Source organism: Anopheles coustani, chromosome 3 (genome assembly GCF_943734705.1).
Source record: "Anopheles coustani chromosome 3, idAnoCousDA_361_x.2, whole genome shotgun sequence".
Lineage (NCBI taxonomy): Eukaryota > Metazoa > Arthropoda > Insecta > Diptera > Culicidae > Anopheles > Anopheles coustani.
The window spans coordinates 36975864-37120042 of record NC_071288.1 but is presented as its reverse complement, the minus strand read 5'-3'; the positions used below and the strand labels follow the sequence as shown (position 1 = coordinate 37120042).

General features: G+C 42.7%; 9 protein-coding genes across 12 annotated transcripts; 4 read left to right on the top strand and 5 right to left on the bottom strand.

Annotated features, from left to right (window-relative positions):
* Positions 1 to 8457: 8457 nt before the first annotated feature.
* Positions 8458 to 10083, bottom strand: LOC131260336 (uncharacterized). The gene is made up of 2 exons (XM_058262038.1): positions 9590 to 10083; positions 8458 to 8602 (listed from the first exon to the last, which is right to left on the bottom strand). Exons 1-2 carry the CDS (start codon positions 10081 to 10083, stop codon positions 8458 to 8460), a joined length of 639 nt encoding a protein of 212 aa, XP_058118021.1.
* A 64739-nt stretch (positions 10084 to 74822) lies between these two features.
* Positions 74823 to 88752, top strand: LOC131259285 (acetylcholine receptor subunit alpha-like 1). Of its 4 annotated transcripts, none has more exons than XM_058260739.1 (8): positions 74823 to 75011; positions 79637 to 79681; positions 85709 to 85818; positions 86236 to 86416; positions 86509 to 86969; positions 87046 to 87269; positions 87355 to 87614; positions 88549 to 88752. In XM_058260739.1, exons 1-8 carry the CDS (start codon positions 74823 to 74825, stop codon positions 88750 to 88752), a joined length of 1674 nt encoding a protein of 557 aa, XP_058116722.1. The 4 variants fall into 4 exon arrangements, with proteins under 4 accessions (XP_058116722.1, XP_058116723.1, XP_058116724.1 ...); XM_058260740.1 differs by having other exon boundaries at positions 87355 to 87618; positions 88553 to 88752; XM_058260741.1 differs by having other exon boundaries at positions 87046 to 87289; positions 87417 to 87614.
* A 16516-nt stretch (positions 88753 to 105268) lies between these two features.
* LOC131260323 (uncharacterized) lies at positions 105269 to 106078 on the top strand. Its single transcript, XM_058262028.1, has 3 exons — positions 105269 to 105451; positions 105521 to 105717; positions 105796 to 106078. The coding sequence occupies exons 1-3, from the start codon at positions 105269 to 105271 to the stop codon at positions 106076 to 106078; spliced, it is 663 nt and encodes a 220-aa protein (XP_058118011.1).
* A 130-nt stretch (positions 106079 to 106208) lies between these two features.
* Positions 106209 to 107734, bottom strand: LOC131260314 (uncharacterized). Its single transcript, XM_058262016.1, has 4 exons — positions 107591 to 107734; positions 106823 to 107511; positions 106657 to 106767; positions 106209 to 106347 (listed from the first exon to the last, which is right to left on the bottom strand). Exons 1-4 carry the CDS (start codon positions 107732 to 107734, stop codon positions 106209 to 106211), a joined length of 1083 nt encoding a protein of 360 aa, XP_058117999.1.
* A 2818-nt stretch (positions 107735 to 110552) lies between these two features.
* Positions 110553 to 114597, top strand: LOC131260304 (uncharacterized). The gene is made up of 5 exons (XM_058262004.1): positions 110553 to 110727; positions 111637 to 112090; positions 113126 to 113308; positions 114266 to 114379; positions 114451 to 114597. The coding sequence occupies exons 1-5, from the start codon at positions 110553 to 110555 to the stop codon at positions 114584 to 114586; spliced, it is 1062 nt and encodes a 353-aa protein (XP_058117987.1). The 3' UTR covers positions 114587 to 114597.
* A 1791-nt stretch (positions 114598 to 116388) lies between these two features.
* Positions 116389 to 117253, bottom strand: LOC131260294 (uncharacterized). The gene is made up of 4 exons (XM_058261993.1): positions 117083 to 117253; positions 116864 to 117015; positions 116696 to 116803; positions 116389 to 116593 (listed from the first exon to the last, which is right to left on the bottom strand). Exons 1-4 carry the CDS (start codon positions 117251 to 117253, stop codon positions 116389 to 116391), a joined length of 636 nt encoding a protein of 211 aa, XP_058117976.1.
* A 1163-nt stretch (positions 117254 to 118416) lies between these two features.
* LOC131260283 (uncharacterized) lies at positions 118417 to 119068 on the bottom strand. Its single transcript, XM_058261982.1, has 2 exons — positions 118635 to 119068; positions 118417 to 118558 (listed from the first exon to the last, which is right to left on the bottom strand). The coding sequence occupies exons 1-2, from the start codon at positions 119066 to 119068 to the stop codon at positions 118417 to 118419; spliced, it is 576 nt and encodes a 191-aa protein (XP_058117965.1).
* A 468-nt stretch (positions 119069 to 119536) lies between these two features.
* Positions 119537 to 120338, bottom strand: LOC131260278 (uncharacterized). Its single transcript, XM_058261969.1, has 3 exons — positions 120270 to 120338; positions 119783 to 120201; positions 119537 to 119708 (listed from the first exon to the last, which is right to left on the bottom strand). Exons 2-3 carry the CDS (start codon positions 120193 to 120195, stop codon positions 119537 to 119539), a joined length of 585 nt encoding a protein of 194 aa, XP_058117952.1. The 5' UTR covers positions 120196 to 120201; positions 120270 to 120338.
* Positions 120339 to 121981: 1643 nt separating this feature from the next.
* On the top strand, positions 121982 to 123619 carry LOC131260271 (tRNA modification GTPase GTPBP3, mitochondrial; the record flags this gene model as incomplete). Its single annotated transcript, XM_058261955.1, has 3 exons — positions 121982 to 122024; positions 122086 to 122262; positions 122328 to 123619. Coding segments are annotated over 3 exons (1422 nt in total), but the record flags the coding sequence as incomplete, so codon positions are not given.
* Positions 123620 to 144179: the final 20560 nt, after the last annotated feature.

Here is a 144179-nt window from a genome sequence, read left to right as displayed (position 1 = left end):
ATGCGTATGTTGATTGTTTCAAAAACATCATAGCACGCATTTATTAAAAACAATTAAAAAAAATAAATGTGTCAAACCATCTTTTAAGTGTGATTAAAAAACTGTCTTTAATGGTGTTAGCTCCTTATTTCCGAATGAAGTTATTTTAAAGTTGAAGCTTTAGAATTGATAGCCCATCGGTTTAGCTTTTACAGCTAGTTAAATGCTTGATGTCGCCAAAAGGAACGTGAAATCTTGAATCGCGTACGCAAAAGGATACGGCCCTTGTAAAATATTATTTAAAGTATAAAGTCTCGTATACATTACAGCATCCGTTGGTCATAGGTCACCCTAAGGACCACTGCTTAACACTTGCATGCGTTCCGATCTTCGTTTATTTGTTCGTGGATAAGCATGAAAACTAGCATTGGATGCATTTTTCCTCTCTCAAAAAAATCTGCATCGTTTCATCTATCACCATAGGATTGATAATGTTTGAAGTTGGCCGTGTTCGCCAGAGCGTAATAGTCTAAACGGAGTGTCCCGAAAGCACACATGGATGTCTAGTAGAGTTTTTGAGTTTTTTATTCAAAGTATTTATGGAATCTGACCAAAGAAAAATAGAACGAAAGTAACCAAGAGGGAGGGATAGAGAAAGTATAAGAAAGAAACGCTTTAAAAATCAAGTTCCACTCTTACATAAGTTTTTAGATGACATTGAGCAGCTTTGACCTTGCAAGTTTTGTCCGTTACCTTCCGTCGCCTTCAAAGAGCAGCTTACAGTTCATGTTTTCCGATTAGATGAAGTATTATGGATTTTCCAGAAAAACGTCCCCCACTGCCCGGAGACTCCATCGATTGGCAGTCGCATCGTTGCCGTGGCGTGGAAAAACGACGCTTCCAAGAAGAACCGTCCCGATGCGGCTCGAAGTAAGCGCAGCCAGGAGCAACTATGTTTGCTGCCAGTTAGACCTGTCCACTGCAGATTTTCGTGTTGGCACGCTATCCCGTGCACGGGAAGCACTCCTTTTTTACCATTTCGTCCCTGGGTTAAGTGCTGGATTGGTACAAAAGCGCATTTCTCGTTACTACGCTATGCGCAAAACTCTAATCCTGCTTTAAGCTTTGTACGTTACACGACATGGAACAATTTTGATGCGGGTTGTTTTTGCCTCTTCTAGTGATGAAGAGAGATTATATTCCGTAAGAGAGGAAACGACAATTTAGATTATAAAAAAAAACAATCCATACAAACTCGACCATTTTTCCAGAGAGAAAATTGGGTACGTATAGTGTGTGCGGGTTTTTCACCCTTATAGTTCGAGCCAACGCAGTTGCTGCAGATTAGAAAGTGTCGCTAGCGAAACCATTTTTCCTGACGCCCCTTCGTTGTGGTATCCCCCCCCCCCACCCCACCATACGTGTGTATAGAACCTTTACTCAAAAGGCAACAGTTACCCCATATTCCATGAGGAGGGAAAATGGAGAAAAACACGTGCCCATGTGAGGAACATGGCACGGCGATGCCACTGAGACAATGGACGCGGGTGATATTATGGTCAGGAAAAATGGCACGTAACTGGGCGAAAACATTCCCCCACCTTCCGTTTCTTGCTCTTGTACAGCTTTCGATGAATTTCCCGCCCCGTCTGGCGCTCGAGTGCTACGCCGAGCGAACAGGTTCCCATTCATTGTAGCAACATACGGCTCAGCTGCTGGCCCAGTAACAAATCTACCACGGTTTTCTTCACGTTCGGCGCCCTAATGGGTCTGCAATGAAAGGGTAGAATTTCTGGGAGGGTGCGAGGTTAAGGGCATAGAAACGGTGAAAAAAATGAAAGAATGTGGCAGCATAAAAGCACTTCATAAGAAAGCGGCAATGAAAAGCGCCCGGAATTGTTGGAATGACGGTACGTTCGTGATCCTGGTCGAAGCGTCGGATTGCGACGGACGGACCGGGGAAAGGTCAATGGGAGGGCGACTACGGGATGACGGACGGTTTTTCCTTGTTCCGGTAGAGGGTTGTTTTTGCACCGGAAGACACGAACAGCCCCGCGCCATCCGTCGTAAAAACCCGACTACGAGCGTTGAATGCAGGATGGGTTGAGTGTTGGCAGCAGGTGGAGTGCCTTGGTTAGGCTGCGGACCGGGAAAACGCTGGAAAAGATGCAAAAGTAAGGTTATAAAACTTGGCGTGAAGGTTGCAAACGAAGAAGAAAAAAGCATCCCACATCCTCAGGACCGAATGGGTGGAAAACGAGGAAGTTGTAAAAACGAGTTCCTACAGGAATACAGTGAGTATACAGTACTACCCATAATTATGTGTCATTCAGATTGACCAAGATTGTATGTAAGTGAGGTGAACACCAATTGCCAATGTTGAAAATGTTATCTATAGAAATTTCTAATAGTTCTTATCTTTTTACAAAAAATATTGATGCTAAATTTTATTCTTCTACCATTCTAATATATCTTTCTCAGTCTTATTAACAATTTGTAATTAATATTGAAAATAATTGTACTCTTAGTTGGATATATTAACGATTTTTCAACATGAAATTAGCTTTGGTGAAATATGTATGGAAATTTACAGTTATAGTTCATGTTGAGGCTAAATATAAGTTCAACCCGTCCTATTCAGGTTATTATTAAGCTGATAGTGCATCACATTCTTAGAACAAACAGCAAAAGGAATAACTTCCATTAGATTAGACAACGAGTAGCTTCAATGAACAAAATAAAAATAGATCTGTTAAGAATAAAAACAGATTAGAAAAGATAGACCTGTTAAGGCCAACCACTTGAATGAAAAACTGCAATCTCACACATTCTATCAAATCATCAATCTCTCTTTCAATACCTAAAAATGTCAAAGCAACATTAAAATGATCATAACTTAACATATTCCTTTGTACCAAGATTTTCAATATCGACAAGATTTTCAATATAAACAGCAGAATGCAAAATGACCTGAACTATGGGTCAGAAGACATTGCTTATATAATCTGGGTATGTTACAGATGTAAATGTTCTTTTCATTTTACATTTGAGGAACTATGGTTCCAAAATGATGACAAATTTGGTTTGGTTGGTTTTACATTTCCATTCACAATTTTCACTTCCATCAGGAATGCTTTACACTCTTATTTGAATTGTTAAAAATAATAAGATTAAAAAATTTAAAAATATTATAGGCAACACTACTACAAGTATACTCGGATTCTATGGTTTTCTGTGTTTGTTAAATATAATTTCGTACTAATTAAATACTTTGCGATGTTCTTTAAAAATTCTAGGTCGAAAAAAAATCGATTTACCTAAAAATAGGTACGCACTGTATATTTGTCGCTACGCCTCACAGGGGAAATAAAAATATACTTATCTGCAACACAATGCATTTCGCCAGGGGCTTTGCTAGAAGGGCACCATTCGGTTTGCAACAATCAACCCCTACCTTCCTGGCAAGGTGCAACCTTCTTGGACCGGATAACTCCCACACCGACCGGCTCAAAGTGTGGGGGGCTGAGCGTGCCGTAAAAAACCTAGCAATGATAACATTATGAGGCATTATTGCCGTTATAAACACGTACACTACATCATGTCCGCCACCTTCCGGCAGCCTGCCGAAGGGAAAGCTCGCCCGTGCGTATGTGCAACACCCTCGTGCCCCACGAACCCTTAACGATAAGAGTGCGCGCAGCTGAACGTTGGTGTGCGTGCGCAAAAGTGTGTCATTTCTTTTGTGCATGCAGCGAGCCTGCTTTGTTGTGGCACTGGTTTTTCCTTCGCTGTCCGATGGCGTCGTTGACAAAAACCGAACGCTTTTTATCCGAATGGCTGGCTACAAACTATGCGCGAATGCCTCTCCCTTGCCTTGTCGCTGTTTGGCATGAGTTTTGCAACTTTTGTGAATATTGTTGTTGGTTGGCAGGAAGCTTTCGGAAGCATTGTTTCACTGTGGAGGTACGCTGTTGATAATGGGTTTGTGGAAACATGATCATAATGAATGGAGCGTCTGGGATTTATGTAGGCACGAAGCGCTAATGCACGTGAGGTAACTGTTCTATGGCGGAACATAGGACCTTGTGAAAAAAGTTTCTTTTTCGGTATGAAATTTTCGAAGTCACAGACAGCAACTAAACTCGTTGTTAATTGAAAAATATTTAAAAGTTGTAATAATAGCTCCAGCTTATGCCGGAGTGTAAACAAACATTAAGTTTTAATGCTGACTTTTACGAACACAACGCTCAACGTTCTGTGTTGGTCCAAGCAAAGACATTAGCATTAATGCATACTGTAAAGAAAACAATTACATTTAATTTTAACATCTGGTGAATGTGCGATTTGCTCATGCTTGGAACACCCGGAATGGCCGTTCCCGACCGCCAACTCCCGAACACAGAGAGAAAGTGAGTCAATCCCAAGCAAACGCAAGCAAATTTGGAGTGAATTGCAGAAAGTTTAAATACAAATATTAAAATGCCAAATTATACCGCGCGCGCTTGAGATTGAAAGTTCCCAGAAAGCTGTACGCGGGTGGGGCGGTTGGTAACTCATTAAATAGAAGGAGGAGGGAATACACAATGTACATTTTTACGACTTCTTTTTATTTTAAATGCATTGGCGAAGAGTTTTCTCGTTCACTTGCAAGCTGCTTCGTGCGTTGGATCGATTTCGTTTGGCGCACGAATGCGTCAACATTGTTTCTCGAGTCGTTTCTTGTGTTGGTTTGTCCTAAAACTATTGCGAAGTCGAAGCGCTAGTGGTGGCGAGGCAGTCTTGTATTGCTGTTTCCTTAATGGCTGGAAAAGTGCTTTTTCGCACCAAGAGCGCGCCGGATGCGGTACGATCCCGACGTCGTGGTTTAATTCGCAAAAACATTTATTTCTATTTTCGCACATTTCGTGAACCAAAAGTCACTCCCGGTACACACGAGTTCCGCTTTAATTGGATCGCGTTGGTGTGTGTGTGTGAGGTTTACGCTGGGCTTTTTTGTTACGGGTTTTCCGGCTTCCGGGCCGACATTCCAGCCCCGGTTCCAGACGCGGTTGTCCCGGCTGGAGGTTACTCTAGTGTAATTAGAACAACGAACCGAAGAGACCTACCAACACATATGTGAGAATTTGCCTGTAAGTACGTGTGTGTGTTTGTACCTGTTTTCTCTTCCTTCTGGGCGTGGAGATACAAGGACATGACGATTCGGGAGCGATAGGATAGCTGGTGCCAAAAGGGGCCGCGCAATTCTGTAATGAAACCGAGGCACGAACTTTGCCCATAATGGTCCGATGGCCATTACAGTCCACAAACATCGTCGTTTCGTCGTTCAAACGCTAGCGTTTTCCGTTTTCACCCAGCCAGCACCACATGGTGTCCGAATTCGTTCGACCCACAGCGATGCCGGCCCGAACGGTGGCACTTTTAACGTTATTCTCCGTTTAAACTCCAGCTTTGCTTTATTGGAAGCGTCGAACGGCTTCGTGGCCGAACGGTCTTTCATCGTCAGGCCGCGCCGTCTTTTATGCCGATGCTTTTGGTTTTGCCAACCCTCCTCCCTCCAACGGCCCTTTCTGGCCATTTGGAAGTCGGAGGAATGATGGAGCGCAAGCAAGTTGGAACTTGGAACCGGGCCAAGAGTCCGAGCGCGATTTCTGGAAATAAATGTTGCTCCCGAATTTCGTCTCCATCGTCTTGCTCGGCCAGAAGTTGGTTTCCGCGTCCACCACATTGCCCCGCTCATCCCGTGGACAGACTGGACGCCGTTTTCCGGCCAGCGATTTCAATTTAACGGCCACTGCACCGGAACGGGAGTCCGCGCCGGGACCGGACCCAACGCTTCCGCTTCACGGACCATACCCGTCCCCTGGACCCAGAGTGGACGTGCACGGAGTTTTTAAATAAACTCAGGCTGAACCGGCCCCACCCGGGAGAAAACCGGTGGCCGTCGCGTTTTACTCCGATCGAACGAAAGCAAAAAGAAACTTTAATCGGTCGTCAAAGGAAAATGGGCCAGCGCGAAAATCTCATCACACTCCGGATCGAATCGCGTCCCGGTGGGAGTGGGAAGGACGATGGTGGGTGTTGGCGGTTAGAGGTGGCTCGGACGTGACGGTGGCCACCTGATTCCCAGTGGGCGAAATTGGTTGCAATAAAAATTGTCACCAGCACGAGCCGGCCAGTAATTGTTCGCCGTAGTCGACGGGCCGGCCAGGAACTAGCATATCTATGTGTACACCGGAAGAGTGGGGGGTGGGCTGGTGGGCGGGCAAGGACCGAAAGGATTTCACGCTGTCCCAAGCGGAATGGAATTGGTCAGCACAGTCACCGGGAGGACCGCGGTCCGATCCGACTCGATGAAAATGCGACCATCAACGGCTGGCAAACGGCGCGTATGTGTGCATGAGCGAACGGGTGGAGGGTGGCCACCCTATTCGAGCATTCGGGTTTTGTGCTGGCTTCTGATGGTGAAAGTAAATTTATGGTTTCCACTAAAAAACGATTCCCATGATGCATGAAACTTGTAATAATACTGCTTAGCGAATGCGCAACCGGGTAGGACAACAGCAACAACAACAACAATAGCAACGAAAACAACAACAATACATAGACAGTAGAAGGGGGTGGAGGCGAAGGGGGCGAGGGAGGAGATGTTTCCAGCTCCCTTGTTCCTCAAATGAGGAATGGAAGAGACCCTCTTTGGTGAGTAGGTATTGTTCCTCGGCATGGTGTACGGGATGGTGTTCCATTATGCATCTTGGTTGTTTTAGTGAAACTGCTAGCATACATAATTATATAAAGAGGAATCGTTTTTCAATGTTAGTTTAGTATTTTTCATAATATTTTTTGCATTGTGTTATTGTCTAAACGTGCTAGCCAGATGCGTCAGCTGTAGTATTCAACAATTATCTAAAGATTGTCTGGATAGGTCACTAGCTAAGTAGCTAAACGATTAAGTTAAGTTAAGTTAAGTTAAGTTAAGAATTTCGTTTTGGTTTGTTTTTTACGATTGTGGTTATCCAACGATTCAATATTCATTTTGAAACGCAGCCAAACTAGTAACTTTTAATTTTGAAATGTCGGATTAGCTTTCTGTGCATAAAAGAAATCTTACAGGGCCCATTTTCTAAAATTGTAGCTTAGTTTCAAGTTTTGTTCACAATTTCTTTCTATTATAAAATGGATATTTTGTGCAAGAAAAAAAACCATGAACTGGTTATTTTTGTTAACTTATTTATTTATTTATTTTTTTATTTTTATATTTTTGTTTATTAACTTATTTATTTATTCACTAATTTATTAATTCACTATCCCTAAAGATGGTATAACACGATGTATATTCACTATGCTTTTAAAACAATGAACATAGCTTTAACATCCTCAAAATTGGGATTATCCATTACACAAGCCCCTCATTATGCTATTTAACTATGTATTGAACATTTTAATTTGCCTTTACTTTGATTAAAATAATTATCATTATTGAAGAATCAAACTACTTAAATTTAAATTTCTTGTTGAAAAACTAGTATATGTTCTAGTAAAAATGGTACATATTTGAAAGCTTTCCCTTATCTGTACTAGCACTAGCCAACGATAGCGGAGTCAACCTCTAACATGATGGGCTACAGGAAAGGTAAGGAAAGTTGATGTGTTGGTGGTTCACCGACATCAACACTCGGGCGGCAATTTTGGTATTCAGCTTGCCGACCGAATTGCTGGGTATTGTCCGTTATGCCAGGCCGGTGTCCCTTTTTGTGCCGATACAACTGGGACCCTTGCGAAACACGCCCGATCACCAATACAGGCGCACGGTTGGCCATTGCTTCGTATTGAGTTTGCAGCATTCGTTACTTTAAAGGATTCGGGTCGCGTATGAAACAACCGACGGACCTCGTTCGGTGGTGACATTTGTTTTATTTCACTACAACACTAGCTATACATACATGCATACGCGCACACAAGCCTAGAGGAGGGCACAACGGCTAGGACAAAGCAGAACCCGAGAACCCTACAAATGCGGTAAATCATTGTGTGGACTTTTATAATTCTAGAATAATTTATGATAGTTTCATTTATGAAATCTTCTTGTGTCGCAGTCCTTGTTTTGCATCTTCTTCGCGGGCGTCCGCGTGTCCCTCGCGGGATCTGGCACAACGAATGGGAAAGCACAGCGCACAGGAGCTGAGTTCAAAAGTCGTTGAGGTCGAGCCTTTTTGTACGTCGCTCTAAAGTGGCTGCCACTTGCAGCAAGCTTGGCGATACCTTCCGCATTTAACCCGCGTTGCAATGTAACGTTCGGGCATAAAACAGCAACATTGTGCTTTGAGCGCCAAGTCAATGTCGGGTGCCGAGCTTTCATGGTGGAAGTGATGGAAACAATTTATTGTACAGTTTGTAGCCAGCGTCCTTAAGTGGCGCATCCATTAAGGCTGGGTAAGTGCGAGACGAGAGCATATTTTGATTCCTACTCATTTTGTTAGTTTACGACAGGGCCAGCGTCGATATGCTGTCGAAAAATCCATGTCCTGCGGGACAGTTGGGGTAGCGTTGCAGACAATTGCGGCGCTGCAAACCGTGTACTTGGGCCAGTTGATATTCCGCGTCTAGACCGTCCGTTGGAAAGGGTCTGAAAGTATAGAATAAAATATTTGTTACTCATGAGGTAGTTGCTTATATTGCAATTTCAAAAAATCAATTAAAAAAAATTTAGTCAAAACGTGAACAGATTAATCATGATTATGATCCACAAATGTTCATGTTCATCAAACTAATACATATTGATGGAATATTTTATAACACAAACAAACTTAGTCGTAAAAAACAACAAACTTTGTACATTTCTAGGAAGAAGAACGAAGAACAAGAGCGTGTCTTTACAGGAAAATCATTTTAAATGATTTCAATAGAATTCATATGTAAAAAAGAAAATGATAAAGCCATCATGTTTTGCTCGATTAAGTACTTCAAAATGAGTAGGATAAATTGGAACATATTAAAACATATGTAAGTACATAACTAAATATATCCCTTGGTTACAAAACATCCTTCTTCAAACACGGAAAAAGAGGATTATGAAACGAAATCAGTTTACTCGAAGAAACATAGTGTGGATGTTCTTTTTTACAATAAATTATATAAAGTTTGGTAACAAGTTTTTTTTCAACATGTTTAATTCTACCTCTGCATGTTCCCTACTTTATGCCCCACTTTAGTTGATGATGTTAGCCATAAAAGCATCTTTCACTTTGGTAAATAAAATTGGTAAAAGGATCGTGTCAAGCCAAGCGGTGACAGTATTGACATGATCGCTTTCCCACCGCACGACGTGGCCGCCCGGGACGTGTCGGAATATGTGGCCTTCCACACGTCTGCACCAAATCAATTTGTCTTCCGTTGAAAATTGAAACGCTTTCGCGAACCGATGGTGCTATTTTTGCGCAACCGTTTGCCGCTACCGAGCGCACCGTCAACAATCGTTTCTTATTTCGTCAATCATTCACCATCATTGTCCGCACGTGAAGGCACTTTCCTCTCCCGCATCCAACCCCTACTGGCGTGGAGCTGGCGACCGGTAGGCGGAAAGCTTCGTCACCCCGCGCGGCTTGGTACTTACGTGAAAATCACATCGATTATTTCGCCAATCAATCCGTTGTGTTTGAGCGGCGTTTCGGCGACTTCACAGACGGCCCGCAGCAGGCAGGCATGCCCATCATGGCCCCACTGGCTCCAGCCCCGCTCGAGCAGCTCGTACAGCTGCTTTCGGCTGCGATCGCCCGAGGCGGGTACCTTCAGCCCGTCGGCAGCGTCGGCCGCCAAGGCCCGGTTTTTAAACACCGACTCCGGATGCGGAAAGATGATGGTGGCCGGGATGCGATAGTTGGCTTGTAAGTTGTACGTGTTCACGATGATGCGCGGCAGCGGGTGCAGGAACCGGATGGGCACGACGATGCCGAGCACCATCTTGGCCACCCCGCCGTTGACGGGGAAGTTGAGCCACCGTTTGGCACGGTCCAGGTGCGCGCCGGCATCGGCCTCGAGCCCGGCACGTGCCGCACCGACCATGCACATGAAGGCGACGCAAACGAGAACCTTGGACGATGGTTGCATTTTTTGGGACGAGCCCTTGCGACGGGAACGACTTGCCGGAAACTGCACCGAACGGCACCGACCGCGCTCGATGTAAGACGCTCGACGCGAGCAATACGGCACACTTTGCGCCAATTAGTTGTGTCAATAGAGAGTCAGTCAGTCAGACAACCGGGCCATCCAATCGAGGGCCCCGAAATTCTTGGAGCATTGCGAACGAAACGCCACCGAAAAAGCCTGATGCCGAGGGCCCGATAAATGTGCCACCAACGGCATTACCCATTAGCCGAACGACGCAATGTAAATACCGTTTTTGTGCGGCGTAAGTGGAGCGAAATTGGGTAAATAAATAACTCGTCAAGTCAAGTGAGCACCCGCCTTGGCCACGGAGGGGGTTAGGGGAAAATGCTGCGAGAGTGGCGGGGAGTGTTATTTCGGTTTGGTTCCGCACTGCTCCGAAAAATGTCTCCGACAATCGGCAATCGAGCAACGAACTCGAGACCTAACGATCCCATTCCCAAGGACATCCCGGGTGAATGTTAATGATGGCGCTGGCAGTTTAATTGAATTTATTCTGAGCAAACCGACGGCGTTCGATTGATCTTTACGGTTTTAATTCACGACGGCATTGCGGCTCGATACGAACTGGCACCGGCGGTACGCTAACGAACTTCCCCAGCAGTAATGTGGGAAAGCGTTTCATTTGTGATTCGAAGGAGGTTTTCGATGATGTTTACCTTCACAATGCCCAAGGATGATTTGTGCGAAACGTTTTAGAATGTTCGAAACCGGTACCGAATGGGAGTTGCTATACGTAAAGTCTATTTTTAGAACGAGAAAATGATAATTAATATATAATGACTCCTGAAACGATCGAGCAATGATTTCCAAAGCTGTTTAATTCCATTAAAATTTATTTACTCAGATCAATTTATTTGAACCATAGCAATATCAACAAAAATTATAAAAATAGAATAAGCGTGCCGAATGCTGTTTTGTAAATTGTGTTTTTCTAATAGTTTGCCACATTTTCATATTCTTATTCTTCTCTTTAAAAGACATTTCTTTTTTACTTATTCGATTTAATATGAAAATGTTAAAGATTTTTTTTCGTTTAGCTTAATCAAATTTTCACTAGGTTTGACCTTCACATTCAGGTTTTTTTCGATGGGAGCGAAACCACTGATAATCACTCCGCCACCAACACCGAGTTTCGATTGATACTTTTTTGGCAAAAAGATCGTTTCCGTGAGTCTGCTCGGTTGTTGTTCAACCAAACACACCCATCATTTCCTCGGCGTTCGTCCTTTCTTCCATTTATCCGTGCAGCGAACGATAACCTCTTTTGGGAGTTTGATGGCACTTTTCTTTAACTTTTCTTCCCTCGAACCACCACGAAGAGCGATGATTGATAGTATCTATTCTACCGTATCTTGTTTCACTTGCCGGGGAAAGCCATTTTCTCGCGGATGTGCTGGTCAGGGTATAAATTGGGATGGATCGTCAGGGTCCAAAATTGTGAGTTCGAGCTTTTGTCCTTTCAATAACACACTCTACCTCTTTACGATTTTCACACTTTTTTCTCGCCCGCCTCGGCAGACTCGGAGGCAGTGCTTTGGAGCATAAATCAAGCATAAAGTATCTATTAAACGTGGCCGTCATATATCACGGCATCAAACTTTCCCGGTGCTGGTGTAAACAAGCAAGTGTACCCACCTACGCCAAACCGTCCTCGGACTCACTAGATATGGGCTTAACGAAGAAAGAATGCCTCCACCGGGTGGAATGCTGTTGCGTAGAGCCGGCTCGGAGTACACGGGGGGAAGCACGTGGGGAAATATCGCAAAATTGCTCCATCGCCATCGCCGACGGAAGTGAGTCATTTTATGTGCTATGGAGCAGGACGAACCAACGTCGGGTTACGGGACGGCGGCTTTTCCAGACGAGCGGAGAGAATGTAGTAATATTCACGCCCGCTAAACTGTGAACATTCCCTGCCTGTAGTACGGCATATTTGAGGAAAAATAACAAACAACAATAAGCAGCACCGGAAGTGGTAGCGAATGGCAACATAAAATGCTTGTTTCCCCAACCCCACTACACCCACTCAGTGCCCTCCTCGAGGACAACTTTCGCCGCAACGCGCCCTCGTCTGCAGCTTGAGCAGTAATGCAATTGACGGTCGAACAAGTTCCACGGCGTCAAACCGAAGCGGTAGAAACTATTTCGTAGGCTGGCGTCGTTTTCTGCAGTGGTTGGATGCGTAGGGGTGCCTTGGAATTTGACAGAATATGACAAAAACATATCTTCTTACTTAAGGGCTGTTGCAGCGACGGGGGCTGGGACATTGCGGAGACTAAACGGCAAGATACGATACGATATCGTTTAACCATTGTGCACTATTTAGTAATCCACTCGTCGCGGGTATGTTAAACATGCGGCGTCTGACAAGTAGTGTACTTTAACAGATCGTAGGAAATATAAATTCGACGTTAGTGCAGATGTCACGAAACTTTTCACAACTGATACATTTACTATGTAGTATAAATATGCCCACAGTCCAATGTAGCTGCTAATTTATAGTAGCAACTCAAAATTTTTGCCATTTTTGAGATAATTGAACAACAAAAATTTTAAAAATATTATGTATGCATTAGACACATTCAATAAGATAACCAGTTATCAGATTCGGAATACGGATTAGTTGAACACAAATAACTGTGATGTTCAGAATATCACAACAATAGTAAAGTAATGTTGTACATTTTTATTCTACCCTATTATGCCAAATAAACTTAGTTTATTTTCTTAATTCCCTCATCATAGTTTATAATTTATTTCGTATTCATTTCTACGATTCAACGAACTGTTATCGGTTCATATTAGACATACATATATTCGTTGAATTAAGGTACAAATAAGATTTTATTATTTCGGCAGGTATTTTCTGTTTGTGTTTTGGTTTTGCGAATTTTTCATTTTGTTGTTTGTTGATTTGTTTGAATTTTTTGTTTGTGAATTTTTGTGAACGGTTCCTATACATAAACTGATTTAAACGCTCTTTTAACGATGATACGCAGATCAATGAGCAACAAACCAGAACTTAATTTTCAAGGAATAGATTGAGAAGAGTTGACAAAAGAAAAAATAATTAAATTTAGCATGTAAACTGATTTAATTTACCATAAAAAATACCTTTCTTGTCAATGCGCTATGCTCCAAAAAAATCATGATAACTTGCTTGGAAAAGCCTGTAAAACATAGTAATTGATAGTTTCTGAATACAGTGATAAAATCAACATAGCAGAGGCTGACATCCAAACACACAGAAAGCAGTTAAGAAATTAACTTCATGCAACAAAGAATTTACTTTGCACTTAGAATATCTGAATTCTAGTGAACGTTTCTTACTAACTTTTAGAGTAGTGGAAGTAGTATTAGTGTTAGTAGTAGAGACTAGTTCTGCTTTTAGTATATCTTTATTAGAAAATCAAAAATATCATCGGCAAATCCTTCCACAATTGCTCGAAACTCTCGTACATAGATAAATAGAAAGACATTCTTAAAATAAATTGCCCTTCTTATTGCAATGAAACAAACGAATGCACCACCAAAGGGCATTTCGTGCCTCCTTGCGGGACTGCAGAAGTTTATCTAGAACAGCGCCTGGGGTCCTAAATCGTACCACTCTGACAATGGTGGCAACATATTAGATTCTTTGCTACACTTCCTTCCCGTCGAGCGTTCGAAGTTTGCGAGCGAGCTGGCAGATAACGCCGTACTGCTAGCTGTGAGCCGGTTCCTTTGTCGTCCTACAGTATCCTGTGGCAATAGCCTCGGTTCTTATCCACCACAGCTCGCAAAACCGAAGGATTCTTCGATCCGGAACACTCTCGGCCAACCAACCAACCAACCAACCCGCTGTGGGAGTGGGGGTTTGGCAATGTTAATGTTCGTTTTGCAATATATTTTGTCGTTAAACACAATTTCAATAAAGCGTTCATGAACGCCCTGCAGATGATGACGTGAAGGGGTTTGGAAAATGGTTGGGGTGAGATCGTAAAAACGATGGGATACACTCTGGAACGAGCGTTTCTCCTAGGGAATGTCTGTAGCAAATGTGGGACGGCTTTCGACCACAGCTTCCACCCGGATGCCAGGGAGAAAAGCTTTTTATCGCCTACGCTTTGAGCGAGCATCTCTTTTGCGACCCTGTACTGTTGCCCAGCTTCCTCGCCCAAGGTCGCTCGTTTTTGCCCATTGCATTCCGGTTACAGTTAAATGAAACGGGAAACGTTCCCCTTTGAAGTGATAATTTCATTGTCACCGTTCTTTCAACCTCTCTTCTCCAAATATTGTTTTGTAGCTGTTGTAGCACTCGCTCAAAGCAAAACAACCTACAATGCGAGATCCGACCTCCAGATCTCGGGTCTGCCCTCCGGATCTTGAGCTTGTCTTTTCAAATCAAACGAAACGATCTTGCTGTCCTTCGGACAAATTGAATGCTGCAAGGTGTATGGCGCTAAAAGGGGACCGTGGTGATGTCGTATCCTAATTAAATGACCGGTTTGCATTCCCTGCGTCACTCGGAGGTGGAGTCCGTAGAACATTGAAACCTTTATGACGCAAGATCTTGGTTTGACCGTAGCAAATCTGGCCGACGTTGGGCAGGTAGTGCAAATGAAATGCGATACCCAACTCAGGCCGCCCGCGGTCGCTGTAATAAGCTGCCAACTGTCTGTGGTGACTCAAACAGATCGAAGAAAAGTCTAACCATTTCCACCCGGTGAAGACGAAACGGTCAAATTAATCGACAGGAATCAATTGCACCGTGTGCTATTCGTTCTGTCAAGCTCGGGCCATTTTCTGTCTGACCGAACAAAAAAAAAAGGAAACCACTCGATGAATAATGTAACGGTGGGGACGAGGTCAGCCAAAACAACGGAACCAGAAAAAACCGGCAAGGAATATAGAGGCAAGCAAAAAGGAAAACAGCCCCGCCGGCACCAGCACTGGTACCATGTTTATTGGTTTTTCCGTCAGTACGGCATTATTTACAGCGAAAAAGGCCGTTAATTGGATTTCGAATGCATCTGAGCTCCGGGATGCTTATCTTTCGGTCGCAAAGACCGGGGCGCGTGGGCGCGGCCTTTTTCGAGCGGTATGAATAATTCACCGCTTAACTGTGTTTACGAGGGCGAGAATTCGTTTCCCGATCGAAATGCCAATCCGTGGACGGCGTTCTGTGGGCGGACCACTCTTTAGCCCCCTGTGTTTCAGCGTATTGTATTGTAATTCCTTTTTGCCCATATGCATCCATTCGATTGTTTTACTATTTTATTTGAAGGGAAGTAAAACACGTAGAGAAACTTTGAAGAACTTAATTTTCTCAAAACCCTTTTGCTTCTAGAAAATGTCATCATTGAACTCGATCAAATCTGGAAGAATAGATTTTAAGCATGGCTTATATACAACTGCATCATATTAGTTGAGTCAGTATCAGGAGTAAGATAATATAACAAATGTAATAAATATACTTTATGGTAAGAGTAATAACATAAAACATGGTTTTAGGTCGATGGAGACAAGCTGTGGTTCTGAAAACAAAATTAAAAACAAAAACCCTGTGCCCTAAGCAACTTATTTGCAAAATAGTTTTTGAAAAGCAGATTGCTTTTAATAACTTATTGTAAGATGTTGTTGCTTTCTACTTGTTAAAAGATCCCTGTTTTTATAATGTTCCGATTGAGTTGAAGATGAACAGTTGAGTTGTGGTAAATGGTTTAAGCGAATGTTGAATTTTATTTACCTTTTTACAATACGTATTTGCTACGGTTATTTGTGTAACCAGAGTCTAAAATTCAATAAAACACTAAACAATGGTCTCGTCTCGTACTGTTTTGAGACTGAACATTTGTTGTTATCCATACTTAAGCGGCTGTTAATTAAAGCATTTTCAGCACTCATTTTCCACTGCCTGTTTTAAGGATGAAGTAATCGCTCCATTTATTACTTAATCCTTATTTATTTGTTTTAAACGAACCGTGTGGAACATGGTGACGATTCTTTATTCATCTTATCAAATCACCTTCCTTCTGGCTCCGGGATCGTGCCGCATCAGTCAGCTCTTGCCTCGCGTTGGCTGGAGTTTGACAAAGTTGTGCGTGCAGTAAATGTCTCCCGACCCGAAGCCCGGGTCCCGCCTGTCGAACATGAGTGCATGATTTATCTAACGGATAACCCACCGGTTTGTAGCGTCTACTTCCGCCCGGCCCGTTTCCGTCCGTTAACCGATTGCTGCGCAAAACACTCGCCATACATCTCGAGCACGTTTTTGATTCAGTACGATCGTTATTATCTTCAATCCATTTCGTGTCCCGTGGCCTCGAGCATGCGGCTGTGATTGTGTGTGTTTGTCTGTGTGTGTGTGTGTGTGTGTATATGCGTGCTTGTGAATGTGCTCAAGGTGCGACAGCTTGTGGCTTGTGGATCAAGCCTCCGGGCAAATCGACCGCTAGGACTGTTGGGTAGACTGGGACGAAGGTACGGGAGGGTTAGAGAAATAGGCGTGTGGTTCGCAACTCGAGAAAAACCCTCATCCATTTTCTGTTCCAGTCAATTCACCGAGCGTGTCACCCTTTTCCAAACCGGAGGTTCCCCGGGTGACGCCATTCCCGGCCGCGCGCGGTGGCTTTTCCCTGCCCGAGGTTTTTGAGTGGTTTGAACGATGAGTGGAAATGTGTGGCAGATTAGATTAAGAAAAAAAGTGTATGTATTCGAGAATCCAAGGAAGCGAGTGAGCGGACGGGAGGAATGGCTCGGGCGCCTCAAGAGCCTCTCTTTGTGCAAGGGTTTTGTCAGCGGAGGACCCGTCGATGGAGTGTGGGCGGACGTTGACCTACCCAAACGTGGAAGTAGTAGATTTGAACGATTTATCTGGCTTCGTTAAATTTATTAGCCAGCTGTATCATTTATAACAACTTTTTCGAATCGCACGGCCATTGTTTATCTTTGTTTCTTTGTTCCTTTGAGATTTATCCCTTTCGTAGTGTTCGGCAGGGTGAACACTAACTATGGCGTAGAGGAGAACGAAGAAGAATCACATTTTAATGTTTTAGGAATAGTCTAAATAGTGCCGTTTGTTTAAGGCAGGCCCACCCTATTGGAAATATTGTTTTTACATGATTGAAGATGAAACAATATCTGAAAATGTGTCCAATAAGACAAAGCTCGATACAAAAGTGTTTGTCAAGGTACCAACCATATTAAATCTTTGAAAGAGTTTTTAAATATCACGTTAATATAGCTGATAAAAGCTATTCAACGATACAAGCAAATTTAGCATATCTTGTAATGCAGCTTAGTTTAACATAAAAAGAAAATCATTCAAATTCTTATGCAAACAATCCACCATCGCTAGAGCATTATTCTCTTTCACAACCCAATGGCCAGAGGGCACAAGGAAAACGCAAGTTTTACCACAAAAGATCCCTGCCACATTTTTCCTAGCTTTCGATCACTTTTCGCTTAACAACTTTGCCGAGGCGGTAGGAAAGTGAAATGTCTTCGCTTTGCTTGCGGTGTGCCCGTTCGTGAAAGCAATACATTATGGGTAGCGACAGTTCGCCGATGCCACACGCGTGGACGGACCGCATTGAATCGAAAAGTTTTGGCTTCTGCTTTTCGGGTTCCGGGAAAATAAAACAAAATCAAACGGTACCGCACGCCCTCCCGGAAGAAATGCCGTGTTGGGAGGAGCGCGAAGAAGAGAGAAAAAACTGGAACGAAACCCACTAGGGCAGCGATCAATTATGATAAAAAATTCAACTACGATGAAATATGGTGTGCCATTTGATGAGGGTTGCTACATACTTTATGAAAAGTCTTTTGTTAACATTTCTATCACCAGTCGGGCGTGTCCTCGACAATCCTCAAGTCGTGGGCAAGCGTCACTTGCATAAAATGTATGCGTGTGTATGTATGTGGAACTAGACGCTAGGGAATGCTTTCAAGGAAGATGTTATCAACAAAGGCTGTTCTATTTTCTGCTGAAAGGGCAGATGTTAATTTATGAATGGAATGGGATACTTTGTGCTATGCAAGATTGTTAATGAAAATGCATAAAATTGATTTTTCAGTTTTGTATAACATTTCTCACAGATTTGATCACACATTTAATATAAAATATTGTAGCTTAGTAGCCGAATATATGCAGTTAGCTTTATTCAACAAAACTAAAATCAAAATGTTCTTGCGGGAGATAGAGTTTTTCATTGGAAAATACAAATGTTTCAGGTATTTACTAGCACGTGAATGTAAAAAGTGCACTATTTTAGTGACACATAAGCAATATTATTGCGGATTTGAATTAACTCGCTAAGTTGACACTAGTTTATAAAAAAAAGTTATATAGAAAAAAAAGTAGAATGCAGTTACTTAGAGTTATTCTTCGACCCAGCCACTAAGACTGTTTGAAAGTGTACATTTTTGCCTTGTCCTACGCTGATCATTTGCTTCATCAAATATGAATAAGATCACAACAACAAAATAACCAAAATATATCATTCATGTTTATTTGGAGCTGTTTATCTGTTTTATTGGAGCTCAAATCACTGTCGCTTTACTAAAACAAAAGCCTAAAGTAATCGACAACTAGTCTACTTGAACCATAGCATAGCCAAAAAAGCATTGCAGTCAATAGTTTAGTAAAATCCATTGAAACATTCTACGTAGGTTGCCTTTTAAGTTTCGGGATTTGAAAAAACTGGTGATGCAATCTACCAACTAACAATTTTATCGTAAAGTTTGACGTTTTTGAGGTTATACATACTCAGAACGTGTTGAAATACGAGCGCTATTTGTGTTGTTAAAAAAATGTTAAAAGTGTCAATGTCCGCCAAATTGTGGAATTGGGTCATGGAAATTTTCGTGCGATTATTTTTTGCAACTTTCGACGTAAATTGACACAGCAGTATTGCATGAATGAACTTAATTCAACTTTTGGTGATGAAGCTCCATCAATGATCAGTATTTATTGATGGTTTGGAGAATTAAATCGTGATCGGAGTTCACTCCAAGATGAATTTCGTGAAGGTCGTCCAAAATCAGTTGTTGTTCTGAAAAACATTGATGCTGTGCTTGAACGGATATTGCAAGATCGTCATGTGACTTTTTGTGAGATAGAGACAACCTTAGGTATTACTGGGACCAGCATATACTTAATATAGCATGAACATTTAACTGTCAAAAAAATTTGTTCGTGTTGGATTCCACACAATTTGTCAATCACTCAAAAAAAGACTCGTGTCGATTGGCCGGAAGAAATGCTCGAAAAATACGATTGCGGTGCTTCAAAACTCGTCTTTAATATCGTGACAGGTGAGGAGTCGTGGATTTACGCGAATGAGCCCGAAACTAAACTGCAATCGACTGTATGGGTGTTTCAAGATGAGCCGAATTCAACCAAAGTTGTTCACGCACGAAGCACTTCCAAGCAAATGGTCGCATGTTTTTTCGGAAAAACTGGATATATCGCAACCAAACCTCTAGAACAACGCACAACAGTCTATTCTGAGTGGTACACAACAATTTGTTTGCCAGTTGCCTTCCAACTAATCAGCAAATTCAACCGTTGTCGACGGATCACCCATCACCACGACAATGCGAGCTCTCACACATCGGCTCAAACAACTGCATTTTTGAGTACTCAAAACATCGATTTGATGAGTCATCCGCCATATAGTCCTGGATCTAGCACCAAATGACTTCTTTTAATTCCCGTACGTAAAAAATAAACTGAAAATTCAACGTTTTTCAACACCAGAAGAAGCGAAGATCTCTCAAAAAAGACTCGTGTCGATTGAAACTTTAAACATTTTTTTAACAACACAAATAGCGCTCGTATGTCAAAACGTTCTGAGTACGGATAACCTCAAAAACGTCAAACTTTACGATAAAATTGTTAATTAACAGATTGCATCACCAGTTTTTCCAAATCCCGAAATTTAAAAGGCAACCCTCGTATTCATTAGAATAATTCATTCATTAGTATATTCCTTAAACAAATGCAACAACTTATGCTATAAAATATGCGAACGCAAGATTTTTCGGTGATACTAATATCGAGAACTCCTATCCGTCTCGCATGTAACGTAGAATCCGACATGTGCTCTAGAGGGAGCCAGACAAGGCCAGCGAGTAGGATTGTGGAATGTTAGCACTGGGATCAATTTACCTACCACACGGCTTGATCGTTGATTTATGATTCGTTTGTTTGTTTTTCAGGTATCAAAATAGGCAACACAGCATTCGTTCAGCGCTTCTTGCAACTTCGGATTTGAAATGGTTGCTGCAGCAAACAGCAAAATACGGATCAGCTTAACTAGAGCTCGTAAATATGGACACTTTGAACTCAACGATCCCCAACGTGCTCGAGCCTGGTTGTTCGAAAGGGGAGTAGCAAAGTTAAAAGTCATCCCAATCCAATTCCGATTCCGAGCGAAAGTTTTCATCCGCAACGAATCCCACGGGAGTCATCCATCCAACAGTGTGGAGGGTCGAAAATGCCGCCTCGCAACCCGCTGGACGTTCGGTTCTGGCGCGCGGGAAGAAGTTTTCTTCGCAACCGACAAGACGGTCGTAGTCCAGCCGGTCTTGGGTTTCATCTTCTTGCGCCACGAGCTGAAACGCTGGTCGAAGGTGGAAGGAAAGAAATATAATTGTTCATGATTCGTCCCACCGTTGGGAGTAGGTTATAGTTTCCGAATGGTACGAATCTCGAACGTCCCGGATGTTCGCAATAAATCACGGCCAACAGTTCATGAGTTCTTGGGAGGCGCAGGGAGAAGCGGCCCTCGCGGTAGGCTGAACCATCCGTTACGTCCGTTAGTAGCATTCGCTTTGAGTTTCGGGAATGGATCCGGTAGGAACACGACGTACGGAGGCTTCCGAAGCTACTTTGGCCAGTTACACTATTTCTTGTGGGATGGATAAATGTTTGACTTGGTTTTGGTTTGGTTTGGAAGGGCAGAAAACAGCTCAGGCGGGAGGGATATATTTTTGAAGGGTGAAATCCATCCTCCCCCATCGCCCCAACGGGTGACGTGTCCATCGTAGACGGTGATGGGCGTGCTTTGGTGGCGAACTTTTTTTACCCCCTGCTCCCCCTTTTATTCGGCGGGTGGAGAACGAAAAGCGGGTCGGTTTTTGTGACAGACAAATCCATCCCGGACGAGGACTTCGTGGAAATGTAGCACTCGGGCGTGAAAGCGAATTTCAACCCCGCAAGTCAATATTAGCCATAAATTAGTGCTAAGAAGATAATTTATCGCGCTCGGTCAGTATGGGCCGTTCCGCGCAGCTGGCATCAGCACAGGGCTGTCGATGGGAGCCGATGCCGTCACGGAGACGTAAAGGGGCTCGCATCCAAGGCTTCGGAAACCCCGGTGAAATATGGTGCAGTGCGTTCGCAAATGGTGCCTCGGTGTTGGATGAAAAATGTTGGCACCATGTTAATGTTCGTACGCTCGTTACTGGACTCGCCACTTCCCTGCCGTCGCTTCAGCTTTGATTTAACGCTGTACTCGCTCGCGCCAGGCTAGGAAACGTGAGTGATGTTAGCAACGAGGGCCAGATATCGACGGTAGCGTTAAAGTGCTATGTTGCATGAGATAAGCGTTTTTTCTTCATTTTCCGCAAAGAATGACCGGTTGAATACCTTACCACTGTGGTGGTGCAAACCGGTGGGCGTATTCTCGAAGAGCATTAAACCTGCATTATGAAGCAAAACGTTGGCATGGAATAAACGAGTTGCGTCATGGATCGAATTTCCCAATATCCCCAAGCGGGAGTAAGTTAACAGTTTTTTAATCAATTATATCGAATATCATTCTAAGGTTGTATACAAGATCTAGGTATGAAAATTTACTGGAAAATGGTATTGATCAATTCACCTTTTTAAAAAACGCAGCTTCAACCGTTATGTAACTAGAACTTCGTGTAAAATTGTGCTCTTCTTACACTAGGAACAATTACCTTTGATTGCAAGCTTGGTTTCTGATGAGTTTAATAGATTTTTTATTGCACTCTAGAGATGCGCTTCGACCGGCAGATTTGCTTACGTAACGATATGTCTCCACTACGGGCATGACTGGTGCGGCAACGTTGATTTTCGATCATTGACTCGTTTTCATTATGCACGGAAATGGGCGGCACAAACAATTAGCAAAGCAATTAGCTGCCAAGTGAATAATTAAACATGTTCGAGTGAAATTGTTTCCGCAGCTGGGAATGTGCACAGCGTGTGGCTTAAAGACAATCCTCATCCTAGTAAATTCATTGCAAGGAGTACTTTGTGGCACCGATTGTGCCAGTATCTTCCGATGACCTCATGGAAGTGATTATTGAACCATTTGGTGTTTGCATTCGTTCAAGTGCAGATTTTTATTACAAATGATTAGGAGTTTGAAAAGCGTTTCGTTTCTGTATACCTAAGTTTAAATTTAATCAGTTGCACGCACCCTTATCAATTGAAATTTATCTTACTTAAACATTGCACTTGATTACTAATGGTTACGAAACAAAACAGTAACAGACAAGATGATTTTGCATTTTGCCATATTTTGTAAATTGGCATTCCATTAATTGGAAATGGAAGACGTTGAATTTTTTTGAATCAGGGCAATGACAGACTATTTTCTTTGTTTCTGTTTTGTATTTCAGTGGATAAATTGTAATGATTTATTCTCAACCGCTCATCCAATCGGTCTCATGCTATTTAACTTAAGCTAATGCTTATGCGTACTATTGGTCCGCATTTAATACCTCATTGGTTAACAATTAACCATTCCAAAAAATAATCCATCTGCAAGTGCTTCCCGAAATGGAGACGCCTGGTGTCTGGTAAACTGAGGTGAGATGGAGGCGCCTGGTACTTAACGTGTTGTCGGAGTGATGGAGGCGCCCGGTACTTCACACAAACACACACGACAATTCGCCAACGCCTGCCACCGGCCCCTGAAGCGGTAATCGGGCAGAAAGATTAACCAAACATAGCTAATTTTGTGTTTTAGAATATCCTAAGCACACCGTCATGCCACAATCGGCCCGGTGCAATCTACCCATTGACTTCCCGTGGGCTGTGCTCGAGGGTACTTAAACTCCGACATTACACTCCGTCCGTTGAGGGTGGTGTTTTGGTGTTCGGTGACGATAAGGCAGCACTTCGGAGCGGTTGCTCGTTACGGTCTGGCCGATGCCAACCGGGTATTGCAACACAACACCACGTGGAGCGAAGCACAATGCCAACCTAATCAAGGGATCGAAGAGTTTTAATTAGCAATAAATACACATCCGTCGGAGCCCCTGGTGGTTGTGCTCGGACGGATACTATGGCGTCCTGGTCACTATGCCCGCACAGAGTGGATGTCGATTAAATCTGGCGTTCAATCGTCCGAACGGACGGGACGTCGTTTCGGGCAGTCAATCGGGGTGGGGTGGAAGCCCATGGGTACCGTTTTCCCACGCAAAACCAGCTCTACCACCAGTCGAGACAGTGTGTTGTTTTAATGTTTTTAAACGATTTTCCGAGAAATTGTTCGTAAGCGGAACGAGTTACGGTGGATGCGGGTCCGACCCTCCGTCGGATCTTACGTTCTGCTGTAGGTGTCAATTTTGCTTTCCTTTGTGAGCTAGTCGTGCAGTGTCGCTCATGAAATTCATATTTCGCTCAGCGTGTTTGTGAGTGTGTTTGTATGGTGGGACGAAAATGAATTGCTTCACTGTTCTGCGCCAACGGTCTTTGCACGAATCGCCGACACAGCAAGGAACATAAAATCAGTGCGCCTCGCATCAGGCAGCAAACCGACCGGACGATAGCGAAACGGAAGCAAGTTAGTTAGCTAACAGTATGATTTATTGCGAGCTTCCTATCGCTCGGTGTGGGTAAACAAAAGTGCTGATTTGCGCACGACATGACGGCGGCGGTGGCGGAGTGTGGGTGGCACCGTCGAAAATACGATACCCCCCGTGGGGGAGGTGGAATGTAGAACGGGGTGCTGTGGCGGTGCTGGAAGGAAGTGGATACTCGAGTACAGGATATGTTCACTTGATCTGTGTCACGGTATCGATAACGGATCGAGGAGAAGATTAATCTCGCCGGGCAGAAGGAGAGCAGAGGCTGCAAAGTAGATTGCAAAAAAAAATCCGAAGGATTTATCCTGTCCTCCTTATCGCGTGCCTTCTAGCTTCTAGAAGCTGCGGATCTGATACGAAAAAGTAAGCCATGGATAGACGGATGTCTAAACCGGTCGCCACGGTACGGCCACACCTTCTACGGAGACAAATTGTGTAGAATATGTTGCGACATCATTAAATTATAATCATCCGATGAAGCGATACGATCCAGTTAGGTGATTTATTTGACAATGTTCTCTAGTCCATTGTTAAAATCGTGAACAAGTGAAGTAAAGAAGATAAAGTTGAAGACGCATTAAGTAAAATAATAATACAGCGTTGTTGCTTCTTTGATGAGTTTATTAACCAAACTTATTTATCAAATGGATTTGAAGAATTTTCCAAATGTTTAAATTTGTATAGACATAAATAAATTATCAAGAGGTTTGTTTGTATGTTTATCATTTTTTGAGTCTTTCAAATTAACGACACAGTTTTTGTCATTGTTTCTTTCCAAATGAATGTTAATTAATGTTCTTTTGTATGTTGAATTCATTCCATCAGTGTTCGATTATATTCTGTCATATTAAAAAGTGCTAAGATGGTTACGAAAAACTAGCTGAACAGTAGACAGTAAGGGTTGGGGGTCGGCTCATGAGCGCCGGGGCTCACCACCTCGACGACGTGGGTTCGAATCCCAACCGAGACCGTATCCTCCCCTACAGAGAAACAAGTCTCGTAAGCCCTTAACGGGCAGGCCTGACCAAGAGGTCGTTACGCCAAGAAGAAGAAGAAGAAGAAGCAGACAGTAAAGTCAAAAGAAAAAGTTTACTTAAAAAATCCAATATAAAAATTAATACCTTCAAGTATTCGACGTTCTATACACTTTTAAATGGTGTTGGAATACATGCTTGTTGAATTATAGCATAATTTACGAATATAAAAGCATAAAAACGTATAAAAAAATATTTATAAAAATAGGAAAGGAAACATTTCTAATTCCGACAAATATATTATAACTATTGGTTCTAGTTTGCAAATACCATTATGTTCATTTGAAGTGTTTTGTAAATTTTCTGATATAGTTGTTTTAATATATTTTTACACTTATAACAATTTCTATGTTTTATACAACTCATAAGGACATATTGGATGTTTCAAAGCATTGCTAATTTTATATAAGCTGGAGATAATTCGTTGAATTTCATTAAAAAAGATATGCGGTTTTCATTTTTCGCAGTTTTATTCTCTAAGAAGTATCATTTTTTCCATATTCCGTTATTACAATATTACAATTGAGGTCAAACGTGTTTTCCAGCGGAATGCGCTCCGTGCCATCGTCCCATAGCATGTGCCGTCGATCACGCTCTCCTCACCCCGGCAGAAAAAAACACCCTTATTGGCTGACCATTCGTCCATCGACTGACAAATGGTTCCTGTCATCGAATGCGGGATGGGTTTGCCACGACCAAAATGAACATTCCATTCGAGCACACATTCAACAGGACGCTTTCGGTTCGGTATTGCAACGCGCCAGGACGAATCGTGACCCGGGAGAAGCTGACTAATGGAGGCGCGATGCTTGGATCCGCTGTTAAGGAACGCTGTGGTGTGTCCGTTTTCCCCTATTTCGGGTTTGCGATTTCGAACGTCGGGTGGGAGACGATATTTGCTTTGCGGTAAAATCGCAACTCCAATCAACGTCAACATTCCATCGTGGCAGCCATCCAAGAAACGTTCTACTGGCGGTACTATTTGTGTTGTTTATAAATGTCTCCGCTGTTCAGCTTTGACACATCTGGTTGGTTTTTCTTCCCACCCAAGTTGGGAGCAGCAATCAACCTTGGGAAGAGTTTGATGAAGCGTGGGTGTTTAAAATATTCAAGATGGCAGATTTTTCCCGTACCTATGGTTTACCACTTTATTCGAGGAAATTCATTTATAAATAAAATGTTACTCAACTTGACACTCCAATCGATCCGATGTACGGGAAACTTCCTTGCCTTGTTGTTTTTGCTTATTAAACTTGCCTTTTCAATTTTCCCTCATCGCAAATGCCTTGCACGCTTAGCTCCGGTGGCCTGATTTCCCGTTCATTGCCCCCACTTACGCCGTCGTTTATTTTTCCCCGTTTTTCACAGTCTTCATTGCTGATGACACCCTTTTTTTGTTGCGTCCCTGGCTATCATTTCCATCTTGCCGCCGTTTTTTCTTCATATCGGGCAGTTTAGATTACAGACTTTCCTCTCTACGGTTTGCTGGAGGTGGTGCTAATGCAACTCAACTTTTTCACCCCCCCTTCGTCTACCGTTCGTGTCTTCCGATTCTAGCGTCCCATCGTACCACGTGCTCCGCAAGAAATGTATTACTGAAAGGCTCATCACCGACCCGCACGGCATTCGAACCAATTTCCCGTCCCCAATGGGCGAATGGTGAGGGAATATTTTCCCGTTTTTTTTCTCGCTTTGCGACACAGAATTGCTCGTATGCGTTTGTCGCCCATTCACTTATGTGACCCACGGGGAAACGGCTGGGGCAGCACAAAAACAAGGAAAAAGGTTCTGAAAAGTCTGGCCCGCTTGGCTTCCTTGACTGGGTCGTTTTATTTTTTGTCTTTCATTGCCTATTACCGTGATGGTGCTCCACTCTTGTCGATAGACTACCGAAAACCACTAACCACCCCACTCACCCCGGTTCACCGAGCGTCCCGCTTCCATCCCGGCACACCCGGAAAAGTTCGCTTATGGTTCCCAGTTTTCGTCCACAGTTCACCAACGCCCCGACTCCGCAGCGGCTTTTTTCCGGAGAAACATTTTACGCCATCCAGCGCGTGTGGTATGCGTTTTTACTCCGTTCCGTTCCTTCAACAGCTGCCTCCCGGTGGCGTCAGATGGGAGATTTTTACCATTGTAGTTATCACTTGGTCCCTGCTCCCAGCCCGCTTGTTTCGCGTGCCCTTTAGCTCCCATCCACACCCGGTCGGTTTTTGCCATACGAACCTTCGCCTCCCCCCGTGTGTATTTCCAGAGAGAACGGCTCGCTCAACCTTTACGAAGGGTGTTTTGGTCCATGTGCGCCCATCTGTGGAGCCTTCGAACGACGGCCGATACGTAGCGGACCCCACACGTACAACGAGAGCAACCGCGATGTAGATCATACGTCTCTGCTCAAACTCACCTGCTCTCATTGTTTCCGTGCTCACTTGCAGCCACGTGAGCCATCGCCTTTTTTGATGCCTTATCTCACGTCCCCGAACCGCGGTGACATGAACTCACACACGCGCCTTTGGGGTGTTTTCCATGTGCTCCTTCTTGAAGTCTTGCGATAACTAGAAGAATTTCGAATGACGACAACGTGGTTTGCGTTGGATACCCGCAGGTTTGCCTCTGTTGGCATACATCGCTTATCTCTCAGATAGTTTTTTTTAAACTTATATGCAAACTATACTGGATGAGATACGAAATACAAAATAAATCTAAATTTGACAAAGACGAGAAGAGAAAAATTGAATTTCAACGCACATCGTTTACGCTTTGAGTGCCCACTTTAATACTACAGTGTCTTATTTTCAGGAATTGAGTCGATTCAATTTCTTTGTTTGTTTATTTCAAGCATAAATAAATGTTGTATTAACTTGTTTTCATTTATTGACATAAATTATGTCTTCAATTGTAACAAACAACGTCTTACATATTTGAATATGAGATATTTTTTACAGTATGTTAAAGGCTACTTCGGTTTCAAAATACCAAATGCAAAAAGTAATATTTAGCATCAAAAGGGTATTTTTTGAATAATAATATTATGCTTTGTGTTAATAAATTAGATGTTTCTGTTCATCCTACCGTGGAAATTTTTATATTTAAGGAAAATGTTTGCTATTAAGAAGAAAGCGTTCATTATTGCTTTATTATTTCATCACAATTACTTCCACCATTCAGGCGTGCTTCTTTTGACAGACCTCCCTTGGTGGCCCCACATTTGTCAGGCGTATTCCAAAGCAGACGCATCGCCATCCGAATGCGTCACAGTGGAACGCAAATCCACCTCGAACGGAACTTTGTCACATGGCGAGTGAAAGTTTTCCCATGAGCCACAGCAAGTGAGACATTACGCTACGTGAGCCACACGGACGTGAGAAACAAGGCAAAACAGGTCGAGAAACGAAAAAGCCCTTCGTCGTCTCGTGTCGTTCGTGCGGAAGACCGTAGGTTTTCGGGGGAATCCACCGACATCTGACACTTGGGGCACTCCCTTTTGCGAAAATGCGAGAGCGCGAGAGAAAGTGGTTGACCCAGGTTCCGTGCGTGATGCTGCGGGAGCGTTCGCTGGCGAGAAGTCAACAAAAAACAGCCACGGTGGCTTAAGTGTGCCAAAAGAAAAGATGTGCTCCGAATCGTGTGGGAAAGCTCTCCGAAACCACCGGACTGTCGCTCGCCTTTTCGCTCCCGCTCACGTTCTCCCTTGAGGTGGTGGGTTTTTCTCGACATCCTGTCGGGCGTCATCGTGTAGTCAGTGTGTGTGTGTGTGTGTACGTGTGTACGTGCGTGTGTAAACGAGCCTCGTGTGAAACGAGCGAAACGGAGAACGCCAGGGAGCGACCGAGTGCGCGAATCGGGCGAAGATGAAAACCCACCCGACTCGGGAAAACCACGAACCCGAACGGACGGACTGCTGCGCGTCGAACCGCTGCAGACCTGCGCAGTTGCGCAGCCACTGATCTTTTCTCAGCCATCTCCAGTTGCCTTTGAGCCCGCGGATTGATGAAATCGCCTGGACCGTTTGTTACCGATTGCGATTTGTTGTCAATATTAGATAATTTTTGTTAACCCCAAAAGTTGCTGCAATTCGGCCGTTCGGGAAGCGAGTGGCGCTGTCCGCGAGTCGAAAGCTCGAGTCGGTCGTTCGGTGCAGTGTGCTGGCGGAGTGTGCCTGTGAGCCTGCGGTGATTGGGTCTCGCACGGAACCAGGCCCAACCAGGGAAAACCGTGGGCGAAACAACAGATTTCGCTCGGAATCCGTGCGAACGGGAAAACGCCCCGGGAGCGCATCACAAACGCGTGCCAAACGACGGGTGGCTTCGAAAGTGTGCTGGAAAACTCCATTCGCTGCCCTCCGGCCCTTGTCCGTTGCCTCGCCCGACTCGGCTCCCGGACCCCGGGCCCTGGACTGGCAGAGGTGGTGGCACTACACGCCGAAGCGAAACCATCGCTCTAGCGACGTTGGCAGGCCCGTTCCCTCGGTAAGACACAGTCCACGGCACGTTCGGACCCCGCATGTGGGTGAATCCTGCAGAAGACTCGAGTGCGTAACGAGAGAATCAATTTCGGGAAAAGCGGACCGTTAAAGTGGGAGCTTCCCTAAACCATTCAGTGTGGTGTGGTTTGTCACTTGCAAGGGGTAATTATACACTCCGAACCACAGCAGCCTTCGATTACAGTTTTCCCGTCATCGTCATCACCATCATCATCGGTGTCATTCTTCTTCAGCAGTACCAGCAGCATCAGCAAAACACAGCAACCACACCATACGATGGGCAAAGCCAAGTGATAGATAAAACGAGAGGGACAGAGACAGGGAGAGAGAGAGAGAAAAAGAGAGCAAACGTGTACTGGGAACGGGGCTTTGGAGAGGGTCCGAGAGAGAGAGACGCAGTGTATGTGTGCGAATATGTGTACGTGCATGGGAGAGTGAAAGGACGAGAGCGAGTGGTAAAGGTCGACAAGCAACACTGGAGTGCACCGGCGGCGCGAGTGGGGAGGGTGGTGGCTTCACGGTGGGGGGTCGAGGGGAAGGGCAAAGGATTTTTGGATTGCGATTTTCCGGGGCCGAAAAATGCCTATCACTTTCCGCTGGGAAAATTCCGCTCGCCGCGCGCAAAGCGAAGAAAGAAAAACGCCCTAATGGTTGAACGATGGCCGGGCGGAGGTTCCTTGCGGTCGTGGTTTGGCCCTCGAATGGCGTTCCCTTCGATTGCCTGACCCCGTGATGCGTTCGTGGACCTATTTTGTACCCCGTGTCAGTGTGTGCATTGGGAAGCTTGCAGGGGTCCATGCGGAGAACAATCCAGCATAACGTTACTTGATGATTTTTGCTACAGAAATGCAAACTTTTACGGATACGGAACCCTTCTGTGCGCCTGTTCATGGTTGACGATTTCTTTGCTGAAAAAGTTGTTCTCCGGCTTGTTGGACCTTCTATGTTTGCCCTCTGCAGTCACACGCGTCGTTAACAGCTTCCCTGCCGAAAAACAATGAATAAAAGCACACACACTTTGCGTGCGATTTCATCCATCAAACGGTAGGGCTTTTCTCCGACTCGGGGCAGTAAGTGTATGGGTTTCACGTGTGCGGGCCGCATGTGTGTATGGCAAGTGAACGCAATGGATAGACATGTTTGTGTAAGTATGTGAGAGTCTGTGTGTGTGTGTGTGTGTGTGTGTGTGTGTGTACGCTAGTGTGAGCGTAAGGATGCGATAGGGCATAACGATGGCTCTCGAGTGTAGACGCGCCCCAGTGTCAAATCGGTGACGTGCGAGCTGCAATCCACGTCATCGTTGGATCAGGACGATCCGTTCGGTTTCCCCATCCCGCCCTCCCCGCCAAGCATGCAAGGGTCGGTTTAGGTCCACTCGATACGAGGTACTACGACTCCGGGGACACAAAAATAGAGGTGTTTATGGCCACCGAACTGGGCCAACGGCATCATCATCCCGTCTGGGAGGAGGTCATAGTCTAGGTCACGGTGTGTGCGAGTGTGTATCTGTTTGTGCCAGAGTGTTTGTGTGTGTGTGTGGTTGTGTTTATGTGCTGGTGCATTCTTATGAGGTTTTCCACGCTTTCGTGGGTGCTTTTGTTCACTCCCTTCGTCAGCCCGGTTCTGGGAGGTGAATTGTCCTGGGGCTGTAAATAAACGCCAATGGTGCATACCATTACCACGAAACAAGGTCGGCAAACGGGAGGGCCCTTTCTGGACCGGGAATGAGATGCATCTGGGTAACGATGCTGGTGATGGTTGCACTGAGTCTGCTGTTTGGAGATGAAAATTAGATACAACGAACTGAACAGACAAACCCTCGAGATTTCGTGTGAAAGTCTTAGTGCTTTTTTCAGTGTTCTTATGAAAAATGTTCAGAAAAATGAGTACACCACCATGAAAGTCTCTTGTTGCTACGAATTTTTGACTCAAATATAGTGAACAAAGTGAAAGGAAGAGACTGTTACCAAAGGTGGTGGTGCAAAAGTGAGAATATTAATAAACTAAATCAGTCCACGTGACAGTCTGTGAAAACTCTTTTCACGAGGTTTGCAATTGAGATCATCTGTTATTAGTTTTCAGCGTATATTAGAACAGCAAGAATGATATATTTCATTTCTAAACAATTCAATGATGATTTTCTTCACTCACATAGTTTGGGTGGCATTTTAGTGCTATGTAATAAAACATAACCTACATCACTAATTCACACTAATGTGTGTAAAGTAAGCAATGAAGCACGCTGTTGGAGTGGATAAGTGTTTTTTTTTTAATTTTACATTCGAAGTCAGATATTTTTTTCGAAGTCATCTCATCGTAAAGTTTAACTCACATGCATTGCAGTGGTGTTTGGGCGATCAATTTTAATCATTTGTTTTTTTTACTGCGGTCTTTGTTTTACTTCAATTTTTCATTTTTTTTCTCGTCCGTTCCATTTGGAAGCCAATGTAAAAAACAGGAGATTGCTGCTTGTGTTTGTGGGTATACAATTTCCAAGCATCTAGCTTTCGGTACATTTCCTGTCTCCAAGTTGAAGAATTTTCTCTTATACTTCGTTTAAAAAGGAGAAGTTTTTTTTATATGATTCAAAATGGATAAGTGTGTTTGTAAATAAGGCGAAGAGCCCTTAGGGACGTATTGAATTTTCAAATGGATCAGGCTTGGAGAAGGTTAGAAGACGACACTATGTATTGTTCCATTGTGTATTCTTGTGAAATCGAAAGCATGAACACCATCCTGCCATCCGTTCTGCGTGGCTTTAGAAGAAAGTTTCCCGTCCCATACAAAGGGTGATGATGGTCGAAAATACAACCCATCCTCAGCATGGTGTTAGCCTGTCAACGGTGGTGTCGACGTTCGTTTCGGGCGCTTTTCGGGGAACCCGGCTCCGTTCAGATGGTAATGAAATTAATCAATTTCGTGTCCATCTCCACCGTAATCCACGGTCCGGAGACAAGATGGATGTTTCGCCACCTGTTAACAGCAGGTAGGCCAACGAACATGCACGCTACCGCTCGCGAAAGGGCAGCCAACAAACAGCAGTCCACCTCCGTAGCCCCGGACCAGCGAGCAATCTCGAGGCCGCACCCTTTGATCCGTCGACAGCATGTAATTTATGCGTCAGATGGTTGAACGGCAAGGCGAACCGTCTACGACGACTTCGGGCCGGTGGAAGCGAGACTCTATTTAGACACGACAGCATGACAGCTGTCAGTGAATTTGGCTGTCGGCACAATACTTTCCACTCGATGGTCTCCATAAAGCTTTTAGCTGGAGTTCACGAAGAAAGAGCACGCCGGATGGGTTGATGTGGATGTGAGCAATTCATGCGAAATTCTGTCATCTACTTTTTACCAACAGCTTTTTCCGCACTTTCGGTGGAAGAGTGATGAACGGGAAAATCAACCATTTATTCCAAAAAATTTCCGCTTCAAAAATTTCAATACTCCATACTTGAACACAAAGAAGTAGAACAACATGTATCAGAATCTTCAATGAAACTTAACCTTCAAAACTCAACTGAAACTTCGATAAAACTTTTGTAATGAAACGTGGCTATAAAGAACATGTTCAATAAATCGCATTGGAACATTCGGAACATACCAAATTCAGCTCTCAGTAGGGGTCGAATGAAGTAAATATTGACGCATATTGATTGCGGTTTGAACAAGGAAACGCACAGTGTCAAATTCAGGAGAGCACGTACCTTCTCATCATTTGGCCGAAAACTCTAAAACAAAAGCTTCGCCGAATGTGAATCTGCTCATCACGCAAATCAAATTTGTCCTTAGTTAGCGAACATCAGTATCAGGCTCCGCAGGACCGCTTGTACCAGAGTATATCCACATAACACATAAGGATTTCTCCGCTGTAGCTACGACAGCTGTGGAGGAAAAAGCCCACCACCGGAAGTAGCCTCCCAATGGAATTCGCTGTAAAATGGCTTGCTTTGACCACGCGACGCCTAACGAACCCGCAGCGAGCAATCTCATTTCGCTGCTAACTTCACTAATCAGCTTGCACGTCGTGCCGGTCGGTGCCGGATGTTCTGCAAGTGCATAAAATGCGCACGGCAGCCTCTGCCCTGGTCCACATAATGATCCTACGGCAGACGGCGTAGACAGCTGGAACGGGTTCCGGGCTCTAATCACGTCCGATGCACATGGGCGAAACAAATCGCTCCAAATGCACCGAAGCGATTGTGCAAGCAAGGCGCGCTGCAATTGACATGGACAGCGTGGTGACTTTTGTTTCAGTGCATGATAAATCGAGTCGCTTTGATGATAACGGCGTGCTGTCGGGATCATCTCTCCTGGTGATGACGATGATGATGATGATGATGATGATGGAGAGGATCATGGATAGAGTAGAAAGCAGAGCTAGCCACAAAGAAGGAATTGCTGATGGTGAGAAGTATTCTACTCGATGAATGAACTTAATTTAACAGTCTCAAAGAATCCTTTTTTGCTACGTCGAGATGTTTGCTCGATGTAAATAATTAATAAGACGCGCTGCACCGTATCCGACCAGTATTTTCTCCGTTGACAATTAGTTAGGTTTTTTACGCGCACCAAATGGTTAAGTTTTGAGACCCCTCCCCCCCATGTCCTCGATATTTTATGCTACTTGAACAGACGCGAACAGACCGCCGCCGTAAAACGCAACAGCAGAACCGGGAACTCGGCAGCAGCAAGCAGAAATGTTTGCCAACCCCGGGCAGCATCGGTGAGTGGAGCATAATAAAAATGCAAGAAAAACTTTCCTTGTTTTCTCGCACGCTTCGGTGGGGGAAGATGGCGGGCGGCGGTCGCTTCCTGTCGGTCACGTGGAACGACACTTAATGTGTCAAAAAACGAAACCCGTAGACACGGGAAGTTCAATAAAGCGATCGTTTTTATGGTGGTTCAGGAATGTTGAGGCGTACGGAGTGTGCTCCATTCCGTTCGGAGAAAGAATGTGAAATTAAAACTGTCGGTTGCGTGGCGATGTGTTTCGGATAAAATATGTCTGTTGAAATTCAGCTGCTTTAACTGCGAAAACTTTCCCAACGCATGCAAACATTGTTGTGGAAGTATATTTTTCCAAAGCAATTATATTTCAGACATCGCTTGGGTGATAAGAAAGCTAGAAAATGGGAGAAAAATATTAAAATAATAAACATTTTCTGAGAATTATCGGTTTGAATAACTTTCGAGCGGAACCATTCAGAGTAATCACATTACTCACTTTTGACTAGTCACGAATGACTCCATTATTCCAGTGAGTTATGGCAACCTGAATAAATTTTTGTTTGTTCATATTAAACATCCTATTATATTTTTTGTTCAGTGACTGATCTTGGATATAGTTTTATATTTCATGCAAGAGAAATTTTAATTTGGATCTCTTTTCATATGTTGGCATTCATAAAACAAGAATACATCTTTTCTCTAAGGCATGTATCTATAACTGGCGCTCAAATAACATTTTTATGTAGTAATTTTTTTTATTTTTATAATTTTGAAAAACAATCATATTTCTTCAGCATCCAGCTTGAAAACTAAAGGAAAGTTGTATTAAAATAATCTAAAACAGATAAGAATAGCAGAAGCGACTATTTAGAAATCCGGAAAAAATTGTAATATTGCAATTTGTCTAAGCGTTCAGTTTACGAGTAGATAAACTACTCGTCAATAAATAGGTTAATACAATTCTTTTGTTTACTATATCGCGTTCCCGTGCAGTTCTCCAAAGATTCAAGTAAATTACAGTGGCCGGAAACTTTTGGTACAATTTCCTTCCCCACACACCAAACAAAACCGGAAGACCCGCAGATGCAGATGAAACAGGTGGAATCGGGATTTCCCGTCCACTCACTCCCCGCCTCTTCGAAACCTCCGACTTGCTACCCGGTTTGCGTTTCGTAAAGTACAATGTGCGCTTAAATATTTCATGGCACGGAGGCGATAATCAAGTTTTTCCTTATCGACTGTCGGTTCGCATCCACTGGCGTTCCGGCAGGCACAAGCCAAATCGAATTTTTGCCGTTGGCGACTGCACGGTACGTAAGGAGGCGCTAAGCAGTGTGTTTGGAATTTCCATTCCTTTCGGATCCGATAGAGCCACCGGCCTGCCGGCTTGAGTTTCCTCCCCCGTTTTGTTTCATTTTGTTATGCTAATATCGAAGTGGCATAAGGGAAACTTCACTGTGTTAGCGTTTTTTTTTTGTTGTTGTTTTCGGAGCAACTTTTACTCCGGCATTCCTTTCCACTGCTTCCTTACTTTATGATTGTATGTTTCCTAGAGTTTGAAACGCGAGAAAGTTTTTCTATGGAAAAATGAAGGGCGCCTCGCGTGTGTGTGTGTGTGTGTGTGTGTGTGTGTGTGTGTGTGTGTGTGTGTGTCAGTGGCTCGCGGAGTATTTGCTGCATGACAATTGAAATGGCGAGGGTAACAAAGCAAAATAAAATAATATTGCAAAAACCTTTGAACAGCACCATTCGCCAAGTGGAAAACCAAAGGGAGCGTCTGCTGGGGGATAAGTTTCATCTTTAGCACCAGGGAAAAAGAGTGCTTGATTTTACCGTTGAACAAAACCAAAAACCGCAGGCCACAGAAAACTCCCGGCGTAAAAATCCGCCCACCATTCGGGAGTCTGTTTTCCCGTTCTTAATAAGTGACATCACGCGGAGGGGAGCAAAGAGTTCCTAAAATCAACATTCCTCCCACTCCGATCGACCTGTCACGGGGCAACCTCAGATGATAGAGCTCGTTAAAATAAACATGTATGCTTGTCCCGTCAGCGAAAATGCGAACGGCCTGCCAGAAGGAGGTGTCCCTTGCTCCGGAGCTGCGAGAAAAGCCTTCCACTGTTCTTCGGTGTGGCGTTGGGCCGTTGTCTGGGGACAAATAGGCTGAGTGTGTGTGTGTGCACATGTGACTGTGGGTGGGAGTGTGTTTATTTGCCAGCTGAAATTGGTATGTTTTCCAATGTTTCGCAAAAGCGCAAACTCAACGCCCGGGCCACCCTCATGCCATTTCGGTTCGGGCTCGCTATACTGTGCTGTTAGGTAATTTTTGAATGTTTTTGTAAAAATAAAAAGATTCGACTGCGTTAGCCCGGCAGCGGAAAACGGTGTCTCAACACAATAATACATGGAAAAGGAGAACCGTTCAATCCTTCACGGAGTAGAACATGGCCGTACTGTTTGCGGTTAAGCCTGTTGAAAAGTGTGAAGAACTGTGCTTGCTATGAGCCTTTCTCAGGCTGGATTTTATAAAGAGGGAATGGGTGTTTAAATTCAACAATTGCATTGGTGGAATGATATTAAATAGAGCACGCTTTGTAGTTTTTAAAAGGTTTAGAATTATGAGCTCATGAACTTTTAACTCATGGTGCAAAATAGAACCATATTAACATTGCTTTTAAATTTACGAGTTGCCTTTTCTAATTTCCGATAAAAACAAACGGTTTGACTTATTTTCTGGCCTAGTCTTTGAAAATTAGTTGAAAACATTATTCCGGAAGTTTTAATATAAAATATTCTTGTCGTGCAAAATTTTCACTTGTCGTAAGTGCTTTTCGCCCGAACACATGCCATCGAATCGATACCGGCATCGGATTGTAGTTTTAACGGATTACGTTGAAAGGAAAATTCTCACCCCACAGCCCACGGCGGTTCGAGTGCGGGTGCGCGGTACAAGGGCGGTTCGATGCAAGGCAGATGAACAAATGTTTATGTTACGGAAGTTGTGGATCGATCCGATGCCGATGCTGCCACCGGTTGCTGGATTAGCTGGGATTATTTTGTATGATAATGGAACCCAAGGTTGTCGGTCGGTGTGCATTATGCGCATGTACAAGCCGACACATGTGTGTATTTCTTATCTTATCCATTGTCTTTCGCATAGGCGTACATGGTGAAGTACGGTACCATCAACATTTACATTGCAACTGGAACTAGACGTTTTACTCAAAGTTTTCGAAAAAATCAGATTGATTATCGATTAATTGACAATTCTTATTTAATTAATTCTTATCCTCTGCTTTAACGTTGACTTAAATTTCTTACATTTTGTTTTACTTTTGTGAGTTATGTATTATGTTGAGCCTTAACGAAACCAGGATTAATTTTTCCTTTTTTTCAGAGGCAATTACAGCATAGTTTTGATAAAATAACTTAACAGAAAGATTTATCTGGATGACTGTCATTTGGAAGAATCTCCAAAACCTGCAAATCTAGCAACTTTCCAAACAATTTACCCGTAAAGTGCATCGTAAAGAAAGCTTTATAGGATTTGTGTAAGTTTTATGAGTTTTGTTTCTTGTATGGACGGTTTAGAAGTTAACCTTTGGATTTTCCACCTTATTTCCTACTTAAATCGGAACCTATTCCATTCCATTGATTAGCTTTCACAAGAATGAGTTTTAATCGCCCACCTTGCACATGTATATCGCATAGAATAAAATTGATCAATGACCGTTCCGGAAGCACTTAAAGCTATCCCATCTTCTGTACTGATTCAACTCCCTCCAACCTTCGTACAACGATCGATGGGATCTATTTTTAAGCTTCCAAAACTTTGTGTATTGATTTTTCCACCACCAGCTTTTGACACTGTCCTTCGCTTTCCTCTCATTTGTAGATGATTGTCAATTGGATCGTTAAGCATCGCATCGGGCGTCCCCTGGAGGTATTGGCGTGGCGTGCGGAGAGTGGCGAGAAAAAGTTTTAATCGTCGGACGTTGTTCCGGATTTTTGGAGAATCGACCATCCACACGGCCGCAGGCAGGATTCGCAACGGCTAAAAAGGAAAAAGGCCTGGAGCGAGCCAGAAAGGAGAGCATTCCGGGCAGAGCTGGTCCGGACTTTGGTATCAGTTACGAAGCGTTCGTGGAACGGTGTCCATGTGGAATGGAAGAACCCGTAACGGCCCGTAGACTCCAATACTGGTGCGGTACGTCCGAAGTTTGGTGCTAGCGTAGCGCAATGTGTTTTGCGGTACCAGCTCACAAACGGTGGATCGAGGATGCATAACACGGAAGTGACAGTCCCAGTGAGCGTTTCGAAGCTAGTGCGAAGCGAGCCGCAAGCGTTTGTCGGATTTAATTCGCGCGCATATTTTCCCCGGAATTAGGGCGCATCTTAGGGCGCACAATGCGTAGCATCAGTTTCTTAAGGAATTGAGCAGCTTAATGTATTACTGAAGCATCTCCCTCTAGCTTACACGGAAACAAGGAATTGAGCAAATGGCAAATGAAATGAAAGATACGTGTTAAGTCCTAAGACTACCGACATTGGCGAATTGAACGATTGGATGAAGTGAAAACCATTAATGAATAATAATATAGATAAATCATCACCACATTAGACACTTCGTCGTCCTTCTCCGCTGTGTTCCTGTAGCTAATCCGGCAAGTAGTCCGCGTCCAAGTGCGAGTGTCACCGTCGAAACTGACAGCTTGGTGAAGTAAACAAAGGTGTGGCGAAGATTACTAAATCACGTTCAATGTGTGCGTATGCGCGTGTGTCTGTTTGTGTGTACGTATCCATGTACAATCCATGTGTGTGTAGCTGTGTTTACGTGTAAATTTACCCATAGTATCCCTCCGGTGGTTAGTGGCTGACGCTGAATAGATGGCTGGTGAGGATCGATTGAAACGAGAGCCAATTACCTCCCAAGGTTTGGCGTGAAATAAGTATCCTTTAGGCAGCGAAGAGGCGCGAAAAGGAAGAAAAGCAAACAGCCATTCCCATTGCCACTGATTGCTCCGTCATCGAGTTCCGTCATAGTTACCGCGCGGTGAGTTTTGGAAGTGTTTCCCTGTCCGTAGTGTTGCGAAGAAGTGCAACTGTCAATTCGCGTTGATCCGTTTACAGCCAGGAGTCCGTTTCGCGTACAGTGCGTGGTTACAGTGTTTCGTGTGCGGTGTTAAGCGACGCTCTTCGAAGTCGGTGTTCGTTGCCCCACAGCAGGCTCCGCTTCAAACACAGACACACGTTTCAGTGTGTTTGTGTGTGTGAGTGTGTGTGACTACACCGCGGGAGACTGATACCGGCCAGAGGAGCAACGACGCGACGGCCCTGAGAACGGCGCCACTCAACGAAGGTGCCAAAGGTGCCGCCTTCCTGCAGGAGGAGGCTCCGAATAGGCGCTAGGCTGCCAGCTGCAGGCGATGCACCGGTTTGCGGATCGACCGTAAGTACCCTTACCCCTTGCTTAATACCAGCATGACCTATTTCGTGTCCTAAAACCAGCACGCTACTCTCACCCTGCTGTTTGTCTATGTACAAACGGTCGAGCGACTCGTGTTTAAACCGCTTTCAACATTTCAAGCGACCTGAGTTCGCCACCCACCCCCCGCTTGAGATGGTTCCACCAAGAGACACCAGGTCCAGTGCGAGAAGATAGAGGCCTCCGGGCTTGGCAGGATCGTTTGGCACCTTCCCGGTTTTTGCCCTTCCGCAGCAAGAAATTATAGTCTTCTGCATTCTGAGGCTGTACCGACCGGTACGCATCGCAATTCCCCGGCAGATGCTTTTGGCCAACGGTGGAGTTTTTCAATCTAAATTCCTAGGTCAAGTTCCGGCTCTCGGGTGGGTGGCTGGGCGGTGTTGTTTTCGAGTCAGTACGACCGCTTGCAAGCCGACACGATGTGTAGGCATTTCGCAAACATTCCAACCACCGTCGACGGTGCTCGCTGTAGCCGTCGCTTTTGGGCCTAGCGTTTGGACTGGTGTTGGCGTTGCTTGCCAAGGTCTAAGTATAATTTACGACATGCCGAGCGGTGCAAATAAAAAAAACCAACCGCCGAACCAACCTAGCCGGCGGTAATTCTTTGGATGCAGCGCTTGAACTATTTCGCAATCTACTCTACGAGAGAATAAAACATGACAAACGGGAGGTCGAGGTCACACAGTCAAGGGTTGGAATTAATCTTCTTCTCGGTACCTTTTAAATGAGATTTATTGTATATTCGTCAATTCTACACCAATATTCATTTAAAAATATAAAAATTGAGACAAAAACAACCATACCACTTTCCAAATATGTAGTTATAAAGACGAGAAGCTCTGCAAATGAAGTTCTGTTTTTTGTCCAGTAAAACCATATAATGTGTTTGTTGTGTTAACTACAGAACCATTACGGAGAACAACGAGACCTATAATTTCAGAAAACCAGCTCCTGGCCAATGAACTCCGCGCACGGACGCTGTTTGGCAAGCCGTGAAACATCTCGTTAAAATGTAATTCGTCTTCCAATTCAATTCCCGAGATCAAATCTATGCCATCATTAATAAAACAAATCCTTCTCCACCACCGTCGGGCCGGCAGGGCCATTTATTAAGCGACGCTGGCCAACGTGCCGCACTTTCGACGCACTTTTGCGATCCGGGGCCACATGGGAGCACATAGGAGGAAGGAAGAAAACAATAAAACAAAATATAATCCCCACCGTATTTTGTTTCACGAAGTCGCCGATGGGCGACATCGGTGCGGCTGGGTAGGTTATTAACTGGTTTAGAGTGGGACGATGGCCGGGGCGTGGGATGAGATTGAAGCCGAAGGACGCCACCATTCGCTGGATGGATCTCGGTCAAAGCACGGCCATCTACTGGTAAATGCATGTGATGTGAACGATGTGGAGAGAGAGAGAGGAAAGAGAGAGCGGGGACGAATGAGAAAAAAGACAGAATAACAGATGACGATTGGTCGGTTTGTGCCGAGTGAGTGGAGTGAGTGACAGGATTTAAGAAGGTCCTAGGAAGGTTTTTATTTTTGGTTTTGGCTTGTTTTTACGAACTCTCAAAAGAGGAGCTCCCGCCGGTGGAAAATGCTACAGCAGAGCTAATATTTGGCGAAACGCTAGTGAGCTGCTTACTGGACCACTAGTACTACTGATGCCGCTATTTCGCTTCGCCCCACGGTTGTGAACTGTACCGAACCCTCCGGGGACGTAAATACCCACGATATAAGAATGTTTGCCGTGGGCTTGCGAGCGAAGAAAATGAACCAGAATAGGATGCCCTTGGAAGCTGCTTTTCCTTGAAAAGTGTGTGTCCGTGTGGGTTTCTTTCATTTCTCTCTCGCACTTGCCTCCTTCTTATAACTCCTCGCGCGCTTGTCGTTGTCGGTACACGTGCCGTTTTGCCCCGGAGCAAAAGGAGTCCGGTGCAAAATTAGACACAGGCAAGCAAAAACAAAAACAGCAAAAAAAAAATGGTCGAATACATGGGAAAGCTCGCACCAATCGGCCCGAAAGATGCCATGCTCCAATTGCTTGACAATAAAATCTGCTGAGAAAATGCCGCACTGTGCTTTTGTTCTTCGGGGTTTTCTCTGCGACCCGCTTTGGGCTCAGATTTTAGTCTCGCGTTTCTTTCGCCGATCTTCGCGTGCTTCTGCTTTCCGCCCCAAACCTGCCCTTTAGGTGGGCTTCGATGCTTCGACTGCCGATAGCGATTTTTCCCACCACGTATCGTTCCGCATTGAATTAATGGGAAATGTTTCGGGGAAAAGCCTCTTACCGAATTGATTTTATTACGTCCTTCAAGTGCTCGGGAAGTCGCGCACGCGGTTGCGAGCGGCAGATCAACGGCAGAGGGCCCCTGCAACCAACCAGCCCCAGCCCACCCACATCGGCTACAAACAATTCTATCAATTCGCCTGCTACCATGCGCCTCTTCTTGGTCCGCAAACTCGAGCAATCTTTCCGGAGGAAAAAAGTTCGGTCCGAAATTGTGTGGTGACCATTCCGATGGATTGTTCCCGTTGGCCTTTTTGCCTACCGGAAAATCGTATGCTGGGTAGGATAATTTGTGAAAATCATTTCGAAAAACAACGTCAAAGAACGAGCGAACCCCGTGCTTGAAATGCTTCTGGCTGTCACGAGGCTTCGGTTGAATCGAATTACTGAGGGTTAGTTAGATACCTAATTGATTGACATTTTCGCATGATTTGCAATGATAGCAGACGGTTTGCGAGGGGGGCTTGAATAGAAGTACCAATTGTAAAATGAATGAAAAATACAGCGTTCAATTAAGAACGCGTTCGTCGAGGAATAAGATCGTTTGATGTAACCAAACCAGACCGTCGGATGATTAAATTATTTTTGATCATTAATCTCGTCCGTTACAAACGTTAGTTAAACTTTGCATGAAATTGACGAAGATTCTCATTTACATCGAATTTTTTAAATTATTAGATTATCCTGTTTTTGCCTTTTTTTGCATTTCTACTCTTTATATTTTTGGTAAAGGTTTATACGGTTCTAGCTGTCAACAGTGCATTAAATAAACCAAAATGCAGTTTCTTTATATTTTTATAAAGTAATACTGTGACTTCAAGACATTCGAAGAATTGTTTAGTTATTTATTTATTTATTCTTTCATTGTTCACCTTTTAGAATCAGTGATTGGTTCTTTTGAAAAATATCTAGCAATGTTTTTACTAATTACGAAGTTTTTCAACACCGTGTATACGAAAACGAAAATTTAAAATCTTAAAATTGTTCAAATCGTATTCCACACATATTGAAACAAACAAACATTATGCTTTGTCGCGATGTAACTGATAATCAGAAGTTTGATAAGGTAACAGTTGTACCAAAAGTTCCACTCGTTTGTTAATCAACGAACACTTATCCTCACGCAAACATAATCCGAAACGTTAGCAAACAGATCGAATGCGCGTCGCCGGAGCTAGAGCTGATTAATTTGAAGTGGCCACTGTTAATTGCCAAACAGTCGCTCGTGTTCATCCGTGCAGCAGCCGTGAGCCGAAGTCAATTGGAGAGCCACCGCACCGAGCGGACCGTGTTTAATCCTGTGACGCCTGCCTCGACCACACCGTGCCCCGTCAGTGCCCCGTCCCGTTTCGTGCCAGGAGAGCCGGTTCGGTCGATGGGTGTGGTTGTTTGATGTTTTCGCACGAGTCGTAACCGGAGCGCAAAGCAAATCACTCCAAAGCACCGTTTTGAATTCATCTGAGCAAACACACGCATACACTCCCGAACCGAGCCCCCTTCGCACCGGCGAAAGCCATCCCGAAAGGATGGGAGGCAACGATGGAAAACGACGCCGCTGATATTGAGCTAATGCTATGCCCGAGCACGTCCTTCGATTCGTCTTCCCCAGCCGATGCCATTTATACGCGCACTGTTTCGGGCCGTCTTTTTCGCGCGGTGTCTTCTTTTCGCAACCAAGGCGCCAGAACCTTGGCCCGGCTTGGGGCCGCCCTTGGGCCTGGGCTGTATGGGGAGGCTTGCGTTCGCAAAATGGCTCTCTAGGAAAGTGAAAATTTTCTCTCACGCACCAACTGGCTGCCTTATCACGCTGCTCCCGATGCTGGATCCGGTTCAACCCGACCCAGCCCAAGCCCAGGAGCACGACTTTGGTGTACTCCGCTATCTCTCCGCTTGGTGCCTTTTTTCGTTCCTTCGCTATGACATAATCGGCACTCTTTCCTTTCACTCTGCCGGTTTCCCATTTTTTTCAGTCAGGCTCGTTTGCTCGTTTTCTCTTGGCATACCCTCCACACCCACTCCCCAAGGACACACCCACCGGACTTCGGCCGCTTGTATATGGCGAGCGCAAACATGAAACCACCGGAAAATGAACATTGGCCTGGCGAAGTAAATTGCACGACCCTTGACAATCGCCCGCAGGACGAACAGCTCCAAACTGTCACACTTGCAACGGCAAAGGGAAAGGGTCGGGGGGCCGGCGATGGTATCGGGGCCGGGAGTGAATCAGCGAAATGATTGGCATGGGTCCATCGCTGGTAGGTTGGGATTCTGCTAATCCATGAATAAATTGAAGCGATCTTGCTATCGAGCTAATTGATTGGCCCGCGCCAGATGGGAAACAATATCACTGGCAGCGTGCGAAATGGCGGTGCCGGAGCCATGATTCTTCGCAATCGGATTTGAGCGTTGTCTCGTGATGAGAAGAAGAAGAAACGTTTTCCTTCTTCTTTCATATTCCATCGTGTTTCATGCTGTAGTAATCCATTAGCTTGTGCTTCTTTCTTATTTTGAAGCGAATGATTTTCGTTTCTCTTTGAATCACGTGAAAAAGGAATACATTTTGAAATAAAACAATGTTTTATTTCATTCACGGATTTGTGTTTTGGCAGTAATCGCTTCGTGTTAATGTAAAACTTATTAAGTGTTCTTCCATTAATACCATTTCCTGAAAAGAGGGTTTTTTATTTTGTAAAGAGCATCATTTGAATTAAAACCGTAATGAAAATGTAACAGTTGTTTGTTGATAAGTAAATTATAAAATATAAAAATTAAAATGTATTAACAAAAAATTATTTTTTTCGTGTAGAACGAGGTGACAAGATGTGAACGATTGCTCTTTTCACTTTATGTCACATTCGCTAATTTTAGACGACGTTTAGTATTATCAGTAGGGTTTATCCGTTTTTATTTCTAATCCTCAGAGCTTCTCTTGATAGCTAGTTTTGTTTTCAGCATTTTGCTACTATTTTTCTGTTGATAGGCTAGGTTACAGTAAAGTAAAATAGCAAAGTCAAAGTTAATATATTGCTTTTGAAATACGGTTAGCTTAACAAGTCTGTTTTTGTGTACACAAATATATTCAAAAAGGTTTCATATGGTTGAACAAACTGTGAGAAGGCAACATAGCATTTCTTCATATAGATACAGGCCATGGTAAAGCCACAAAAATAACAAATCATTGGAAAGAATATGGATTTATGGTTCAATTGAAAAACAAAAAAATAACACAACGCAAGTCAAAATGTTTAATTGTGATAGGTTTATAGCACGAGAAAAGCTAATTAGTTGCATAGTTATTCGTTTTTATTCGCATTATTAATGGTACACGCAAAGACAATCGAAGCAGTGACAATAATGTCAGTCAAACGCGGTTGCAAATTATTTCAAGTAACAATAGATAAATCAACAATCATCGTTAGTTTCGGAGCCACAATGGAGTACTAATTTCTCAAAATATTGTTCATGCCGCATGATTGCGTCTATGGATAGACATCAGTGCTTGGTTGCTTTAGGTCACAAATAACAGCATAACCCTTCCCGGTCCATGTTTGTGTATGTGTGCGTGTGTGTGTGTGTGGCGCGAAAAGCGTTCAGTACAATCAAACGACTCGTCCGGAAAAGCGGTGCCTACCGAAGGCAAATTTATCATTATTGATAATCCCACGAGCAACACGGTGCGCACAAAGCCGCCGCATGAATGGTGCTGCCTCGCGCGAGTCGTGGATTTGCGTGGCACGCCATAATAATTCAACTAATGTGAATTTTCGTCCTAGCCCGAGTGGCACGGAAAAGGGCGAATATAAAAAAATAAAATACCACACACTCACCCAAATTCGACACGCTCTCTTCCGGGGGCAATATATTCTAACGGCCGAGTGCTTTTCGGTGACGGTATCGGATTCACGAACGACGCTCGGGATAGATGCTACACGGCGCGTAACCCGGTGACTGCTCTAGGCCATCCTTAATGCGGCCGGGTTCACACACGCCATCGATAAATTTATCGCCGCATCATGCATATTTAATTTACGCACAATCTCGCCAGCTCTTGGCTCGAAAATCGCTCCAAATCCGACGCCAACTTCCGGAGCCGATCGAAAATCTCGTTCCAGTCCCTCCCTGCGGCGCTCCCATCAGGCATCTGCCGTCGAGCCCCGCCCCGCCGAACGGTCGCGGCCGTTGCGTTGACGCGACCGAAATGGAACAAATTGAGATGCACGAGTGGAAGTTTATCACACAATCTTATTCGCAACGAGCGGAGCGGAAGGGCGATAGATTGTTTCATAAATCAAAGACTCGGGCATTACTTCCGGCGTTATTCGCGGGACCGAAGTGTGGTGCCAAGGATTATAAACCCATGCTCGCTAGTTCTGACAAGGATTTGATCGCAAAGTTTTAGGTTATCAACATTTACAGCTCATGACGAAGCTTGTCGGCAAAGTTATACAAGAAATACGAGGGCGTTCTTTGAAATAAAATTTATTTGCTGGTTTTCAAATATGCGCAATCTATTCTACGAACAAACTTCATTTGTAGTTCTTCAAAACGTTCCAACATTCTATTTTTTCAAAAAGTCAACTATTAAGAACATTAGTATCCAATGAAACATTTTCAAAAAGGTCATTTGAGAATTCCGAAAATCTGAAAATGTTCATTTAATCAGATACACATTATATTGTTTTATATTTTTTAACAATCAAGATAAGGTAAACGACTATGGTAAACCCGGACGTCACTATTTTTTAGCTAATGCAATTCAGTGTTGAATTGACTATTTAACTGTTAGAGAAAACAACTATAGAGAGCTGATTTGTTCACCAAAATCATCATTGCAAACCACTATTGTCCGGAAACTCGCACTCAACACCAAGTGTCACCCGTCTAACACTGCACATTTTAAGGATTATTGTCTAACAGACATCATTTAACTGTAAAAGGTTGCTTTGCGCTTCATGTAATTTAATCATACTAGGTAAAACGGCCCGGTTACACGGGCCCGTGTAGAGTCTTTTGGGGGTTCAATAATTTAAATCATAATAAATTGCGAATTTCGGAAATCTTAGCTCGGTTTGTACTACGGTCATTGTTTTGATCTGCTTATGGCTAGCCGTGTCAAGAATACAGTGTTGATACAGTAAATATGATGGATATAAACATATACAGTGTGAAGAATGCATTTTGTCGATAAATAATTAAAAATACCTGGAAACTAAAAAACACGATAATTACGTGATCGAAGTGAGGGTAAAGAATACTGGATAATTCTCACTCGATCTCATTCACTATGCAACATAAACGATGTAGTAAATTTTATCGTAAAACAATATCAGGTGGACTTGCGACCAAGGGCCAGAAATGTGATCGTAACCAACAAAAATATTCATGTTTGCATGTGTATCCGTTCTTTTCTGTGCTTCACGATCATCTACTGCCCTGTTCTTACTTCAAAGTGACTGGAATATATCGTGTGTGATAGAGTTACCCAGAAATTTTGAATGATTTTTTTTAAGGAAACGATGTTATGTTGCAACATCCAGGATCGCTACGACTACAAAATCTCTCAAAAGCTACAATTAAGCCACTTTTCATTCGGACATTTACTTCTGTTTTTTTTTCGCACTTTACGGATCCGTCCACTATCCGACAGTAAACTAAAATCCTGTCTGCTAAAGTTAGTTGGAACGAAGTACATCAAGCTGACACACTCTGGGATAAAACAGCTTCATAAGCTTCATTAAAACCCTACCTAAAGGCTGTTTTTAATACAGTACATAGCAGATAGAAAGTTTTCGTCATTACTTTCGCGTAGAAAAGCGCACTACTGTTAATGCCTAAATGAATTCGCATTCGATAAAGGCATTTCATAGAACGATCCATTCATTCAGAGATTAGCCTGTGAAGATGAAGACACCTACGGGTTCTTAGGTGTCCAAAGTATGATCGAATCGAATGCAACATATTCTATGTTTTCCTTTTCATGATGTTGTAATTCCGATTGGTAAAAAATGCTAGGTTTGAACCATTTGTCATGTCAAAACCAATTTATGTTGGCAGAGCTCTCATTTTTTCTTTTGCCCATGGAAGTTGATACCCCCTTGTTGGGGATTGTGTTTTTGGCGCATTAACTTATTCACCATAAACTGACCTGTAGTAAATATTTTAAGTGTAGATTTTTCGATTGTGGTACATGTGTATTGTATACACAGTGCATGTTAATCAGCTTGAATTTTGAAACATATGATTTCAATTTATATGAAATTTAGATGAAAGATATGATTTCAACATAAACAATATAGTTGTAGATCTGGACAGTTTAACACGTTAAGCGCTATGCGCAAATTGCACTGCTTTTCGTTCTGCCAGCAATTCGTACAAACGCCTTCCTACTTAAAGGGATTCTGTCGGTCAGAGCAGACCGACACCGGCTTACGGGAAAGAACACTGTCGACCCCGCGGGACCGCTTAACGTGTTAATTTAGTTCGTAATAATCGTGGTTGGTGTCGCGTTATTGCAGCTTCTTTAACCCATACCGGAATAGCGTTTGGCATGTTTTCTTAAAACGAATTGGTGTTGCATGTATCCCTTTTTCAAGTAGGAACTTCACCCGTAAGCATGGTTTTCTTTTGCGAATCCTTCCATTCAAAAGTATGCGCGAATGGATACGTATATATTTTTTTTTTTTTTTAGAAATTAGAGTCTCTTTCAATTGCTGTACCAGTCAGTGTGTAGCTCAGGCGCGGAGTACTGATTTACATATGCACACTCTTTCATACCGTAAGCGGCATACTTTCGAAAGAACTTTACGCTACGGTACATCGAGAAAGCATCAAGCAGTGCTTGCAAACCATTATCTAAGAGCGTCGCCTTGTATTCATCAACCGATTAGTGCGAAGCGCAAGTTGCACACCTCTGGTCTGCATCCGCTCGCTCTTTCATATCGTGAGCGGGATGGTACTGAGAGAGCACAGCGATACAATGCAGCGAGTGCAGAATCCGTATCTCTGGTCTACACTACCGCGCTCTTTCTCACCGGCACGTATTCCCCTGCGCATGCTGCCTCATTCTTGCTGCAGTCGTTCCGGCCTTAGCGTTACGCGTCAGTTTCCACGGAAGAATGTTTATATATTGAAGTCTTTTTTCTAAGGAAATTCTGTTAATAAAATTGAGTGAATATGATAAAACAATTTTAATTTCTGCTGAAAGAGCATGGCCAACCTACAGAAGGATATGAAAAAAGAACAGGGATTACGATTTAGCGAAGTTGCATCTTCTATTAGTTTACATAAAATCCCCTTTTCCTTAGTTTGAAATACTTTTTTTTTTTTTTTATAATGGCACGACATCCCCTAGTGGGACAAGGCCTCTCTCCGAAGAGAGTTTGTGTGACCGAAAGTCGGTATATTATAGATCGGTGGTCAGCCGTTCGTAATACCGGGGGGTGCCAGACTCGAGATTCGATCCCACACCTGTGGTGTGGTGTTTCCTCGCGCTACCGCTGCGCCATGGGCACCCCCAAAAATACTTGAAATACTTTAGTTAAATAATAAATAGTTTGAAAAACTGTAAAACTTTGAAGTTATTAAATAAATGAGCTAAGACTAACGTAACAATTGAGCCAAAAATATTAATAATTGCCAAAGCTGTCAAACAATCAATATAATGTTTTCGATGATGGTAGAGCACGGATAACAAATGAAGATATTTTACAAGTACTTCTACACCTGTAAAACCGAAGGCATAAAGATTGGATACACCCTTCTGTGTTTTTCACTTAAAGTCATTCTTTAGGAAAAAGGCTTAATTGCCAAGAAAAGCCGAACCCCATTGACACGTGCGATGTTCCCACCGCTGGACTGACTGACTTTTTCCACCCGAGCTTTTCTTCTTCGACGGTTCGGAGGTTTAATTTGCCGCCGGAGCAGACTTTTCGACCGAAAACATAAATCTCCACGATGAACCGCAATGAATGACAACCGACCGGAGTAAAATTAATGAATTTGCACGCACGGTGCACGCCACCCGATCTTGCGTTCCGGGCATGTTCGCGGGAAGCCTGGTGCCCCATAAATATCCTGTGGACATTCTTCCAGCCCGGAGGATTACGGGTGGCGGTTTTGGGGTTTTCGTTTGCGAGCCTCTGGAAGCCGCGCGTGCCGTGAACGTGGTTGTGGCCGGCGGGACGGCGAATCATCATTAATCATGAAGTTAGTTCAACTGCGCTGGCCGTGGATTATGGTTCAGTGGAGAAAGTGATATTGTTTTCGTGGGGCCAGCAAAGTCCAGACGGCCGCTGTCGTTTTGACGGTGAGTAAGCAAACAGACTCCGGCGAGCAGATGGGACACCGTTTACTATTACTCCGCGCGGCGAGGTATGCCAGGACTAGAGCGTCGTGTAATTTGTAGTACAAGTTTTGGTTCGGAAGCAGCGGGTGTGAGGATATGAAGAGGAGAAAGGAACATGTGAGATGGTAGTCGTTATAATGATTGTTTGAGAAGTACGATTTATTTGGGCTCCCTTTCATCCCGGAGCCACTTTCAATTAGTGCGACTTTCTCCCGGGAGGCTTAGAACGATGCATGCTGCTGAACCAATGCCCAAGCGGATGCACACATCTTTGGGGGGCTTGGGAGAAAACCAGTGGGGAATGCATGTGCATCGTGGTGAGTCGTTCGGGAAGATAGTTGATTCTTTGTTTAAAGCAAGACGCCAGTCGATGCACCACGGCGAAGAAGCAGCGCCCGGCGAACGTAACGACATGATCAGTGTTCGTTCGTTATGCAAATGTTCGAAGCTGCCCCGGCTCGATTGAAGCAGTTTGCCTGAGTCGGAAATGAAACCGGCCGATCCGCTGGATTGCGGAGCTAGTGTTCATCATCGCCAAGGAGGAGGGCAAAACAGCAGGATGGCACGAGCAGAACCGGCAGGCGGCTGCCGGAAGAAACATCCGTCCGTGGTCAACGTTCTGCGGCAAAACTTCTTCTTCATCTTTCATGCGGCATGTTGTCGGTCCGCAAAACCCACACGTCTCCCAGGGGCTGCCGGTTCGGGCCCCGCTGTCGGTTTGCCATTCGCATGCAAAAAAGGGAAAAACCCGAGCAAAACACTGCACTGATGCAAGATGCTTGGGGGGCTTTTGAACTGGCCGAACCATATGCCAAACGACAAACTATGAATGCAGTGTTGTACATAATAATATATTTGGAAAAGACTGCCCTGAGTGGCCCCCCCATATTGGGCCATCCATGGCACACGGTACGACCGTGGACCGGCTCCTCTTTGGCACAAGCTACGGTACTTTGGCCAGTTTTAGGTGCGGCCAGCGTGAAACATCTCGTCCCCAACTGAATTTGGGTTTGGGTTGAATTTCGAGTGTCCACAAACGGCGAAGGATAAGCCAAACACCAATTTAAAACGAGTGGGTTTGTAGGATCTATGGCGAATTGTAATATTCTGAGTGACAAGAGATTAAAAAATATGGCCTTAGCTTTAAAGGTATTATTAGATGAATATTACTTACATGAACTTCACATTGTGGGGAAGATCTTCGTTAAACAACAGTTAAATGTTCAATATGGATCGTACAAAATTTAATGATGAGTCTTCAATATTTATATAACCATGGCCTAACGTGCGTTCAAAAAATTATATATAAAACAGAATTAAACACCCTATATAGAAGATGTAGAAAACTTTCACTTCAATTTCTTGAGTCTTGAGGTGCCGCTGGAATATTAATTTTCATAATCCTACCCGCACTGCATGCGTTTATGACTTTATTTAATTGCAATTCAAGCAAGGGTTCCCGATGTTGACAAACTCTGCAGAACGGAACTGTAGAAACCCCGACGGAACCGGTTCTAGTTTTGTATAAATAACGCGTAATGGCGAGCAGCTGGAGCCTCGAGACATTTGCCCACCCTTTAGGAAGCCCCAGCTGGTTTGCTACCTGCTTGCCACATCACGGACGCCATTGTTGCTGGGGTTGATCAAAATATGTGCACCTGTGTGGTAGACGAGGAATAAACAACGACCCCTCGTCTGATATGAAATAATATGTTGCTGCCTTGTGGAGCGTGTGGGAAATAGAAGAACGGAATGGATGGTTGGGTCAAGTGTGCGATTATATCAACACAAACGCACACACACATACACACACACACACACATACTGAAGGCTACTGGTGGTGAAAGGTGGAAACTGTGGTAATGAAAGGATATGTTTGTGAAGACAGGTAAGGATCGACCGCCGCTATGGAGTGAAGCGCAGAGAAAATGTGAGCGATGGGAAGAGCGGGTACAAGTGCTTGAAAATATTTCCAAGAGAAATCAGCTTCAAAAGCATCGTACAGAGTAGTATAATTTATTATGCAAATCATGTCAGTACTTGCGCAAGTTCCCCCGAGAACAGAGCTACCCCTCACTACCCTTTCGCCACCACCAACGCATTGGAGCTCTCTCGATGCGACAAATGGGAAAACGAGAGTTCAACCGTAGGCACTCACCTGTAGTGTGTTTATATTCCTCCGACAACAACCGCCACTGACGTTGAACCCATCGCTACCATAACCCTTGCGAGGGTTGTGATTTCTTTTTCATTTTTGTTCATTATTCTACCGGGGTTTTCCTACCCCTGACTGCAAAAGGATGCTGGAAAATCCCGATTTCCAAATGCCGGAAATCCAGGTACGGTTCAAATGGCCTTCCATATAGGCTGAGGCATGCGATTTTCCAGTGGCTCATCAACCGTTTCCTGGGGGATTTAACTCTCGAGATTTCTGTTTTCCACATCACCCCAGCGTTGATGAAACGAAGGCGTATTCAGCATATTTTTCACTTCATATTACAACTAGAACGCAACGAAATGAACCCGCAGCTGTTGGTTTTTTGCTTCAAAATCCACCTCTTCACGAGCATCAGGTACCAGGCGCCTCCATTTGTTGAGCGGGGAAAAGAATGGTTTTGATTTGTAACTGGTTTTGTTGGTGCCCTGCTCTACGTAATAAATAACAGAGTTGCAATTAAATATATTAAATTAAACACCTCGTGCACTGGTAGTTGTGCCAATGCGAAAAGTGTTTCAAAAGGTCTACCGAGTAGTTTCAAAAAAATTGTTATTGAATGTTTCTGTGTAATAGTTATTTTTTCTGCAATTCATAGTACGATAGTTGGAAAAATAAGTTAAATTTCGAATAAAAAATACAAGAGAAAAACTTACCATTGAACGTAAGAAAATACAGTTCAGTTACTCAAATGCAACATGAAACTTAAAAAACGCAAGCAATACTCTGATCGAGGTTTCCATCAGGACTTTCTTGTATTTGTGCTTCCGATCAAACTTCAGCAGGCACAGAAATATGATGCGAAAATGCTTGCATGATCAGCAAAATCAGAAATGAATAATAAATGCGATGACAGACGGTTGGTGATCGAATTTAATGTACCGAAGATGAGATTGGCCATTTGACTCCGTATTGCTGCGTGCTCGAGGGAAGGCCATCGAGCTTTTGTTGAACGTTCGAAGCGCTTGTCCCCATTTACACGTCATAAACGCGCAACCGAACGAGCGATTTCATGGATAACGACTGCTGGACTGGAACCGTATGAGCTGTATTTGCATTTTGTCCTTCTGAAGACCAACAAGCCATTTTGTTGATCGCATTTTCAAGTCTTGTAATGCGTTATCTAAAGTCAGTATAATGCATAATTTAAGAAAAGCTATGCATAGCAGACAATTTTAAAGTTATTTTATAGTTCCAAAACACACTTCCAAATAATATTGATTGGTACATCAAGCGTTCTATTGGTGATAATAAAAACATCAACAAAACATAACGATATTCACGTTTGCCGACCTGCACGCAAAAGCGTATCATAAAAATCGTGTTATTCAATAAACAGATTAATTTTTAGATGAACGATAAAGGCCTGGCTACCTTGCCAGTGGGATCAAGTGACCTTTCCAGTCTAATTTCGACTTCATAATCCTAGCAGCTGTTTTTTTGTTCACGTGCAGCTGATAATACCCAAGGCTCCCAACGAAATTCTTCTCTCGCCAGAAAGCACGCAACACACAACGTTTAACCCGAAAGAATTACCAAACCCTTCGAAGACTTCTTCAGCTCCCCCTACCAATATCTTCCATCCATCGTTTCATACTGTGATGCTAACGCTCGGTATCATAACTTGTAAACAAAGAAATTTTATGGTAAGGATTATTATTATAACTTCTTTATTACTATCGATGCGTTATAGCAGCTTCTACGAGGCCCGACAGCGATACTTTCGGCTTTCTACCGAGTGAGGGGAGGGTCAAAGTGGTGGGCTTTACTTTCGGGGTCGAAGTTGCTAATAAAGATGATGATGATGATGATAACCCACTTTTGAACAGAGCTGATTGCGATACATCGTACGTATCTTTAATGCCGATATGCGGGTGAAAATATTTTCCTGATAACTTTCACGCTTAATAATGTGCGGTTATTAGTAAATGGAATGTATAATTTTATTTTTTGTTGCTTTGAAAATCAAGGAGATATTAATATGAATGTAGAAGTTTGCGAAGTATAAGTTTAAAAGTTTTATTTCAAAACAAGTGTAAAGTTTTTGAAGTGTTTAACACAATATTTTTTTTTAAACGTACCATTGATTTTCAATACAACTTATGTTTACGTTGAGAGTGTAGTTCAGATTTTGACTCATGCAATGCTTTCCAAAGTTTCAAAACAAATTAATTTTGTTGATAAACTCATTAAGGTTGTCTCCCGGTTGCTTCATGGCAGTAATTATCTTTCGAAAGACTTACAACAATGTGATTCTGACACTGGCATAATTACCACATTCTGTAAGTGGTAGCAACTGTGAAGCAATATTAATTTCAGAAACAAGGCCAATTAATTCAGCATCTTGAGCCTGACAACCATATGGACGAGGCAAATATGCTCGGCTACATTGGCAGGGGGTAGTTGCATAATGCCGAATGGATGGTAAGAGGCAGAGGAATCTTTTGTTTTATAGCTAACTCATTTAAATTGTTTCGCTATTGTTCTCATACCATTCATTCCTTCCGCCATCCATTCGCGAAAGCTATTTAGAAAAAAGTAACAATCACGACTGTTTCATTTCAATTGCTGAATGTGCTGAAGGTATCTGAATGCAAACCCTACAATTCGTTATTTGGCATAGGTTTGTCAAATATTTTTTAAATGTTTGGTGTATTACTTTAACTGAATGAACATGTATGTAGTTTATAATGTATTCTTCACGTATGAAAAATAAAACATTGATAACCAAGAATTTTATAACAGAGTGTTTCTGGTCAAAAATTTCTATCATATCCTGGCTTAAACGCCCTCACAAACATTACTCAAGTTGCGGAAGCTGTTACATAAAGATGGTCTCGTCTTAATTATGCCCGGAAATTGTTGTTAGTGCTCGAGAATAAATGCTGCACGTGGTAATGCCAGTGAAAGCTATATTTCTCTCACTTTCCACTTTGTCAACCATTTCAATGTCTATCGCTTGTGCAGCCATTTCAAAAAGTATCCAGTTATGTCTGGATGCCGTTCATCGCTTGCCATTCTTTCCATCGAGCTGTCTCGTATCGCATGCAGACGATTTGTACGTTCCGGTTACTAATGAAGAACAATCGCGTGGATAATGATGCGCTTGTTGTTGGCGCTGGAATCTCTGCCGAAGAGCCATCGGAGCCGCGAGAGCCTACGCGTGACAGTGAGCTGCTTGGGTTGAAGCATGAAGATGTTTGCTGGAGATGCTTTTCCGAAAGCTTCCGTTGTGAGACGACCTTGAGTCTGTGTGGGGCCATCATTGTTTTGATGATTTTTCTGCCGCATTCAAGACAGCACAACAACATAGAAACCATGGATGAAAATAAAGGAAAACATATTTGGCGAAATTTTCTGTACTTTGTACTTTATTGACAACAAGTTATTTTGTAGGGGTTTTGAATAAATCACTTTGTTTTACATGGGTTGGCATTCGCCCTTTGTTTTCTCATGTTTATGATTTGTACATTAAACTACCAATAGCTTTGAAAATAAGAAGAAAAGTAAAGCAAAACCGTACACTAAAGTAACATAATTTCTATAAGCGAAGCAGAACATCTTTCACTATTCAAGAAGAAATCAGCCAACTTGTAACGGGTTTCAATAAACTAACCTTACCGCCAGTGATACGCAGTCTCGACGCTCGTAAGCAAGAGTCTCCGAATTGCTCCCGAGGGCAGATTGCGTCATGGCGACAGTGCAAAACGCCAACAAGTCTACCGGCGGGACTTGTTCGGAAACTCGCCAAGCTCAACTGCTGTGCCCGATAGGCGTGGAGTGAGTCGCTGCTAGTGCTCGCTGGGACGCGGTCGTCGAACACCACTACGGAGAAACATTTTGCACGGAAAAAGCTCCCGGGTCACGGCCGGCGCTGTGGAGAATATAAAATGTATTTTACGATTTTCATCATCGTCTTTTGTCCGCCCCTTTGGCGTTGCGTGTGGAGTCGGGCGGAGGACCCTTGTGACTGAAAACGCACACGGAAATATATATCCCAAACATGCCAGCCTCCAAAAGCCTTCTGGAGCGACATTGGTTTGGTGTCATTTGTGCCCTGAGAGAAATGGCAGTTTTAGTTGATTTTACTACAGCTCAACGTAAAGATAAGAACATTTTTAGTGTACGGTTCTTTATTGATTTTTATGTATGTTGAAAATGGTGAGCTCATTAAATTGTAATTTTGTGTAGGGTTTCCTATATTCCTTAAAATTGTAAAAAAGATTATTTTTATTCGTTTTAATAATTGGATGAGCTTATCGCTAAAAAGGAATTCATTTGTTTTTTAAATATTATCAACAGCTATATATCCAAAGATATCGTATCTCTTCAGTAATTTTAAGTTACCAAACTTTCTTTATTTTTCTTAAAGGTAAGTGTTTTTTGCCATCTTACAGACTTGCTTCTGCGAGGTCATCTATCACATGTTAGTTATGGTTGTACCTAACCATAACAAATGGAAACACGTGGAAAAATGGCCACTATCCGTGAAAGAACCCACCGGACCTACCAAAGCTACCTCGACAGGCAATCAAACATAATATTATGCTTTAGTCACAGCTATCTGCACCAGATCCAAATCATGACTCCTGGCTGGAGTAACGAAGACATTGGCGCAAAGTTAAAGAATGTGATGGGTAGCGAATCCATGGTAGAGAAAATGTCAAGATTTATAAATCATGAGTGCGGTTACTCTGCGCTCCCGTGTGCTATCCGTATCGGTGTGTGCAGAAAGGATAAGTTTTCCCGGTGTAGGATCGTTACCCACCAACGTATCTACAGCCTGCCGCTGGACGGATGAAGATCAAATATTTTCACTGCAAGCATGAGCTCAAAGTGTCGCGCTGGGCTGGTCACGGGCGGTTCCTAGCGTGCTCGATAGGAACTTACCCGTGCCAGAAAAAAGTCACCAGCTCATCCGTCATCCTCTGCGTCCCTTTTGCTAGTGATTCGGACGGTGATTGCTCAAGGAACAGCATGAACGATGTTTTTCCGCTTCGAAAGGGTTCCGTAGTTGGAAGGAATTTTTCTCTTCCAGGATGGGGTGACCGCCGGCAGAGAATGGGGAAAGGGAGAGGTTCACTTGACCAAGCTGCTCTTTTTTTTATGACAATGTTTGTTTTCTTGTTGTTGACCAGATTTTGCCCCGCTCCAGACGAACTTGTCACACTTAACATCCGTCGAATGTTGTGACGCGTGAGCTTAAGCGTCTTCGCTAGCGACCAGAAACGGCCAATGGCTCGTAAAAACGGATTGACTTCCCAGGAGCACTGCCTTGTATGAGGAAAATAAGATTTTTTTTATCAGAGTTTATATCAGAACCCTGAAACTCGTTAAACGTGGACCAAGGTAGCCAGGTAGAGGGTTGTGATGGGATATAAGAGACAAATAAAAACCTTGATGATATACCGCTTTTCTATTATATAAATTAATTAGTAAAGTAACGTTTTATTGATCTTTAAAAAATAACAGACATTCAATCCTTTCATTTATCTTAGACAAAATATCATTTTTCAAATATTTTTAACGAATGACAAGTCTTCAAGAAATATCCATGAATCTACAAACAAGCATGTTATAAAAAAATCATACTTAATAAATTTTACAGCCATAGAATAATGCGTTTTTGGCATTATTCATCGTGCACAGTTAGCCGAAACTCGATGCGAGTTAGTTGCATGTTGAAATCTCGAAAAATGCAGTTACTTCAAATTTTTTATGAAGTACCAGGCGCCCCCATTTCGGCATACTTTTGTCTTCCACACTTTAGTGTTGTCACTAACACCAATCATAATTCAAAACAATTTTCACCCAGCACTACACATATTTAGCCTTTTTAATTCCAAAAATTGAAGTTAATAACAAATCAACTGCTTAGAAATAAATGCCCATACTTGATCCATAAAAATGATTTGAATCAATTGAGGCAATGAAAAGAAAGATGATATTAAGGAACGTTGAGTATTACACAGTAAAACGGATCATTAAGCAACGTTGAGTATAACACAAAAAAGAATGATTGTGAGTGTGCTTATTCGATTCTGTACTATGTACCACTAAAGGTGACGAAGGACGAAGGCATTAATCATACATTTAATTGAATTTCATGGCCAAAATTAATGAAACCTTCTTCGAACTTCGCTTCGTCGCCTCACGTTTGACCACGGGTACCGATCTAAGCGACAACGAAGTAGTTGAATTGCATGAAAAATGACCCAAATACCTGATTTTACCTGCCTCGCGCACAGGAAAAAACATTCAAAAAGAAAAATTGGAAGTAAATAATTGTAGCAAAAAACAGGCACCATAAAGATTTTGGTTCAAGAGTGACGGACCAAAATTTGTTTTGAAAAAGCTTGCCCGTTTTCAGATCGTAATTTCCTTTTAGGAAAACCTTTCCCATAATCTAACCGCTTACGCCAACGACGAATAGAACCGGGTTGTGGCTTAATAAATCATCCCACGGACCCGAGTGATGCCTGACGGGTGAAGATAATCGTATTCACTGTTTGCTACCTTTGACGAAGGGGAAGAACAGACGAAGAAGTGGAAAGGAAAAGAGTGCGTGCAAGATATTTTCCACTCCAGTCTGCCCCGCAGCAACATCCTTTCTCCGTTGGTGACTTTTCCTACTAAAAAGGCAATTTTCTTCGCGCTTCGTATCACCGAGAGCGCGGTGTTGTAAAGGGTTCGGTTGGCTAAGCGGCCGAATCCCTTTTTTACACACACCCACCCACTGACGCATACCACAAAGTTCAGGGTGGACCGGAAGTGTTGGTGACTGGAAAAAGCAATCATTACCATGGAGCCACGAGCAGGGGCAAGCACATAAAGCTTACCCCCGGTGGCGACAAAATGACAAATTGTTTTTGTAGCTTGTAGTGGAATTAAATGGGTGACGGAAGACAACGCAATGGCAACCGTTTGACAAGATGTTGTCAAGTCTCGTTATGGAGGGTGGTTAATGCGTGTTCGTTTTTTAGTTTGATTTTCTACTTTTTATGCAAGAAAGTGATAACGAGACAGGATCTTCTTGCCCTTCTTATTCAATGCAATAATTTTAACATACATTTATTATCTGCAATTATTGTGTAATCCAAACGCTCATGAAAGTGCGTAGTGTTATGGGGATTAGTATTAAATTCTCGGCATATAAACCTGTTTTCAGCAATATCTGAACTAAAAAATTCATCATGTTATCTAACATCAAAACAGATTGTTAAATTAAGTTTATTATCATTTATTCTTTAAGGTAAATGTCGGATGATCCATTAAATATCCTATCACGCACACTTACACTCTGAATGGACACCCGGTGGCACGTTGTACAGTGATTACTTCTCTTGATTTCCGTCTGACATTCGTGAACATTAAGTAATTCTTTAAAAGACAAACTGAATGTTTGGCTTCATTCTGAGACAAACAATAAATAACTTTTCCTAACATTTCGAACTCAGCCAATCAGCTACATATAAAATAATAAGTTGGCCCTTAATGGGTAGAGCTTTAAGCATGCTGGTCGTCACCTAATAAAAAATCCTAAATAATAAAAAGAACCTTAGTTTGTATATCTGTCTTTATCTCATGGGTATCTCAATACAAACAAATTTGCTACTAAAAACAGATTGCAAAACCGCAATGGCTTGTTTTTGAGCCAAACTGTATGAATATCAACAGAAAAGAGTCACATTTCAGTTTTCGTGCTGAAACAGAATGTAGCACTTTTCCATGTCGGAGCAAAGATATTTAGACTCCCGAGACTGGATAAATCACAATAGAGACGTTTTCATCGACATTAAAGTAGATGGAAATAAACCCTAAACCACTTTCTTCTACGATTTTGAGTAGCATTCACCCCAAATGTATCCAACGGTGCGTGACAGTGATATTTCTCGTCCACTGAAACAAAAGCGTGGTCGATTTCCTCCCGACCCGTTTGACTCGTTCTGCACGCTGCCATTGTAAAAACAGCCAGCACAAACGGTCGGGTGCCCATGGCATGCGCCCACCAAGGCAATGCCTACGTTTAGGGCAGTGCGCGTAAATAATTCATGAGCAATATTTTTTCATAAGGATCAATATTGCTCTGATTGGATTTTCGGGCTTTGACGGCTGGGGTATTCCGGATGACGTTGGGGCGACCATCACAGCGCACCCATTGCGATCCGTTCGTCTTGCACCCTTGCTCCGGGCCACCAAACCGGTTCCATCGAGATTATTCGAGAGTGAATGGAAAGATTCCGGAAATTGACAAAATATTTCCAACCGTTGTTTATTGATTCTCTATCCACCGGGTCCGTCGTCCGACGGATTATGAAATGGTACTTACCGAGATTGGATGCACACATACGAGAGCGGCTCCGGGGCGCGACGTGGTAAGCGAATGACATGAATAATTACCGCGAGAGTGCTGCAGCTTTCTGCACAACGACATACGAATGGGAGTCATGTGTATATCTCGAGTGGAGATGACTGAACTTTTGCATGAGCCGATGACGAATTGTATTTCGTTTTTCATTGTACGAAATACAAATTGTTCATTGCTTCATATTTTCCGACTGCTAGTTGAATTCTGCGTAGAAATATAATAATTCAAAATTTATTTCTCGATTTTAAAAAAAATTATTTCTCGATTAGTAATTTTTTTTTTTTTTTGAACCTTGCTTTTGTGCAGAATTCTTTCTCGTGTTGGGATTATAAAATTTGGTGAAAATATAATTTAAATTTGTTATGAATCGTAATTAAAAATTTACTAATTATTTCATTACTGTTTTACAAAACAACTAAAGATGTTACTAGAAGTTGAAATTAATGTTTCTAAGGATTTTTGAAATTTTTTTCTTTGTTATTCGTTTTTTATCATGTAGAAACGTAGGTATTACGGTTCGAGGTAAGCAAATGGATATTGTTATTTTATTTGGTGTTTCTGCCTTTATGTGAAGAAAAGGAACCGACGTGCCGCTGTATTGTCTTCGTGTAAAAAAGAATACCTTCATCGTCACTGACCGTAACAGAACCAACGAAGAAAACAATTCGTCTCCGAAAATTGTTTTCCCAACCACGCTCGCCGTTTTTCGTGCGTGAGTAAATTGTTCGCCAGCCAGGTGGCTAGTGTTTTTCCATTCGTTTTTGTTTGTGCAGGTGGCGGACGAGAATCAAGATGAGCAGAAGGGCGTTATTGGGTGGGTGCTGTGAGAATGCTAGCTTGCGTTGCACTCTTTCGGAGCAAAAGCACTCAAAAATACGGAGAAAAAGTAGCAGGTAACCGTCCGTCGGCTGGTGCGTTCCTGGGGCAGTAATAAAGGTGGGCTGTAGGGTTTGGCTCAAATCAAAAGCGGGTTGATGCTGCGCGGGTTCTCCCTAGATGCGGGAAGTGACGTGCGTCAGAATGAAACCTGCTGGTACGTTCTGTTCCACAAACCGTTGGCGCTGTCTGCATTCGAACGTTCTAAGCAAACAAAGTTCAAAGACGCCCGTTTCGGAGAACTAAGCAATGTTGCTAACCGTCCTCCAGGAAAACCCTCGCCAGGAAACTCGCTGACCCTTATTTCAACCGGGGTGTGGGGTAAGGTACCGGTTTAGGAAGCGCAGAACAAGCTTTAATTCCTGGGGGGAATTTCGAAGCACAAAGTTCCATGCTCTAGAAATACATTTCTTCCCGTCCCGCCTCTGGAGCTTAGCAAAAGCGTACACCTTCGAAACAATGAAAGGAAGTCCTTCGCAAATGCCCTTCGGGAGGGTGGAAATTTGATGGTTTTTTGCTGCTCTTTTTCCTGCTTCTTTTGAAAGCAATAAACTTTTTAACAATTGAAGCTTACCCAACGTGTTTGACCTCGACCATAACTAAGGAATCTGCGCTTTGCGAAGCATAGCAACTAAAGCTGCTTTCATTGTGAGGAGAGTTTTCGGAGACCAACCACACATTTACGATAAGTTTGGTGTGGTGTAGAGTTTCCATTTCTTCACCACTCCCCCCTCCAGCTGTAGTGTTTTCCGGAATCCTGTCAAGAAACAGCGCGGCAACAAAATAGAGACCAATTTTGGAGCAAAATATTAGAAAGTTTCAAACCCCCGTAATCCATCTATTCTTGATGATGGCTGCGCTGGGATGTTTCGGAGGTGTTGCTAGGTGTTTCCGAGGGAATTACAATACAACGGAACAAGCAGATCAAGATTCAGAAGAAGATTTGTTTGATAAGTGTTTCCACACAAACCTAGTACTTTGGACAGGTGATGAATTTTTTTTGGCTAAAATTCAAAACATCAATTAACAGATTGTGAAACTATATACTTTTGAAGTTGAACAAATTTTGACCCTAAAATGCCTGCATTTTCAGTAAAACAAAATTCCGATAATTTTTCAATGCAAATATTTGGTGCAAATCCATTTTCCAAAAACTTCCTCAAGTAGCTTTATTGCTTGAATTAAACTCGGTTTTGTGAATGCAGAGACACATTAAATGAGTTCAGGAGTACAAAAGCTACGTACAGTCGTTGAACGGTGCTTATCCACATAGTAATCTCTGGAAAATATCTGTGATGCACATTTCTCCGTGTACCGTTTTGCTAGTTGGCTTGTAATCCCTTGGGCTTCGATATTTTGCAAAGGCGTACCTACGATCAGAGTGTGATCTGATACGACAACATTGACTAGAATTCATGCCGTTTCTGGTGTTGCAATTTGCTCGACATGCTCAAAATTTTAATTAATCGAAACGGTGTCATCGAATGAAACTGTCTCTCGGGAATGGAAAACAAGCAGGCAGAATGAAAACCACCAAATAATAATTTAATTTGAATGAATTTTCCATTGAGATTACGACTTTGCGTATAATTTTATTTACCTGTGACAGTTCATGAGTAGTTCCAGTTTAATTAATTACTTTCTATACCTTTGATCGAAAAGTAACTCAATCGAATGTGTTTACTAAACAATATTTATATTAATTCTATAGTTATATATATATTCTATAACTATAGAACTTTATATAAAATCTTTTCATTTTTCCCAAACAAAAAAAAAGTAAACATTAAGGTGCAAGGTTTAACATTTCATAATAATGCCAAATTTTCAAGATTATAATTTTTTCAGAATCTCAAAAGAATCTCTCATTTTTTGTTTGTCATCAAATCATCATTTTTGGTAGAAAACACTCGTTTACAGTACCATTACTTCTTATCTGCTGTTACGAACGTCCACTTTAAAAGTACTCGAACTGCTCGAGCCGTTCGGACCATACAAAATAGTTACCATAATAGCTGGCTAGGTTCGAACCCAGGAGCGGAATTGACAACGGAGTTGCCGGAAGGAGTGGAAATAAGCAAGCCAGTAGCAAGTCAGAAGCGGACGTAAAAGGACAAAAGTTTTATCGGTACGATCAAGGAATAAAATCAGTTGAGTGAATAAAACAACCTATGCTCGAGATCAAAACCTGTCCAAATCTAATTATTTCGAAGAGTGCAAGAACATTAAAAACCTTATTTGGGAACATCTGCATTGATAAAATCAACACAAAAGTGGTACAATTTTGCAAAAATCCGGATTTTTATCATGTCTTACATAATAGTATCTTTCAACTCAAATTGAAAGCGCTTTTTTGGTATAGATTTGAATTTAGGAAGCATCCATGGGAAATGGATGGTTGATTTTGAAAGAGGGATGGTATCTCAACACCAACACTAAGGTGAAATCTCTTGGCATAAACGAATGTACCAAACAGAGTGGATGTTCGTATTGGTTTTGGCATGAAAAAATAAAAATCAACGCTTAAAACCATTTTGAATGCAGTACCACGGTGGGGCTTTTAATGCTTACTCGTTTTATTATGTCAGTGACAATATCTCATAATCTTCTTATGTCACTTTATTACTCGACCGATGTCACAGCCAGGCACGTACCAGTTCCCGAACTAAATGCCACCCAGCCTCAACTCTGCGCCCGACCAATGATGAAAACTGATGTAAGAGGGCCAACCAGTCTCAGCAGAATAGTGCTCAAAACAGTGGAAAATGTATTGGGCGGATAACACTGGGCAACGGAAGCATAACGAAGTGCTGGCCTCTTGAGACGGATTCAGATTGTTTTGTACTCGCCACTCTCATTCACCGTAGAGTTCTGCGGCTAGCAATGGTGAATGAGAGGGTGAGACCATTTTTGTTGCTCATGAGAATACTAAGCATTCAATGTCGGCGCCTTCGGACAGCGCACCGTTATGCTGGTTTGGCACTGTCTAAAGGATGTTTTTCAGGGGGAAATGCTCAGAACGCACTTACCAATTAGTCAAGGACTTTGTTTTATTGTGTTTTGTATGGTAATGTAAAGCAACAACCGTTTTGCAAATCTGGAACTTGGTAAAACACTTGAAAATATGACATGTACAGTATTTATAGAAGAAAGGATGTTTATGTAACAAAAAGCATTTTATGCTCAACCAGTACGTTCTCTTGAAAATGAAGAGTTAGTGATCATAATATTCTGGCTAAAAACTCTTACAGTGCCATGACATGTTATGTACATTTTTTTACACAATGAACGAAAAGGTTAAATGATTTATTTTCCACCACCTAGCAGCGTTGGCATAACATATAAAATTTTACAAATTTTTGTTTTCATGTTTCAGTATTTTACCCACATTTCTTCCGGGGCAAGAATATGAAATGGAATGTAGCATAAGCGGTAAACAATATGCTGAAAAAACCCACTCTGAGCTTCAGCTGATGAGCTGAGCTTTTGTGATGTGAGCTTTCTGCTCATTGGCTCACATTCTTTTCGTCATACTTAAACTGTACAGTAAAAGTAGGCAGAGCAGTAGGAGCACAATATTTAACGCCGAATTACAAAGATTCCAAATATTCTGCTTAAAATGTTACCATTACCACTCGGTATGCAGAGCGTATCATATCGTAGGAGTATTTTCAGATTTTCCATCTTAAATACGAGCTACCCTAAGCATGTGGTGGCACTACCATGGAACGCTAAAAATATCGGAGTGTTTATGGTTCTTGGTATGCCTGAATATGTTGAGAAATATTTTCGATTACACTGATCTAGATTAAAATAATTTTTTTGGCTTCTAATGTTTGGCACGCGCATATAAAAACATTAGAAACAAAAAGTGAGGAAAATGTTATGTTGCTGTTGCATTCTTTTTATTCGATTCACTAATTTCATTAGATTAACAAGTGGTTGATCCGAAATGTATCCTTATTCTACAATTTTCATTTAGAAGCTGTCGCTCCTATGGGAGTTTGCGTTCTTTTTCCTTCAACATAACTAATACGCTCAGGCAACGAATATTATGTTGCTAAAAACAGAAAATTGAAGCGCGATTGTAATTAAAACTGATTTTATTCCGAAGCTTTTTCAAGGATAATCGACAAGTCTCCGAAAGCATGTATGTGTGAAAACTGGTAACTTATCGCTGATGAATTATTAAATCTCAATTTCCACCAAGTTCCCACCCTCGAGCCCCATAATATCCGGTTGTGAAGTTTAATGTTCCTGCTAAATATGCTGGGTTGTTGTATCTTAGTTTGAATCGCATTTTTTAAGCTAATCGACAATTAATTTATCCTATGGATACAAAAAAGCCCTCAGTAAACAAATTCTGTAGAACAGTTGAAACAAATATATGGCTGAAATAGCTGATACAATCAATAAGGTTCATGCATAAATTATTCATTATTTGCTAATTCCAAATCAGTTTCTTTCTGAATTTTAATCATCATAGTCATAAATCATTCGTTGGGTTCAACAGAATATTAAGAACTTTCCATCGAACTGAATGTAATTTTCAGTCAATACTAAAAAAGCTTTGCGATCTATCTAGTTTAGAGAGTAATCACGACAATTATCATTACTTATTGCTTATTAGCGCTCACCTTATTACATAAGACTTCAAATTAATTATTTCATCAAATTTTCTCTTGACTGCATATTAATTTATTGAATCTGAAAAAGGACTTTCAACTTTGAATTATTTAATTCAAAGATCTAAACTCTGACATACATTTTGATTGTTGCGCTTCACTTATATAAACACCGAGAACTTCGATCAAGCATATAATTTATTAAATAAATAAATAATTGTTCATGCAATTAAAACTCCCTCAACGAGGAGCTGTATTGATAAGTTATCAGCCAAAAAGCGTTTTGTTGTCAGGTGCAGCGTTCGGAAAAGTTCTACCACCGCAGAGCTGTAGCGCAAAGCCATTCAGCTCTGGCGCACATTTTAGATTGAAAAATCGTGTTCTGACGATGGAAAATATTTTCCTTACCCCCTCTATCCCTAACTCACCCCTCCCGTCGATGGAAACAACTTTTCATTCTTGTCACCCCGAAACTGCGGACCCAAGCGAACGCAAGGTGGCACCGTGCTGACGTTCTCGTTTTCCCCAACTTTTCCCAAGCTCCGTCCATCGGTGCGCCAAGTGGACCCGAGTGGAAAAGCCAACCGAACCCTTCATAGCGCGATGGATGGCTGGAAACATTTTCATTTCGGCCATAGCGCTCGGTTCGCTAACTTTCCAGCCACGATTGTGCCGCCGATGGTGCCGGTCGGTTCCGCTTCACGACTGTTCCAGTCACTCACATTCGATGATTTATGACCGCTTAACGAGTATCACGCACGAGCGGACATCCTCGGGAACCGGGCGTGCCCCGGGAGACCGGTGGCTTCCGGTCCGAGGTGCGACGGTGTCGGGCGGGTCTCATATCGCAGCACAACATTCTGCTGTGCCGCCGTTCTCGTGGGACCCGGCCCCCGAACACATCGCCTTGACTTCAGCTTGACTGCGAAGCATTTTTCCATTTCCTATCTATCCCGCGAAGGGACCTGACCTGGCGAATGTTTGTATTCTCGGTGGTGCAATATTTTTCACCTCGGCCAACACAAGGTGGAGTCAGTGGAGACAGTGTCGATGTCGTAGCACGTCGGTTGACTCCTTAACAGGCCGCCACTCTTGCATTCTACCGCCTTAACCCGTCCCGTTTGACTTTTGCAGGCAGTTCGGTGCTCGTGTCTTAATCGTATTTCGAAGACACGGGCAGGCAGTTGGTCCGCTTCCGTTACAGGGCATCGGACAGCAGAACGCTTGCAAGAGACCCGCTATGTAGTGGAATCGCTTCGCAAATTGTCTTGGGCAAGCTGTGGCATCAATTCCGAAAGTTTTATTTGTTCTCGTAGCTGGCATGTTGCTTGCGGACTCTATTTGTTTCCCGGACAGTTACATGTGTCCATGGAGGTGGCTAAATGTGGTTGGGTTTCCCATTTATGTCTTGTGAGAAAACACAACTATATAAGCAAGTCAGGCAAAGGTTAGCAACTATTCTTCTTGTCTTTTAGTGCCACTATATTTTGTCTGTCTTATTTGGTTATCTTTTCATGTAAGTTATCTTTTCTTGTTTGCCTGCTAACTATTTGGTATTTTATTGATGATAGCTCATTTTGACGAAAAACTTTTCGTTTTATAATATGAAATATTACACTCAATTGTACATTTTTATGTGATTTATTATTTTAATTCTTTTCGATCGCAATGTTTTACGTAATTCTTCCATTACATAACACCAATTTTGGAAATTTAGTTCATAAATTAAAAACTGTATTTAAATAAAAATCACAGTACACAATACACACTTACGTAATACATGTCTTTAATAAATTAAACAAAAGTAGTTTTGTTTTAGTTAATTTGAAGCAATACACATGAAGTGGGAAAAGTATATTAAACTAGCTTGCGCCCCGGCGTTGCTCGGTGAAGAAGAGGTTGAGAAAAGAATTATGGTTTTACTCTTTACTTGAAAGTTCGATTTAATTTAAGAGTAACAATAACGGCATATTTAAATTGTTTGATATTTTATCAATTCCCCCGTGATGTATAAACCTTGTTGCAGCTATGGTTGATACACCTTGACATTTGTTTAAATGCTTGTTTTGTTTGTGTTAGTAAGTGAGTTTAAATTGTAAAATTTAGATGATTTTATCAAAAACTGTGAACAAACAAACCTTCAACAACATCTGCAGTGCTTAAACTACATGTGTGAAAAGTTTCAGCTTTGACAGTTCAATATTTTTCGAGTTTTTAGTGTACATAGAACTCCATACATAAAAAAAAGCTAAAATATGTAGTAGATTGCGTGTTACTTTTGATCTTTAAAACAATTATGTTATAGAGTATAATACATAAACAGTGTGATTGTAACAAAAACACAAATTGATAAAAAGAACCCAAAGGAAAGATAACGAAATGATGGACAAGAATAATGGGCCGTTGTTTTTCGTGCCGTTCAATACATTTTCTTGAATGCATGAAATGTTTTTTCAAGAATCGATATTTGGATGCGTACGGGAAAGAAAGTGCCAGGATCACCAGCCACACGGCCAACGAATCGGAACTGCACCAAAATTGATATTAAACGCTTTTCTGGCGTTTGTGTTACGATGATTGGTTAGGCCGCTCCGTTACTATGCCAGAATTTCGTCGGCTGGAGATACCAGTACCACCGCAGAATACACCACCAAGACGCCCTAAGCGTACTGTTTGCACAACGATTAATCGCAGGAAAAATGATGATTCATCATATCCATCCCCGGAGATCTGCTTCCTCATGCAGCGGGGATTGTTCCCGCGTCGATCGGCTGTCGGGAGTCGTTACCCTGCATGCTTCGTTATGATGTAACAACCGAGCTGGCCGCCACCTCCCCACCTCCTGCATTGCCCCGGGAAAGCCCAGCTGAAAGGAGGCATGTTTGCGTCTAGCATGAAGATTGTTACGCCTCCGCAGGAAATGTCTGCTTTGATTTAGCCCTGCGGTCCCTAACCAACCGTGACATGTACTTCATTCGACCGCCCCGGTATGAGGTGCGCTCGACGACGGCTTCACTAGCTCAGCCGGCTTTCGTTTCGTTTTCGGTTTCCCTTTTCCGCCGGTTCCGTGGCACTATCGCGGCCGTGTCGTTATTAATTATGAACACGCGATTATGCCCGCTTTTTCGCTCCGTCAATACCTTGCAAAGCCCGTTCCGGTTGTTAGTTTATGGGTACGATAATAAGAAAGAGGAGCAGGAGGCGGCAAGGGAGGAAAAAAATGTACCTGATGATATTAAGATTTGTTGAATAGTACATGATATTTGACAGGCATTATACGCTGGTCGCCGAGGCACGGTTGATTGGAGGCGACATAGAACGCGACACCGCTTTTCGCCGGGCCCTGGCTTGGCATGTTGGTTCTTTTCATGTGACATGGTGCGTCCTAACGGGTCGACAAAGTTCAGTAAAAACGTTCTTGCACATATCTTTTACGGCCGAGGGAAAATAAGTCCTGCACCGTTGGGAATACCTGCTCACAGCGATAAAGCTTCTTTTAGCAAACATTTCCGGTTCTTTGGTATACAAGCTATGGGAAGGCAGGTATGTTCTGAACCAAACGTGAAGAATCAATATTGAATATAAAGCTTATTAGTTGTTACTTTAAATGAATGATAAATTTACTAGAGTAAGCTCTTTGCTTGTCAGCCTTTACGATGCAAAAATCTATTTCTATCTAATGAAAAAAATGATTTCTATCTGCCGTTGGATTGACCTATTTCGAAGAAGACAATTTCTATAAAATGATGCTTAGATGGAGACTCACAAACTTTACCATGGAATTTGTGAAGCAAGCACATGCACAATGATATTTGACACACGTAACTCAGAAACTACTGTTTAAATGCTAGAAAAACACATTAACAAACAAATAAAACTTATTATTTTGTTCAAACGATTTTTATGATTGAAATTAAACGCATCATTTAAGATAAACCATGGGGAACCAACGATATTCATCATTTGAAACATTTGTCACACCTTGAAAGACTAATAGTTGGCCTTACACCCATACGAGCGAGCAAGCAACAGTTTTCAACAAGTTGCTTGTCGAAAAACTTCCTTACACGGCCCGCGGCGGCGAACCTTCTGTTGGAACTCGATTCTTTTCCCCCGAGGGGGGTTTTCTGCGGTTGGAACTGGCGGAAACAAAAACCGATCGAATCTAGGTATGAATTCTCACTCAATCACCCGGCAACCCGTCAACCCGGGAGTGGTTGAATTTGCGGCTGGTTTCGTTCGACACTTGTTGAGCGTCGTATTCTGTTGCCTCAGAACGTAACTTTCACTCGTTGACATCATAGTCTTTTTTAGCCTCTGTTGGACTGGTTTGTTACCACTTCTGGTTTGTGTTTTACTCGTGTTAGCCGTTCCTTGTATTGCATACGTTGTAAACCGCTTTTCGATTGGCGAGAAAAATTGGTTATATGTTTCCCCTGAGGCTGATATTTTCTTTTCCTCTTCTTGTATCTATAGTCCTGAAAAATGTAGCGAATGATGGATTGATGCACAAACATGTGAATAATAAGCACGGCTTCGTGATATTGTGCCCCTAGGATATACGAGATAAGTGAACCAGGATTTGCATATTTATATACATTCTGTTTCTTCTTCTTTTTGGCCTAACGTAACCCCTTTATTTATATATAACATATACGTATGTTTATGCTTCATCGTCGGAAAAGAAAGTCGTTGATGTTTTAGTTTTATCCTAGGTAAATGTGAAATCTTATTCATGTTTGTAGTAAGTTAGCGTTTTTGTTTCATCAAAACAGATGTTGGAAAATATAGAGTTATTTGACGAAATAAATAGAAAAGTTTTAAGTTTACCAGTTTTCAATACTTAAATTCCTGAGATTTTCTTCAAGGAATACCAAAAAAAAAAGTGTACAATACTAAGCAACTGCTTATTTTAATTATTCATACTTGATATTACTAAACTATTGTCATAAATGTGAAACAAAATACTTAATTGAAATTATTAGTCAACATTTTCTATAGCGCTCAACCCATTTCAATCCAAATAAACAGAACTCATGTCCTTATAATTTTACAATTCATTGTATTTATTTTATTCCAAATATCTCCAGTCGTGTAACTTAAATGGAAAATAATGGGGATTTTGAAGCAGGCCTGTAAAGTATCAAAAAGCAAACATTTTTGAAATAAGAACTGTCACCGCTGGGAAATAAGAAGCTATTTTTCTTTGTTACCAAAACCACGTTCCCTGAGTTTTCACAGAATGTTATAACGCGCCTAATTGATAGTACGGGGCATCATTCGCGGAGTGTAACAACGCACCCGACACACTCCGGTACCGGTTTACCGATTCTTCGGAAACGTAGCTACAACATTCACCATGCTCAGTGCAACCGCCGAACACGTGCCGGATCCATTTCAAATGAGAATAAATTTGCGTAGCAATTATGCCGTATTTGAGCGTAATTCGGCACCGGAAACGGTGTCGCTCATTCGTCTCGTTGTGGATTTTCCTGAAAAGCGGGTTGGATCGAACGGTGGAGGTCTTGCAAGAATACGTAGAATCTGTAGGATTGTGTTCATGTGGTTGCGCGCTTTGCAGGGATGCACGTGAGCACACATTCGCGACCGATGGTGTGCTTTTCGATTCCATCAAAATCGGGCCTCTTCCCTAATCCTGCACCAACTTAATGCGGCCCGATCGTGTGCGCTTACGAACGTGTGTCTCCGACGGCAACTTCACAACTTTCTCCATCGAAAGGATGAAAGCCGCACCTTATCCCGGTTCTCGACGGGGGGAATTGCTCCCACATCTCGCACGATGCTGTCGAGCGTGTCTTCTTTAAAAGCCACACCCAGCGCGCGGAACGGCGCAAGTGTCGAAATGGCACCATTTTGGAAAAGCGAACGATCCCCCCGCCCGTACCCACGTCGCAGCCCATCGACAATGCCTCCGGGGAGTACCTCGGAGCCCCGAAAATAAGGGAAAATTAACGACTTGCTCACGCGCGGAACAATGATACCATCGGTTGCTGGCATCCAGCGTTGATGCATAAATTGGTGGATTATGCATGGAATAAATAATTATCTGTTGCGGTACCTAGGACGATCCGTTGGGAGTGGGTGGGCGCTTTTTCGAAACTGTGCCAAACCGGCGTTGCAAAAATAATATGAGAACGAGCAGTTGTGGATGCATTAGTGGTAGCGGAATGAATTCATCCGCGCGCGGATGAAACCCGTGCAACATGCATGTGCTCCGCGAGCGGAATGTAATGAAACGAACACGATTATGCGCCTTTTTAAGGATAGCATGTGCAACATTCAACCACCCCGGCACACAAACATTCGCAGTAATTTGATTTAATTACCCTCGCCCTGGCCCATCGCTCTCCCCCATTGAGTCGTGGTCGACGTGTTTACTGGCGTTCTGCTGGGCACGATGGGAAAGATCGTTGACCGGTTTGTTTATGCCCGTGCAGAAATACACCGGGCATGATTAACAATGTTGCGGTTTTGGGTCGGTTAGGGAATGAGCAAAAATGAATACCGAAATCGTAATGCAGTACGTAATGCTCAATTGGGTGCTAATGACGGCCGGTGGAAATTAATTGCTAAAAGCTTTGGTGCATCCGCAAAGCGTTGGATTGGTACTTGGATTGCTCCCAGTAGTTTTCGCTGTATAGCATAAGTTGGTCTTGTTTATGTTGATTAATACAGTCTGCTCAAATTTGTTCCTTACGTTATGGCATTTCGCAAAATTAAACAATCAAATGTTATTGCGTATCAATAGAAAGCATGTGCTTAAGCATGTTAAAAAGGAATGTGCTTCATTCTAATTTAACAACTGTGGCCGAATACGATTGATCTGGAATAGTTTTTTGAACATATATGACCTAAAACAACACATCAAGTTTCTTCCTTATCTTTAAAACCGTTTACTAAGGTCTTTACAGACTAAAGGTAAGTATATGTTGTATTTTGTCTTGCCTGCTCTTTCGACTAAAGCGCGTTTTTATAAGTTTGATCGTGCATTAAACTTGTTGTAAATGCAAGATAAATAATTCAATTGTATTTCGTGTACTTGGGAGCTATATCGCAAATTTGAAGCCTAACCGCTGCTAAACTTGAAAAATCGCTGTCGTTTCGTTATTTTGAACAGTTCACAAAAATAATATAATAATGTTTTAAAACGGGATCGTCCCCTTTTTATAGATTTGTAAAATTTTAGTAACACAGTGGTTACTGCTTAATTTTGCCAACATGCGACAATTCATGCCTGAATACATTTTTAATTAACTAGTGCCTTCAATCCACTCATTATTGAATTTAATAAATACTAGCTTGTCGCCCCGGCGTTGCTCGGCGAAGAAAAATTTGAGAAAAGAATTATAGTTTTTTCCCTGTACTCGAAAGTTTTACTTCAATTTGATAGTTGCTATAACGTAATATTTAAAATTGTTGATATTTCATCAATTTCACCGTGTTGTTAAAAACTTTATTGATGAATGTACCTTGACATCTGGTATTGTCACTTTCATTACAGTAGTGGACAGCGATGCATACATACTTGGGCTGATGTTTATTTTCATTAGTGCCATGTATGAGCCATAAATTAGAATAATATTAATGAAAACCCTTCAGTTCCTACGATTAACTATGGTTCTTTAAAAAAAAACTACTGAAAACTGTAGATAATGTTTGCTACCAAAAAATTACACATGTGGTTTTGAAAGCAGAGCACAGATGTGTAGTTCATATCAAAATATATTAGTTAAAAGCATACATTAGTGGCCTAGCGATGTAATTTGAAGGTTGAATGTAACAAAAAACTCGAAATGCGCAACAAAAAACTCACAATAATCCAAGTTTCTATGACATACGAGGTTCGACTATTCCTCCAACGTGTTGCTTCTTGTTAAGTCACACTGGTTTTTACTTGTTATGCATAATAACTGCTCTTTTCGTTTAAAATAAATAAAAATAAAAGCAAATTTGAGCCAATTTTCATTGCGAGTTCTGCAAGGTGCTAAAGAACGGGTTAAACGAAATTCATGTGGTTTTGTCTTGATAATAAAACTGAAACTATGCTTTACTGTACACATTTTTCCATCAGTCGATTTAAACAGCGCGATTATTATTACTGCATTTGAATAATGAAAAAGTCTATATTTATTATAAACAAATTCTCCAGGACACCACAGAATTTCATAAATTTTACATGATTTCATATTGTTTTAAGAAATTGTATTTTAAGAGTTGTATTTCCTAGATGTTCATTTAGCTACACCTGTTAATTTGACTTCTACATCAACAATCTAATTCTTATTGTCACGTTTATTGACTGGTAGCATGCCTTTATGCAAGACACTATATTTTTCCTCATTCTAACTCTCTTTCTAGGGGTGGACCTGGCCTAAGATGGGGAGCGTGCTACTCACGGCTGTGTTCATAGCGTTACAATTTGCTACCGGCCTGGCCAACCCTGACTCAAAGCGTTTATATGACGACCTGCTGAGCAACTACAACCGACTGATACGGCCCGTGGGCAACAACTCCGATCGTCTGACAGTCAAAATGGGTCTACGACTCTCCCAGTTGATTGATGTGGTAAGTTTTCCGTTGGACCAACAGGATACTTTGCTGAAAGGGGAAATTACGACGGTAGCACCTGAGGCGGCAAGCGAAAGAGACAGTGCGTGCTGCGGACCCGTTACAGGCGCCTGCTGGTCTCCCCATTACTCAAGATACTTGCCAGGGAATTCTAGTGCAGCTGTATCTAGCGATTCATCATCATTAGCGTAATATAAGCTATGGGAACTGGATCCCAGGAAATTCGGCATCCGGAGATCCGGTGAACGTCCAGTCGATTCGGCTGAATGGACAGCATTATTTTTCATGCAACTTACTCTTGGTTACGCTGACGGTTCCGTCGTCGTAGTGGTTCGGCTTTTTTTCCCGTTCCGCACCTTTGTCTACATTTTTTCACCGAACATCATAGAACGGAAGCTGTAAGGGGTCTTCACGAGGAGGTTGTGAAGCCCGAATGCCCGTTCGGCTTACGTCATTGTCCGGTAAAGACCCACCCATGGTCAAGCCAGCCAGGCAAGGAAGCTTCCCTCATTAAGTGAAACGAGTAATTAATTAGAGGGTGGCAAAGTTTAGTTTTTAAGTATGGACATTAAAAATAATTACGCTCCTCTCGAGCGTACCAACTCTCGAGCGAAACCGATGGGAAACTGGATCCGGGCGTACAAATCGGACACATATACCGGCGCGGACCGTTCGGATGAGTAACAGATGGTACCGATATTGCCATGGACAAAGTTTGATGCTTGCTTTTGTTTCGTACCTCGGTTCGATGGAGGAACTCTGGTTGACTTTTACACCGGGTCTTCTGCTACATCCGTTGTACGAAGAGCTGGTAATTGATCAGCACACTCTTTTGGAAGTGGAAAAACTGAACAGGACGTGCATGTATGAGGGTTAAGAAATGACTCAACAATGGCACGAATTTCCTTGTGCATCGAATAGTCAATTTAATTACATTTTAGATAACTGTTTTTCGGAAGTGAGAAGTAGCAGCAAACAAAAATCTTGATGTTAGAAACATTAAAATTTTCGGAAAATCTTTTGGGGTAAGTACTGTCATAGTGTTGATAGTACCAATAGTAGTTGTATTGGAATAAAACCATAGCTCTACGACAAAATAAATACAATAGCGAAATTTGTTTGAGTATAAAATGTTTTTTGATCTTCTACGGAGTGTTCAAAACTTATAGGTCAATTTTCTATCTTTCTGTCGCGGACCCTAGTTTCCTACAGATTTCCTGAAGCCTGTAAATCACTGCAAAATGCAGTGGTCTATGAGGCTAATGCATTGCTCTATGACCAAGATGCATTGGTTAAACAGAAATGCAAATACAGTTAAAATATAATCAGTCTTATCCGTAGTTTTCTGTACTACCATTACTATTGGTACACTATACCACAACTGTAGGAACCATACCACCATTATTAGTACGTTGACTGTCAAGCGTTATGAACACATTTTTTAGTACACATCTTTTGTAATAAAATTTGTTTATAACATTTATCAAACCGACGGTTTTCGAAGGTCAAGCATATACTTAGCTTCCCAAAGAATTATTTTTCAATGATAGCATATGTTGCATTTTCATCATTTATAGGTCAAAACGATTTAAAACTAATGACAGCTGGCTATCAAAAATGATAGTTACGGTAAAAATACATGTTTTTCAGAAGAATAATGGTGTTTCAAACATGGTTTCTATAAATCTGTAAAATTTTGAGTTTTTGACATTTTTTGATGTAGTTTACACATCATATTGTGAGTGATATAAGCCACTGTTGCTACCATTACCCTTCATAGTCATTACGGAATTATTTTAGTTTAGTTTTCCGATGTTTTTAGTTCAACGATACTCGATGAACAAACCGTTACTTCGTTTCTTTAGTTTGATAGTTCTCGATATAAAATCAGCAGGCCAACAATTTTCAATCTATCGTTGTGGAATATGTCACTACTACTCTCCTTGGAGAGAGGCCAAGTTCTTCTATGGATGGCAAGCTACATCAAAGTCGAATCCACTGTTTAGCGTCTAGACAGAAGTCCCTTTTTCGGTGTGTGGAAAATAAATTTCTTTCTTGATTAATTTTGTAAAAATAGTTCGAATAATATCATTCTCTTGACTTTAGGAACTGAGTACTAAAGCAACAACAAATATTCTTGAGACCACACAAAAACACCAAAAGCATTTTAAGCAAGGTGATTTGTTTAAAATTGTTCAAAAACAGAATGAAACCTAGAATACTACTGACCCCTACTAAAAATGTTGCTTTGTCAATAACAAACCCGCGTCCGAACGGTTTACGATGCAACGTTTATCGAGTTCGCACTGTTTGTGCTGCCCAAGCGCGTCCCTTGGTTTTTGGAGTGGACAAAACAAAACACCAAACAAGGACTGAACATCGTGTCCAGCCGTCAGGAGTTTTGCGAGATGGCAATCGTCGACAGCTGGCGAAGGAATAAATTCTAAAGTGTCGCAAGGAGCGAAACCCGGGCAACAATTCCGGATTACTTCGGCATCATTGTCACCCCGCTTCGTCGGGGACGGTTTATTATTGCTGAGCCCAGCTGCCGATGAGCCGATTTTCCCAGCCTTTCCTTCCCAGGGCTCAATTCCCCCGAAGGTCCGCTCGCTCGCCAACCGGTCGTTATCGACGGTCGATACCGAAGCCGTCCCGAGTGGATCAGACCTACTTCCAACCGCGTCCCAACCACCGTCGATGCTCAATATCTTATAAATTTTAAAAACCATCGCCGGTGATTTGATTTGCAAATCAATCCGCCAGGCATTTCCACCGTAGTTCGTGTTACCGAAGCGAAAGCCTTCTCCTTACGAATGGCCTGCCGACCATAAACGGAAGGGAGGTTTTGCTTTCATTCCGTTTTTTTCACTAACCCATACTGCTGTTCCCTGTTCCGTCGGTCTTTTCGGTCAGCTCTCCCGGGGCCGCACCCTTCCTGGATCCTGCTTTACGTGCAGCCGCTCCGAACCGCAAACTCATCGCTGCTATAATATGTCTCCTCTATGGCAGCAGAATTCCGCTTCATCTGCCGTTTTCCATCGATGGCTATTCGCCTTTTGCGCTATTCCGCTGGGTCCTGTTCAATTTTCCCCACCGTCGGAGACGGGGGACGGAAGAGGTTGGGGGGGTGTAGATCGATCGGATGCTTCCGGTTCGTCGGGCGGTCAACAGATTGCCCTTTCCGCGCGCACCCTGGGACGGCGGCAAAGTGTTCAATAAAATACGAAAATCTTCCACCATTTGATGGGGCACTTCACCGCAACCGGTCGCTGGAATGTTCGGACGCGGGATGTGCTTCGGTTCGCTTTTGATGTGCGATGCATGCATAAAAGTAATTTACGGTCCCTCGCTTTGCGCTCTCTCCGTGCGCGGGGAGGGCAGAAGACGAAAAAAAAACCCGGTCGGCGCAGGGTGGGAAAGCATGTTTTAATGCCATTTTGGGTTTGTAAAGTAAAGAAATTGCATCGTTTCTAGACCCGTTTGTTTTCGCACCAATTTTCATTGCGCCGATCACGGCTCGCGTGGCCTTATTGGTTCCTGGGAAATGGGAAGCTATCAAGTGAAAACAACCACTTAAAAAAGTTAATAAGATTGAAAAGGACTAAAGGAAAGCGGGCGACGTTCGATCCAACATTTTTTTCACAAATTTTCTTACCCTGCGTTGTTCACTAAGAAGAAACCATACAATTTTTATCAGATGTAGAATTGTATTTCAAGGTCCGTTGAGAGTTCGTGTGAAGTTTGTTAAAGTATCCAATTTAAATAAAAATTGGCGACGTGTTCATTTAACAACTAAAATAAAATAAGAATCCCTTGGATGATCTTATTTACTTGCGAGGATTATTAAACTTTTTCCCAAACAATTGTATTATTCATTCTTGACGTTGCGAGTCCATCTTCTGGAACATTTCTTTTTTGTTTCGCTGTCACTTACACTGCACCGAGAAAACAAATTGGAAAGTCCTTCCCACTTTAGTAACGCACTCATCCTTGGGAGGAATTTTCTTTCATTTCACCTCTGCTGACCCGTGCCTGCCTTGCCGCAAACTTTCTCGATTTTTCCTCACTTTAGAAGCCAAAAGACACCGACCGTTCCGAATGCTCGAATAAATTAAGCCCTTTCGAATTCGATCCACTCGATTGCTCGAGAGCGGGAAAGTCTCCGGTGTTTCTTTTGGTTTTTTTCTACCAAACCTTTGCCACGTGCGAAACCGGTCCGGGACGAGCGTGGGAGAGTAGTGTGGTAGTTCGGGGATTGATTTACTACCGAATACCGTAGCCCCAAAACCCAATCCGTCTCGGGCGGTGAAAACATTCCAACCGTCCTCCAATTGGAGTTCGTCAATTTGTATGCTAATGATTGGAAAGTGAATTATAAAGAAATTTACCAAAACCAAACTTCGTGTCGATCGAAGGCGACCGAACTTTTTGGCTCGCCGGTCGTCCGCAAACTAAGACCATTTTCGTCCCGTTCGACCTTCCTACTCCCCCTCATTTTTATGTGCACTGCGGGCAATATTACGCAAATATATCTTCGGTAGAGCTGGAGATCTCCCAAAACGAATCACCATCGCAGTGAACCTTTCTCTCACGACGTTCTCTTTTTATTCCTGTCTTTTCAGAATCTTAAAAATCAAATTATGACAACAAACGTGTGGGTAGAACAGGTAAGTTTACTTTGGCATATTGCGCCGATGGAGGCGAAGGAAACTATTTGCCTTTCTCAAAACTTTTTCCCATTCCCTTCTTATGTTTGTAAATCGTTCGTGAATGGTCATGCTTGACTGCTTTTGATTGCTCTTTATTTATGCGCAAATTTTATTTGACTAAGAATGACAGACTCGTGTGCGTGCTTAACACGCTGGACACGTTCTTGCATTGGCACGTTAACTTTTACTCGAAATGTCTCACAATTCAAACTTGCCAAAAAGTATCAGCTGCAAAATGCTCAGCGGACATCCTTCGAAGAATAAATCCCGACAGTTGGGATTCGTCGCTCGCATCATCCGGCTGTAATCGTCCAAAAGTCCGTCCTTTAAAGGGTATCTAAGAAACGGGACGAAGCGGAGACAGATGGAATAAATTCGTCCGGCAAATGAAATATAGACTGCTCCGTCGGCAAGATGCTCACGTGAAAATGACCCGCAGTATATCAACCGTCATCGACCGTCCCTTGGGTGGTAGAAGGTTGCGTGCCTCGCAAATCGAACGCAGCAAGCACTCCTTCATGTGGAAGCCGAAGCTGAAATAGACACGAACGGAAAAGGGGTAGAGCCCAGTGACTGGGAAGGTGATTTTTCTTGCCGACAGACAACTCACAAGCTAGGGATCGTCGTCTCGAGGTGGTCGTAGAGGCTGCGCCGGTCTCGATAGTGATGGAAATGTTCCCACCCACGGTGGTGACTAATGTTGAGATGGTCGGCCGCGGCCCAGAAGGATAGTTCCTCGTCACCTTCGTCGAGCACTTTACCCTTCGCCAGCGATCGCACCCGCCTGATGGATGATGGGTTGTGATAGTACAGCCGATCGTTTCCGGTTGTCTCCCACAGTTTGCTTTTCCACCATTGGTACGCACCGGGACGCACCGAGTAGAGAGGCTTTTGGGCCGTACTGGTGGGTGCGTAGTGGATGGGTGCCCAGTCGGTCCGATCATTGCTCCAGCTGGGTGGAACCCATGTGTTCGGGTGCTTTGCTAGATATTGGTTCACTTCCTGCTCCGAGAGCTCGTGAGCTGAGGACAGCGTAGTGGACGGTTTTGGCGTAGTCGTGGTTTCACTGGGGTACATTGCTACCGTTCCCAGCCGGAGAGAGGTCGCGTGGTACAGGTAGTCTGGCAGTGGGTGGTACATGTCCATTTCGCCCACCAGGTTGTAACCTCGCGGTGTCGAGAACATGGACCCTTTACCTCCAGATATGGTAACCTACGAACGATATACTTTATCAATGATTCGAGTTCGTAGCGTTTAGCTTAGATCACAGAATTATTGATTACAATAAAATTAGCTCCCGGAGGAAACAACAAGAATCGTTTCTTTCTAGACAATACACGCTGTTGGCTGGTCGATGAAGAGGTCTCATTCCTCCAACCTTCCAACTCACGGCACAGGAACACTGCCATCAGCAACCCGACGAAAATCGTTCGTCCAAAAAACATTTCGAGCTGAGGAAGAACGGTTCGTGACTGACAGCAAGTGTGAACACATTTGTTCTTGTCCCGCATTACGAACTGAAGAACTGGAAGAAAAACAAACATCAACTGGTGGGAGTTCACACTGTTTATTAAAAGAATTGACAACACGCGGCAACCGATTGTCATTCAAATTACTAGGCAACCGGTAATGTTCGGTGAAAGTTATCTCTTCCGTTAGGAAAATTTAAGTTTAGGTAAATATGAACTCATTCTCTGGTTGCTAGTTTTAAATTTTGAGTATAAGTTCAGTAGGTAAAGTAGAAATACGGTTTAATCTAAATATATTTATTTGACCACTCCAAAGGTTATTTCGTTGTTAGTTTGCTTTGAGGGTTTGACAACATGTAAATACTTCAACAGAATAAAGATGAGCTTCATTATGCTAGGACAGTTTAACATGAAATTTTCGGAAAAAAAATTATGCGACATGTTATCAATTAATCTTTGTTTATTACTTAAACTTTCAAAAGATTTTAAAAGCAATTTGAATAAGTTGTAAAAGAAAAAATCAAATATTTTATTGACTTGAACCAGATTTTGTGAATTCTAGATTACAGTTCGGATAAATAACTCGCCCATGAACATAAAAGTTGCAAATGTTTTGAGGAAAAAGGGACGAGAATGAAGGGCTGATGTTATACAAAAATATTTTTAAACACGAAAAAATAGTGAAATGAGTACCCTACGTGTGCAGAAAAGTAACACAGTTTCGCAGATCAAACAAATTTTGATCAGATGTTCAACGTATTATGCCTCTTAATGAATTATCTCCATAATTTCTAGTTCAGGAAGTGTAAAAGTTGAGGTTGTTCTTCAAGCGCTTGAATTTCTCATTTTGAAAGTGTACCGTATAGTTGTTTGTAAATAGATCTCCCATTCAATTACAAATAGGTAACCTTTTTCATATGTATTCATTTCATTTATCAATGATGCCTAACCCTGCAATAAACGTTTGTGCATCAACGCTTTGTTGGAACTTTTGGCTCCGTTCCAGAAACGCAACGCTTTCTAGGAAGCTATCGCAGGTCAACCGGACTATAAAGAGCACACACATATACCATCAAAATTAATGGCAAACATTCAAATATCAAACAAACGATAAAAAAGCCTTTAACTGCAGTTCGATACGTACAGCGAGGCCCAAAGCAGTTCGGTTCGTCGTTTGCGCAATTTAAAGGCTCAAACACTATTGTGCCAAAATATAATTTTGTAAGCGTTACTCGGACGGGGGTTGAGAGAAAAACGCATCATCCCGTAATGATCACGCACTGGGTGGTGGGCCGATGTTACATGGTAGGGATGGAAAAAAAAATTAAAAGTGTACCCAAAAACATAATGCTCGAGGGAACGGGTAAAGACAATGGCGGATGGCAAATAAAATACATGACGCAGGCTTCCGAACGCCATCAGGCCAATCGACAAAAGGCGGTGGTGTTAAATGGGGGTCGGCGGGGAGGCGAGTAAGTACATGAATGATACCGAAAAGCGATCCGAACGGGCTGCAAGCCATTAAAATGCAATAAACAGCGCCCATCCGGTGTCGTTAGCCTCGACCCCGGAGCCTTACCGCTTCGGCAAACAACCGTTCAGCAAACTCGAGCCATGCCCGTCGACCAGCGGACGCATGCCAATGCAGCACAACAGCACGACCGCAAGGGTCGCAACAGTAAACATTGCACAAATTTACGAGTCCGCCGGGCGATTCCTCTCAGCCCGCCGTGGTTTGTTTGTTTGGGTTCGAGGCACAGTGAAACGGGAACAGCTGCCATCATAAACGGGAAGCGGAGCCAAAAGTGCGTGGGACTCCCGGGGAACTCGTTCCGTTCGCGCCATTGCACGGACCGTTGCCGTTGATGGTTCACTGTTTCCGTCCACTCGCCGTTACGCTGCATTACGTCGAATCGGTTGGGAGATGGCTGCAGATGTCCCAAGTCCTGAAAATGCTCATCCATTGGCGTTCGGCGGTTGACATCGTGATCCCGGCTTTCGACGAACACATGCATGCCGCCCATAGTGGCCACAGTTGGCAACTGGGACTCATGGCGTAGGTAAATGCGATCGATTCCGGTTCACTCGTTTGCGGTTGATCACTTCCGGCGCGACCGGAAGGCAACCGCAGCAACGTCAATCAGCTGCTTCGTTCAACCGAAGAGGAACCTTCTTTACCTCGACTTGTGGCTTGCCTTTGCAACTGCTCCCCGCTACTTGACGTTTAATTTTCTTCTCTCCAACTGCTTCCCAATCCGACGGCATGCACTACTGCTTGGAGATCCTTCGAGTCTCCATCGCATTGATCTCCCGAGCTCGGGATGCTAAACACAAGAGTCAACCGCGTGCAGTGGCACAAACAATTCATAATTGAGCTGTCACCGGCAGTAAGACCGGTGACCACATGAAAGCTCCCAGATCTGGTTGACAACGGTTACGCTGTGTAGCTGCGGGTTCGGCTAGCACGCTCCGCTTTAAGCGTCAGAGAGGTGTCTCGTGAAGGCATAAGATAACAGAGGTAATCTAGCAGCATGAATGCATAAAGTCATTAGTGCGACTTTACTTTCAAACTGATACGACAAAACGTCCGAAGGGTGCCGAAATGCCTTCGACAAAAGAGAATTTGAAATAAATCAAGGATCAATAGCGAATTAGCCACACTGCGTTTGATAGTAGGGAGAAATATCGAAATATCGTCTATACTTTGCCAATAAGATTGGAATGTTTGTGTCTTACCTTGGTGTCTAGTTGAGAAAAATAAGAATACTGTACTGAATAATGAGAGCCAATTAAGCATTATCATTATTTCTTGCGTTTATATTATTTTAACTAAAGAGTAATCTGATGAAAATGGAAAAAGGGCTGGAATTGTTTCAAATAATCTCCATGTTGATGACAACGTATACTTTTTAAAGTTTGCAAAGCAAGAACGCTCGAGGTTTTATTTTTAAATTTCATTTCATTTCATCTATATTTAACAATGTTCGCCCTGTGGGATTTTAGTTTAATATTTTCTTCTAAGTTCTTTGAGTTTTCCTTAAGTTTAATGTTAAAACTAAAACTAAATAACAAACGAAAAAAGGGAAAGTAAAATCTTGCACGGGGCGGATTTTAGACTTTGCAGAAAATGCAGGTACATCGAGTGGCTATAAATATATACAAATACTATAAATATATATAAATACGATAGATACATATAACAGACAAAATAATACATCTAGAGGTTATGTAATGTCACGAATGGAAACAAGGCAAGGTTGACACTGCTGACATTCGTCAACAAGCCGGCGCAAACTACGATGTAGTTACACCGATTACACCGATTAAGGATTACGCCTACCCAAGGTAGGAGTATAAAAGCGGGATAATTCTAAAGGCAAACACCATTCAAGTTGTAAATCGATCGCCAAATAAAGCACTAAATTTGTGGCGCATCTACAAGCGACCAACATTTACTTTCGCGTAAAACGATTTGCAACAGTCTTGTTGTTTTGTTCAGGAGTTAAAGAATATAAAGAATAAGAAAGAATAAATAACAACAATAATAACATTATAGAGCTATATGTTGGAAAAGGGAAAAACAATTCTTTGCGTATTCGTATTTGATTTTTCTATTTGCTCAAATCGAAGACTAAGAGTTTTAAACTGTGATGAAAATGATCGATTCTCCATTTACTACAACAATTGCATCCTAGATCATACGTCTTCCGGTCTCCCATTTCTGTGATCCATGCAAGAACATTGTTTCTTAAAATAATTTGTTGCCTTCTGGAAACGTCGCTTTTTGATTAGAGCTTTAATTGTAGCTTTTATTCTATAGTCGCCGAGAACAGTGAAAACTTATAGCTGTTTTACCCTTTTCATTATGATGAAAAGATGAAAAATTGCTTAACTCGTAAAATTCTATCTTTATTTAATTTTACTGTTGATATATAATTTTAAATTATCACATGTGGACTTCTTTTCACGTCAACTTCAGTTTTGCGAATGCTCGTATTCAATTAAAAGAAATCATTTTTATTTGTTATCGCTTCATGCTTATATTGCTTGTTTATAAAAACTTCCATGCTTTTAAAAACATATTGCTAGTTAAAAATTGGGTTTGTTCTTTCCGAATTTATCAATGTAATGAATAGCACAATTAGTTTGTCTTCCGCTGAAACCCCACTCAACTCAATCTTAACGTTAAAAACGTAAAATTTTCTCCTTTAGTTACGAGTAAAACATTTTCACCGAAAACATGTAAAATAGATGGACAAATTGAAAGCTCCACCTGCCAGCTGCTCAACGACTACGATATGCCTAAATAATTGACTTTCCCTTGCATGTGTCCCAAAATCCCACTTAGTGCTGTGAATTGGAAATAGGCGCCCCTGGTTACTGCAAAAGATTAATCGAACCCATTTGCGCTCCTAATGCGCGCCTATTTGTGTGTCTGCGCCTGACAAACGCTGACTGTGCCTTCGCCAAACACTCACATCTTTTCCCGCCCTCTTGCCTTCGCTTTGCTTCGCAGGAATGGAACGATTACAAGCTCAAATGGAATCCAGATGATTACGGCGGCGTGGACACCCTTCACGTCCCATCCGAACACATTTGGCTGCCAGATATAGTGTTGTATAATAAGTAAGTGTCGATTTGTCGTTCTCGATGCGGGAACCCGGGCTCGAGGGGATGGGTTAAGGATGGCGTTTTTGTGTCGTCGGTGGGTCGTGGGAAAGTAGTTGATTTATGGGAAAAGCCCGTCGTCGGCACCGGTCACTGACAGGTGAACGATGCCCGGGCGATGGTGCAACCGGTGTGAATTTCCATCCAGACTCTCTCTTGGCAAAAGCCAGGCGTTACAAGAGTTCCGAATGGTGGAGTTTTTCAAGCACCACTAGAGGCCACGCCATCCACCGGCCGAATGTGTGCGTGTCCTGTGTGCCTTTGTGACACTGACAAACTCATCAAGCCGGGAAAAGCCTTCCACATTTTAACCCCGTTTTTCATAAAATGTTCACTCTTTCACTCTCTTCCTCTCCACGCGCGTACGGACTCCAGTGCGGACGGTAACTATGAGGTGACAATAATGACAAAAGCAATTTTACATCATACGGGTAAAGTAGTATGGAAACCACCTGCCATTTATAAATCATTTTGTGAAATCGATGTTGAGTATTTTCCATTTGACGAGCAAACATGCTTTATGAAATTCGGATCCTGGACATACGATGGTTACATGGTAAGTGTCGAGTGGCTCTCGCCAATATTGACATTCGATTTTCCCCTCCCCCCATCTATCCATCTCATGGTGCCACCCTCCCTCTCCCACAGGTCGACCTTCGGCATCTCCAGCAGACACCGGACTCGGACAACATCGACATCGGCATCGATCTGCAAGATTACTATATATCAGTTGAATGGGACATTATGAAGGTGCCTGCCGTTAGGAATGAAAAATTTTATAGTTGTTGTGAAGAACCATATCCGGATATTATATTTAACATAACGTTAAGGCGAAAGACACTTTTCTACACCGTAAACTTAATCATACCTTGCGTTGGGATATCGTTCCTTTCCGTGCTGGTGTTTTATTTGCCGAGTGACTCCGGCGAGAAGATATCATTATGTATAAGTATACTGCTCTCGCTCACCGTGTTTTTTCTGCTGCTTGCTGAAATCATTCCTCCGACGTCGCTTACGGTGCCGCTGCTCGGCAAGTATCTGCTGTTCACGATGATGCTCGTCACGCTGTCGGTCGTCGTCACGATCGCCGTACTGAACGTTAATTTTAGGTGAGCAAACGGCGGGACGGATCCACATCCCGGCCAGGATGTTAACGACTACCGCTTTTTACTTTGCCCTCGCCAGGTCACCCGTTACGCACAAGATGGCACCGTGGGTGCATCGAGTTTTTATAGAACTACTGCCTAAGGTTTTATGCATAGAGCGGCCCAAGAAGGACGACGATCCATCCGAGAACGAAGATCAAACGCCAACCGACGTGCTGACGGACGTGTTCCAGGTGCCGCCGGATGTGGAGAAGTATGTCGGCTTCTGCGGGAAGGAGTACGCCACGGACTTTGACATCCCCGGTAGGTTCCCTTGGCCACTTGCATGCAGCAACTGTTGGCATGATCTGATTTCTAACCAACGTTTCCGGTGTCCGTTGTTCTGTAGCACTGCCACCATCCCGGTTCGATGTGGCCGCGTCGGGCGGCGTCGGACCATGCTTCGGCGAGCCGCCGCTGCCAGCACTGCCACTGCCGGGCGGGGACGACGATCTGTTCAGCCCGACCGGCAACGGGGACATGAGCCCGACCTGCTGCGGCGATCTCAGCCCGACCTTCGAGAAGCCGCTGCTGCGCGAAATGGAGAAAACCATCGAGGCCTCGCGATTCGTCGCGCAGCACGTTAGGAATAAGGATAAGTTCGAAAGTGTAAGTTACAACTGCGAAAACTATGCTTCATTAATATGTCATTATTTTAACTGATCACGAAAAATTGGTTTTTATCTTATCTGTTTACTTAATGCCATTCAATTTTAACTAAATATGTAATTAATTTAATTTTCCTTACATGCTATGCTATGCCAAGTGCAAATACAATATGTTCACAAAGGTCACATAATGTCCAACAAACTAGTAAATAAAAAAGCTTGTTAGATTGTCTTTTTTCTCATGCTAAACGATTTGTCGAGTAATAAGAAAAAAATAGCTAAAAGAAAATAATCTACTGAATTTAAACAAATTTGAAGAACAACTCATGAAAGCAGGTGAACAAAATTCATGGCATACGAAATATGATTTTGATTTTACTGCCTGGTTTATTTTATATTATAAAAATAATTTGCGTTTTAATTCTTCAAAATGTATGAATATTTTGCAAAAAAAACATAAATGCCTCTCTAAAATAATATAAGTTAAACATACAGATTAAACCAAATATATCAATACTTCTGAGGCTTGAAGTTATTGGCTCTTAGTTTCGTCTTGGGGATTTATAATGTACCCACATTCTCTATTGAAATATGTTTTAAGATTTGTTTTGAATTCCTGAACTGAGATTACATATTTGTTTTGTGGAGGAAAGTCTTATGGCAGTTTCATAAAACCATTTTGGACAATAAAACTTGAACTTTAAAATCTTCCGACCTATCTTTAATCCAATGTAATCTTTCGTGATCTCGAACATTGAAAAAATTCACGTGACGTAGTTCATTTAATTATTTAGCTAGTGTTTGTTTTACGATAATTAGTATTAGATTTCAGATACAATAAAGTAATTCTAAAGCAGGAACGAGGAAAAAGCTAGGTATTTGTGAAAAATAATAACCCGACCCCCTCTGTTGCTTGCTTATTTTTTTCCCTGCAGATAGAAGAAGACTGGAAATACGTGGCGCTCGTGCTCGACCGCCTGTTTCTCTGGATATTCACGATAGCGTGCGTGATGGGCACGGCGCTCATCATCCTGCAGGCCCCGAGCCTCTACGACACCACGCAACCGATCGACGCGATGTACTCGAAGATCGCCAAGAAGAAGATGGAGCTGCTCAAAATGGGCAGCGAGAATGTATAGCATCCGCCCGGGTTCGCATCCGCCGTTTGGAAGTACATTCTGAACTGGATGCGAACCCTGGTCAATGAGGATGACCACTAAACGCTAATCAAGTCGCGTTCCTACCCCCCAGCAGGGGAAAGTCAAACAAAACAGCCAAACCAAAACAACACCGCAAAACCGCTACCATCCGGAAACGTCAACACTCGCACACACTGACACAAATGCACACACGTACAATAGACAACGAAATGGCCACGGTTAGCGTGGTCTGCTCCAGTGAAACGCCCTCGCCGGTCTCCGATAGATCTTATCTACGTGAGTTACACTTTTGTTACTGTCACATTCGTTAATGTTAGTGTAAGGGTATGCAGGGGGATAGGGGAGGACGGGCGATATAAGGGTACGAGGGAGCCTGATGCGGTAGCGGGTCGCTCCCTGGTGCATCCTTTAACCGATCCCGATCGGGATAAGCAACTCGCTCGACAAACACATTTACTCACGCGAATGCGACGGACGGATGCTTTCGATTCTTTTTATGCAAATCAGCGTCGATTGGGACATTAAGGCAAAGGGAAGACAAGAAATGTCCTAGTCCTCGTGGCTCCCAGTCTCCCGTAACGAATCCCCATGCAGCAACGGAGCGTTCGCCAGCGTTCGCCAGCAAGCAAGTGTCAATAACAATCAAATTAAGGTTAATGAAAACGGGGGCATCGTGCAGTCCGCTCGTTTATAAAGTATCGTACTGGGATAGAGAGAGAGAGAGAGAAAGATAGAGAGAGCGAGCGCTAGCGGAGGCGCCAAAACCGACCGCAGAAGTGATGAAAGTGTGGACTTTTTAGGTTGTTTGTTTTGTTGCTTTTAATTTACTCGAGAGTGCCAACCGCCAACTCATTGGAAGTTGCGAGCTCTCGACGTTAATTGCATCCCACGGGGGAAGCGAATGAGAATTAAGGGTAGAAATGTGAAGCCCCGTGAAGGAGCAGTAGTTTCTCCGAGCTAATGGTTCCGCACTCTAAGGAAATAAGACACTTGACGTGAAGAAGCGATAAAGAGATAGAGATGGAGTCGTTTTCATGGCGCACGTTCTACAAGACACGGCGATGTGTTGTGCAGGCGATAATAAGTAGTAAAATTTAACCCCGAAAGGAAACTGCAAATGGCCGCCCTCTTGCCACCGCAGCAAAAGGGGTGTTGTGATCTTCCCAAGATCGTTACAGTTTAATCAAGCCATCTGGCTGTCACACAGCGGCCCGACGGATTTGAACATCTTGTAGTTTATTTTTATACATATAAACACCTTCGTTATGGGACGGCATACACTTATATTCGATTGCTCTTCTTCGGAGGGTCTCGGTCCGTTCGAGCTCCCCGCGTGTTCTACGATCGAGTTCTGGCACCAAGTTAGTTGGCTTTCGAAATGTTGGGCCACGAATTCACCACTCCACCAACCGTTTCGAAGGTTTTATTGTTCCGTGCACATTATACGTAGAGAAACACACAAGAGTAACAATCCCCGGAGGAGACAAGGGTTGGGAAATATTTTTAAAAAAAATGTGACACTCGCGGCACTAACACACACACACTATAACTTTCAACTGCTTACCCCAAGTTCGCGTCTCAGAGTGCAAGCCGTGAAAACAAGTAGCAACGTTTTGTACTAGTTTAGCTAAATAAACAATTTTTTAACGATGTAAAAGCATGCCTGTTGGCTAGAGTTTGCCAACATATTCCGTTTCGATCGTTTCGGGGTGGCGCGAGCAATCCGGAGAATTGTTGCTTTATCCCTTTGTACAGCTCCGTTGACCGCAGAGGGTTAGCGTTTGTTATAGGTTGAGTTCTAGTTAAACGAAATAAGGGAAGGCGTGAAAGTGACGATGGAACGACATCGAGAACCGAACGGGGGCGATGGACATTGTTCTGGGAGGCAGTTGTTTTAGTGGATTATGTTTTTCTCGTCCACCTAAGGTGGTTCACCGGGAAACTCTTTTGGTTCCACACCGACAGGCAGGACGGGGGAGGGGCAAATAAAAAAGCAAGAGAGGAGCACGGTACTGGTGTGCGCGTAGACTCCTATCGCAATCTAGTGTAATCGACGATGGAATTAATGAGAAAATAAAAAATAAAAACAATCAGCATGAATTGGTCTGATAATGAAGTGTCTTAACTACAGGAAATTCTACCAAAATTCCCGATCATATAAATGAAAAAACCAAAACACATGCAACCTAACGAAGATGTGCAACGTTTGCAGGGCGACAGCCAATAGGAAGTGCTGAGGCAGTAGGAGACGATAGAGAAGCATACCATGCATGTTCCCCGTGCGATGGACGCCGAATGGGAGGCGTACCACTTGCGAAGCGTTAGTACATAGTATATGCACTTATAAATAATCATTCACCCAGCATTACATTCATAGTGACATTCATTCGCATCTTCAAACGGGCAATACGTTTGAGAAGGGCGGGAAAGTTGTATAAATCGGTAAGCATTTTAAAAACCGCGGCCAGTAAGTGTAGCAAAATTACAGAAGAAAGTCATATTCCTGGGCGCCGATGATGGCGTCATCGGTCTATGCCCGGGAAGGGGACAAGCGTTCCTCCTTCCAACTGCGTATGAGTGAAATAATCAAAACAAAACAAAAAAATTAAAAACTGACGTAACCCCTATGAAGGTACGGCGACCTGCATTCTTTCAGGACCTGTAAATTCAAACAGTGTGTAGCTTTAGGAAAAGTCAGCAATGGATTGCAAGCAAAAAAAAAAAACAAATAAAAAAAGCCACACATAAAAGGCCACCATTTTGTGGGGATGGGGACGATGGGTGGAAGAAAATTGCATCGAACGCAGCAGGCCAAAACCGGGACACTCACTGCTGAACCCACAGACAAGTTAATACATCCTATTGTACTGTTAGATAAACATTTTTTACTCAGCCGAACTAGCTAAGTCGAAATAACGGTACTTAAGTATGGCTATAGTGACATGTGTATGTATTTTATATTAGCAAAAGTAAAACCGGGAGGCGGTCCGATAGCAAATGGGTTTGGGACTTTTGTTACAGCGCTGCACACATCGACACACAGATGCACCCGTACACAGATCCGCAGCGAAGCGGGCAGGTGAGGGCACGTATACATATAGGGACAGAACACTGCAAAGCGTGTGGTATGAAGTAACTTTTTTCCTACAACAGCTAAATGTAACCGTAGTTAGAATTTGTATCAGCTGCGTACGCCACCGCGCACTCAAACAAGCGTGCAAGGGCTGGACTCATCAAAAAGGTTGGTGAAATATTGCAACACTGTGTTTGAGCGATCAAACGGCGCCCACTCCGGGCCGGAAGGGTGCGCAACATACTAGCTTAACACTTATCATATAGACAGTACTAACGAGACAGCGTGACAGTTTGGAAAAAAAGATAACCGCAAATCTGCACCTACCCTACTCGATGTCCTGCGAGTGGGGATACTTATGAAAAAGAGGTTCGCCACTCGTTGATGTACAACTTCTTCCATTGCACCACTGACATTCCGTTATAAGCATCCGGAATCCTCCTTGGTACGTGGAGAGGCGGCAAAACAACCTGTGAACGGTTCGTAAAACTTCGGCGGGTCTGCCACTTTCAAGACTTCCTAGGTACCACGAACTCCTGACTAGGGTAGCCCAGAACCGGATAACTTCCCGTCGGCATTAACTCATGTCACGAGACTTTGATACTTTACAAACAAAATAAAAAAGTAAACAGAAACACTTCTCATAGTTAACAAAAAAACAAACAAACAAACAAACAAAACGAACAAATAAACAAAACTGGCAAGCAAGCTGGGCAATAGTGAATCACACGTTTGACAGGAAAAAGGCGATAAAAATAATTATTGGTTACTAATGGAACTGTACAATTGATGAAATTCCGTAGGCAATCACAATCCTGGTCGTGGAGGGAAGGGGAAGAGGGGCGTATGTGAAACACAAATGTGAAATTATAAAGTTACATGCTACATACATAGTACCACTCGACTACACACAACATAATAAAGGCATCAAGGAACATCTACAAACAAAGAATTATTTCAACAATGTATTTTTTCGACATTTTCTACTCACAAACAGTTTCTTGTACTCTTTTCTTTCAAGTTGACTATAAACTAAAAGAATATGTTTTCTTAACTAGAATTTTTTTTCTTTGATTTAGAAGCTAATCTGACCCAAGCAAAGCAACTTATGTGTGTGCGTGTGTGTGGTTTGTACTGTATAATTTCACAGTTCAGTTGTTAAACACATGCAGGTAAACAAATAAACTCAGTCACGAAGAGGCGTAAGGAATTGTAAATACAACCAATTCAAACTACAAAAACTCTGAACCGATGCCCTGACTGTTGTTTCTGTGGCGCTATTAAATATAAAATTACTCTAAACAAAAACTCATTAATCCTAACTATAATACAATCAGTGGAAACAAAAACATAAACAAACTGTAACAAGGAGAGGAAGGAAGTATTTCAGAATCATAAACACAAACGCATAAAAAGCAATTGACTACACGGAAAAACAGAATACACACGCAATGAAAGAACGAAACATTAAAATGTGCTCAAAGTTAACATGTATAATAAACAAGGTAAACCATTTAAACTAACGATACATAAAAGCTTACAAACTAATGTGCATGGTGGCGGATTGGGTGATAGAGGCTAAAGAAAAGAAAAAGAAGATGATGAAGCAGAAGAAAACTAAACCGATAGATAGAAGTTAGTCAAATAAATCGAGTCACGAGGATATTTATTTAATTTTCTATCGTACCATACCGAGAACTAGGTTGAGGAATACACTAGCCAAGTTATTAATGCAGAAGCAAAGGCTCATGTAAAAAATCACACATAGGGAAACAGGAACAAACTCCTTGATACTTGATTGTTAAAGCATCACATTCGCGTCACGTGGTTGGGTTAATGGGTAGAATGTTTGTTGAAACTATTTGGGACTTGTTTTATTGCGCTGAACGCTATTTCAGTTGCTCCAGAGCGAATAGCTAATAGAAGGTTAAATTACGATGACTTGTGTGTAGTTTTGCGTGAGTAGATTTCCGTTTTAGGAGATGTTGATTTCTTTTTCATTTAAATGTTAGTTAAATTGTTGGAATACGTAGTCATGGCAGATTTATTGTTTGATACAAATAAAAGAGTTCTCGCGTTGTGAAGCAGTGCTTGATCCTTGCTGGTAGGAGTAAAATTGAAATATATATCCAAAATACAGATTTATTATCGGTTTTAAAAATCGTCAAGGTGAAAGCGTTTCAAATCATGCTATTGTTTGTAAACGTTTCACTCACAGAATAACCAACATACATTATTCATTTGCCTTAGTTAGCAAAATTGCAATAAGTAAAGTTGAAAACCAACTGCGTAGAAATACGAGATGGTTTGAAAAAACAAGCTTTCCATTAAGTTGTCCGAAAGCAACCACTATTGATCGGTGTTACGAAACAAAATAAAACTCGATTGGATAAATGAAGCTGTGCGGTGTGTACGTTTGCACTTCTTGTTCTGTCGTACCGTGTCGTGATGTTGGCTGCAAACATGACATCCAGAACAGCACCGCAGAACTGCTGACTACCGTGTAACTAACCGGGGAGTGCAACCGACTGGCGGCGGCGGCAACATTTAAACAAAATATACAATCAGTGAGAATGAGTTATGATTGGCAACTTCAGTCAACATTGGATTTCGTGTCAGCAATGCTGGCCATCGTAGCTGAGTGCGAACGATGTACCAGTGATTAAGTTTGTTTTTCTGTGCGGTTAGTGCTTGAGTCAATATTGTTCAGTTTTTAAGTATTCATAGATAGTTCAATCAATTCACTTCAAAAATGACACCTAATTGTGATACGATCTGTTGGTTCATTTTAACTCACTGGAACACGATTGTTTTACGAGACACAGAATGTTGAATAATCGTCAAATGGCCATACTATTAAGTTTACATTAAAAAATACAAAGCCAAGCTTATTTCCATTCAAGGATGGTTCAAGATAAATAATCGGAATAATCATTTGAAATCACACACGTGTGCCACACATTTCACCCTACATTAATCACCCCCAGTTCCACAAATACACTTTCACAACCCGTGATAGACATAATCTCACTGCGTAAGGCGAAACGAAGAATAATAGAAAACCAACCAATGATAAACTTTAACGTGATCGTGTGTATCGGATTACCAGATGAGCGAAGAACTAAAGAGGCAAAACAAAAATCGTAACTTTTGAACATTATGGCATGACCCTGATTTCAAATCGAGTGTCTTCCAGTCACATGTCGTGCATTTGGCTTTTATCCAAGTTGAAGAGAATGAATTAATGTTGCGCGTTGCAAAGGAAAGCTAAACTAAAGCGCTACGGTCGAAAGCAGCATGAGATGAGGGTTTTTGCTGAGCGGAATTCGAATGCGGTAAGGAGCATGGTGTAGCAGTCGAAGGAAGGAAATTTAGTAAGCCAGGACGAAAAGTAAGTAAAAGTGCGCCCTGAAACTCAGCACGTCGGTTGGCAGCGTACGCGTGCGAAGTTCCCCGACGCTCTTCTCGCTCAAGTGCATGCAAAATGGCCGCCCAGACGAGTGCAACGGGGTGGGCAAACACAAACTCCCAGACTTGGTAGCTGTACGCTTCTACGTAATGACAAATATACAAATAAGATAAGGGTGACATTTCGTAATCATATCCAAACATCCAACAGTTCCAGTGCCGTTGAAGGAATAAAAAATACGAGAAAAAAGGGAGGCCCGTTTCATAGAAACCCAATTTTTTTCTATTACCTCTTTGGAACAGGTACTTTTATTTAATTTTGATTAGAAGGGCCGCGACGAGTGCGAATTCCAAAATGAATTTAGTTTCTGTGAAATCGAAAAAGCGAATTAAACAAAATCAACCCATCTGTCCTGGAACAGCAGTTGATTAGATTTTTACCCTCCGAGTTAATCCGTAATCGCAAAAGCGGGACATAAGAGGCTAAAACAAAACCGAAAGAATCACCGTCTGAATGGCAAAAGTTTCGTACAATGCAACCAGCTTTATCGCATTCGAGCAGTTGGGATATTTAGAAGAATGAAATTCGATCCCTCTGAAAAGGTTTTCTTCGCCCGGGGATGGCAGTTGCTCAAAGCGCTTCCGCGGAGTCTCCGTGGTCGTGGCGGAAACGGGACAGTGTGGTACACTCAAACGGACGGTACGGAAGGGCGGAGGTGCGAGAGGAAATTGGAAAACGAAGCGAATCGTCGTCAATTTTAATTTCCGACACGCGATCATGAAACCCATAGCATGAAACGGTCCCCGGCAATAGCCCGACCCGGAAACCGGAAAGATATTTCCTGGGTGATTTCTTTTTTTTTTCTTTGCTTCCTCTTCCTCCTGGCATGGACATTTCTGCTCATGCAAAAGCCGCATAATAGCATTAAAGCGCGTTGCCCTGGACGTGCAGTGGACGTCGGTGAAGTGATGAGCAAAGGGCATGACAGTTTTAACCCGGCATTTATGCAGATTGGTGACACGAAAAATAGGGCCTCAATTGGGCATGCAAATTTGGGGCCGACCTTTTGGAAAACATGCGTTTTTCAACATGCAACTTATGAAGCTTTTTGTCAATATGACGAATTAATTATTTTAAAATTGAAAATTTTTGGAGGAAGTTGAAATTTTCTTAAAAATAAACTGATGCTTTGTGAAGCTCTATTTAAACACACATCCCGGCTATTAATAACTAAAACAACACTGTAAAAATTGGCGAAAAATGTCGTCAAAAACATGTTGACTTTTACTTCGCACACTTCCTGTTTTACCCAAACATATGCCAGCATCCTTTTGAATACAGGTGGTCAAAAAAGTCCACCAAACAGCAGCATGGCCTGAAAGAATTTTCAACGCAATTTATTGCTTTCCCTCTCTCGGTATACTTTCACACGACAAAGGAATTACGGCACCGCAGGGTGAAAGCATAACATGGGGAAGGCATTTTTTATTCTTTCCCGGAAGCAAAGGTTCCTTGGATTGTGGCATGCGTGGTAGTATCCAATCCCACCGCCTTCCTCCACATTCTATCCCCGAAGCCCAAAAACCAATCTGTCAAATCATCAACAATCCAGCGCACTCTGTCTTACTTTATCCTTTCGCTCGCCACGCTCCGCCGGAATGGTTCGCCTGGTCGTTTCGTCCCGTTCCGACCGGAGGCAAGACCGGGCGCACGACCCACTGCACGCCAGGGCAGTGCCAGCGTTCCGCCGGGACAATGATGTTTACCGAACTAACTGACTCCAACGGGGCATGAAAATCTGCTGCTAGAAAAGCATTTTTGCTGTTCGATCGAGGATTGCAGGCGGCGGCGGCATTCCGTCAGTGGGTTGAGCCGCCTGGCGCACCAGTTGAACGGGTTGGGGTGGACTTATAAGACATTGTATGGCAGGGTTTTCCCTTTCTCAGATCGCTTCGGTAGACTTTTTTCTCCGTTCCCATCCGTTGCTTCTCTCTAAGACCTCTGGTTGGTGTGCTGTCTGAAGAAGAAATTCAATCAGTGATGCCCAAATAAACCCCGCGGCCTGAGGTTCAATAGTTTCCAAAAACGGATGGAATTATTTGCCACAAAACGACGGGCTTTCTCCTGCATTGCTATGGAGAGGCAAGGATTCGTTCCAGGGAAATAAATGGTGAGTTATATTTACTCTGCCCACATTCCTTGAACGGTACCACTTTGGTTGTATACGATACGAGCCCGATTTGCCGTGTGCGTCATTCGGATCGGATCACAATTTCGAAAAATTTCAACACTTTACTTATTATCAGAGAGTTGAAACATCAAAATGTGGTTTTGGTTGCCTTTTATCTGTTTTGGATAAAAACATATTCGTTAAATAATTTAGTACAGCAAATTAATGAATGTAAAATGCACCATCATTTTGAAAATATTGCTTTTTATTTCCAGCACCTTTGGATTCAGGACCGGCAATTAATTCTTTAAGTTGATTCGTTTTGAGTTGATCTTGACCTCCGTAAAATAGTTTACAAAATAAACAAGGTTCAACCCCATTTATTCCACTTTTCGCGTCCCGAGAGTTCACCACCCATAAGTTTTCCCTTGGATCACACCCTCCGCCCATCAAGGGAGGAGCGAGATGGGGCAATTTTCTGCTCAAACAATCATTTGCTCAAGTGTGGAATAGCATCTCGTTCACTCGAGCATTCCGGGTGATTTCGGTTTGTTTGAAAGATTTCAGTCGCTTCACCTTTTCATCGCGCGCTATTGCACCGTTCCGTTCGTGGTTGGTTCCTGCCCCGGAAGTGGCCACTTCGTAACTGAATGGAATATTCATTGGAATAAAAAGCAAAAAGTCTAGGAAAAAACAAACGGACCGGCTGGGATTGGTGAACCGTGGCGGAATTGGAACTAATTAACTAGAAAGCTTCTCGTTTGCCAATCGGCTGCTTTCAGCGCTGGGAAAAAGTAAAATTCAACCAATATAAAAATGATGGGTTTTGGTGTTTGTTGGTGCTCTCGTTCAATGAGGGTTTTTTTGGGAAAATGATAGACTTCCAAGAACGCTATTTCAGTATTTACATTGATGATTCAAGCGTAAAAACTGGATCATTTAAAGCAGCATGATCTCATGTTTTCATCTGCGATCACTTGGCAAGAACCTGATTATATAAAAGTATAACTCAATTTTCAGCCAAAAACTTCAAGAGAGGAATTCGACTACATTTGTTCGAATTCAGCATACGTTTGTTAATTGGCTTGACCCGGAAATTGTTACTTGTATGTTTAGTAAATTGTACAAAATAGAACAGAGACTGGAACTTAACGAAAATAGGTTATTTCATTCAAATAATGTCGTTTAATTGCACGCACTTGAGCGATGAAAGAGTGTCAAGCTGAAGGGCAGCACCGTACAACCATAACATGGAAAAACGGATACAAGGAAAACGAACCGAAGTTGAACATCCTTCCCATTGTTGTGTTATTCTCAATTTCTACACACAACACAGTCCAAAAGCTAAAGCCAGTTATTTGGAGAGTGTCACTTGGGCATCGTAAAAAGGAAAACAGGAAGGTGAACATATGTTTAATCAAACAGAATAAAAAGTAAATAAAATATCTGGCAATCGAAGGTTGTTTGAACTAGTACAGTAAATTCACAATACTCCAGGCAGCAAAAAAGGTGAACGTTGGTCTCCCAATAGGTGAGCTAAGCATGTGTACCACACTTTCCATCCTGTATATAGTGAATACCTCCTAAGGAAGCGCGGTTCGGTGCAATTATGAGGAAGAAGAAAATCTCACTTTCCAAAAGATCAACTAGCGCACGGCTCGCAGCACCAGTGTCCGTTTGTTTAGTGCATCAACAATCAATTCACGGTGACCGCTCGGACCGGGAATTTCTCGCCGAAGTTTCCCGATCCGGTTGGAGCACCGGTGTTGTTTTTCGTACTGTTTGTGTTATGCTTTGCGCAGCTTCGTTGGTCAGCCTGTTGATTAGACAATCGCTTAGAGAGTAAAACTTCGGCACCGGCAACGGAATGCGCTGTAGTGAAGCAATCCAGTACAAGAAAATTCGTAGCATCATTCGATATTTGGTTGTCTGTTTTTCCTCCCTCACTCCCCACTAACGTTCGCGTTATTTCGTCCGCCAGAAACAAACAAAAAGAAAATATACGTAGCAAATGCAGCAACCGGTGTACAAATGAGACAAACGGTAGGATAATGAATCCCCAAAACATAAAGAATCCCGAAAAAACGACTCGTTCACCCTGAGCAATGCAAAATGCATTGAACAGAACTTCGCCTAACAAACAGTGCGTAAGAAACTATCAATGATGCAACACTTTTCAGCGGCAAACCGATGAAGCAAAATGACACAAAATCATACAACGTTAACCAACTCCACGTTAGTGTTATTACAACCTTAACGATTACAAATGTATGCATGTACCACTCTACAATTTACTTTTGTACGAACTGGAATATGCTGCCCACTGATGTTACAAAAGCGCTGAGCAAGCGAAGTTAAAGTGATTAATCTGTAACCCCCAGCTCCCCTTACTATCAAGAGGCGCGTCTTAGGATTTTCCGCAAGCAAACGGTGCGAAAATTACCGGGGGAAAATACTCTAATTCTTAGTTCATGCTTCCTATCGGCTGGAAATAAAACGGGCAAACATTATACCGTCGACTAAGCACTACCGGGTGGGCGTACACGTTGAACGTACACTCACAGGAAGCATAAACGGACATGATTTGTGGCATTCAATACTCAAGAACCTTTTTATACGCATATAGGTAATCTTTTGTAAGAAAATATTAAAACCAAAAACAAATAAAACTACCAAAAAATACACTACTAATGGATACAAGCAAACGAAGCGAAGGAGAGTCGATTGATGTTGTTCTAACCGAAGGAGCGAAACAAACCCTAACCACCACACTAATACCAAAACGAAAATGAACTAACTGTTTGATGACTAAACATAAACAGGATACTAAGCTTAGTGATAATGGAAGTGTAGTTATATAAATCAATAAATTAAAAATCATCCATCGCCCGCTGCATGACGAACAGTCCACCCTGCCATCGATTGTAAATGCGCACACGATCACCATCATCATCACCATCTCCAGCCATCACTCATATGCAACTCCGAGGCTATTGCACCTGACACGGCATACGCTCATTGGCAGAAAACCAACAACAACTGCATACAGGCACCAGTAGTTGCACATTAGCAACATTTTCCATAGCAACACCATTGCCACATCAACACCTCGTCGGCCGCGACGTCTACAGCAACAACAACAATCCTCATACTCACTAACCCATTGTAATGTGTAAGGCAAAAAAAAACTTTTCGTTAAATTGTAATAATTTTGTTTTGTGAAAATATTTCGTACTTTTCAATTAAATTGATCAAATGAAATTAATTGAAAATGGAAACAAAACATAAACCAGAGCTGTGAATCTTAATCGATGATGTTGGGGTTTTGAAACCACCCGAGCGCCCTGCCTTGAGACGCTTCCCCTTTGATGCATCGTTGCATGCCTTGCAGGCCGTAACTCTTCCCACTCCCCTTCCGGGCCCTCCCTACCCTCGCGGGCACCACGGAGGAGTTTTTGCGCGCAAGGCAGGCACGCGATATGAAAAGGGTGTACGGCGAGGATCGGCCGTGGCCGCGAGGGTCAAAGAAACATCTCATTGGATTCTTGAACATAGAGAGTAATGTAAATATATTTTTTAACGAGGAACGTAAATAAATTTTTATAATTGTTTCCAACATAACTTATTTATGATATAAGAAACAAAGGAGAGCGCTCCCACCCGACGCCACCGCCAGCTTGGGTGGGGCAAACGAAAGGAGGGCGCACTGCAAACGAATTGGGAAATGGGGGGAGGGAATCGTTACGAACGTCTAATAAATGCAGGTGAACATTTTTCAACATAAATTACGTAACGATGCGAACACGGAAAGCGGATGCACTGAGAGAAAACATGTACGGAAAGAATGACAATTAGCGAAAAGCCGGTGGTTCATGTGTATAGAGGACAAAGGAAAAAAAAATACAGTTAATTATTTATAGACAAGTAAATAATAACGAAAACAGCAACAAAAATTATATATATATATATACATTGTAAGTAAACCCATTTTTACTAAAAACGGTCAGAACTATGAAAGTGGAGCTGGAAGCACGGTGTACGCGAAAAGCAATGGAGAAAACGGAAAAAAGAAAAAAACAGAAAAAATCACTCATACACAAACAAATACACACGAATAATGAAATGCCAAAATTTAATACCACACAGTACCGCAACTCAATCGTAATCGACATTACGCTACACGTATTGGTGAATTGATTAACACATAAGGATATCTTAATGTAACAGCCGTAAACGGAAAGGAGTGGTACGATTACTCTCGTTCAAAACTTGCAAGCGAAAATGCCACTCTAATGGGATGTAAAAGTACGTGACTTACAATGTGGCGTACTGATGTCGACCTTTTCATTGCTGCCAAAGGAAACTTAACCCCCGGACTCAAGGTGCGCCAGGGTTGAAAGGTGCGATCAAGTTTCATAAATAAAAAAAAAAACAAGCACGATGTTATCCGTAAAATCAAACAAAGTCTCAAGGATTGCGAAATGCCAGAGTGCAACGAAAGAACAGGGAAAATCACCCGTGAAGAAAAAGGGGTTAAAAGAACGCATTGCATTGAGAGTGACGAACGCTCCTAATGCAGAAAACGAGTGAAAACGAGTTGGCAGCATAATCTCACGTATTGAAATTGATTGTTTCCATGCACTAGTCGTGAAGAAATTGCGCTGAATGAGATACCTTTAGTTAGTTTTTGTTATTGATTTTTTAAAACGAGTGAAATGAAGATGCAGAAGGGTGTACATCAAGTTGTGATCGCAAAACAAAAACCCTAGATCTTAATGTAAACTTACACAAGAGGGATGATTCACTGGCTAAAAAAAAAACAAGGAAACACCATACCAGTGAGGCAGGGAATCGTGCGCCGGTATCAAAAGCAATTGAGAAATGCATTTGGAATGAAATGTACGTGTGGCATCACGAATGTCCTTATGGTTTGAACATAGTGGAAAACAATCCGTTCCGTTAGAGGCGATTACTGCTTTTAACTGAGTTCGGAAACAGAACCGAGCTGAGGTTCGTTAAACTGTCTATGCAGGAGAACACTGGAGAGTAGCTCCAAGTACGGTTCGAACAATCATCCACATGGAAGCTGTTTATCACACAAAAACACCTAGAACTTGGTCATACTTTTCGCGAATACATAAATGATAGAGCAACGGTAGCAAAATGGGGCAGGGCGCGCCAGTCATTACTCTGCAACGCCCTTGGCTTGGGGGGCCAAGCCAAGAGGGGTGTTCACAGACGAGTGAGATACCGTAGGGCAGGGAAGACACGATGCCGTGGATGGATGTACCGATTGATGCAATGATCACGCACTAGCAGTTCTTTTTAACATCATCGCAAGGGGCACGCTCAATCGGGTGTTCCTTCTTCGGAGAAGGTTCGATCCGGAGTTTAACCCTCACCCACTAATAGAAAACGAAAGAACGGACGCAGGGCGCGCAGTTAAACAAGAATTACTACACGATACTGAGCCAAACTCAACTAGGAAAAGCCAAAACTTTGCTATGAGCCGCAAGAGCAGAGCAGATCCAAAAGGGAGTTGTAAAATTTCTGACATTGGTGAAGGTGAATGAATTACTCTTACGAAACGAAGCAAAAACACATGATAAGAAGGTATTAGATTGTATATTATAGAAATTTATTAATATATACATATATAAATAAATGTTACGCGTTATTAATAAATTATAAAAAAATAATGAACGCTGCGTTTTTAACCGATCCTTTACGTTCGTATTAGATTGTCGTTCTGCTCCGAAAGTATATCACAACCGGTTGACAATTGAATAATGCTTTTAACATATGTAGGTTATCTTTTTGCCTTCTGTTTGAACCTAAGCAACACTGTTCATTTGACATTTTTAAATAATTTTTATGCGTTTTTTGTCCCAATATTGGTTGTGCTGCTAGAAACATTTGGAAGCTGAACATAGATTTTCAAACAACTTTTACTTACAGAATTCCTTTTAATTCCTTCAATAAGTGCTTGTAATTTATTTCAATTTAAATTTTTTATCCTAACTATCATGTCACAAACATTAGATAAATGAACTCAAAAAACTAAAATAACTGCAGAAAAACCAAGAATCAAACATTATGGTAAGAAATATGTGACTTTTTGTTCATTGAATTTAATACATGGTTTTACTTTTTACCACTTTTTAGATGTTTTTGATAAAGATGGTTTTCGCGTCGTATTCTCAGATGAATTGAATGATTTCAGTACACTTTTCCAATTGCAAATAAAGTTGATGAAAAGTAGTATGTTTTGTTGTCAGATATGCTACAAACAAAATTCACTAAGGAGATTAAATAAAATTAAGTAAATTAAGAGTAATCAGCCAAAAACAAGACACTAAAATTTCAATAAAAAGCCTAATATTGTAAATTTTTTTTACATTTTGTAGCCATACGAAAAGTAGTTTGTAAAATATTAATTGAAATGGAAATAATTTTTCACAGCTCACCGGATGTCTAATTTGCATTCTCCCGAGTCGAAACAGCTATCGACGCAGGCAGTTGCAGCACCGCCGCCAACAAATCATGTCCATCCGTCGTGTACAGCTAACGACACACTTCACTTTATGGGCATTTCCTGCCGGTCGAATTGAATTAGCTTCGCATTAAATCTAGCGGAAATATGTGTTCATCAAAAAATTAGCGCCATGGCGGCAGCGCCAACAAGCGCAAAAACAAAAAACAAATTAACAAACATTTCCGTGACAAATGAACAACCGTTTCCGACGTTCGTGCTGTTTGCCGTCGGATCCCGCGGACCGGCGTGCGTTGATTGGTGTTTGAATTTTTGATAGGCCACCGTTTTTCCCGCCCAACCCGACGGATAATAGTTTCAGGAAATTGCTCACCATCAGGCGCGTCGCAGCTCCGTTGCTTCCGTCCCCGTGGAGGAGAGGCTCGGTCGGAGGGGGGAAATTATGCCATTTGTCCAGCCACGGCCAGAAACCCCACCGCCAAAGCTGTGTGCTACGTGTCGTTCTTGTATTTTTGTCGGCTCGGACGTTCATGTTTTTTGCTCGAGTTGAATTTCCCGCCCCAGCTTTAACCGGACGAACAGGTAGATTGAATGTAGCACGCGACATGCTAATTGCTCCAAAAACCCAAAGGTAGGCCAGCGCCGAACCGAACCGGTCGGGGATAGAAAATCCGTTATGGACCCGTCGGTGCACGTACGCCCTTCCACTGCTGGACGGTGGAGGGAAGGCGAGAAATCGTAGTTGTACAAATAAACTACAATTAGCACCTGTCCAACTCAAGTGTTGCCAGGTTCTACGCACCCCGTATCGGGGTTCTCTCGGGGCGATGCCATCGCACGCCGTGTGCGGATGCCGGCCAGGAGTCTGGGAGACCCCGGACGGGGCTGTTTGAAAATGGAACAGAAAATTGTTTCAGATTAGCCACGCGTTCACGTCTCGCATGCACACCAACACCAGCGCGCTCGGCCTGCTGTCCGGTTCTCGCGAACCGTGGTAGCTCGGACGGTGGTTTGCTGAATATTTCATCAACCTTCTAAGTGGCCAGTCGGTGCGTTACACTGTGCGCGGCCATATTCAAACGGATTCAAGAAAGTCCGAGTGTAAGGAAGTTGTCCAGGTGCCACCTTAGAGGAGGAGGTTCGTGAATAATATCGTACCGTGCTCGGCGTCGTTATCAGCCCATCCCCGTTGAGGACGGTAATAATATTTGCATGCTAAACGTGCCCCATTAGGAGGCAGCAGTGTGGTCCGTTAACTCACCGCCACCGCGTTTACATTCGCGCCGCCAACAGATGAGGTTTAGCCAGTTTGTCCGCGTTTTCGGGGGTCTGGTGCTGGTGGTCACCGAAATGGCCGAGTCCAGGGCAGCGGAGGACGCGGATTCACGGTCGATCGGTGCAAAGTGGAACCAAACGGAGGGAATGGAAAGCGAGACGGGCGATGGGCACGTCTGGCAGGGAACGGCCGACCACGGGAAGGTGCTTTCGCGACGAAAACGATTCGTGGTGTTTCCGGAAGGGTCCAGCTTTTCCGTACGTTTTGAAGTAACTTTGGCGATCGTCCCTCAGAAGTGTCTAACGTGAGCCTTCTCCGTTTCATAGGTAGCCGTGTGCATGACGATCGGTTTGTACGGCAATCCCAACTACCAGTTCGTCAGCTGGGCCTTGAATTGGGGCATCGCTTACAACCTGCCGAATCAAACGGTGAGCTTTCAGAAGGAAATGACAGAACCAAAGCCAATGGTGCAGCGGAGATACCGGCGGGATCTCTACCAGAAGCTGGAAGTGATCATGGACAGGTAAATCTACCAACTTCCTGTCAAGACGAACAACTCAAAAACTGCTTTATTCCATCCTCCTCTTGTACTCTTCCCTAGCATGGGCTACGATGGTCGAGATTGCATCTTGCGTGCGCTTTGTGAAAGCTCGCAGTACTTCGGGGGCAAGGGCAGCAACATGATTGCGGAGATGCTGCGCACCCTGTTCAGCTACCCGAAGCAGAAGGTACTCTCCTTCGAACACGCCGACCATCGGCTGTACGACGAGGCGCACCGGAAGGGCAAAAACCTGGCACCCTGCCAGTCGCTGTATGGCAACTGCAAGTTCTCACTGTTAGAGCTCGCGCTTGGCAAATACTCGACACCGCATGGATTTATGTAGCTTGTAATTATTTATTGACTGAGAACTACAATAAAAAGAACTAAAACCAACACGTCTTAACCTAGTAGCTCGCGGGGATTTGTTGTTGAGATATGCTTCGATGACCTAGAATATAGGGTATCTCCGGGGTCTAGGGCTCAAATTTTCCAAATAACACCAAATCCAGAAGACTCATAGGACACCCATCGCTGTACTGTGCACGGCAATCCATGGGTTCTTGGCGCATAGCATTACTGTAGTCATCGTTGAGCGCTTCATTAATGGGAAAGCTGTAAAGGAGTCAACAGTTTTAAAAATATCAATAAAGTTTCTTAAAGATTATACTAGCAGTCTCAGTTGACAAATTGCTCCACTAGCCTATTGTATCCATCAGTATGTTTAAACGATATCTCTAGCTCTTTAAAATATTCTCTAAAACAGTTAGTTTCTTCTAACCTACCGAAAATATTTCCTTGGGCAGGTGAACATTATTTTTTCCAACTGAAATCTATCCCTTACAAGACGTATTTAAATCAGGTTAAATTTAAAACCCTAATTTGGTTAGAAACAAAGATCATAAACAAGCTTAAGAACTTTACCTGAAAAGGACTCTAAAAATATCCATCGCCATCGACCGTCCAGGTGGAGGAAGCATGTTCTTTGCCTCACAGATGCTTCGAAGGATGCACTCCTTCATGTGGAATCCAGTTCTGCAAGGTCCCAATCGTTGATTAAGCTGAAGTGAATACAGTCTGATGTACTTACACCGATCCAATGGTTTCCTCCAGATGGTTGAACAAGGCCCTCCGGTCGCGGTAGTGATGGAAGTGCTCCCAATCACTGTGCTGGCTTATGTTGAAGGCTTCACCGCTAAGCCACTTGTCTCGCTCGTGCTCCTCCTCAGCGTCATCAGCAAACTTCTGTTCAAGGGCCGCGGATCTACGATAACGATCGTATGATGTGGGATTCCATCCGGAATATTGGTATGGGCTGATGTTATTCCCGCCTCCGTAACCGATTCCTCCCAAATATCGATTCAGGTTGCTTGATGGTGGATTCTGATACTGATTTTCATCCATACGCTCAGCTGCAGCCCATTGCGGTGAGCTATATTGTAGTGTGTTCCGGTTCCAGTCAGCCCGTTCCTTGCCCCAACCCGGAGGAACCCACGTTCCCGGATGATCCTTAAGGTACTGATCGACCTCGGCGGGTGACAGCTCGCCACCGTTGTGGTGGTCATGGTGTTCCTCCTTTGGCGGTGGAGGTGGCGGTGGTGGTGGTGTTGGTGGAGGGCTTTTCATAGGCTCGGGTGGATACGTCGCCACACCTCCCAGCTTCAGTGAACTCGCATGGTATTTGTAGTCCGGCAGAGGATAGTACATATCGAGCTCACCGATGCAAACGTAACCGGCCGGCCCTCGGAACATTAGATTTTTGCCAAATGCAGCAGTGAGCTGTTGGGATGTAATGGTAAAAAAAAATTTACTGGCCCTTGTTTACACTTCTTTTCCGTTTAGCCACACAAATACTCACCAGAATATGTGATCCGGGTGTAAAGAGCAGAAATCGTTTCTTCCGCGTGAGCACCTTTGAGTCGCCGGGGTCCGATTCATTGTATGTTTGACAAACCACCTGACCAACAATCATCAGCAGTATAAACTTCCATTGAACTTCCATGTAAAAATCTCGAAATAAGCGCAACGGGAGGATACTTTAATCAAATCAACAACACACACACGACGTACCGCTTGGATTGAGGAAAGCGACACAGTGACATCGATCGCTCGACCAGCTGATGAGTGACAATCCCGGGCAAAATCTTAGAAGTTATCGGAAGATGAAACCGATACTGGAGCACAGTTTACCCAGGTGACAGTTTAATTAACACAAGCGTGCGAAGTGCTCCGAGTCAATGGTGCATCAAATAATTGAAGCCGTCTGAGAAGCTGCCTCTTCGATCTAACCATATTCATAAGTAATTTGCCTTCACGCATAGAATGATCTTAACAGACCTAAAAATTTCTATGTAGACCATTAGACGTGTTTACAAAACGTGTTTCATCTTTACAAGCCAAAACGTTTTGGGTAATCTGTTCATGAGTTAAATTTTATTTCATGATAAAACATATTTAACTTGCAATTTTTTCTTATTCATATTTTATATTTCTTTACTGATCGGAGTAACAAAAACTAAAGCAGAAGAATCAAGAGTCATTTCCTATGGTGAGTTGCAAAATCATAACTATATCATACCACAAATAGTCCATAAACAAATTTTAATATTGTTTTACAATCTTAGGTGAGAAAAAGGGTGATTTAGGAAAAAAGGAAAAGCGGTTTACCGAGTAAAAAAGATCTAGGTTTTAATTTAATTTGATTTTTCATAATGGAAACAGAATGATGATGCGCTCATATTTCATTTTCACCATATTATATGGTTTATCTAATACATTTTGTACGATGAAAATTCAAACACTTTTGCTCAGTTTGGTAACTAGTCCCGTCGTTTTTACTGCACTTAGATACCAATAAAAATGTCTTTCGTACTTACCCTATCAATTAAGGCAGAATGCTCTGCATACCGTTTGTCGACAGCATGCAAGCGCAATGAAAAATGTCAATTCCATTTATAAAACTAGCAGTTCTCCCACCAGTTTCTCCAGCGGGAAGCTTTTCCAATCAAACGCGCGAACTCCAGCGTGTTCGAGAGGGTGCGGTACTATTGGATTATTTCCATTTTCCATTAGGGGTGACCAGGTCGATTTATTTTAACGGAGTGCTCGGACAATTCCTTCATTTGTCCGATTTGAGCTATGCTGCGTTGTAGGGTGCCCCGTCTTTCACCATTTCCCTGCATTTACTATCCAAACAACCAAAGGTTAGTTGTACAACAGATGAAAGCAGCAAAAAAAATGTCTCTCAATCAATTATGCATTCGCAGCGTTTTGTTTTGTTCAGTTTCCCTGTTGGATGGCGAAAGCTGGCCGCAACATTTAACATTCATTCGCACGGAAGAGTGCGTCGGATTTTTGTGTATTTGATTGAATCGTCGGACATAGCCCAGTAGAATGCATTTGCTAGCCTTTTGATTGGCACTGGCGTCGGTTATGAATCGTTTGTGATGTCATACTATTGTGCATTTCGGTTTGTTTGTTCGCCGAAAGAAAATCTTAGCACAACTACAAACAGTTTTTCTCACGCACGGTACCGCTGGAAATCGAATCGGAATCTGTCTCCCAACTAAATAGGAAACGTCCTGTGCATGCATGGCTCCATTCCCAAGTTCTACACACTGTTCGGCTCATCCATGAGGCCTCCAGGGAAAAGGCGTGCGTGTGACAGTAGGAAAATGTCGGCAAAGTCCTCCATCCCCACACCACGGCGAGGCGAGGGTAAATTCGAGGCGACGAATGATCAAAGCAGGAAGCAAAACGAAAAAGTGGCCCATCGGGTCTTGGAAGAATCTTTCACCGCACCGCAAATCGTTGTTGCCTGTCGTTCGTGCGTCGCCGGTCCCCACATCAAAGCCCGCACGGAAATGGGCACGGGCGCCCATATTGCTACGGGCATTGGGGAAACTTTTGCACCGGAACGGAAAACGCAAAGTCCCCAAAGTTTGGGCCAATGTCCTAATTGAGTTTCGGTCGGTAGGAGGGCGAACCAGTGAAAGCGGGCCGTCGTAAATAATGCAATTCCGATGGGGATCGGCGCTCCGGTTGGGAGGTTGGAGATCTGGCTGAGAAAACATGAGAACGTCCTCCTTCCTCGCGCCTTCGGTGAACTGGTCCAGATTCTGGCTAGTGGCAAGATTGAACGATTTCTTCCCGTGCTCATATCTGACGTCTTGCCGACCGGGTCGAGGTGGTCAATGATGACTCCGGCGAAGTAACACGCCATTACTAATGAATGCGACCTCCTTTGCATACCACCGTTACCTGGAACCATTCGGCTTTTCCGGGACAATCTGGTTCTTCGTCCGCGGCGTAATCACAAACACCACGAGCGCGATTTATGACTTTGGAGAGCTACAGACCCGGTTAGAAAGATGGGGAAGAAAAATTGGGTTCGAGTCCCGAACGGCTCAACTGAACGGTTCTGGAGTAGAGCCGCGTTAGAAAGCTTGTAACGGTCCCACTGAGAACTCAAACCGGAGCCAGTCTCGCGGAACGTGTGCTGTTCGACTTCTCTAAGTGTTTTGTAGGACTATAACTTTTGGTCCTTGTGTTAACTTGCGTGGTTGAATTATTACCACTCGTTTTAGTGAAAGTGCTTAGCCTAATATAGGAACGTTACTCCTTCGTGACAGAATCGCTTCCGCACTTCGAGTCGACTGGAACGCTTGGCTTGGGGACTCGGGCTTGAAGCATGTACGAATCGTTGCCATAACCTGGCACTGGAGATTAAAGTTCGTGGAAAACACAAAACACAGTCTTTGAACACGATGCCAACAAGAAATCAAACTTCTTGGTGGTGCGAAGGAGCCAAGTTACACATGATGTTGCTACTGATACTCGGGGCGCTTATCCAACAGTGTGGATCCTCAGCTGGCAATGATACCATCCTGGAAAGTACTACCAAAGACGGCATGGAGGAAGATCCCACACCTCAGAAAATCCTTTCCAGAAAGCGACGATTTTTGACATTCCCAGAGGGTAGTTCTTTTCAAGTGGGTAAGTAGAAAAGAAAAATAGACTACTCTGAGGGACACGTGAATGTAATAATATATTTTTTAAAGTCTGTGAACATTTTTTCTGGCAGTTTGTTCCCAAGAGTTTCCGAATTTAACCATACGTTACATACATACTTATTATGTTGTTCGTCATCCTTAGAGTCTCTTTCTTTCATACCCGTTATCACGAGGAACTTTAACAACTCAATTAATCAAAAACATGATGCACACTTCGTCGGCTTAACATATCGTTTTCTTAAACATGTGTAGATTTTAAAAAGCAAATTATTGTGTGTTGAGTATTTTCTTCGTACAAGTGTTCAAACTGTTTTGCATAAAATATTTGTTTTTGTAGATTTCAATCCAATTCTTAAATGTGCAATCAACCAAACCTTCTGCATAGCTATAGTAATGTTTTTCTGCTTACAATAAGCTGTTAATGATGGCCAAGACGCGTCATTCCATTCAATAGGCTTTACCTGCAAAAGCTTATCAAAATCTTTAAAATTACGATCGTCAAAATATAATTCAACAATTTGAATTAATGAAGTTAACTTAGCTTAACTATTACATTTAAAAATCAGTATTTTAAATGAAATGTGTTGAAAGTTTTGCTTTAGCATGTGTGAATTTGAATTTTACTGACAACAATTATCAGCTTGCATGAAAAGATTTCATATGTTATTTGTCTCAGTGGACAAAATGGCGTTTTTGTTAATTGGGTATACGTTCTTCTCATAGACGTTTATTTAGTTAATGAAATTTATGGCTGCCAGCTTTAAACTTAAGAGTTGATAATTTATGTTAACTGCACAAAAAAATGAACAAGGAACAATTACTAACAATGAGTGAAATAGCACTGATGGGAGAAAATGTTCTAAATCCGTCTCGCAATTTTACTCCCGTCCAGTTTACGATCAAACGATTCCCATGATTGGCGTAGAGCGACTCTTCACGATCGGTATCACGGTGGCGCTGGCGTACGAGCTGCCCAGCATCACCATCAACCAGATCGAGCAGATGCTGCAGGAGAACGCGGCCGAAGGCTACATCTTTCCGAAGATGGACGCAAACGTCAACCAGACCGTCCTGGTCGACACCAACGTCACGCCGGCGCGAAAGAACATTTTCAGCTACTACTACCAGACGCCCCGTCCGGCGGTTCAAACGGTTCCGAATGCCCCCGGTGGTGGGCGCATAAATTACTACACCTCCTCTGGTGGCCCCGATGGAAACCGACGCTACGATAAGTACGATCGGTACGGGCAGCGCCTTTCCCAGTGGGATCGGTTCGTCTCGAGCGGTGTCCCGCAACCACCGTACGTGAACCCATCCGGGAACGATTTCGGCAGCATCGTTAACAGGTAGGCTCGGGGTGGAAAAGCGCCGGTAAGGATGGGAAAATAAGCAAACTCACACACACACACACACACTCTGTGTCACTGTCGCACACCGGTTGCATCTGTCCGCAAATGGCCGCCACAATTAAGCAACGACAGCAGCCAACGACGGGAATGAAATTAATTTCACAACATGCATGATAAAATTGTGGTTTCCCTCGGCTGCAACGTGAGCCATGCTGATGGGTCGTGCAAAAGTCGGTAGTTATCCACCGCTGCTGATGGTGAGCTTATGTGAAAGGAAAAATTGAATGGTTCTAAAGTTGTTTTGGCATTTTATCCCCCTTTAACCAGAGAAGGATTAAGCTTTCTAGGCATTCCAAGCAGCTATAATTTGAAGCCCTTAAAACATTCACTCTACATTTACCATTTTTATTTTCAATATAAAATTTATATAATTTGGATCCAGATTATACCAAACAATGTTTCATTCAATTGTTTTTATTCGGCTTATTTCATGTGATATCATCAATAGCTTTTGAAGAGAATCCATGATGTCATTTTCTATGAAGAAAGTTGAGATATGTTTAATATTTTCCTTTTTTATAAATAAATTAAAAATTTGATTAATATTTTACTTTTTTATAATAACATTTTTCAGTAGTTTTAAAACTGAAAAACTCGTTTATGAAATGTTTAAAAACCGATAATATAATTTCAATTTTAGCATTATTCCTATGTTTTGATATGTGCAGAATACTAATTTTGCTAATCCATATATGCCGATGATACTCAAACTATTCTTAGAATTTTCCTCTTTTTGACGAAATAAAAATGAATTGATCGGGGGGAGTGATCACAGCTAGTGGCCCAAAGCAGCGCCTTAGTTTGCTAACCTATGATTTATCTTTGCCTTTAACTCTTGTTGCTATTTTTAGGTTCATATCAGCACTCATTCTAATCAAATGAGCAGAACATTGGAAAAGCTTTAAAAACATGTTTATATTGACCCATTTTCTCAACCACACGTATGTTTTCCCAATTTTATCCAACCGCTAGATACATCCAGGACTGGGTCCGACGACATCCGCCCAACTACCCGGTGGGCAAAAAGCGGTTCTATCCCGTGTTCGGCAAGCGAAGCATACGCGAGGACACCGACCCACTCGATAGGCATTTTCTCAATCACCATCGTGTCACGCGGCACGCACTCTACGAGAGGATAGAACAGTTTCTAACGGCGTAAGTTTTTTTCTTTCCTTGTACTTTTTCCTTCGCCAGCGGGACAGGGCTCCGGCAGATAGGAAATTCGTGCAGCAGTTCGTCCTGATTTATTTCCCTCTCCATCCATCGCTGGTCGAACGTGGGCCTTCGACTTGTAGCGACGCTAGCGTGTTGCACATAATCGGTTTGACAATGATAGGTTTCCTTTTTTTACCCCAATTTCGCCATGCATAACTCGCCAATCGACGGTTGGGTCGCGTTGCCTTCCCGAGTGGCGCCGATGCAAGGCTAGAATTTATTGGCATCCAGGAATCGGTAGCATGTTCTAGGTTTTGTTTTCCTTTTTTTGCAGCGCAAACGGATAGTTTATGAATGTTGCGATACCGGACTCGAACGTGACGTGCCTTTACAACCCCATGAGCGATAGCAGTGTCGTTATTAGACCACTATCCTTGTCGTGCGCGTATCTGTTCTATAGGGAATTCAGAAGTGATCATTTTTAGTCTGAAAATAATGCACAAATTGAGACTCTTTAAAATGGGCAACACAGTAAAGTAAAATATGAAGATATCAACATATCAACCAGTATATGAATGCTTGTTTTGAACCGATTCGGGTCATTTAATGATTTTTAGATATGTTTATGTGAATTGCAAATATAACTTCAGCGAGGTTGAAATATGGTAAAGACTCTTTGAAGTAATGCTGAACTTTGCAAAAGAGTCGTTTAAATGATCGTTTTGAAATCGTTTTACTTTAAATTAGTTGATCCGAATTTGCATTAGGTCCATGATAATTTTTTGATAACCCAAGTAAACATTCAATCAAAACCCTATCCATATAAAGCTTTTTAAATTGGCATGATATGATAATATGTGATTTCATAAAATCACAACCATTCGTCAGTGAAAGGCATATGAAATTGTATCATAATTTAAATCGCATTTGAATCCATCAATTATTATTATCCGCCAGGAAAGGAAAACATGGACACCAGTGCGTGCTGCGGGCACTTTGTGAGAGTGGCCAACGTAGAGACGACAGTGAACCGGACACGTTTTTAAAAGAAATACTAAGAGCCATTTTTAGGTGAGCATCGCGTTCAACCAAAACGGAGCGTGTAAACATGTTACTTAATACTCTTCACTATTTCTCCCCAGCCTTCCACCTACCCACGAGACTCCAAATCATCACAAACATCGACTGTACGACGAAGCCCACGCCCACACCGGAAACTGCGCCGAGACGTACTCCTACTGCGAGGATAGTTTTTGGTCTTCCGATTTCGTGTTCTAGTTGCGTGCTATCCGTTCAACCCGAGAGTAACCGTTTCAGTTGGGCTTCAGACGGAACTGGAATGGGAGGGCACGGGTGGCCAACGTCGAAATGCAAAGTGTAATTGAAGCGAAAAGTTCCGATCCAAACATATCAAACCGATCACCTGCAATCTGGGCTCGCACGACAACGGATTTCGCCTGCGGCACGCCATAATTTAATTAGAGACGAGGTTTAAAGAGTGCCAGCCTTAACTGCTCCGCTTCAGGTGGCTGCAATAGCGTCCATCTAGCGTGTTCGACGCTATTTAGTAACGTTAAACACGCCACCATTGACCATTGACGAATCAATCACTGCGATGTATTTGTTGTCCGTTCTTGCGTTTAAAGTTTGCAGTTTTAATGGCACAAAGTTGCTGTATCTATGTTATCGACATCATCAACAGCATAACTGGATTGTCTCAAATAACTGTTGCGATGTATGCAAAATGGAGTTGCTATTTGGGAAATGGGTAGAATTCTGTAGGTAAGCAATAGTTACAACGCAGATGGTAAACGGATCATCCAGATAGATACTTACCAACCTTGAATCTTTCCCATTGTTCAATAATATCGTGCTCTCTTGATATTCACTTAAGTAGGATTCGCCAGAGGGATGATGAATAAAGAAGGGAAATGAGTCATTTTTTCCAATAAAGACGAATAATGAACGGCCATTCTATTTATGCGTCCGAAATGTTTCACTGATTTTGATTGGCAGCAATAAATAAATAGTACACAATTAGTTTGAACAAGCCAGTAAAGATTGTTATGCAGAAAAAAGTAAATTATTGTATCTTTCAATGAAGGAACAATCAGCAATTGTGCAATTTTATTGCTGTGTATTTTCGTACATAATACCACCATTTTCACCTACGACATTCATTCAAAAAGCAGGATTGATTTTATAGCAGGAGAGTTTTGCACTGGATTTTGTGTTTCCATTAAATTAAACTTATCTTTATGTCATATTTGGGAGAATAATTAACGAAACACACGAAGGGTTTGTAAACAATTAGAAAAATAGTCCCGATGGAACTAAAGAAGATTTTATACATTTAATCTATCCATCATTAGATAGACAAATACTTAAAATCCTGTAACATATTTACAATTGTATAGGTATGTAAATAGGTCAAATATCCTCGGGTGGTTTTTCACAAGAGTGACAACCAGCTTCAACCAGTGTTATGTTTTTTTATTTAAAGGTAGAGTGATCAAATAAATCATTAGTCTGACTTGGGGCACAATTACTTTAAGAAACGATTGCAAAGAAATCAAACTATTTTGTGTTTTTGACTTCTGTGGAAACGTTCTTTGATCATAATGAATTTTAAGTTTTCTTCATACAGTTCGTTCATCATTAATAAATGGTTCAAAAAAAGTATCAATGTGCTCTACAACTTTTTTTCTATTTATCTTAGTTTTATTCCTGCAATTTATTTTATTTAGTCCAAAAAACATTGGAAATTAGCTTCCAAGCAAGAATAAGATAGACAAGATCAATATTTTGCTACGGTAATAATACTTAATATACATGCCTAGTTGCATGCAAAACATTTGATAAGTTTTTCTAGACATACTAGCCAACACCACAGTTCCCAGGATTTCCCATTCCCGCCACCAATAAGGATCAGTTTGAGATCATTTCTGCGTCCACGTCGTCAAATTTGATGGCTGATGATGATTCGTACAAACTATGCGGTGTTGATATTTATACGCTCTATACATTTCCATAACTTCGTTGTCCGACTGAAATCAGGTATGTGGGTTGGTAACGAAATACTAATCCCGATTTGCACGAGTCGCTTCGTCGGCCTCATCCGGTGCCGTGTCCTCTAGCCGGTCCATGTCCAACTGCGAAATGGGACAGTGGCGCTCCAGCTCTTCGCAATCGTTGGCCGTCAGGTACGGGAAGTACTCTTCATCGCCCTGTGGCAAACTGTTTGAAGAACCGATGGAACTGTCATCAGAGCCGAGCGCTTTGGATCTGAGGGTTGAAGTGGAGAGCGGACCGGTACGCCACACATTAGCATGTAAGACTGTCCTGGGGAGGAGTTGGATTGACCCGTACCCACTTCTCGCCACTTACCGGAAGATCATCTTGAACAGTTTGAACAGGATCCCACTCTTCGGTGTCATCACCTTCGATATCTCGCAGAACGTTCGCAGAATGCAGGCGCGTCCGTCGAATCCGTGACTGAAACGGAATAATATCCAACTAAATGTTATCCAACCAAAGACATTTATCGTATCTTACGCCATAATCATATTCTCCACTGATTGATGCACATCGCGACGGGTTATCTTGAGCCCGGGAGGATTAAAGAACTCGATGTTCATACGGAAGCCGATACCCTGCGCCCAAATGCTGGTGTTGTCCGCGACGCCATCCTTGATATTTACACGAAACTGTGAATTCACCAGAGAGATTTGAGTCCTCCATCCTCACCGACTTCACTCAACTAGCTTGACTTACGAATCCTCTCGAAATCGGGTGGAAAATGAGATTCCGCTTCCGTCGGGCCAAAGTTTCTGTAGAGTTGTCGCAGCAGTCTCGCTTTTCATCAGGGCCATGGACACTGCACGTCACTGCAATCACTGTAATCAGCATCGCTATTGACGATATTACAATCCACCGTAAATTCATGTTGCTACCAAAACATTCGAATTCAACTAAATGTTCAACAGTCTAGACACAATGCGACGATTCAAACTGTTTCTCCGATCATTTGCACCGGTCTGAGCCAAATCGTGGATGATGATGAAAGGCCACAGCTAGGAGAAGAATTTGGTCGCCTCGACCAACTGACTTTCAACTTTCCCTTCCCGGTCATTGACTGTGTCAATCAGAATAGTTCGGTTGGAGAAGCGAATCCGTCACACGCAGACATGTGTGGCTCCGTGATTAACGTGTTAGAAAATCTGTGTCACCGGTCGTGATCGTGAAACGAAAAGAAAAAGCACCTCAAATAAACCGAAATGGGAACAGCAACGGTTCTAGTTGTAATGTGTCCCGTGATGTTCCATTATCGAAGCGATGTGTTCACCCGTCGAGTGACGAAGCTTCCAGACATCTTGTTTAATTTACTCTACGTCTTCTACAGATGGAAGGTTCGTTCCATGCCTTCGTACTTCCGGCTCGATGCGTACATTAGGAATAAATTCTTTGGTTTTGACACTTTTACTTTAAGTTGCAAGGTGAGCGAAAATGATCCAAGGTCTTCGAGCTTTCAATGAGAAATAATACGAAAAAGGGATGAAGATGTATTAACAGTTCTTAATTGAATTTTTGTTTTTAAAAAATCTGATAAACTGGTGAAATTACTAGTAAGTGGAATCAGAAAAACCGGTTTTCCATTAATTAATAATTAATTTAGTTCCTAGTTGAAAGCTAAAGTTAATATTTTAATTTCATCATTTTCCAACATTTTTACCAAACCCAATATTTGAGATTTATAGTATTCACCGTCAATAATAATTCTATTAGTAAACTGGTAAATATTTTTTATTGTACAAAATCTTGCTTCTGACAATAAACCTTCCTTCTTGTTATTCGTTGATTATGGTTTATCAATGAATTTAGCCGTTTAGATGGGTATGATAATTTATTCACTAAAATCTTCAGCAGATTTTCCAAATAAGGCATACAATATTTTCAATCGGTTTCTAGAATTTATTTAACTTACGAATAATCAAAGCTTTTTTGGAGTTGATTACTTGAGCTTAGTATGAAAAAGAAATGTGAAAGAAATTGCCATTTTACTGTTTTGTTATAGTTTCCATCTAAATTGCTCTTAACATAAAGCGAGTTCACCAGTGCATGGCCGTGATAGTATCCAGGATGCCATGGCCCCAGGCGCACTCGTCGTACACCCGTCCGCAGTCCACTCCGTTGGCACCGTACTTGCGTGCCAGTTTAAACTCCTCCGCCAGGTCGTCAGTGTCGGCCGGGCTGGAAGTAAATAAACCACATCGATCTACCTCCTTATTTCTACGTAATTAAAATGCAACATCACCCCGGTGCTTACGCGAACACGATGTCCATAATCTCGCCCACCATTCCGTTGTGGGAAAGCGGTGTGTCGGCCACCTCGCAGATCGTCCGCAGCAGGCAGGTACGTGCCTGGCGCCGGGAACCACCGCCGGCCCCGGCGAGGAACTGCAGCAGCAGATCGTACAACTGCTTCCGGCCCGTGTCCACGTACGCGTCGGCGTTGTAGCGATTTTTCCACACCGACTCGGGATGCGGGAAAATGATGTTCGGTAGGATGCGATAGTTCGCCTGCAGGTTGATGCCGAGGTTGATGCTTCGCCGCAGCTTGTGGTGGAACCGGACGGGTGCGACGAAGCCAAAGAGCACCTTTGCGACACCGCCATTCACGGGAAAGCTGAGCACGTAACGCCGATCGCGGCTGTGATGGGCCGCAACGAGGGTGGTTGCATTAGTGCATGACGAGTCCATGGTCACTTCCCCGTGAACAAGCGTTGCAAGGCAAATGGCCACGAGAGTGCAATGCCCTAGCCTGGTAGGATCGAAGTAGTACATTTTGTCGGCTTTAAATCAAAGTGTTGCGTCGATCCGGGGGTGTGTAAATGTACTGAGAGCGGTGTAGAAAATGAATTGCTGCAGATGAAGGCAGTACAGTTCATTTGTTGACTCTCCAGCTTAGCAGCACCCAGTTCTTATGAGAATGTTAAGGACTATTTTTTTTCCTTCACGAATCATTTCATCACGACGATGCTGGGGTTGTTTCTCCACAGAATGTATATAAAATAAATATTTTATTAATAACTGAGTAACGACAGTTCTCCTCCGACAAACAAACGCACATCTACTCAACACTTTTTGAGCAAGCCCACCTGGGGAAGGTTTTTTGGGGACAGTTGTAAGAGATCCAGTGAACTGATCGCAAGCACGACCCGCCGTACATCACGTCCGCGCGTCTTCGCCGACCAGGTTGGAAAAATCACTCAGCACCGATCGGTAGCAACGGTCGTAGATCAGCTCGCAGTTGGCCCCACTGGCTCCGAGCCGTTCCGCCATTTCGTACGCTCGCTTCAGTTCCTGCTCGTCGTCGGCGAAAGACTCGTGCACGGAGGGACTGTGGATAAAAAAAGAAGAACAATTTGACTTCAAGACTACAAGTCAACGAGGAAGGAGTTTTCCGTGACGTACCTCAGCAGAAGGTGCACCACCTCAGCAATGAAGTCCTGCTCGAGTTCCGCCTGGTCGAACGGGCTGTGAGCGAGCTCGCAGACACTCCGAAGCAGACAGTCCTTGTCGTAGCCGAACACCTGCAGGAAGTCCTCCGTCAGCGTGTACAACTGACCGGCACTGAGGGCCAACGGTTGACGATTGTGGTCGTGATCGGTGGACCGCTTCCAGCTCCGAGCCGTCACGACACTGGTCGACGGGAAGTAGCCCCGCACGATGCCCGCGATCGCTCGAGCCCATGTGGCCGGTTTGTAGAACTCCAGCAGCCGAAAGGGCAGGTTGAAGTTCTGCTGGAATCCCAAGTTGATGCCCAGCTTGCGCGCGGAGTACTTCTTTTTCGGGAAAAACAGGCGCCCATTGGTGGCCGTGCACATGCTGACCTGAAAAGAACACAATTGATTGAATCCAGGAGTCACTCGGAGGCACAGACCCAAGCACAACAGCATACCTGCAGGGTGGTTTGGATCGGGAACAGGAGAACCTTTCGCTTCGTTCGAGACAGTGTATCCAGTGAGCCATCGTGGCTCGTCGTCGATCCCTGGGCTATGGCCATCGACACCAGCACCAACCACACACCGAACAGCACTACAACAGCGGACCGCATTCTGTCCCGTGTACGATCGTCCGATAAAAGTATAACCCCGATCAGACCAAAATCCGTTGTGCTGTGTGATCGCTTTTCCGGCGGCGAGTACAACTGGTTTGCGCACGATGAAAGTATGCCAAAGATATTGTCCCCATCGCAATCGAGAGTCGGCGCTTCTGGGCGTGCGTTGAAAAAATTGAGCGCAGCGAAGTCAGTGGAGCGAACCGACTCGTGGAGAATGTCATGGGCCCGCTGCCGTCGGGTCGGAAACGTGTGGAAATTAGCGGCTTTTCTAATCGGGCAAGGTACACGAATTGGAAGTCTATCAACAAGCGGACAAGGATGGTCATGACATTTCGTGGAAGGGAGGATTCTTTTTGGGGCCACGATGGCCCGATAGTTCTGCAGAGCGAAATTGACTGCGCAGATGTGTACGGTTGCATTTCAATTTGAAGTGATAATTTATGGTAAAAAATACTCTATTAATGAATTATGGTCATACAATTATCTGAACTAATATTTTGAGCAATCACCTTACACGTAGGTCTGTTTAACACACGTTTCCTTTCGGATTTTGGTTTTAAAAAATGTAATGGTCATTTAATTTAGTGTTCAGAAAACATTTTCATTTTGCTTTGATAAAATAAAAACAAATTAAGCACTTAAAATATGACTGTAGAGTTGGGGTTTTATCATAAACAAATCAAATCTGTTAAAAATTAGCTTACCCTAGACCAACATTGAATGATTTCTTTGATTGTTGAAAAATCAACTTTCTTATCATTTACATCAAATACGGTAGGTTTACAACTTAAACTTCTAAATCCTTCTAATTCTATCCTAGAATCCAATGCTTAAATACCAAAACTAGACTTTTGAAAACTGTGTGCCAAATTTGCGTTTGTTTTATTGTTCTGCTCCTCATATGATTTATATGATGTTGATAGAGTTGAAAGGCAGTTGCAATATTTATGTACGGATTCAAAAGGTATTTTCTTTCTTCTCCTTGATGGTGGCTAGAAAGGTACTGGGTGTCTCCATCGTTAACACCTTGACGTCCGCATAATTCACGGTGTCACAACGCTTTACGGCCGGCGCGTTTGCACTAGTAGCATAGATCAATAATGGCGTTTAAAAAGACTCGAATGAAAATGATGAAAAATCTACTATTTATTTATGGCTTAAACAGCACTTAGTTGAATGTTTAAATTAAAATCTCCTCCTCACCCTCTAACACAAATAAGATTGCCATTCCTGCTTCATTAATTGTATATAATTTGTGTCTTCAATCGTACATACAAATCATTTGTTTGTCACCGTTAAAGCCAGATGCGAATATGAAAATTTAAAGTATCGCTTGATATAATGAAATTTTTCATTTGAAATATTTCAATTGGTATGCGGAATGCATAATCCTAACTCAACCTAGCTGGCATGTATAAACGTCGCAGTTGAAACAGCTGACTGTCATACATTGTTTACATTTTTGCCGAACGTCACAATTGTTTACTTTTGTGATAATGTTTTTCCTTTTAAAATTTCATTTTCTTTCCAAAACAATCGATTCCCGTTCTGTATTTAAAAGGTGCAGTTCGACAATTTTCGGATTATCATCAGGTATAAAATCAAAAACAGATTGGCATCACTAAGGAATAACAATAATAACGACTTTCTACAGGATTGGGAAAATGTGGCGTTGCGGTCATTCGAGTTTCCGGTGGAGCTTCGAAGGATATTCTTCAAAAGAAAACACGACTAAAAAAGGTTCCCGAACCACGGAAGGCGTTGCTGACAAAGATTTATCACGGCCAAACGGATGAAATGATCGATCGTGGACTTTTGCTTTGGTTTCCAGGTGAAAATTTTCCAACTTTCCGGTTTTATGTTCCTATTAATAATAATTTCCTTATTTCGATTTAGGTCCGAATAGTTTCACTGGTGATGACACGATTGAGTTCCATGTGCACGGTGGATCGGCTATAGTTTCGGCCATGTACGACAGCTTGGGCACTTTTCCCGACACCAGACTGGCGGCACCGGGCGAATTCACCAAACGGGCGTTTTATGCCGGCAAAATGGATCTTACGGAAGTGGAGGGTCTTGCCGATTTAATTCACGCCGAAACGGAAGCCCAAAGGAGGCAAGCACTGCGTCAAGCAAATGGACAACTTTCTCACATTTATAATGGCATGCGTTCGCGCCTTGTCAAGGCAATCGCGAGCGTTGAAGCGTACATTGATTTCGCCGAAGACCAGGATGTAGATGATGGCGTGTTGGATGCGACTTTGGCCGAAGTGGAATCATTAATTACCGAACTCAAATCCCATCTCGACGACAACCGACGGGGAGAGCGGCTTCGCAACGGTGTCCGTGCGGCCATTGTGGGGGCTCCCAATGTGGGAAAGAGTAGCCTCATAAACCTACTCAGCCAACGGAACGTATCAATTGTAACTAACATAGCAGGCACTACGCGGGACATTGTAGAGTCACATTACGATATTGCTGGTTATCCGGTGGTACTTGCCGATACGGCAGGATTACGCCCGTTCACCGATGATATCGTCGAAAGTGAAGGGATCGCACGGGCCAGGGCGTACGTCGATGCTGCTGATTTGCTGGTGTTAGTTCTCGATGCGAGCAAAATAGAACAACCTGCCCGGGTAGATCTGCAGCTTCGAGAGTATGCAATATCAATCGGGCTTTCAGAAGCAGCCCTGGCACGAGCTTTGATCGTACTGAACAAATGTGATCTGTTGACGGACGCAATTGTGGAAGCTTTGAAGACTAACACCTCCTTGAACCTCATATCGTGCAAGAACGAAGCAGGTCTTCCGGAAATGTTGGATCGCATGAAAACGCGACTGGTGCAGTTGTGTGGAAATCCTCTCACCGAATGCCCAACCATAAGTCAGGAGCGACATCGGTACCACCTCAAGAAATGCTTAGAACAACTCGAGCGATATCGAAACTATTTTGCGGACACCATTGTAGGTGATCGGGATTTGGCCATCGTAACGCATCACTTGCGCGCTGCCGTCCGAAGCATAGGGAAAATAACGGGTTCTGTAGAAACAGAGGAAATTTTGGATGTAATATTCAGTACGTTTTGCATAGGAAAGTAACGGATCGCCATTTGCTGCTAATAGCCAAATTGTATTCAAGCTAAATGACCCATGTTTCCTTTAAAGCGAATCCAAGACCCATAAAATGTGCATATAATACATTATAGTTTGTGGTGTTTCAATATTACTTCTTTATGAAGTTGGAGAAATAGCGATTATAAAACAAGCGATAAATCGAGTGCATCTTGGTTGGTGCGTTATTTTTCCAAAAGTCAACAGATTGATTTGATGGAGTTTTAAACAGTTAAACCAAAATGATTTCACCTGGTACTACAGCCTTCAACTAAGCTAATAATTAGAATCGAAAAAAACTTTACTTAAACCGAGGACATTTTAATTCGGTCGGTTTCCTCATGTGCCTTTATACATTGAGACCAATTTCTAACTTTTCCTTAAAACTCTGGGAGCTCCATCAATTTTCTTTCGGTAAAGGCCTTTGTTTTTGTTCCTCCTCGGCTGGGGGATCTTCAGACCATCTTTTTTAAACTTCTCTTATGACCTTTTGATTTCGTCTTCCTAGCCTGTATAATTTTATTTTTAAGTTATTTCTGTTAGAAGCTTGTTTGATACTATGGGGACTTCTTTAAAATGTACGTGATGGAATATACAAATAACCCAAACGGCCAGAAAAACAAGTCAGTTGGGCACAGTACTCGCAATACTTGTCCCCAAGCGTAAGGAGTTGGAACAAGACACCTGTAAAATTAACCTTTAGTTTCTGTGAGTAGTCGTTGTCTTGCAGTTGTTGTTTGGTCGCTGGTCAGCACTCATTGTAGTTCCCACTTCCTTTGCCGCTGCCTTGTTGTCGGTTTTCACGATCACGAAACCTCCACAAATGTTCATCTTTGTAGCCATTTACTTCACTTTATTGGGGGTTGATGGTTGCGTCATTCTTATACCGTTGGTTTGTTCTTTTATACATAAAAAAAGTTCCGCGTTCCATGTTAAACTTTCCCACCCTTGAGTTTAATGCAATTTTGTATAGTACTAGGATTTGGGTCGGTGCCTCCTGCAATATGGAGTGATCAACATCAGATGCTATCGCAGGATGAAAAGTCTGAAGAGCTCGCTCTCCTAGTTCAAATTCACGGTAAACAAAGTGCTGGTACTATAGAATATAATGTAGCAGAGGCGTTTTTTGTTTGGATGGACTCGGCCTCCGTCAACTGCGTATAAGTGAGCATCCAAACAGGAAGGTCGATACTAAGAAACTACGAATGCCTTGTAGTGCCGATATCCAATTCGGCGGGAACTTGTTGCTGGTGTAGTGGTGGCACGTTGTTGATCAACAGGACGCCGACTAACTCGGCCCCGGACACTGCGCAAGTTCAGGGAGCGCAAATGTGAACTTTCACAAACTCGGAACCAATTTCATAGAGTGATGAAACGTCCAACAAAAACACTTTCAATAGACTGGCACAAACGAAGTGTAAAACTTCACGATTACCCAACTGGACAAGGCAATAAGATGTATAGCTCATATGCTACAAATGCCTCGGGTTTACTATCTGCACAAGCGGTGTACGTGCTAAAATTACAGCCTTTAAAAAGATAATCTTTCAAACTGAACTAGATACAAGGAAAACAGGCTGCCATGTTTAAGAAATCGTTCACCGAGTGTTTGAGTGTGCCGAAATATGAAAGATGAGCGGAAAGTTTTATCCCAAGCACATGTGAAAATATGAAATTATTTACTGCCAAAGTGCATCCACCGTGTAACCATTTGCGATGAAGAAGTTGCATCGGAATCCTCTCACCGCCTTTCAAGAAAGTTTTTTGAGTTCTTTCAGGAGTAGGGAAGTAAAGTTTCGAAAATACTTATCCTCCTCTTGCGTGGCAGAGATCGGTGTCGATGCGGTTGCTGATGCACAGATAAAGAATGCATTCCGTACGGGGAATGGCCAATTGGACCAGAAACCAGTGGTTCATCGATCGATCCGAAGTTTGCTGACATTGCGGACCATCGTTTAGGTCATAAGGGATAAGGGTGGTGGCATATGGCAGCGGGTAATCCGGCGCATATAAATCCTTCCAATGCACCTGGTTGTTTATTCGTGTGTACTTCGACTCATCCGCGCCCGCTGGTCACGTCCAAGGCGGTTAGTCCTGAGGAAGAAGCCCGGTCGTATTATCGATACCGGGAGCATAAGGACAATAAATTCCTTCCCTCACACCGATTGGCGGACACCAATCCGCCAGCACGCTTGTCAAAACGATCCAAACCGCCGAAGCAAAAGCGCCACATGGATGCGAAGTTTTCCTGTGCCCGGCCCTTGGGCAGGGCCAGTTTTTCCGGGCGAGGTGAGGAGTTCAGTTTTCCACGCCGTCCGGCAGAGTTATTCGTGAAAAGTTGCTCCTAAGCAGCAGCAAAGTACTTCACCGAAGCTATTCGGTTGTCTCGGGCGTGTTGGAGTGTGCTTGGCGTGTAGTCTGCCTAGGGTGGGAAGAAACCCGACGGCTTTGGGATGGGGTTGAGCGAGATATTATTTTTTTATTCCTACCCCACAGACCGTTCCACCGGTCTCTTAAGAAACAAATCCCGAGCGTGCTTGGAATGCACTGTGCGCGTTTTTGACGGGAGTTTGGCGGAAGGCAGCTCAGCACACTCAGCTGCCAGTTGGTGGTTTAAAGCGTTTTCCCGGCCCGACTAATTGGAATGTACCCAAGCACAATCTTTCCGCCTATCTTTCCGGCGAACGGGCGTGCGATCTCGTCTCAAACGTTATTTATTGAATGATTCATTTCGAATCCCAATTGCGGATCCCCGGTGTGTCGGGTCGGGCGAAAGTGGACAATTTAATTAACATGATAATAAGAGCCTTTAACTGCGACGCTGCGTGATAAATTAGCGCCAGCCTGTGGGTTTAATTTTTTTCTTCCTTCCTCTGTACCGGAAATGTTTTCCACGACGACGTCGACGACGACGACGACGACGACGACGACGAACGATTCACCCCATGGATTGTTTTTATGTCTGTCTGCGGTGTCGGGTGGAAAAATAGATCGTCGAGTGATTACGAAAGCAAGTTCGGAAGGCTTTTCGTTGTTTGTGGGAGGTTTTCCTTCCCCCTGCGCATTCCCTTAATCGGGCAAACTGGTTTTAGTTACTTACTTCGGAATGTACGGACTAGTGGTTGAATAAAGATGCGCCCGGACAAGCGAACCGTTAAGGACCTCGATAAAATAATAATAAGAATAAATAAGAAATAAATTACTTACCCCAGTGCCGGCGGAGGTTCTATGGGATTTTCTTCGCTGCGACAAAATGGTGACAGTGAGGGTTGAGTTGATGTTTTTCTTTTATGTTAACCACACTCACAAACACATACACACACGCATATACACATGAACAGAACTGATACACATAAACGGAAGCTGCTTCGCTCCGCTTTCCGGTGGAATTGATTCTATGAGCTGTTTTTCCTCGGGTGATAGCGCCAAAGACTACTGCATTTTAATCACCTGTACCATCCCCTCCTCCTGCCCCCGAGGTCACGGAAGAACAGACAAAAAATAAACAAGATAAACATCTCCTTCCAACGTTCAGCACGCTCTGGAACGCCGATGAAGCGGAAGCGACCATGACCATGGAACTCGGGGTGGAAATTCACCCCACTCGCCCAGCTGGCGACGGGAAACTGTTTCAAACTTTTGTTCCCCCTCGTGGTGACCAGGTGCCGAAGGAAAGATGCCTTGCGAAGATATAAGGTCGGTAGTTATTAAAGTGAAATTGACATGTCGATGTGGTCCGTTCTGTTCTTTTTTTCACATCCCACACCACACAAACCTTTTCATGCGTTTCTGAGTGAATAGGTTATTTTGTAGCTTTTTGGAATTTGTGTGGTTTTCTAATCGTTTGTTTGTGAGTTGGAATGGGAGAACGAAGAATAACTTGTTATTAATAGCTTATGGTGTCTAGTTGGTATTAGACAGCACCGAAATAAGTTGAATAGTATCGTATTTACACGTATATAACACCACCTTTCCTGGCCATGATTATTTCTACGAAAGCAAAGGGTTGTGGATTTGTTTGTCTTTATACTTCACATCATAAATCCATTACTGCATCAATTGAACCATCTGTTTTTTCGTTAACTTGAATTTAAACTGATCGATCTAATGCTCCTAGTTTCGATAATTTGCCACTGGTTTTTCGACCTTAATTTCCTTTGTTGCCAAATCCCACATTTCTTGAATTTCTATCGCCTTTTTTATTATTTTCCAATCTCTATCCGTTACAAGGAATGCTTAGTTTATCGAGGCAAGGATACTATGTGTATTTTATTTTGTTTAAATCTGTTAAACATTTAAATGTTTAATGTTTAATTTAAATGTTTACGACAGTTTTGGTTGAGTTTAATTAATGGCAATTAGTTAAAAAATACAGTACTTCAGTTTTCCACCAAGCTCACTAGATTTCTACCTCAACCTTAATCCAGTTTAATCCGGTTGAATCTGGTTGAATCTGGTTGAATTCCAGTGAAATCCGATAGAATCCGGTTGAATCCGATTGAATCCGATTGAATCCGGTTTAATCCGGTTGAATCCATTTGAATCTGGTTGAGCCGGTTGAATCCGAATGGCTCCGGTTGAGTCTGGATGGATTGAATAATTGAAAATAAACATTGAAAACAACTCGAGAAAAATCTTGAAGTGTTTCTAAAATCCGGCCTGAGTGGCAGTGGAAACGGAATATTCATTCATTTAGCTACATAATACATGTATAAAGCGTATTTAACCGGGATCGATCTCATTTTTCAACATTTGAGCTAGTCAATTTGAGTTTTATATTACCTTGGTGGTGTTTTCATGGAGTTCAGATTTAAATAAAAAAACCCACGTTACGAGCAAAACACTTTAATTGGCCATGATCGGATTTAATTGTATGCTTTTGTTTGTGGAAATTTTTAATCGGAAATGGATCAATTAGAAGGGAGTGTATAGGAGGAAGGAATCGTTGGTGTGAAGAAAACCCTGCCTGATAGATTGTAGGAAAACTGTGTGCTTCCCATTTTATGCAGAGTCCATATGTTAAATACATTTTAATTTATGTAAGTGGGTCGACTTTGGGGATTTCTATGAGAATCCCATTCTTACCATTTTGATTGCTTTTTGACGACTTGCTAAGGTTAATTAAAAGCATCATTCATTACATCGATCAGCTTTCATCAAAACCTTAATATCAATATTCAATATATCTTGAGGACAATATATTTTATATTTTGATATAGAATTAACGTGCCAATCAATTGACAAAACCAATTGGTTCGTGACACAAAATATTTCTGAACCAAAACTCATCTCTGATTGCATTGGTTTTAAACTTTAATCAATTATGCCAAGCTAAAAATTATACTTTCTATCATTTCGTTTCGGACAAAAGATCACAAAGATTTTCTCATTATTTTAATGGATTCGTTACTCATTCATCGCCGCAAACAAATCCTTGGAGTGGGATAGCACAAACTCTAAATGAAAGTACCATTGCAACGTTTGTTGCTGCGTTTATTTAAAGTTAAACTGAATCTGCTCCGAATGGAATGTAAACAGTCACTGGTCAATAGCGCACCGGCCATCGGGTGTGGGTGGAGCTACTTTCATAATTTCAAACATTACCGGGCGACTCTGGACAACTTCGTTATCATGTAGAGGTTGTCATGTTGTCATTTCATGCGCTTGATAAAACCGTTACTGCCAGTGGTTGTTGGTGCAAACGGTTTGTGCCTGTCCATGTTTCGTAAATATATTTTAATGCTCATTGGACAGGGCAGCGACATTTGGTTGTTTGTGCCACACCGACAACCCCTGGTTCACGGTACAATTCCGTGTGGATTCTTTTCTCGGAATCGAAGCCATTATGGGCTAGCTTCCAGGGGAGGATAGGCGTGGCGAACAAAATCAAAAGGCTTCTCGTAAAACAGTACATTTACAGGAAAACAAAATGCTGGTTTTTATGATTGACATCTACACAGGACAATATTTTTCGGCTCGGCTTATCAAACATAATTGGCTGGCTTGTTTTTCACGAATAGAAGATAATTATCTACCCTTTAAGGTAAGAAAATACAACAAACGCAAGCATCAACTTTTAAGCAGCCAACGATTTGCTATTTTTCTTTTCTCGTAAAATACTGGAGATCACATTACTAGCTGTGCAAAATTGGTTGTGTTTTCACAATCGTCCTCTTTCGCGCCATATTCCTGGAATGAATATTTAAAGGGCTCCAATAGTCACACAGCTACACACTTTGTGTCGGAGCCTTTCCAGTGAGTTTTGTGCGCCTTTCCTGTAATCTCCCTTGATGTATCCGTCCGACAGAGGGAAACAGCCGATCTGGCGGACGTGAAGCAGCGATACAATTTTCCATCGCTTGCCGTTCTCCTCGGGCCGCCTTGCGATGAAGCTGGCACGAAAAATCCAACCGACCTGTGCTCGGGGCGCTGGCGAGAAAAAAGAAACTAAGTTTCCCAGGAAAAAGCTCGTTCCGAACGGAACTGGTACGAATGAATTTGTCCGCCTGCCGCCCATCGCGGCCGTTGCTCGAACGGGCCAGGTGACGCTGATAGCGGCCACCTGCCGGATGTGAGCATAGCGGAAAACCATAGCTAGCGAGGGAAAGCGGTGAACTGTTGCATCGTGCAACCTTTTCGCCCTGTTGCTGCAGGTCGGTCCACCGAAGCGGTCGGACGAGATGCTGCTTCACGCTCGTGTCCGTTTGCATCTCATTCATTTGTCCTTTCCCTCCCTCCTCCCAGCATTTCGCCCACACTCGTTGCAATTGCATGTCGTCTGATGAAAGTTCTAATGACTTCATGTACCGCTGCCGGAGTGCCGGTGAAAGTCCGTTTGCGTACAATGTGCTAGCGAGCAAAGTTCTCCGTCGTTTTGCGCGTTTCCGTCCGCCGGCAGGCTGCCCGGGAAAACCCGCCCGTTCAAAGGATTGCGTGGGCTAGCCCATGGACATGGATTGTGCACTCCCACCCGTGCGACCGTACCGGAAAACGAGAGGGAAACGCATTGTACGACAGTCGCTCATAAGTTTCCGTGCGAGGTGTTCGTTCTCTCTGTCTTTTTCATCATTTTCCACTTTATTACTAAGGGAGTGCTTAAACGGTAGCATTTCGAGTGGAATTGCATGCAATGGCAGATCAGTGAGATCGGAGAACTGCATATCGAACCATACTAGCTATTCCAATTCCAGTCCGAACTCTTTGTGAGTCTGCTGATGTTATACATTGTGATCAAACAATTCAAATGATAATGTATAAATAGCATAATAGTTGATAATGTAAATTTCATAATTTTATTGTTGCATAAAAAAATCACCATTTAAAGTTTCTTTACTGCTAATTTATTGTATCCTTCGTTTTAGTTAAAAAATTATTTAAATTATTTAAAAAATGTTGAACATCTTGAAGAATTCTTCTTTTCACTAGTATGACAGTGAAAAGAAGAAATCTTCGAGATGTTCAACATGTGTTTACACTAACATTTTATTCACATGGTTGTGTATGAATTATCATAATTATAATTTAATTCTAATAGTTATTATGTCTGAAAAAACATTTTTCATTGAATTATAATACAATTATAAAAATGACGTAATCAAAAAATTTTATAGTTTTTTACGATGCAAAGAATTGAAAATTGAAATTCAATAGTTAGCAAGTCGCGTAAGCAAAATAAGAGCAACCTCGACTAAGTTTTTTGCCACACATGTACATTGTGTTTTCGTTCCAGTCGGTCTATATTGCCCTTAGTTTTCGTTCTCATTAAAAAAGGTAACGATTATGTATCTCAGTCATAATCTTATTTTCACGAATACTTTTCCTTAGAATGTGTTTACAGCATTTCATACTCAAAGTTGTTTGCCTTGGTTTCTTAATTTTTTTTCGTAGTGCTATGAAATTCAAATGGGATCTTTGAAACACGTTACAAAACATTTTACATTATTTCACATACTTTTAGGCCGCATGATTTCACAAAGAAAACCAAGCTAAGAGTTTGCCAGACCAAGCCATTTTGCAAACAAAAACTTGCCCTTTGTCACTTCTTTTGGTTATCGTATATTAGCACCAACATACTATCCACTGAATGGTGTCTGAATGAGGACATGAGGAGAGAATTTCATGTGCGTGTGTGTCGAAGTGTGTTTGACATTCTCATGGATAGAGCCTGGGTTGAAAGGGCCGGAAAATATCCGGAAAAGCGGAAGCTCATGTAGCCTTCGGGCGAAAGCCCGAGTGATGCCTGGCAATGGAGCGATTTTCTAGAGAAAAACATCCCTTTCCCGTTGCCTTCCTGCTTCACCATAAACACAGCGTGTTTCGCGTGCACAAAAGACTCCTTCTCCCCTTTCCCCATTTTCCTACTGCATTTGCACACCATTGCGAGAACTGCCGCTTGCGACGGGTCGTGCGGCTGGCATCCAGACGGACGGAAAGCCGCTAGGGTTACTCCGGATGAGCTACAGCTTCCCTAATCACACCGTGCATGTTTGAGCTGTCGTTGACTGTTTGACTCTCTTTGTGCAGTAATTATTCTTCGACAGACAGCGTCACCCACCGGTCAACCCGGGACATTGCGTTCGGTTCGAGAGAGCACATGAAAGGGTGTTCCATTTGTTGTGCTCACAGAGGAAATGCTAATCAAAACTCCAAGAAAGCGCAGAGAAACAGCTGTGTGGAATACAACAAAACAGCTAAACTGCAGTCAGGGTTAATGAAATGGAATTTAAAGATAAGCGAACAAAACCACAACGTAGAAAAGGTTTAACGGCAGAAGCAAACAGCCGTTTTTAAATGTTGTTATTCAAAAATGTATCAAGAGTTTTGTTTTCCAAAAGTTTTGAATAGAGAAATGCTCACAATAACTTCTCTTTTCGAGTTCGACGTCCTCCAGACATGTTCATCATCCTAAATGCTTTTTAAGAGCTTGTAAACTGTTGGAGGCTGGAGCAGTGTACCGCCAGGTATAAATGCATGCCGATCATACGTCATCAGCGAGATGACGCGAGCTGGAGACAGCGTGGTCGTTCGGCCCTTTTGACCAGCGACACTCAAGGCGAACGCACGTACCTCTCCGCAGCCACCACTACCATAAGTATAAGCTAACGTTAATTATAATAAATACACCCACATAGAAGCACAACATTTTGACGACGAGGATGGACGAAGAGTTTAAAAAACTTTTCGCTGAATTTATGTCCAAATTCTCCACAACGGATAAAACATCGACAACGGATACGCGTATTGAAACGTTGCTAAGGTCCATGACCGACTTCAATCCTACGCAGGACAAAAGCTACACTTTCGATATGTGGTACAGTCGATACGAGGACATATTCACAGTGGACGCTGCAAATCTCGATAACGCTGCAAAAACACGGTTATTACTGCGAAAACTGGGTAATGACGCTTTTCAGCAGTATTCAAATCACATTTTGCCGCTAGCGACACGAGACGTAAACTTCGAAGACACAGTATTGAAATTGAGAAAGCTTTTCGGTTCTCAAACTTCATTGTTCTCGAAACGTTACAACTGTCTCGCAATGAGAAAACGTGCTACGCAAGATTATACTGATTACGCAGGGTTAGTTAATCGGCAATGTGAAGAATTTGGCATCGGGAGTTGTTCAGTGGACGAGTTTAAGTGCCTTATTTTTGTGTGCGGTCTACACGAAGCTCAAGACGCCGAAATAAGAAAAGCATTGCTCGCAAAGCTCGAAGTAAACAAAGCAACCACTTTAGAACAACTCATAACCGAGTGCAATCGAATAACAAATCTGCGACGTGATGTGGAATTAGTGGAAAAAAAATCAAGTGATGCTGCAGTGCACGTGGTTCAGCAACCGCGTTTCACAAAGAAAAAAACCGAAGCACCAAGAGGAGCGTTCTCGCCGTCGCAAATCGAACAAAAGGGCTCTACGCATCGAAAACCTAGAACGCCGTGTTGGAAGTGTGGAAAGTTACACTTTGTTCGAGAGTGTCCCTACCTCGATCACCGATGCAAAGAGTGCGATGGCATCGGACACAAAGAAGGGTTTTGTCAATGTGTGAAATCAAACCCAGGCAAACGTAGAAAAGGGAAGGCATCGAATATCAATACGATCCGCACGGTTAATCACATCAATGCGCAAAGCAGGCGTAAATTTATCAGTGTAATGATAAATAACGTGAAAGTGAAGCTCCAGCTAGATTGTGCTTCTGACATCTCCATCATCACGGAAGACAATTGGAAACGGATTGGAAGTCCACCTACAAAACAACCGACAGTTAAAGCTCGGACCGCTTCAGGACAGCCACTTCCACTTCACGCGCAAATTGACTGTGACGTCATCCTCAACGGAACCGAGCGTAGATGCACATTATTTATCACAAAAGTTGACAACCTCAATCTTTTTGGGTTGGATCTTTTCGAATCGTTCAACTTATGGCAAATGCCGCTAGAAACTGTGTGTAAAAGTGTGAGCGCAACCAGCGAAGCTCAGGAGCTGCAAACAAAGTATCCATCTCTCTTCGCAAACACACTCGGTTGCTGCACCAAAGCTGAAGCAAAGCTTTATTTGAAGGAAAATGTTCAGCCAATTTATCGCACTAAAAGACCAGTTCCATTTGCCGCTCTACAGGAAATTGAGGCAGAGTTAAATCGATTAGAGAATATGGGTGTCATATCTACAGTAGAATTTTCGGAATGGGCAGCACCAATATTAGCCGTTCGAAAGAAAGCAATCAACGGCCAGCCTTCGAAAATTCGTGTGTGCGCAGATTATTCCACTGGCCTGAACAATAGCATTGAGATGAATCAACATCCGCTACCATTGCCGGAAGAAATCTTCGCCAAACTCTCAGGCAGTACTATGTTCTCACACATCGATCTCTCTGATGCTTACTTGCAGGTTCCCGTAGAAGAAACATCAAAAAAACTGCTCACGGTAAACACCCATCGTGGTCTCTACGTGTTTAACCGATTACCACCGGGCATTAAATCAGCTCCCGGCACATTCCAAAAAATAGTGGATTCGATGATAGCCGGACTGGAAGGTGTGGAAACTTATCTCGATGATGTTCTGGTGCATGGCAGAACTGTCGAAGAACATCAATCCAGATTATATAAAACGCTCGACCGCATCCAAGAGTGGGGATTCACACTAAGATTCAACAAATGCTCATTTTTCGCGTCAGAAATTCGTTATCTCGGGTTCATTGTAAACCACAAAGGAATTCGCCCAGATCCAACGAAAACAGAGGCTATTTGCAACTTAACACCTCCTCAAGATCTAACAACGTTACGATCATTTCTAGGCGCTATTAATTTTTATGGAAAATTCGTTAGCAGCATGCATCAACTGAGACGTCCACTAGATGCACTTCTGAAGAAGGATTCAAAATGGAATTGGAATAAGGTTTGCCAAGAATCATTTGATCAGTTCAAAGCCTTGCTTCGCTCAGACCTGTTGTTGGCTCACTATGACCCCAGTTTGGAGACAATAGTTGCTGCCGATGCATCCAGTCATGGAATAGGAGCGTGTCTCATGCATCGTTATCCAGATGGATCCATAAAGGCGGTGTGCCATGCTTCTAGAACATTGACGTCTGCAGAACAACGCTATGGACAAGTAGAAGAAGAAGACTACGTCATAGCAGCAGTGCAATTAGAGGAAGAAATTTTTGCAAACGTGTCAGCAGTTTTCACAGCACTACCAGTGCTCAGCTTCAAAGATATTCAAGCAGCCACATCAAAGGACACGCTACTACGGGAAGTAATTCAATATGAGAGAACTGGTTGGCCGAATAACGCAAAAAAAGTGAGTCCAGAGCTCCGTCCTTTCTACGATCGTAAGGAAGGATTTTCAATAGTGAAAGAGTGCCTCATGCTAGGTGATCGCGTAGTGATTCCAAAACAATACCAAGCTGCAGTGCTCAAGGAACTACACAAAGGACATCCTGGTCAGGAACGAATGAAATCAATAATGAGGAGTTATGTATACTGGCCTGGAATAGATCGAGACGTCGTAAATTTTGTGTCAGCGTGCAAGGAATGCGCAGCAGTAGCGAAGGCACCATCGAAATCGCTTCTATCATCGTGGCCGCTACCCAGCAACCCTTGGCAACGCATACATCTAGACTACGCGGGTCCTTTCGAAGGTTCATATTTTCTTGTAATCATTGACGCATACAGCAAATGGCCTGAAATCATCCGCACGTCATCTATCTCAACGACAACGACACTGGATTTGCTGCATGAAACATTCGCGCGATTTGGATTACCAGAAACCATTGTATCTGACAATGGTACACAATTCTCGAGTACCGAATTTAAGGAATTTTGCGATTCTTTCGGAATAATTCACTTGAGAACCACCCCATATCATCCTCAGTCCAACGGACAAGCGGAACGCTTCGTAGACACACTCAAGAGAGGGTTAAGGAAAATTTTGCCAGAAACTAAGTCTGTATCTAGAGCACTACAAACCTTTTTGTCTGTTTACAGATCAACGCCAAACAAATCAGCTCCAAACGGACTCTCACCTGCAGAAATTTTATTGGGGAGGAGGCATAGGACAACCCTGGACTTGCTCAAACCTTCTACACAGACGACATGCGAACAAAAAAGAAACCGCCGTATGGAAGATCAATTCAATAGGCATCACGGCGCTAAAAAGAGAGTTTTTGAGAAGAATCAGAAAGTCTACGCAAGTACTTTCAAGACAGGAAAACTATCGTGGTTAGCAGGTGTTGTGATTGAGCGAGTAGGAAACGTATTATATAATGTACTACTAGACGGAGGAAAACTCATTAGGGCTCACACTAACCAACTACGTACTCGCGACGATTCAGAGGAAATTACTAACAATAGGGATTCATCAGATCAGGATCTTACATGGTATACGCTCGTAGAGCAGTTTCAATCAAACGAGGATACTCCAACGAGACCTAGTCAACTAGCTTTTCCCTCTCAAAACAATGACCCAGTAGATACGCCAGTTCAAGAGTCTGATCAAGCACAACCTGCGGCTCCACGTCGTTCCAGCCGTAACCGTTCCGCTCCAAACCGATATGGACAACAGTCTTCATAGGGGGGAGATGTTGGAGGCTGGAGCAGTGTACCGCCAGGTATAAATGCATGCCGATCATACGTCATCAGCGAGATGACGCGAGCTGGAGACAGCGTGGTCGTTCGGCCCTTTTGACCAGCGACACTCAAGGCGAACGCACGTACCTCTCCGCAGCCACCACTACCATAAGTATAAGCTAACGTTAATTATAATAAATACACCCACATAGAAGCACAACATAAACCATTATACATGATTGCAGCACAGTTATATGGTTTTTATCGATAAAAATAATAGATTCTTTATAGAGATTCTTCTTAGAGAGAGAGGTTTATAGATTCTTAAGATTAAGTACTTGGAAAATAGCAAGAGAAGCATTAAAATAATTCTGTAGTTTGAATCCGTTTTTTTAAATATTTCCGATCTTGATTCAATTTCGATTTTCAATTATTTCTATATATTGATATTACTGATTTACTGATATTGTTCTATATATTGAAATTATGCTAAAGTTAATTCACATTTCCTTCTCCACTATTTACTTGTTTTTGTATAAATATAACTTTAAAAATTCATTATATTCAACAAGTAAAGAATTTTCCCAACAGTCCGAACCTTGTTGTTTATTATGGTCTAAAAATCCTCAACCGAGACGACAGAATACTGGAAACTATTCTTTATGATACTTTTCTCATTCTCATTTAATTCTGTTCAACTGCTTTTCACAAATTGAAATATTTTCTACTGTTAAAAAAGGATATTTTTTGTTGGCCATGTCTGCCCTTTAACGGGCTTAATCCTTAAAATTGGAAAATGTCAAATAATCAACCATTTTACCATTTTGTGCATAGAATGAACTATGAAAGGGTAAAAATATGACATTCTTAAAAATTCCATGTTGATGTTTTTAATCGCTTCATCAAAAAAGTCTAATTTTTGTTATTAGACAAATAGCTTCATTATTTTCTTGACATTTCTGGTAACCGCTGGCAGAGAAATGCAAAATGTTGGTACAGTTGGTGAAATATTATTCCTCATGATCGTTCATGCCAAACAATTGAAAATAACAACGCAAACAGACTAGGTCCATCCTTATGGGAAGAAGGGTTAGGAAGGATTGGTTTGTAGAAATCAACATGGGTTCGAAAATTGGTTAGAATATCCAACAATGCTTTGGTACACTACAAGCGTACCGCACAGCCGGTTTTCGGTGGCACATCGGTGGTACCAGCCTGGTGGACCATTCTGGCGAAGTGGATTGAACAATTCGATTCAACGGAATGGTTCTACAATTTCGACAGCTTCGGTTGAAGCCGCGACGTTGATTGCGCTTAAATCGCCCACCATGCACGGCACTGCTGTGCCGAAAGTCGGGCATCCCTATCAAAAGCTTATCCTAACTCGGTTCCGCCAAAGAGTAGGCTGGGTAGCTCGCGGACGTTTGCGATTTTGGGCGCGCTACAAGCATAGAATACACATTTCGTAACGATCTGGCCACCATGCGGAATTCGCGGAATCTAAGCGAGAGGCAAAAACGCACAGCTTGCCGCAGCTGACGCCAGCTTCGGTGACACTCTGACCGGCGAATACCACTCGGACCCCACCCTTCCCATTCGACCGGCACCTTTCCTACGATGCAAAGTTTGCTTAGTATATCTGAACCGACGTCGGAAAACTAACGGGAAGCGAGAAGTCGGTACGGGGTACCGCCCGTTTGCGATGGGTGTAATGAGATGGGAATGTTCGGAACACGAATTCCATGTTTCGCGATGTATCTTTTCTTCTTTTTCCCGTCAACAGCCAGTTTGGCGAAATCAAAGAATAATTTAATTCCGCGCCGAGCGGTGCTGATTTCGGGCCTTCCCTTCGAGGTGCGTTGGAGTTTGGGTCGTGGGAGATTTGTATTCCCCGCATTCGTCGGTTGATTCCGAAGGTGGCAGGCCAACGAGAAAAACCAAAACGAATACAGCGCAAAGGCCAGTTTGGCTGCGACAATCTCAACATCCCGGGGCTCCTCGGTTTCCATGTGGAAAGCGGGCGATGGGCCCGCCGGTGGTTCAATGTGCGTTGAGCCAGACAGCTTAACTCGAGTGCGAGCGGGAAGTGGCCGGTACCTACAATGGGAGGAAATTAAATGTACTTGCCAAGCGGAGCCAATTATTTGAGTTTTTTCCTACGTCTAGAAGAATGAGGATGGAAAATCGCGACACGACATTCGCCAGCTTAGCAGCCAAAGAATACTTATCGAATTAGATCTTTGTGTAACATTTTTAACGAACTACAGACCGGAGCTGAATGCTAAAGAAAATAAATTAATCGTTGCACTCAACTTTCAACAAGTTAATGGATTATCGCATAACAATTCAAGTTAAACTAAACTAATTTTAAATAATTTTTCTATTCAACAGCATCAACAAATTTTAATACAAATGATATACAAAATTCAATTCTATCTATTATTTGATTTTAATTACAATACCTTCGCAGTATGTGGAATTAGTGTAAAATATTCTGAAAGCTCTCCTGTTCCCCAAAATGTGTGTCTCTTTTCACTCGGATAATGTTTAAAAGCGGTCGAAAATAGCACCGCGTGGCTAAGTAGCGTTGGGGTTACGGCTGTTGTTCCTCGACTCGCTCGGTATCATCTCGATGCGCCGAGGGGAAAGTTGCAAATGGGACAACCTCGTGTTCGCCATTCATGGCGCCACCCGCCATTGTGGTGCGGGCTTTGTTTGTGCCACGGTGTTCCTAATTCGGCGTTGGGTGCATGGAACACGCCGTGGTACATGGATGCATAATGAATGATTTTCATGGTTGCATTAATGAGCGAAACTAGCTGATGGTCTCTCGGCGTAAACTTTTCGACCCGAGCCGATCCTGTTGTTTGGGCGGAATGATAACATTGGGCCGCCATTGCTCGGGTGTGGGTTCGGTCTGCGCTTTGGCAGCAGATTATGCAGTTCTTTATTGAATAATAGAAGTTTGTGTTTGCTAACGATGTAGGGGTATACCACGAGGCGATGCACATTGAAGTCATCAGTTTTGGAATGGTTTGATATCAAAATTGTTAAATATTAACACTTCGGGTAGCAAGAATAGCACCGCTCGGTTTTTTTCTATTATTTTTGTAATTTTCATCAAATTTCTCAGATTTGAATGTTTGTATAATCAGTTGCACTATTTTCTAGTGCGTTACGATCGTATGAGCATTGAGGCCGAATAATTTTGTAAAGCGGGGAAGAAAAAAAAAAGGAAGACCCATTGTTTCAACAATGACTACAATATTTAAAAAATAACAACAACGAAGGAAGAATTATATTATTATATTATAAATTATAAACTTATTGTCATGCATATGCACTGCCTGTGACTGACTTTTATTAATATTATAAACAAAGTTCAAGTAAGTAAAAAGCATTGAGGAAACATATGAATTTCTGTCATACCAGGAAAATGACTTCTGAAAATCATTCTCGCTGAAAGTTCAGGTATACTGGTCGAAAAAGTGTGTTTTCGTTTGTTTGTTCAGAATATAATTAAGGACAGAATATTTTTGTGTGCGATGAATAGTTATGTGTAAGTGGTTCGTTAAATTAGCTTTCACAAGGAACTTACGATATGCGTTAAATTCGTGAAATCGTTATTTATATCGTTATATTTATAATCGTTATATTTATATTAAATTTTTATTTTTTGAACAAATTTTGTGTCAATTAAGAGCGCACAACTAGGTTGGTTGCGTAGCCAAACACTATTGGTCCACTAAACGCTTTAAATACTTGTAGGTTAAAATTTACCAATTATTATATCACCTCTTACTTAAGTTTAGATACTCCTCTACGTCTAGATCACGTGCTACACGTGAGGATACACTACCTAGTGTATCTAGTGTAGGGGTAGGCTCTTTTACCCATTAACGCCATTTGCGAAGCCTTTAGCTAACTTTTCATGGTTTCGTGATTGATGTTTTGCCCATTACTAATGTTTGATGCTCATAAATAATTTAATATTGACTCTTTTGAATAAATGTGATTCATAGTTGTCTATCTTTGAAACAAACGAAACGTTTAGCAGTGATAGTAGTTTTATTCGTATTGCTTATCCTCATTTGTAGGTTAAGAAAACAATTTCATGTAAAATATATCAAAACTTTGTTTTGAAATTTTGATTATCTCATAAAATTATTAAATTTATTACGACTAGCATCATATACCATTTTACGATGAATAACGTAACGTTAACTCTACTTCAACTTTGGGAAGGAATTGAAATACTTAAAATAAATAGAAAAAATAAATAAATAGTATAAAATAAATAGAGAAGAAGAAATAGCACCCAGGCACTCGTGTGCAAAAATGCAACTTTGAACAAAGAAAGGGATAAATAAAATGTTTCCTTTTAGATCCTCGCCGCCCCGTTCACTCACCCTCTCGCCTTCCAGCATGCATTGTTCAAATGATAATTAAATGTTTCCTCGATTGATTACCTTTTTTCCTCCATTTATAATTATTCGAACGTTTCGCCTAATATTCTCGCTCTTCGCAGACCGCTCTAACACCTCGTTCGTACCCTCACTCGGAACCCCTCCTTCCACTGGAACCGCGGAGGGCGTAACGAGCTCGAATGCGAGGCGAATAGATGCACCCAAATTGCACTTCACTCAACCATCGGAAAGGGGGCCGCAACGGTGCACCGGAAGTACCGTAAAAGGGTGAAGCAAAACGGGGCCGAGCAGGAAAAGGGGTGGGGGCAGGGAGGTCATCAATTCTGAGGCCACATAATCGGCAAACAACAACCATTAATATACCTCGAAACGCTAAACGTTAAACTCGCCGGCGCAATCGATCGCAGTGCAATCGTCGAAATGCACCTCATCCTCCCACTCCCCCTCCCCCCCACCACCATAGCTGGGAGGGAAATGGAATGCACCGCAAGTGCAGTGCGCGCGCGATGAATGTTATTGATGAATATTGATGACTGCCGGCGCCAACGGGGATGGGGCGACGCGGACAGTGCATTTTCTCGTACATTTTCCCCGCCCTCGTTCAGTTTCGTTTATTTCCTCCGAACCCTGCACCCACCCCTCCTTCCATGCCCCCGACGGTCAAGCTCACAGAACGCAAATGATATTCATCTATCTAAATTGCCTTCCGAAATGGGGCACCATTTTGAGCTTTCGATTCATCTTAATTACTGACCAACGGTGCCTTCCTTCCCTCGTACGCCCCACGCCTCGCCACTGGTAACACCTTCTTCAATGGCGTCCTCAAGTACCGGAGAGCTTTTCATCGTCCAGAACACCGGGATGGAAATCGGGTTGGAAATTATTTCGGCGAACGTTTACCAATCTAATTAGAGTGGCGCATTTTGCACTGCCCGGGGATGTCACCGACGCTCACCGTGTTCCCGTTTCCTCACCCTTCTTTTCCATCCTTCTCTTTTCGGTATTTCCGTCGTTTGTCCTTTCTCCAAGCAATAACGTTCAAGGTGGCATTTCCGGCAGCGAAGTCCGGTTTGCAACACATCAGTACACCTTTCCACGGTGGTGTAGCGTAGCGATTTCGTTCGCTAAGTGCGCCTGTTGCGTCGAGGAATGTAAGTCGGTCTGAGGAGGGGTGGAGCGGGAGGGAAGAGAAGGTCTTTCACAGGTCCGAGATGGGTGCGTCCAGACAAGCCAAGAACAGAACCTCAACTACCGCCGAAGGCACGGGAGCAAGGCGCTCGTTCCAACTCGTTCGGTCAAACGGTGCATGTGTATGTGTGGCCGGGTGGTCAGCATGCACATTTCCAGCGAGTTTTTCCGCCTCCGTCGCCGGGTAAAAACCAGCACGAAGCTCATGAATATTCAACGGGGCACGTTTTCTTGCCCTCGGTCAAAACCAGTGCCGGAGCCTTTTGCAGAAGCGTTTTCGTGCCGAAAACCACTAGCATGCACAGGGCAGAACCATCGCTCCCGTGCACACACATACACACACACATACCTACACACAGAACTCAGGCAACATTCGGCCACGTGCGAAGCGGAGGGTACAAAGACGCGGGAAACTTGGCTATTTTCGGCACTGGACGTTCTCTCTCCCTCTTGTCCGGAGTTTCCGGACGAAGGAGTTTGCTAAGCCCGTAGCCCGGGTTGGCTTTGGAACGGGACGCAACGGAGGAGGAGTAGCAAAAATTAAAAAAAAGTATGCCATCGGGGAAGAAACCCAAAGACCGGTCGAAAGCAGTCACGCTCAGATCCCTGCAGGATGAGTGGTGGAGATTGACGGAAAAATTGGCAGTCTCTGTAAACTGGCTGGTCACGTAAAACACAGGTTTACACAATGTATTTAGCATGAGAGCGTGAGACTCCGCCTGTGGGAGGGGAGGGAAATTAAGGATATAATCGCGTCCTCACGGTAGTTCCAATCATATTCCAAAGGGTCGTCAGCCGTAGTTGCTCTACGAACTGCACGGCATGCATACGATTATCTTTGGAATCTATGCATTCCTTGTTTAGTAGTAGCATTCATTGTTCCGTAGGGTTCAGTAAATTTTACTTTAATAAATAGCTTAAGGCTGTAAAGAAATAGAAAAATTTGAGAATTTGAAGTAAGTGAATCAGTATAAAGTGAGAATGTTTGTAACGTGGGTTCAAAAACCAGGTCCCAAATATATCAATTTTTCTTAAAATGTACCAAGACTGTGTACCATGTGCTTTTGTGTCTACCATTCCATATCATTCATACCACACGTTTGTCAATTTGATTGCCATTAAAGCATTTGTCTGATCAAATATTTTAGTTAAAAACAGTGCTCATTGGGACTGTTTTTTTTAGATGATTACATAAGTCACGAACAAGATGCTTGTCAGGTCGGGATGCAAATTAGGCGAGCATTTGCTTTCTTTCATTATTGTTTAGAAAACACATTGGTTGCTATAGAGATTTGCAATTTTGGGTTTTCAGATTATTGTATCGATCGCCAACTCCATTATGTGTTGTTTGGGCTTTAAGGCCAGATTACAAGAGTCAAATTTTAGGTTCAAGAGTTATTTTGGTAAGAACCTATTTCTATAATCGCATTAAAGCTTCGTTCCGATTCCATTTGTATCACTATAATATTTAAAATTCAATGAAATTAAAGCCTGCGGTTGATGTAGTTGTTTCCATATAATCTAAATCCTTTAAGTTGCATATAACACGTGCAGTTTCGATGTAAGGCTCAAATCAGGTTATAGCAATATTAAACAGTTTCCTTTTGTTCTATACTAATACAATAGATACATTGCCGTGACTTTATACATAGGGATTGAGTTTTGATTTAAGAAAATTTCTGTTCTCGAATCATGCAAGCAAGTTATAGTGTTTATCGTGCTGATTGAAAAAGTGGACGCGCCAATCAGTTATACAGGGTAAACAAGTAATGGATTTTCAGTGAAGACTTCGTAGCATGTGTAATATCTACATATCTGTATGTTGGTACTATAGTACTTTTATGGATCTTAAAATCGGTTTTAAAAGACATTTTCAAATGAAACAACTTCATCGTTCGACCGCTATTGCTGTCGGGGAATTTTGTATTTCGAATGAAAAGAGCACATACGCTTCGCAATC

Excerpts from the sequence above, each read along its gene's own strand:
- LOC131260336 (XM_058262038.1), bottom strand. The coding sequence starts at position 10,083 with ATGCAACCATCGTCCAAGGTTCTCGTTTGCGTCGCCTTCATGTGCATG. Across the intron at positions 8,603-9,589 it reads ATAATCGATGTGATTTTCAC|ACCCTTTCCAACGGACGGTC; the intron begins GTAAGTACCAAG and ends CTATACTTTCAG.
- LOC131259285 (XM_058260738.1), top strand. The coding sequence starts at position 74,823 with ATGGGGAGCGTGCTACTCACGGCTGTGTTCATAGCGTTACAATTTGCT. Across the intron at positions 75,012-79,636 it reads TCTCCCAGTTGATTGATGTG|AATCTTAAAAATCAAATTAT; the intron begins GTAAGTTTTCCG and ends CTGTCTTTTCAG. Across the intron at positions 79,682-85,708 it reads CAAACGTGTGGGTAGAACAG|GAATGGAACGATTACAAGCT; the intron begins GTAAGTTTACTT and ends TTTGCTTCGCAG.
- LOC131260323 (XM_058262028.1), top strand. The coding sequence starts at position 105,269 with ATGGCCGAGTCCAGGGCAGCGGAGGACGCGGATTCACGGTCGATCGGT. Across the intron at positions 105,452-105,520 it reads CGGAAGGGTCCAGCTTTTCC|GTAGCCGTGTGCATGACGAT; the intron begins GTACGTTTTGAA and ends TCCGTTTCATAG. Across the intron at positions 105,718-105,795 it reads CTGGAAGTGATCATGGACAG|CATGGGCTACGATGGTCGAG; the intron begins GTAAATCTACCA and ends ACTCTTCCCTAG.
- LOC131260314 (XM_058262016.1), bottom strand. The coding sequence starts at position 107,734 with ATGGAAGTTCAATGGAAGTTTATACTGCTGATGATTGTTGGTCAGGTG. Across the intron at positions 107,512-107,590 it reads CACCCGGATCACATATTCTG|CTCACTGCTGCATTTGGCAA; the intron begins GTGAGTATTTGT and ends ACATCCCAACAG. Across the intron at positions 106,348-106,656 it reads ATTTTTAGAGTCCTTTTCAG|CTTTCCCATTAATGAAGCGC; the intron begins GTAAAGTTCTTA and ends ACTCCTTTACAG.
- LOC131260304 (XM_058262004.1), top strand. The coding sequence starts at position 110,553 with ATGTTGCTACTGATACTCGGGGCGCTTATCCAACAGTGTGGATCCTCA. Across the intron at positions 110,728-111,636 it reads GGGTAGTTCTTTTCAAGTGG|TTTACGATCAAACGATTCCC; the intron begins GTAAGTAGAAAA and ends ACTCCCGTCCAG. Across the intron at positions 114,380-114,450 it reads ATACTAAGAGCCATTTTTAG|CCTTCCACCTACCCACGAGA; the intron begins GTGAGCATCGCG and ends ATTTCTCCCCAG.
- LOC131260294 (XM_058261993.1), bottom strand. The coding sequence starts at position 117,253 with ATGAATTTACGGTGGATTGTAATATCGTCAATAGCGATGCTGATTACA. Across the intron at positions 116,804-116,863 it reads GTGGAGAATATGATTATGGC|TCACGGATTCGACGGACGCG; the intron begins GTAAGATACGAT and ends ATTCCGTTTCAG. Across the intron at positions 116,594-116,695 it reads CTGTTCAAGATGATCTTCCG|ATCCAAAGCGCTCGGCTCTG; the intron begins GTAAGTGGCGAG and ends TTCAACCCTCAG.
- LOC131260283 (XM_058261982.1), bottom strand. The coding sequence starts at position 119,068 with ATGGACTCGTCATGCACTAATGCAACCACCCTCGTTGCGGCCCATCAC. Across the intron at positions 118,559-118,634 it reads ATTATGGACATCGTGTTCGC|CCCGGCCGACACTGACGACC; the intron begins GTAAGCACCGGG and ends ATTTACTTCCAG.
- LOC131260278 (XM_058261969.1), bottom strand. The coding sequence starts at position 120,195 with ATGTGCACGGCCACCAATGGGCGCCTGTTTTTCCCGAAAAAGAAGTAC. Across the intron at positions 119,709-119,782 it reads GTGGTGCACCTTCTGCTGAG|TCCCTCCGTGCACGAGTCTT; the intron begins GTACGTCACGGA and ends TTTTATCCACAG.